The following is a 113,903-nucleotide window of genomic DNA, read 5'->3' as shown; positions in this document are numbered from 1 at the left end:
TATACACTGTACCTATATAGTGCTGCTGGTATCTGTATATACTATACCTATATAGTGGTGCCGGTATCTCTGGGATCTGTATACACTGTACCTGTATAGTGCTGTGGGATCTGTATACAGATGATATGTGAATGAAACAAAAGTGAAGACCACCTTCCAATCGTGTAAAACCGCTTTTATTTAAAATTTGCGGTGCAATAGCGAAAAGGATAACAAGCTGTGACAGGCTGGCTCAGCTGCCGGGTGGCTGCCCGCACATGTATAAGTCCTACTCCCGCCGCGTGCACCGCCACTAAATATCCACAAATTTTTAAATAAAAGCGGTTTTACACAATTGGACGCTGGTTTTCCCTTTTGTTTCATTCACCTATCACTGAGCCACGAGGAGGAGTGGTCACTGCTGGGTCCAGTCTGGACAGTGCATGAGAAGCTGAAGGATTAGCTTCTCAAGTAGAGCTGCAGCCAAACACTCTACAAAGACTTTTATTCGTTTTTATGAACTTTACTGGACGGAACTGTTAAAGTATCCCAGCCAATTCATGTGGGAGATTAGATACTTGTCAACTGATTATTGAATAAGTTTGATTAGAGGAGGATATTTTCCAGTGCTCCAGTTTACATGGTGAGCTTATATATTACGGTAATAAAGCCCAGTTCAGGTATTTGTCTATAGCTTGTATACATACTCCCCCATACACTCCTACAAGATCCCCACAGATCCACAGGAAGCCTCTCCTGCTATGACTGAGGGACATCTAGTTTATTTAGACCTGTGCAGAGAGTTGGGCCTCAGTGTTAAGTTGCATGTCACTGCTTAGCTCATACGGGCAGGTCTCTCTCTCCTATTGTATGTTTGTATCACTGTACCTACATCATTATCTTATCTGTATGTACATTTGTACAAGGTGTGCTGTATTATTTATGATTGGTGTTTGTCCATACAAACTACTTGTTTATAATTGTACAGCACGACAGAGGAGGGTGACATGTTGTAAGATAGCCATACATCTAGCGACTTGGCGGCGGATTTACCATCCAATTTGATAATTATTATCGAATCAAATGAAAATCGGTGCTGCCACAAGCACTGAAATTTGTCGAATGTAGTGATCAGATATGCTGGGAAATCTTGGGCCAACGTAGTGGATCGGGAGAGCGGCGGTAACGATGAAACTTCAGTCTGCTGTCACTCTGAAATGTTATGTGTACCTCCTGCTGCATGTGGGTTAAAGGGGAACTTCAACCTAAACAAACATTCTGCCATTTAGTTACATTAGTTATGTTAATTAAAAAAAGATAGGTAATAGAATATATTACCCACCCTATTTTAAAAGAACAGGCAAAGTTTTGTGATTTCATGAGGGCAGCCATATTTTTGGTTGAAAGGAGGTGACAGGGAGCATGAGACAAAGTTCCAACTGTTATGTGTCTTGATCACCCTTCCCAGCTGCGAGCTAGGTAACGAGAACAACAACATCAGAAATCCCATCATGCTTTGCACAGCATCAGGGGGAAAATGCCGGGGCAGTTTTCTTCTGTACAGCTAAAAATGAGGCTTGGGTAAGAAAAACAAAGTTCTGATGCTGTAAAACTGTTAAAGAAACACCAAGCCTTTTCAGTGCTGCTGAGTAGATTTTTAGTCTGGAGGTTCACTTTAAATACTTGTCACACTGGCCATTAGTGTTACTGCCATATCTCCATACATGTCCCACGTGACTACTGAAATATAGCATGTGGTGTATGTGTGACAAGCCCCCCATGCTAGAAACGCCAGTAGGGTGGGCAGCATGACAGGTAAAGTATCTTCATGCACGGGAACGGGGGGGGAGCACATAGAACATTTGGGGGGGGGGACACAGCCAGGGGCAGCGCCACAAAGCCAATTTGAGAGGTTTCATGCTGAAATCGATTGGAACATCCTACGGTGTACAGGCAGCCACAGAGCTCTCCCTAATCATATTTGATCAGAGAGAGATCTGTTTCTTGGTCAAATCTGCCCATACATTGCTAGATGTATGGCCACCTGCTGTGGGTAAAAAAAATACTCACCTTCAAAAATGTTCACATTTTGTTGCTATGCAGCCAAAAATAAAGACAAGGCACACAAATGTATTTTTTCCCCAGCCAGGGGGTGAAATTTATACCATCACATCAATGTGGACAGAAGGAAGCTTTGAGGCAGCAGATATCCCATTCACAACTCAGCCAAATATTTGAGTACCAATACCTTGCAGAGGATATAGGATATATTGCAGAGGAAACTGGTATAGTTACATAGTTTCTGTATACATAGGTATGCCGCACTGATAGGTCCCAGACTAGGCCTCAGCTGGGGCTAAGACCTAGGGAATAGAAGCCTTCGTGACAACCACCCTCAGCCAAACACTCGGTGACTGACCATCTCCTCTGGACTAGGCCACAAGCCGGGGGTAAGTTTTGTTGCACACATGGCCTAGGCCAGGACTGTTTCAGCCCATGGGATCTTTAGTAATCTCTGCCTCTCTTATCTCTCCTCAACCACGCTTGCCAGGACCTATGTAGGTTGTCTGAAAATTGCTGCAGAGCAGTTGAGCGCAGCACGAATTGTGGCAATACTGCTCAACATAGCACCCATATGGTCCCCTTGGGTCCCTCTCCACTGTATTCTACATAACGTGTATGTATATGATGATGATGATGTATCATGTTATGTATATGATGTCAACTACTCTGTATCTCTACTGTAAGTTGTTACTGTACCATCGCCGACCCTGTATGTGCCAAAAATAAATCCAGGTACAACCCCCATTGAACTTAGCAAAATAAAAGATTCTGATACCTTGCCACTATTTTCTCATCCTCGTCAGTGGCAAGACACGAATTCTGAGGAGCCTTAAAGGGGAACTGAAGAGAGAGGTATATGGAGGCTGTCATGTTTATTTCCTTTTAGACAATACCAGTTGCCTGGCAGCCCTGCTAATCCTCTGCCTCTAATACTATTAGCCATAGCCTCTGAACAAGCATGCAGCAGATCAGGTGTTTCAGTGGTTCAGACTTATAAGTCTGATCTGACAAGACTAGCTGCATGCTTGTTTCTGGTTTTAATCAGATACTACTGCAGAGAAATAGACTAGCAGGGCTGCCAGGCAACTGGTATTGCTTAAAAGGAAATAAACATGACAGCCTCCATATACCTCTCTCTTCAGTTCCCCTTTAAGTTGTTCCGGTTTGCTTTATATATCACAATGTGCTTACTTATGAATACTGATTGGTCTTTTTACTGGTCCGTTGAAGTTCTTGTAACAACATTCTTTGGGACTGTCATGATTTGAGCCTGGTTTCCGTTGATACTGAAGTGACTCCCTACATGCAGCAGATAACATCAAGGCCAAATCAATGACGATGGACGTATGTCTTTTTTCAACCAAAATAACTATGCAAGATATAATCCCATTTCATATCAAAGAAATGAGTGAAAGGTATCCTCAATGAACCAGTAAAACAGAAGCTCCCAAATTTAGGTAATAACTGGTGATTAGCCAGCTAGCCAGTGCTCAGCATCCAACAAGTACACCGCTCCTGTTAATCCAATAGGCAAAATTAACAAAAGGACATGGATCTCAGAGGGCTGTATGCAGCAACAAGCTGTCTTGGAGCAAACGGATACACACACTACATGTTTCGGGCAGAACCCCTCCTCCAATACAGCTTGTTTCTGCATACAGCCCTCTAAGTGCTGTGTCCTTTTATTCATTTTGCTTATTGTACCCTCAATAAACCAAGTCGATCTATGTTCCAGAAGGTGACTTGTCACTGGAGGGACATACAATGATGTGGAAAGACCACGTTGCTCATCAGGTTTACAACCCAAAGAAGCCAGAAAAATTTGGGGTGAAAGTATTAGGATTGTGAGTAATGATAACCACAAATTTTAAATTCTAATTTTGCATCGTAAATAATAATTATGATGCAACATCGTAATCTGAAATTACAGGTAAAATTGTAATTTATTTTGTTTGTAAACAGGGACCTTAATTTTGCACCATATTTGCTCTGAATTTAGCAGTTAATAGCAAAGCCCACCTACATGTTATCACCAATAGCTATTGCATGTTAAGGAGTACAGTGGAAACAAGGCAAAAAAAATAACTTCAAAAAGACCTTGTCATTTTTGAGAAAACTAACTGAAAAAACGCAAAATACATTTTTTTCAAACTCATTTTTCTGAGTTTTAAAACAATTTTTCCTTTGCATTTTTAAAATTGATTTTCTTAAACTACAAGGTCTTTTTGAAAAATTATTTTTGGCTTGTTCCCACCTTTCTCCTTAAAGGGATTCAGAGCTCTAAATAAAAATGAAATTGGTACTCACCTGGGGCTTTCTGCAGCTCACCGTAGGTAGGGAGGTCCCACGGCATCCATCTGGCTCTTCTCCCAGGCCTTTGCTCAGAAAAGGCTCCCGGCGACACTGGGCCCGAGTGTCTGGCTCCTTCTTCCTGAAACGTCACGTCTGTTGTCACCACGCCGGCCGCCTCGCGTCATCACGATGGTCGGCGTGACAGTACTGCGCATGCGCGATTAAACCGCTTAGCACATGGTTTGCTATGGCAGTGTTCTCACTGCTGCAATCGCGGGCATTTTGCAATTAGCAATAATCGCAAATGCGTTACATGCAGCTTTTTGGCAGCGATTCTTGAGCGATCGTGATTAGCATGTGTAGAACCGCTAATCGTGATCTCTCCCAAAATGCTAGTGTCCAGTGATTTTTTTCCCCGTTAATGGCAGAAAAACACTCCTGCAAAACGCTAGCGGTAATCGCTATTGTTTTGTGATTGTAGATGTGAACGGGGCATAAAGCAAATGTTGCTGCCTCATGATATACTTACCGGGGGCTTCCTCCAGCCCCTTGAAGCCGACATGTCCGACGCAACATCTCTGCTTGCCGGTGCAGAGGCCGAACTACTCCGCCTGCGCAGTATGCTGCGGACAACATGGACTTGATTGACAGCGGCAGTAGAGGAGGTCGGCCTTTGCACCAGTGGGGACCCAGGGCCGGCGGCTGCGAGCAGAGATGCTGCGCGGGACACGTCGGCTTCAAGGGGCTGGAGGAAGCTCCCGGTAACCATTTCATGGGGCAGCAACATTTGCTTTATGCTTCCATTAACGTACGTAGCACAAATGTACAGTATTTTGTATTAACCAGTAACGTCTGAACAAAATTACAAATGGATTACATGAAATCATTTGAATGTCCAAATCATAATTACATATGGCCAGAATTGTGAAAATTGACGCAAAACTTCTCATAAATCGTAATTAGCAGATTATAATCATCATTATTTCTGAGTTCAATTCAGGATATGCAGTGGATTGGCAGATCTATACAGGCAAAACAGAATCTCAGTAAGGCTCTGTTTAAATTATAAAATCGCAAGCACCGAGCGTTTTTGAGGGGCAAATTTTTTCAAGCGATCCCCAGCGTTTTCTGAGTGTTGGGCGATTTTGTGTAAGCGCTTTTAATGAGCGATTGAGATTTTCACTTCCTGACAGCAAGTCAGAAAGTGAAATCTTTGACCAGGAAAAGAATAAGTACAATGTATTTATTCTTAAAAGCGCTCTGGAAATCGCTATACAAAGTGCTTTTTCAAGCGCTTAGCAATTTCCCTATACCTTCCATTGAGCCAAAGCGCTCCGAAAATGGTACAGGCAGCGCTTTTGGAACTACAGTTTGAAGGGGGAATAGTAATTAACACAGATATAGGGGACACTCCACTGTAAGATGTTGGGGGGTTAGATCACGCTTTTCACTTTTCTAGAGTTATGCAAATAATTCAGAGTTGATGCAGGCTTGTGCAAATGTTTTTCAAACTCAATGCAGTTTGAATATGCACCAATCACATGTTTCCAAGACTGGATTGGTCCATTTACAAGCTGCATATATTTGCAACACAATTACCAGTATTCTATATCAAACCTCAATTATTTTCCCCCCTCAGTCACTTGACAGGCAGCCTATTGGGCCAAAGTGTGGGGATCTCGTCTTACAAAGTGAATCAACCCCCAAGTCAGCTAGCTAATTGTGCAAGCGGTTAGTCGGTATTTCTCCTGTCTGGGATGTTGCTGAAACCCAAGAGAAGCTGACGATGTTTGACACTTCCGCTGCCCGGCGGATAAACTGTATACACATCACCATGGCAACAGGGACATGAGCCCTCTGCTGCGCATGCGCACTGTCCCAGTTTGAAACATATTGTATGGCTCTCACAGAATTACATTTTAAAATATGTGGCGTTTATGGTTCTCTCAGCCAAAAAGGTTCCCAACTCCTGCTTTAAAGTGTACCTGAGACGGTGATAGAAAAGAAAATTATACATAGCTGGGGCTTCGCCCCCTTCAAGCAGATCGCTCCCTCACAGCTTGTCTCCACTATTTGGCCCAGTAATTCCTACAGTCGGAGCACGTGCAGTCTGGCTGCACACTTCCATCACTGGGAGAATTCTGCACCTGCGCAGTCATAGAATGCTTGCGGCGATAGGGCCATGCATGCGCAGTACGCCCCAACTACTAGAATTAACGTGCCGCCTAGCGGATCCAAGCTGCAGGGGAGGATGGCAAAGGAGTGATCATCCTGAAGCGGGCTGGAGAAAGCCCCAGGTATAAAATCCCCCCCCACCTGCCTACACACGTGCAATCGCTGGCCAATCTACTACCTGCAGTATGAGGACCAACAGATTTTCAATTCTATGAACAGATTGGGCTCTATTCACAAAGCGGTGCTAACCCAGTTAGAGACTTTAGGCGTTATAACCATTGCACCACGCTGGTGAAAAGCCAGTTTAGGCGTGATACGTTAAGATAAGTTTAGATCGCGCACAAAGTCCCGCACGCAAAGCAGCGCCATTAAACTCTATGCGAAGTGCACCAGACTTTGCTAGCGCAAAACGTTTGATCAGCTGTGCACTGCGGTGCTAACCCAGTTGGTGCTATAGTTAAACTTATCATGCCTAAACTTATCATGCCTAAACTTATCACGCCTAAACTGAGTTTAGGCGTGATAAAGGGCTTTTCACCAGCGTGCTAACTGTTAGCACCGCTTTGTGAATCAAGCCCACTGTGTAGGTAAGCTCTAATGCTGGGTACACACGATACAATTTTCTGGCAGATTTACCTGCCAGATCTATTTTTTTCAAACATGTCCAATCTGAATTTCGATCAATTTTCTGATATAGAAATCGATCAGAAAATCGATCAAAATTTAGATCAGACTTGTTAATCTGCCAGAAAATTGTATAGTGTGTGCCTAGCGTTCTACTACATGGAGGTGGTAAAACTGGCGAATCAAAAATGGATATGTGTACCAGGCTTAGAGGGTCTAGAGTTGTGTTGCTCTTAAAAGACTACTGCGTAAGAGAAAAAAAAAAAAAGTTTAACTTACCCAGGGCTTCTAATAGTCCCCCGCAGACATCCTGTGCCTGCGCAGCCACTCACTGATGCTCCGGCCCCGGTTCACTTCTGGAATTTCCGACTTAAAAGTTGGAAAATCACTGTACCTGCGACACCGGTGACGCTGACATTACTGGGAGCGTACTGCGCAGGTGCAGACCGTACTGGGCCTGCGCAATACACTCCTGGAGACATCAGCGAGAGTGAGGGCACAGTCGTGCAGGCGTAGTAGTTTTCCGACTTTTAAGTCGGAAATTTCATAAGTGACCCAGAGGCGGGGACAGGACAGAGCATCGGTGAGTGGCTGCGCGGGCACAGGACGTCTTCAGATGGAACATTAGAAGCCCCCGGTAAGTTCAACTCTTTCTCCCTACCCCCGTACAGTAGTCCTTTAACCTCTTCAGGACCACAGGCTTTACCCGCCCCCCTAAAGACCAGGCCATTTTTTGTAAAATAGGCCACTGCAGCTTTAAGACCAAGCTGCAGGGCCACACAACACAGCACACAAGTGATTTCCCCCCCCCCCCCCCCTCCCCTTTCTCCCCACCAACAGAGCTCTCGGTTGGTGGGGTCAGATCACCTCCAGGTTTGTTTGTTTATTTTTTATACATTATTTTATTAACCTCCCAAGTGTTCAATTTCCCCAGGATTTCTGTGCAAACAGTGATAAAATTTATTTTTAAAACTTTTTTTTTCCTGTAACTTGCCAAAATGTGTCAAGCAAGGGTCTAGTATACAGTGCAGGAGAGTATTGATGTGTATGCATGTTTATACTGTTCACAGCATGTTTTTTTGAACGGACAATTCTGTCCATACCGCTAGGGAGGTTAAATGTTCCTATTTTTTCTCACAGCAGATCGCTTCTGTGTACCCAGTACAGCGCTGCTGTAGATCGCAGCGTTGTACATGCTAATTAGATGGCGGTTTCGCCATCCAACAGTCTCCGAGCGGCGATCGCCTACCAAGCGGAGATGCGCGCACGATCGCCTGCAAAAGCCAGCCCCAGGACTTTACACCGATCGGCATCCTGGAGCTGCTGCGGCAGTCACACCCATCGGCGTGATGCGGTCCTCAAGCAGTTAAGAGTTCAAACCATAAGTTGAAGAAAATAAAGTCTGGTACAGGCTTTCAATTATCATTGGCTAATCACTGACCAGTTTTACAACCTTCATGAAGTATCAGAGTTTACCTACACAATTTGCTCACCGTATTCAATATCTGTTGACCCTCAAACTACATGGAGATAATAAAATTGGGCAGTGATTGACCAATCGTAATTGAAAGTGTGTAGCAGGCTTTAGGTTCTCAGAATGCACAAAATTTGATCCTCAGTATATATTCCTGGAATTAATCACACAACAACATTCACCTTAAAGGGATACTGTAGGGGTTGGGGGAAAATGAGTTGAACTTACCTGGAGCTTCTAATGGCCCCCCGCAGACATCCTGTGCCTGCGCAGCCACTCACGATGCTCTGGCCCCGCCTCCAGTTCACTTCTGGAATTTCAGACTTCAAAGTCTGAAAACCACTGCGCCTGCGTTGCCGTGTCCTCGCTTCCCCTGATGTCACCAGGAGCGTACTGCACAGGCCCAGTATGGTCTGTGTCTGCGCAGTATGCTCCTGGTGACATCAGCGGGAGCGAGGACATGGCAACGCAGGCGCAGTGGTTTTCAGACTTTAAAGTCTGAAATTCCAGAGGTGACCCGGAGGCGGGGCCGGAGCATTGGTGAGTGGCTGTGCGGGCACAGGATGTCTGCGGGGGACCATTAGAAGCCACGGGTAAGTTCAACTCATTTTCCCCCGACCCCCCTACAGTATCCCTTTAAAGGACTTACAATGTGAGAAAAATATAAAAAAAAAAATAATTAGGTACCTCTTTAACACTACAGTGGTTATGGTAGACAGCCTGCACCCTCCGTTTCACTTTACATAGCTTTATTATGCTGTGCCAGGCTCCTGCCCAGGGCCGAACTATCTGATATAGATAAGGATTGCCGCTTTAAATTTAGCACTCCCTTGACGTCTAGGAGAGCGCAGGGAGGCTGGGAGTGATGACGCTGGGAAGATGGGGCTTTAGACCTGCGCAGCAGCACTAGGATCACCACTTTGAATTTAGCACCTGCACAGTTCCCATAGCCGCTAGTACAGCTGCGCAGGTCTAAAGTTCTGTCTTCCCCGTGTCATCACTCCCAGCCTCCCTGCGCTCTCCTAGACGTCAAGGGAGCGCTAAATTTAAAGCGGCAATCCTTATTTATATCAGATAGGGCAACCCTGGGCAGTAGCCTGGCACAGCATAATAAAGCTATGTAAAGTGAAACAAAGGGTGCGGGCTGTCTACCATAACAACTGTAGTGTTAGAGAAGTAGCACCAGAAACAAGCATGCAGCTGATCTTGTCAGAGCTGACAATAGTGTCAGAAACACCTGATCTGCTTGTTCAGGGTCTATGGCTAAAAGTATTAAACGCAGAGGATCAGCAGGATAGCCAGGCAACTGGTATGGCTTAAAAGGAAATATTGGCAGCCTCCATATCCCTATAGCCTCAGTTGTCCTTTCCAGATGTAAATTAATTAAATAAAATCAAACAGAAGTTCTATGTGTTACCAGTTTTCTTTAATGAGGGAATGTTAGGAAGTAGAAGACAGGTCCCCTTCAATGTATACCAGCACATTTACCTGGACTCACAGTAAACGCTTACACAGAAAATCCTTATACAGTTTGTGTTTGCATTACATTACATTACATCTCAAGCCATTTTTAGGTTAATAAATCATAAAAATTATATTACAAGGTCACCTATTCATATTAGATTATCTACAACCCGACACACTCCTTTCTGTACGAAGATTCTCCTTGGCTTTGGATGCCTAGCTATGGAAATCTGAACTGCTCTCTATACATCAGAGACTTGCTGGAGGGTAGAGGCACTCGTGCTAGAGTAACACTAAGGCCAAGTCAGCACAGTGCATTGTGCAACATCTATACTGCAACTGGGGCAGAAGGCAGCACACACTCCGAATGTTATAATGTGCAGGTTATGCTTTGTATGTAACATGCTTGTTACCACATGCTATCCAGAAACGCAGTGTACAGAACATGCCTGTACGTATGGTCAGTACATTCACATGCAGCACCATGCATAGTCTTAACGCATGCTTAAAGTGACACTGAAGCAAAAAAAAAAAATAATAATAATGATATAATGAATTGGTTGTGTAGTACTAGAACATTAGTAGCAAAGAAAATATTCTCATTTTTATTTTTAGTTATATAGTTTTTTTGGTTTTTTTATAACATTGCATCATTCTCTAATATTTGCAGATTACACACTACTCAGTATTCAAAATGATTTTACAGAGCAGGCCAGTGAACTTTTGAACTTTCCTCTACAGATAAAAAATAAAACAATACAGTGACAGACACTTGAGATAATAAGCTTCAGAAGACAGAGCTCTCTGGACTTAGAAAGTCATAGACATCAGTGGCTCTTTTGCATAGATAACAACTGGAGTTTCTTAACTCTCCCTGTACTGGAAACAATATTAGACTCCTGTCTCTGCTCCTAATGCTTTATTTCTTAGCTGTACTACACATACAAATCATTATATCATAAGTTTATTTTCACTTCAGATTCCCTTTAAGGCCCTATACACACTAGATTAAAGTTGGCTGAGGTGGCTGATAACTGCCACCTATGCCGATAATCTGGTGTGTGTGTACAGCCGACCCCGAACGCCCAGCAAACCGCCAGGTGGATCAATTTGACGAGCAACGGCTAACAGATTGTTCTCCTTGCGACGTCACATCTGCACTGTTCCATCGAATCTCAGCCCTTCCCGTTCAGTAGACAGCACACCTCTTGAGTGAGGAGACTTTGGACAAGCCTCCCTAACACTGTTACTGCCTGTAGACTGCGCTCTAGTGGCTGCAGCTTTGAGTCGCCAGGAGAAGAGCGACATATAAATGTTATTTGTCTTGTCATACACAAAAGCAGACCTCCATATAGTATGTGCCCCTTGCTTCTTGGCCCTGCAATGTACAGAACATGGGGGCGGATTCACTAAAGCTACCGCCAACAAATAGGGCAGGGTAATATTGGCGAGCGCACGCTGCACACTGTCCTGTCAGTGTAGCACGCACCCAAAATGAACCTCCAGACTAAAAATCTACTCAGCAGCACTGAAAAGGCTTGGTGTTTCTTTAACAGTTTCACAGCATCAGAACTTTTTTTTTTTTTCTTACCCATTTTTAGCTGCACAGAAGCTAAGCTCCGCCCCATCAAAGAAATCTGCCAGGGCATTTTTCCCATGTTGTGCAAAGCATGATGGGATTTCTGATGATGATGTTCTAGTTGCCTAGTGCGCGCAGCTGGGAGGGGTAATCAGGACAGTTGGAACTGTGTCTCATGCTCCCTGGCACCTCCTTTCAGCCAAAAAGATGGCTGCCCCCATGGAATCAAACACAATTTGTCTGTTCTTTTAAAACTGGGTGGGTAAGAGATATTACAAATCTATTTTAATGAACATAATTAATGTAACTTAATGACCGTATGTTTGTTTACACTGAAGTTCCTCTTTAATTTACGTGCGATCCTCCCTGCTACCGCGCAATGTTCTGGTAGTGGCCGCGCTAGTGAAGTATCGCTCTCACGCTATCAGAACATCCTGCAGCCGTAGGAAGGATCGCACATAAGTTAAGAGCGCACGCTACTCTGACAGGACCACACAGAGCGTACGCTCGCTAATATTAACCTGCGCTATTTGTGCGCGGTTGCTTTAGTGAATCCGCTCCATTGTGTGCTGTGAGAATTACACCTGGACGAAGGGACGATTGGTCATTCTGAAACACTGGATTATTGCTTCATTTATGATGCATTCGAATCTTGTTATAGTAAACTGATATAATAATCCTCTGGCTATAGTAAACTCTGACCCCAAGTCCCGACCATCCTCCTGTATGAATATACAATGTATAACCAATTCTTAAATAGTAAACGTCTCATATAGTAACTACTCGGCCAGGTCCCTTTTACTATAAGGAGATTTTACTGTAGTACAAATCTTTCTGAAGAGCCAATTCTTCATATCTGTATCTATAAAGAAAGACATTATGTGCAGATGGATGGAAATACGGGAGGTTATGCCAAAGCTGGTGAAAGTGGACCTGAACTCAAAACTTCATCTCTGCTATAAAAGACAAGCAACAGCATAATAACCTTTAAAGTAAAACATTTCTTTGTTACAGCTGATATAAAACCAGCAATAAATCGGAAGTGTGTGTACTTCCTGCTTTCATGGAAGCAGATGTAGGGTTAGCATCCTGTGTTTACAAATTAGGTGCTCTGCCGAGACATCCAGTGGATACAGCTGAGAGATCAAATTACATCTGTGATTAGTCACAGGTGAGAGGGATTTAGACAGGCTAAACTCTCTAAATACATACAGGCCTTGTGCACACCAGAGCGGTTCTGCTGGGGTTTGCGATCCGCTTGCAGGTGCGGATCCGCTAGGGTAATGTATTTCAATGGGCTGGTGCACACCAGAGCGGGAGGCGTTTTGCAGAAACGCATACTCCCGGGCTGCTGCAGATTTTGGATTGCGGATGCGTTTCTGCCTCAATGTTAAGTATAGGAAAAACGTAAACTGCTCTGAAAAACGGCACTTTAGAGCGGGTTGCCAGGCGTTTTTGTTACAGTAGCTGTTCAGTAACAGCTTTACTGTAACAATACATGAAATCTACTACACCAAAAACGCTTCACAAAACCACAAAACGCTAGCTGAAACGCTGCAGAAAAAGAAGAAAAAGCGTTTCAAAATCTGCTAGCATTTTGCGGATCTGCTAGCGGTTTTTGGTGTACACCAGGCCACGGGGTGTATTTTCTCTCCTCCTTTCTTCTGTCCTTAACGATGGCTGAAGCAGATGGATTTCAGTGCTAGTATTTTGGCTGCAGATCATCAGCTAAACCATTTGCATTGGTGGAGTAATGGTGCATTGAATGCCACGCACAGATGCCCAAACCACTTTCGTGGTGTTGTTGTTGGATGCCTGTACTCGGTTGCAGTGCCATGGTACAATGTGGGATCAAAGCACTAACACAAACCCTCTCCAACTCACATTTTACTAGGGGCTAGCGAGGAGGAAAAAACAAAAGGTTGAACTACGCAAAATACAAGAAAAGATCTGAGGAGACAGTGGGCACCATATCAGTGCTGGAACTAAAGTCAGGCACCTTTTAGGACACCTTCGTTAGGGTCCTTCAGCATCACGCTGGAACAAAGGCTGCAAATACAACAGAGGTAAAGAGACGGAAGCTGCCATTTCAACCTGGCAAAGAAAAACTTACCAGTAAGAGAAGCATTAGAGCATCGCAAATGCCTGTTTGTGACAGGTTTACTTCAATTAAAAGCTTGACCTTTTTTTCTTTAAAAAAGGTTTACCATAAGAAATAATAAATGAGAACTATTAACGGGACATTCCAGGTGAAGACATCCACTGACAATATGTAGTCAATAAACAAAACAAAAAAAACATTGAAGGTCACTTAAAAACAAGTCAAGCCTGAATTGTACACTAACTAGATGCAGCAGCTATCTCCAACAGAGGAATAATCCCACACTATGGAATGTATATAATGCAGTGTGCTAAGGTTTGCCCAGCAAGAGAATGTGCGCCCCCTGGTGTTAGTTACCAGGTACCACATTGGAGGGTAGCATGGAGCTGCTTATGCAGGCACAGTACAGCTGCAGGAAGAGATGCACTGCCCAGATCTTTAATCCAATAAGCGCATCAGATTTCTTTGGGGGTGTGGGGTCCACGAGTGGCAAAGGTGGTCCAGAGGATGGCTGTGAAGCCTCTACAGGATCCAGAAGCTTCTCCCTCTTCTTAGGCAAGCAGGTTTTTTTGACAAGAGTTTTGCTTCAGATACACTTGAAAAATACACCTTGTGCCAGCTTTATTAATCTTCAGCAGCACTGTACAACCCCCGGGGCACTTATTGTGCGAGTATAGCCTACGAATGCCTACTGCAGACGTCAGAGCTTTACCAGACTAACAATGGGGTGCACAGGAATTTCTCTTGTTTACCTCCTAAAAGGACCAATAGAGAGCAAATACTGTAATTGTGGGAAGGGGCCTTCAGGGCCCCTTTGCCCCCGATGCGGTCGCAACCTCTGCAACCCCTATTGATACGCCCCTGATTCCTTGCTTGTTCTCACCCCCCCCCTCTCCATAGAACAGTATATGCCATCTGAGCAGCAGTGGTGACATCAGCAATAGGACATGAGAAAAACTCCCCACCCGAGTCACAGACCAAGAATAAACGTTTGCTCCCAGCCTTGGGGAAAAAGCAGCTAGTGACCAGTGTCCACAGGTTCACCACCCGAGTCACAGACAGCATTAATGCACACCTGTAACTCATTTGGATGCAAGATCACCTGTCCCTGAGTTACATTAGTTAGTGTGGCTGAAACTGAACCACGTCCCATCAAGTTCAAGCAATATAAATATAAAAACAAAACAAATAAAAAAAAATTCAGTTGGTCCAAGTCTACGGAACCGTCTTTCAACCGAACTATGAAACAACTTCAACATCCCTTTTGGCTTTGTACTACCACTTGTGTGGTCTGTATACCGTATAGTGGATTGTGGGGACTACCGCAGGCATTAATTTATACATGAATTCGCTATGGTCCGCATTACTGGGAGGTGTGGCAAGGGTAGTGTCCTTTCCCCACATACCTCTGGTAAATAAAAAAAAAATTCCTCATCTCACAAAATTGAGAATTAAGCTGTACTGTTCATAGTAGATGACAATGACATAATATGACAGCTTGCTTACAGAATATACATCCCTTGCACTGGTACTGAGGGGGCGCTGCAACATGCTCAGCACACAAGCTCTTGGTGTCCACATCAATGCAGAGATCAGAGCATGGACATGTAGGTCAGGGGTCATGCTAGACAGAACACAATCCTGTCACAATTGAACACAATTCAGAACACAATCAGATAGGACTGCATCTTCAGAAACCTGCTGGCAGTCTACTTTAAAAGTAGACTTGGCAAGTTGGCAAGTAGCATGCATGCTGAGAAAAATACAGACTTTAGCTGGCCGAAACGGTAACCCATGGTAGCTTCAGATGTCAACTGGCCCGCCAAGAAAGCAAGTCTTCTGAAAAGGTCGCAGAAATGGTTCTTCAGAGACTTTAGCTGCGAATGTGCATGAACACCGTGTGATTTAAATAAGTTTTAGCAATGTGGAAAAGGCTTTAAAGGGAAGGTCCAAGCAAAATAGAAAAATTAGTTTCACTTACCTGGGGCTTCTACCAGCCCCATGCAGCCATCCTGTGCCCTCGTAGTCACTCACTGCTGCTCCAGTCCCCCTCTGGCAGCATGCCGACCTCGGAGGTCGGCGGGCCGCATTGCATACATTTTTACACATTTCCACTGGTGCAGGAACCTTAACACATACATTTTTACGCGTTAGTGGTTTAATGTGTAAAAATTTACGCATTGAACCACTAACACGTAAAAATGTGTATCTGTTCATGTTCCTGCACTAACGGGAATGCGTAAAAATGTACGCAACGCGGCCCGCTGACCTCCGAGGTCAGCATGCTGCCAGCGGGGGACTGGAGCAGCAGTGAGTGACTACGAGGGCACAGGATGGCTGCATGGGGCTGGTAGAAGCCCCAGGTAAGTGAAACTCATTTTTTTATTTTGCTTGGACCTTCCCTTTAAGGTGACCATAGAGGGATCCATTGCCTGGCAGTTTCCAATAGATTTCAGCATGAAATCAATAACAAATCATCCTAGCGCCACCGATGCTGCCCCCCCCCTAATATATATGTGACACCACCCCACCCTTGGTAAGTGTTGAATACTCCAGAGGCTTTTTCAATTGTCTTGACATTACATAGGCCAATGTCACATGCTACAGGCACGTGTGGTGACAATTGTCAAAGTCCCTGGACACTGGAGGCGGCAAGGATTTGCACCGGCCTGACAGGTGAGCCTTCAGCATTCACTACAGGCAGTCGAGGGGGACACACATACACTTGGACACCAGCTGGGGTTCTGTCAGGAAATCGAACACTATTACTGCCACACACTCAATCAAGCCCTTGCGACTGGGAATTTGCGTCATGCCCAATCAATCCTTTCGATCGGCAGATCAGGTGGCCATGTTGCAGCGTTCATTCTCCTCCGTCTCAAAATATTAGATTGCAAAGGTCAATCAGCCCGCAAAATAGAGTATGCATGGGAACCCTTAGACCTTGTAAGGATTTTTATTTTCCTTGCAGCTGTAGAGATTTCTGTGCTGTCACTAGACCAGGAATGTCAATCTAAACCATGTAAAGAGCCAAAATCTAAACCAGTCTAAGTCACTGGCCAAATTGTTTATTAAGATCTAACATTTACTGAACAGTATCAAAGTGGTGTAACTATAGCAACCATGGGGGGTTCGCTCCTCCCTCTTCTGGAGAGTAGCGCAGTGGAGCAGTTTAATATTTACCTGCTCCGGTGCCGCTTTCGGCCATTCAGTCTTCTTAACAGCCACCCCCTCTTTCTTGCATACCTCTGCCTCCTAGGGAATGTCACGTGATCAGGGGCTGAAGGCTCCTAGGGAATGTCACGTGATCAGGGGCTGAAGGCTCCTAGGGAATGTCACGTGATCAGGGGCTGAAGGCTCCTAGGGAATGTCACATGATCAGGGGCTGAAGGCTCCTAGGGAATGTCACGTGATCAGGGGCTGAAGGCTCCTAGGGAATGTCACATGATCAGGGGCTGAAGGCTCCTAGGGAATGTCACGTGATCAGGGGCTGAAGGCTCCTAGGGAATGTCACGTGATCAGGGGCTGAAGGCTCCTAGGGAATGTCACGTGATAAGGGGCTGAAGGCTCCTAGGGAATGTCACGTGATAAGAGGCTGAAGGCTCCTAGGGAATGTCACGTGATAAGGTGCTGAAGGCTCCTAGGGAATGTCACGTGATCAGGTGCTGAAGGCTCCTAGGGAATGTCACGTGATAAGGTGCTGAAGGCTCCTAGGGAATGTCACGTGATAAGGTGCTGAAGGCTCCTAGGGAATGTCACGTGATCAGGGGCTGAAGGCTCCTAGGGAATGTCACGTGATCAGGGGCTGAAGGTATTGAAGCACAGTGTGTGCAGCTGCTGGGAAGAACAGAAGAGACAACGCATTGGTAGAGCAGTTGAATAATACACTGCTTCGCTGCGCTACTCTGCAAAGTGGGGAGAGTGTTGAGACAAGCGCCTGCATGTTTGTTTTACAAGCCACATGAGAGGGTTTGGATCCCAGGAAGGAAGCCCCATGCTAATTATGCTGGGGGGAGGGGGGGTCGTGTGGGTTGTTTGCACCAGAAACACTGTCACTGGTGCGCTCCTCTGGATGGGATAGCAATGTGCTGTCATTCTTTTACTGCTTACAATGATGCACAATTGAAGCTCTTGAGGGACACATAAAATGAAAAGGAAGGCCACAATTGGCCAGTGGGCCTTGAGTTTGACACCTGTGCACTAGAAAAAGGAAAATGGCCACGCCCAAAAGTGAATGGAAGTACAAGCACCTATGACAACCTGCCACAGGATCTAATCCCTCCCCACTATCCCACACCTGCAAGTCAGATATCGGGAGTTCAACTTTAGGGCAATGATTAAGATCCTGTGGAATGGTAAATGCGATGCTAATATTTCAGTGTGGATGCAAATTTTATGCAGCTGCTTTGATTGGTGTGTTTCCAAGCATAAAATTGGCATTAATTCAGAATTCTCATCATCTCATCGACCATTCCTACCTGTGAGCACTTCAGCGCCACATCCGTATTATCTGCAGCAGGAAAGGGACGATCAATGAGATGCAAATATCTCCGAGTTCATGCAGATTTATGCAAATATATGCAGCTTGAAAATGGACCAATCAATTTAAAACCTGGGTGGGACTTTCTTGGTCCATTTTCAAGCTGCATACATTTGCATAAAATATTACATAATCCTGCATGAACTCTGAAATACTTGCATCTCATTGATCATCCCTACCGCAGGACATGAATCAGTCAGTTTTCTCTCTTTCCATAAGGACTTGCAGCTTTTTCAGCCATATATAACTTACTTTGTAAACAAGACGTTAGGCTCTTCACCTATAGATTGTCTAGGCTGTCCTATCTCATGTAGAAAACATATAAAAGCAAAAAATCTGTGTCAATAAATTACACATTTGGTAAGCAGAATATAGACAGCTTCCTGAAAATAAACCGCGAGGGACATAAAAAGGATCAGAGCGTATAAAATCATATACTGCCCAAGTCGATGTACTCGTCTTCCCGACTAGCAAGTTCATCCCCGACTTCCCAGCTCCGCCACGGGGTGGTCGATATGGACGGCCTGAAAGCGCTTATGTGGAGCAGAGCGAACGGGTAGAGCGAGGAGCGCCGGACGGACTTCTTCCGCCTGCCGTCCACCTCCATCTCCTTGGCCACTGTATTGTTAGAGGTCGGCCTTTCCTTCACTTTGGTCTCCAAGTTCTGGATTTCATCCATGAGTTCCAGTACTTTCTGCATGGCTGCTACGTTGCCTCCCCCGAGGACCTGCGCTTCCGGGATCCATCGGAGGTGGCGCTGGGCCCAGATGCAGATTTCAGGGCCTTCGATGTGCGGCAGGATTAAGCCGTGGAAGTCTATTGGCTTCCTGTGCCAGTTCTCGTAAAAGAGCTTGTAGTTGTTTGGCATTTCCTCAGAGGAACTTATTAACTTGCTAATTCTTTTACCTAAAAGACTCTTTATGAAAGGTCCAGTTTCTTCTCTGAAGAAACCTTTTTTGTTAGTGGATTTTGATTGGGTAAGTGGCAGGGACAGTTGTCTTTGATGCTGTAAAGAAAAAAAACCAAAGCTTAATTTAAATAGACATTTAAGGTAGCCGTGGTCAAATCAAATTCACTTCCTCTCTATTGTGATTAGATAAATTCCATTCAGACCAGTACTTTTAGTATCTTAAAGCGGATCCGAGATGAAAAACTAACTATAACAAGTAACTTGTCTATATATCTTATTTAAAGTTTAGATAGTTTACACAGCAAATCTAGCTGCAAACAGCTTCAAAAGTTTATGGATATTTATTCCTGTGATACAATGAGGCAGCCATGTTCTGTTTGTCACAGGCCGAGGGCTGGATATGCTATCAGCTTGCCTGTGTGTAAATTCAGTCCCCTCTCCTCCTCCCCTCTGCCTCTGAAATCTCTGGCTAGAATCGTCCTCCTCCTCCTGCCCAGACTGAGCTCCCATAAGCCCTTGCTACATTGCCAAGACACAAAAGCAGCTGTGGGCAAGGCTTGTTTAGTTTATAGGGAATTCGAGTATTAAAACAAAAAGTATTTGGCTTGAGGAATGCCCTATAAACTATATGAAAGGAACACAATTATGCAATGAGTAAAGGTTTATCTCTGATACACTTTAAAGACCATCTCTAATCAAGACCTGTGCAAAACAGGGCAGTCAACCGGGATGCAGAAGATTGGCTGCTGTATGTATTCTTACTTTTTAAAGGACAACTGTACCAAGAGGTATATGGAGGCCGCCATATTTATTTCCTTTTATGCAATATCAGTTGCCTGGCAGCCCTGCTGATCCTATGCTTCCAATACTATTAGCCATAGACCCTGAACAAGCATGCAGCAGATCAGGTGTTTCTGACATCGTCAGATATGACAAGATTGGCTGTATGCTTGTTTCTGGTGTGATTCAGACAATACTGCAGCCAAATGGATCAACAGGACAGCCAGACAACAAGTATTGTTTAACAGGAAATAAATGTGGCAGCCTCCATATCACTCGTTACAGTTGTCCGTTAAATAGTAAACATAAAATTTGAGACTGAACAAGCTGTATAGTTTTTCTTCAACACTTTTTTTTTTTATCACACAGGAACCAAACTTGTTACAGATGTCCATCTCGTGCTCAACCCAGCACAAACCTAGTTTTTTACTTTCCAACAGTGACCTCAAGAGGGATATGGAAGGTGCCATATTTGCATTCATGTAAAAAAAGGCACCTGGAAAAAAAGGGCTCCTAGTAGAATATCGGTAAAATTACCGAAATTCTACTACTTTATTTCAGTAGTAAAATATAAAGCTGTGGTGAACGGTTCCCGAACCGTTCGCCGGCGAACATCTCCAAATCCCTGGGGCTTTTACTACTTCCAGGTCGCACTGACCCCGGAGTAGTACGCCTGCGCTGCCCCGGCAGAGCGCGTCCTAGATCGCGCGCCTGTTGCCGGGCAATTTCTGCGCGTGACGTCATGAACGACGAGAGTGCCCGGCAACAGAAGCGCGATAGAGGACGCGCTCCGCCGGGCGTACTACTCCTGGTCAGTGCGACCCGGAAGTAGTAAAAGCCCCAGAGATGTTCGCCAGGTGAACAGTTAGCCGTATCTCTAGTAAAATATTGGTAATCTTTACCGATATTTCACTATGTCTTAACCTAACCCTACTCTCACACAGAAGCCTCCCTCTACCGATGCCTAACCCAAAGACTTTCCTCTACCGATGCCTAACCCAAAGACTTTCCTCTACCGATGCCTAACCCTCCGAACTCCCTCTACCGATGCCTAACCCTCCAAACTCCCTCTCCGATGCCTAACCCTCCGAACTCCCTCTACCGATGCCTAACCCTCCAAACTCCCTCTACCGATGCCTAACCCTCCAAACTCCCTCTCCGATGCCTAACCCTCCAAACTCCCTCTCCGATGCCTAACCCTCCGAACTCCCTCTACCGATGCCTAACCCTCCGAACTCCCTCTACCGATGCCTAACCCTAAGACCTCCCTCTACCGATGCCTAACCCTAAGACCTCCCTCTACCAATGCCTAACCCTAAAACGTCAAGCGGTTGCCAGCGCTCACAGGCTGCAAATGAAATGAAACCTACAGAGATGTGCAGATCCCTCCTGGGGCTAAATACACACCTTGAATACAAATCAGATACAAATTATGTACTAATCACTATTCTAAGAATTTGAATGCAAGCTGAAGCACATGGATGCAGCTAACAAGAAGTATACTTATGTTTTTTTTTATATGGCTAAGACCTCCATCTACCGATGCCAAACCCCAAGACCTCCATCTACCGATGCCAAACCCTAAGACCTCCATCTACCGATGCCAAACCCTAAGACCTCCATCTACCGATGCCAAACCCTAAGACCTCCATCTACCGATGCCAAACCCTAAGACCTCCATCTACCGATGCCAAACCCCAAGGCCTCCATCTACCGATGCCAAACCCCAAGGCCTCCCTCTACCAGTGCAAAACCCCAAGACCTCCCTCTAATGATGCCTAACCCTAAGACTTGCCTTTACCGATACCTAACCCTTAACCATCCCTCTACCAATGCCTAACCCTAAGACCTACCTCTACCAATGCCCAACCCTAAGACCTTCCTCTACCGATGCCAAACCCTATGACCTCCTTCTACCGATGCTTAACCTTAAGACCTCCCTCTACTGATGCCTAACCCCAAGACCTCCCTCTTCTGAAAACCTAACTCTTAATCGTCCCTCTACCTATGCCCAACCCTTAACCCCCCCCCCCAGGTGGTGCCTAACACTTAACCCCCCGTGGTACCTAACACCCACAACCCTAACTTTAACCTACTCCCTACTCCTTTAACCTATTCCTACTCGGACCTGACGCAAAGCTGTGATTTGTGGCAAAGAAAGGAAATTTGGGTGTTCGGAGGCACCCGATCAATTTGACAGCAGCGGGTGACAGCAGTGGAACAAGTGGACCAAGCAAGGACAAGAAAGACTAAAAGATCCAGAGCCCTACATCATTCCATCTGCCCTACATGTGGCCATACACCGGTCGATGTGGCCAACAGATAGATCCATCTAAGATCATTATCTGATCAGAGAGGATCTATCTGATCGAATCCCTCCACACAGATTTAAAAATCTGTGCGCACTGCCTGCCGGGTTCCCAGGTCTCCTGCTCCCCCCAGAGTGGAGTGGTAATGGAGCTACTCTCACCTGTCAGCCAGCACTGCTGCCTCCTGTATCTTCTCTCCACCGCTGGGGCTTGTCCCTGCTAGAGGACGAACACTACCGTCGCCATGGCATGTATGACCACTAGAGACCTCTAGTATTTGTCACACGACACACAGCTCCCTGGTGGTGAAGAGACAGGGAGAAGCCCCAGTAGTGGAGAATAGAGAGGAATAGCCATTGGATAGGCACAGTAGCTCTGCTTCCCGAAATCCAATGCCGCTAGCGAGGCGCACCCAACCTACCGCTAGTTAAGCAAATACTTCCATCTGGCACGATTGACCAAATCAATCGATTAAAGCCAAAAGTCATTCTGGAATCATTTGCAGCATCAATCTCTACCAGATTTGATCAAATTATAGGCCCGATATCAAAATAAATATTGAGTGTATAGCCACCTTTATTCATATAGCAAGGTTCAGAGCCCCTTAAAGGACAACTGAAGCGAGAGGGATAAGGAGGCGGCCATATTTATTTCCTTTTAAGCAATACCAGTTGCCTGGCTATCCTGTGGATCCTCTGCCTCTAATTCTTTTAACTTCATTTAGCTCTAGACTCTGAACAAGCATGCAGCAGATCAGGTGTTCAGACACAGTCAGAGCTGACAAGATTAGCTGCATGTTTTTTTTCTGGTGTTATTCAGACACTACTGCAGCCAAATAGATCAGCAGGGCTGCCAGGCAACTGGTATTGTTTAACAGGAAATAAATATGGCAGCCTCCATATACCTCTCACTTCAGTTGTCCTTTAAACCTAGTGGCAGGTTTGCTTTTAATGTGTAAAGGTCCGGCTACTATTTATTTTAATATATGAAAAAAAACGAAATTTACTTTCAGGTGATAAAAAAAAAAGAACTAGAAACTACAGCGGTTACTGCACCTTAGTGGTACAGTCTAATGCTTACAGTCCAAAGTCGAGAACATTTAGACAACATAAAAACTCTGCACATAACGTTACCTTAGAACGTGTGGCTTTGCGACTTTTCTCTTGCTTTGACTTATCCACGTAGAGCGGGTTGTTTAAGAACGACAGAGCCTTCAATTCAAACTGCACCGACCAATCCCAGACTGAGTAAAAGCTCAAAGGCTGCTTTTGTTTGGCTGACCTCTCCTCCGCCTGCCAAGAAGAAGCAGATTCCAGCAGGAAGCAGGCCACAAGCTTAAGCAAACTTTATCCTCAACATTAAATTAAGCTTAGCGGCTGCATAATGGATCATTTGTCAAGTGCTGTAACTGTGCTGCTGCAGAAGAGGACTGGGCTATATGAATACATAATATGCTAGGGCATTAGACTAGACTAGTACTATGGTAGGATTAGATTGTGAACTCCCCTGAGGACAGTCAGTGACATGACTATGTACTGTAAAGTGCTGCTGCAGAAGATGCCTGTGCTATATGAATGCATAATGATATCAACATCATAAGACAGACTACGACTATGGAAGAGGTTAGATTGTGAACTCCTCTGAGGGGCAGTTAGTGACATGACTGTGTACTCTGTAAAGTGCTATAATACATAATGATAATAATAATATGGTAGGACATTAGACTAGGACTATGGTAGGTATTCAATTGTGTGCTCCGCTGAGGACAGTCAGTGACATGATTATGTACTCTGTACAGTGCTGCAGAAGATGTCTGGGCTATATGAATAAATAAGAATAATCTGATAGGACATCAGACTAGGACTACGGTAAAATAAGAGTGTGTGCTCCTCTGAAGACAGTCAGTGATTGATTATGTACTCTGTAAATTGCTGTAGAAGATGTCTGGGCTATGTGAATACATAATAATATGAGAGGACATTAGATTAGGACTATGGTAGGATTAGATAGATTGTGAGCTTCTCTGAGGACAGTCAATATCACATGGCTGTACTCTGTAAAGTGCTGCATAAGATGTCAGTGTTCTAGTCGAATGTCCTACCATATTATTTTGTATTAATTCAACACTGACATCTTCTGCAGCACTTTACAGAGCACAGTCATTTCACTTGACTGTCTTCAGAGGAGGTCACAGTTTTCTCCCTACCATTATTGTATAAATACATAATAATATGGAAGGACATTAGACTATAACTATGTAAGGTATTAGATTGTGAGCTCATCTGAGGACAGTCAGTGACATGACTATGTAATCTGTAATGTGCTGCAGAAGATGTCAGTGCTACATAAATACATAATAATAATAATATGGTAGGATATTAGTTTAGGACTATGGTAGGGATCAGATTGTGAGCTCATCTGAGGACAGTCTGAGGCATGACTATGTTATGTACTCTTAAAAAAAAAATGGACAGGTTGACAGATCTTATGTAATGTATAGGTCTCTGTTGCTGTAAGCAGAACGCATGCTTCTATGGCAGGGGTCGGGAACCTATGGCTCGCGAGCCATATATGGCTCTTTTCATGCCTGCGTATGGCTCTCTGGCTTGCTAAAAGACGGGTGACAGAGCGGCCAGAGAGCCTGTGTTTAGTAATCTGCCCCGCTGTAATCTGCGCCGCCGCCCCGCCCCCCTCCATGCCGGTAATCTGCGCCGCCGCCCCGCCCCCCTCCTCCATGCCGGGTGTTTGTAATTGCGCTGATGCTGGCGCTGCCTGTGTGATGTCACACGTTACGTGTGACACATCGGCGCAGCCGGCGGGAACTGAGGCAGCTTGGCGGGGGGAGGAGCCGACCCCACGACGTGCGACCCGGAGGCAGCCGCACCCATAGGTACTGCTCCGGAGCGCACAAGCCAGCAGCAGCCGTCGCCGCCGCCGCAGGAGCCGCCGCAGTCACTCCAGGACAGGTCCAGGAGGTCACTCCAGTCTGGTAAATTCATTTGTGGGGAAATCGTCTGCCAATGAGATAGGATAGGCATTTGTGGGGAAATCGTCTGCCAATGAGATTGCATTTGTGGGGAAATAGTCTGCCAATTGAGATTGCATTTGTGGGGAAATAGTCTGCCAATTGAGATTGCATTTGTGGGGAAAGCGTCTGCCAATGAGATTGCATTTGTGGGGAAATCGTCTGCCAATGAGATTGCACTTGTGGGGAAATTGTCTGCTAATGAGATTGTACTTGTGGGGAAATCGTCTGCCAATGAGATTGCACTTGTGGGGAAATTGTCTGCCAATGAGATTGCATTTGTGGGGAAATCGTCTGCCAATGAGATTGCATCTGCCAATGAAATAGTTTGCCAATGAGATTGCATTTGTGGGGAAATTGTCTGTCAATGAGATTGCACTTGTGGGGAAATCATCTGCCAATGAGATTGCACTTGTGGGGAAATTGTCTGCCAATGAGATTGCATTTGTGGGGAAATCGTCTGCCAATGAGATTGCATTTGTGGGGAAATTGTCTGTCAATGAGATTGCACTTGTGGGGAAATCATCTGTCAATGAGATTGCACTTGTGGGGAAATTGTCTGCCAATGAGATTGCATTTGTGGGGAAATCGTCTGCCAATGAGATTGCACTTGTGGGGAAAACGTCTGCCAATGAGATTGCACTTGTGGGGAAATAGTCTGCCAATGAGATTGCACTTGTGGGGAAATTGTCTGCCAATGAGATTGCATTTGTGGGGAAATTGTCTGCCAATGAGATTGCATTTGTGGGGAAATTGTCTGCCAATGAGATTGCACTTGTGGGGAAAACGTCTGCCAATGAGATTGCACTTGTGGGGAAAACGTCTGCCAATGAGATTGCACTTGTGGGGAAAACGTCTGCCAATGAGATTGCACTTGTGGGGAAAACGTCTGCCAATGAGATTGCACTTGTGGGGAAATAGTCTGCCAATGAGATTGCACTTGTGGGGAAATTGTCTGCCAATGAGATTGCATTTGTGGGGAAATTGTCTGCCAATGAGATTGCATTTGTGGGGAAATCGTCTGCCAATGAGATTGCATTTTGTGGCCAGCCGGCCCTCCACCATGTGGACTATTGTGCACCTCATCTGTCCACCCACGAAGCAATATCACCTGCCCACCCAGCACCTTGACCTACCTCTCCGCACCCTGACCTGCCGCTCCCATTATTTACTGGTGAATGCTGGCCAGTGTACGATTATTTTATGGTGAAATGCTCCCCACTTTACGATTAATTTCTGGTGAAACATTGCTGCATTAGAATTACTTTATGGCGAACCGCTGCCCCATTATGATTATTTGGCACCTATGGGGGAGCCCCATCCACATTTTCGCAGGGGGGGCCCAGTGATTTCTAGTTTCGCCCCTGTCCCCTGACCGGCCTTCCCAACCCACCACCCCTAGCCATCTCCCCCTGCCCAGGAGTTCACAACCTAATCCTAACCATTAGCAACTGCATAACAACGTTATTAAAGAATGCAGACACTTATTGTACTTTAAAAAGTGTTTGTTTTGCATAAAATGTACACATTACCTTGTATTTAGTTTTAAACATATTGTATGGCTCTCACAGAATTTCATTTTAAAATATGTCGTGTTTATGGCTCTCTCGGCCAAAAAGGTTCCCTACCCCTGTTCTATGGTGAGTGGAACGACAAATACAAACACTGTACGCAAGTTTGTTATGTAATATACTGTAGAATCTCATTAGTAAACCTCTGGCTATAGTAAATCCAGTCTCCAAGTCCCGGCCATCCATCTATATGACTATACAACGTATGATGAATCCCAATATCATAAACTTCTGATATCATACACAACTTGGCCAAGTCCTTTGGAGTTTACTTTAAAGGACCACTCCAGTGAAAAAAAGTAAGTTAAAATCAGACAGAACAGACAGGATTTGGACTACTCCATCGCCTCATGGGGAATTCTCAGGATCTTCTTTGTTTTCAACTGCCAAAATACTAAGATGCAAGCTAGCCTCCCTACTCACTTGTTGACTGTTTTGACAGTAAGACTTAGCACCTGCCGTTCAGGCAATGCATTTGAAAACAAAGAAAACTGAGAATCCCCCATGAGGAGATGGACTAGTCCTAAACCTGCCGATTCTGTCAGATTTTAAACGGCTTACATTTTTTGCTGGAGTTATCCTTTAAAGGTATTCTACTGTATGGCAATGCTACATATGACATGCCCGATGCATTGAACACAGACGCACTGAATCAGGGCTTCGGGATATGGACAGTGACAGCACGAATCCAGTACAGTGTGGACTGAACCAGACATGTTGACCAACATGTAGTGTTACACAGTCTCTGTTCTGAAAGTGATCCTTACCCATTTGTGTGCGTCTTTGTGGCTTGGGGAATTGAAGAAGAATGTGCTGAAGACGGGAATGTTGATGCTATCAGACAGGACGGTCAAATACGTCTCGGAGAACTCAAATGCAAGTGGGTATTGCTGTACCAGCTGCCAGACACAGTCAAGGAAGAGCAGGAAGATCGGGGCCTGCTGAGCAGAAGAAGGAACAGATGTCACATGGTATACAGGAATCTACAGACAATACTGGCTCTATTACTGGACAGAACTGACGCTATATGTAAATTCATCCTCTAGAGACCACTGTATGATCATTTAGGGTAAAAGGAGGCTTCACCTAGACAAATTGAAGCTGACCTGAGAGTCATATTCTACCTATCCCATCACCCTAACTTCTAGGCTGGTCTCCAAATTCCTTAGCTGGCTGAGCAGCTAGGAAAATTTAATAAGCTGCCAGTATACGTGTGAAAGGGCCTGAAGGGAAGGCTGTGAAAAAGGAAATCAGTACCTGGTTCCAGCAAAGACTCCATGCCGAACTCACTGAAGCAGGAGAGAGGTTGCTCGACACAGATTCACGTGACAAGACGCAAAATGTGGTCTGTGCCCCCCTGCCCCATATCCGGTTTCCTACTGGTCCCCAATACCTGTCCAATAGATTGTTGTTGTGTCATTCCAGGACAAGTACCCCTGATGGCTCTGAAGGGCTCAATGGGAGAACAGCATCATTACCATGTGACACAGCATCACTACCATGTGACACTTTTTGCTTTTTCAGAGAAGGGGGTGGCCTGGGCAGTTTTGTTTCAATGCTGGATTTATTGTTTCAAAATTCTAGCAGACAAAAGCAAGATATGATGAAACGGTTAAGGTGCGTACACACGTCGGATTTTTCCAAACGACTGGTCGTTTGGTCATCAAATCGGGCATGTGTGCAAACGGTCGTTCAGCTGATGAGACTGGTTTTGACGGATCCGCTTGGCGGGTCGGTCAAATCCAGTCTTATCAGCTGAACGACAGTTTGTACACGCCTGATTTGACATCCAAGCGACCGGTCGCTCGGACGGCAAAACGACAGGCCGTTTGGAAAAATCCGATGTGTGTATGTACCTTTAGTCACTCATTGAAAAAGTCCAGCTTTATAAAGCAACCAGTCCAATGTTTGTTTAAAGAACTAAGGAATGCGTTAAGTAAATCTATCCCTATAGTTCAGGGGTGTCAAAATCAAAAACAAAGTGGGCCGAACACTGTACACTGGGATCTAGTCAAGGACCAACCTCAAAGTTAATTGGCCACCTTCCTCCCTTATAAAGTTCCCAGATGTCAAGTGGCCCCCCCTCCAACCCCTATGCAGTTCCCTGGTGTCTACAGGCCCCCTCCCGCCCCTATACATTTCCCCAGTGTTTATGGCTTTCCTCCTACCTCCCCCATATGGCTTCCCTGGTGTTCTATGGCTTCATTTCCAATATAGCTTCCCTGGTGGTCTAGAGTGGGCCAAACATAATGCAAAGTGGGGAAGCCACTTGAGGGCCAAATTTAATGGCTCTGAGGGCCAGATTTGGCCCGTGGGCCGGAGTTTGACATGTGTGCTATAGTTATATCAGTTATTTTAGTTAATCTTTGAATGCTTTTTTCCCTTGCTTATAATCTAGATGAAAAGGTTGTTGAGAACTGCAGCATTGAGCATCGTTACTAGATACACACACAATGTTCCAGTCAATGCTATAATGCTGTATCAATTTCTTACAGGCATGTGGGCAGCTGCAGAGATATACCATTGACATAAGAGGACAGTGCAAGCCAGCAGGAGAGCAGAAGGTAAGCAGCTGTTCATCCTGGAGGCATTTTACTTTACATTGGTGCTCACTCATTTTGGCAGTCAGACATGGCCACCGACACCTGGAGCGTAGACACTCTTTTTGGGGAGGATCCTTACTTCCATTGGAACATACTGTTCCTTAAATACATCTGTAGGATCCCAGTCGTCTCACCCACATTATAACATACAATTCCTTGAATATATCTGTAGATTTCTACTGTCTAGAATTGCTCCAGTCACATCACAGGTGTTTCCATAGTGCGCCATTTTTATACGATGTATTTTTAATTTATGGTTATAGAAAAAGTTTTGCCTTTGAGGAAGTGGCTCTTCTGAAGGCTGGGAAACGTGCTTCAGGCTGTTGGATGTTATCCTGATGTCATACCGTGACTGTATTATTTTTAAGAATTAAGGACTGTCCTGCTAATTTTAGGATTTGATTAACCCTCTGGGCTATACAATTACATTACCCAGGAGGGGGTGCAGCACTTTTTTTATTTTATTTTTTAAAATCATGTAGCTAGCCTAGCGCTAGCTACATGATAGCCGCTGTGCAGCGGCATCCCCCCACCCCCTCTGGCACTCAGCGCAAGCAGGAGATCCCGTTGAGAACGGGATCTCCTGCTTGGCTTCCCCCATCGCCATGGCGATGCTCGCGATGACGTCATGACGTCAGAGGGAGTCCCGATCCACCCCTCAGCGCTGTCTGGCACTGATTGGCCAGGCTGCGCAAGGGGTCGGGGGAGGGGGCGGGGGCTGTGCGGCACGGCGGGTAGCGGCGGATCGGAAGTTACACGCAGCTAGCAAAGTGCTAGCTGCATGTAACAAAAACAAATTATGCAAATTGGCCCACCAGGGCCTGAGAAATCCTCCTGCGCGACATACCCCGAGCTCAGCTCGGGATTATCGCCCAGGAGGTTACAGGACACCTGAACTGAGAGGGATACATGGAGGCGGCCATATTCATTTCCCTTTAATACCAGCGGCCTGGCATCCTGGATAGTGTACTAGTTAAAGAGAGTCTAAAGCCTAAAAAATTACCCGTTTTTAATAGCCAGTCTTCAGCATTAATGGCATAGCTGAAACGCTGCATTCCCCCGGCAAAACGAGGCCTTAATCACCATGAAATCCCCGTGGCAAATTTTGGGGCTCTGTCCTGGAAGAGGCAGAGCTTTGTGCTGTGCCTCTGCCTCTACTCGCATCGATCCCCGCGGATCTCCGCCTCCTCCCGCCCCTCTCAGGGGTGGGAGGAGGCGGAGATTGATGTGAATGGAGGCAGAGCTACAGCGCAAAGCTCTGCCTCCCTCGGGAAGCAAAAGCCACGACCTGGAAAATCCTGGGGCGATTTCAGCTATGCCATTATTGCTGAAGAGGTCTGCCTATTTAAAACAGGTAATTTTTTAGGCTTCAGAGTCTCTTTAAGGGCTCTGCCTCTGACACAGGAGACTTGGGTTTGAATCTCAGCTCTGCCTGTTCAGTAGGCCAGCACCTATTCAGTAAGAAGACCTTGGGCAAGACTCCCTAACACTGCTACTGCCTATAGAGCGCGCCTTAGTGGCTGCAGCTCTGGCGCTTTGAGTCCGCCAGAAGACAAGTGTGATATAAATGTTATTCATCGTGTCTTGTCTTTGGCTGCAGTTGCATCTGGACCACATATGTGAAAAGCATTGGGCTAATCCAGTCAGACTTCAGTAAGAGCATCTGACCAGCATGCTTGTTTAGGGTCTATAGCTAAAAGTATCAAGGGACAGGATCAGCAGGACAGCCAGGCAATGTGCATTGTTTAAATCAGTGGTCCTCAAACTAAGGCCCGCGGGCCGAATGCGGCCCTCTGAGGCTTTTTCACTGGCCCCCAAACACAAAATGTATAACTTATAGATGTGGCCAACTGCCCTTTTAAATATCAACAGCTCGCATATATAATAGCAGTGCTGGCACCACCCATACACATACTGTAGAAGCCAGCAAGCAGTAATTTGCTGGCTTCCAATCCAATTCTGCATCAGGTGACGTCGCTGTCCAACTGGACGGCAGGTTGTCACCTGAGTATGCTTCACTTTCTGGTGCACAGACGTTCTTCCAGCACCGCATGACTGAATGGCTGCTGCTGGGAGTTCCCCTCCGGGCATGATTGGGGGAATCAATACCTATAGTCAACAGAATGCTTTCAACATCGCTTTTATGTATGTTCCGGCCCCCCAGCAGTCTGAAGTAGGTTGATCCGGCCCTTGACCGAAAAAGTTTGGGGACCTCTGGTTTAAATGAAATAAATATGTCAGCCTCCACATTCCTCTTAGTTAAAGTGTACCAGAGCCTAAGAAATAGAACAAATTAATACTTACCCGGGGCTTTCTCCAGCCCCATAAGCACATGCGAGTCCCTCGCAGTCCTCCTGCGGTCTGCCGTTCAGCCGCGATCAGCCCCGGTAACAGGCTCAGTCGGGTCCAGTCTGGGTCTTCTGTGCATGTGCGGACCTCCTGTGCATGTGCAGTAGACCCGGAATAATGCGACTGAGCCAGCTACCAGGGCTGATCACGGCTGAATATCAGAACAGGGGAAGACGGCGAAGGACTCACATGTGCTTATGGGGGTGGAGGAAGTCCCAGGTAAGTATCGACTCATTCTATTTCTTAGTCTCTGGCTTACTTTAAAGTGTGCTTTAACAGCTGCATTTTAGACTAGTTCTCCTTGTGGCCTCCAAAACCTTCTGTTTTATTTTTTTTTAGTATTATTCCAGCAACATACCTCGCTCTCATTTCTCCGGAGGTGGTTACACCTGTCCAGGAAGCAGTGTCCTCCCATCACCCACTCTTTCTGGACGAGGCTCTGGAAGCCGGCTCGGGTACGGTAATGAGAGTCCATCATGATCTGCACCAGACTGGCGATGACACAGCAGAGATCAGAGGCCGTGTCCTCTGTGGGAGCAAGAAAACTAAATGTCAGAGTTTGCCTGGACCAGTGTAGAACTCGAATGGACTTACAGCACGTTCAAAAAAATAAATAAAACTACAAGGCACTATGTGAACTGTATCACGGAGGTGGTGATCATCTCCTCCTATGCCCCTGTGGGGCCTTTTCCATCGGTAAGACGAGCAGATTCCTCAGACATATTTTTGAACACACATATGGAATCGGTGAAAATCATGATACCATTTTGCGGTTTGCCAACGGGCGAACCCTGCCAAGGTTTGTTTCTTTGGTTTGGACAGGGTTCACCGGGACCCGAGGGGGGGTGACTGGGATGGCAGGCTCCTCCAATGTGAGGCATTTGGATATATAAATTGAAGGCCTTTAGAGCCCCTGGATTAAATGATGGTATTGATTATGCCCCTTTTCTATAGGGGGTGCTTGCTTTCCTTTAGCCGCCCCTTGAGTCTGGTCTCCCTATGACCGGAACAGCCCCACTGCAGTCCATCATGAATGCGGCAGCCAGAATTATCCACTCCTCCCAGCGCTCCACCTCGGCGGATCCCCTCCTTGAATCCCCCCACTGTCTTCCTATCCAGTCCAGAATCCGATTCAAGCTATTGTGTCTGACCTACAAATCTGTCCACAAAACCTGTCCAACCTACATTTCCGATCTTACTCAGAGATACACACCAAGCCGCTCACTCCGCTCCTCCAAGGAACTTCGCCTGACTCTCCCCCGCATCACCCAGTCCCATGCACGCCTCCAGGACTTCTCAAGAGCTGCTCCAACACTATGGAACTCCCTACCTCCACCCATTAGGGCAGCCCCTTCCTTCAACATCTTCAAGAAGGCCCTCAAAACTCACCTTTTCACTCTGGCCTACCCCCCTCTCACAAGTGCTCTAAACCCACAGCTGAACTCTGGTCCCCCTACCTCTCGTGTTCCTACCTCTCCCTCTAGATTGTAAGCCTTTGGGCAGGGTCCTCCTTGTGTCCTACCTGATCATGCACCTCCATTACTGTAAACCCATGCTATGCATTTGAGTGAACCTAACTTGCCTAATCTCCATGCTCCATCCAGTGACTGACTAAGCATTACCTTGTAGTCATACTGTGCTGCCTGATCTGGTCTTTCTTGTATTCATGTATTGTCATTTTGCTGTTTGTCACCCCTAAATATTGTCTGTAACCTAAACTAATGTTCAGCGCTGCGTAATATGTTGGCGCTTTATAAATACAATAAATAAATAAATTTACTCCTTTTGTCGTCTTTAAAGTGAGCCTAAAGTCACCCCCAAAAAATGAGATGAACTCACCTGGGGCTTCCCTCAGCCCCCTGCAGACGATCGGTGTCCTCGCAGCCCCGCTCCGATGGCCCAGGACCCGCCGGCGAGCACTTCCGGTTTGGCCGGCACCGGCCGACAGGCATGGGAACGCGAGTGATTGTTCGCGTTCCCAGCCTGTATATCGCCCCCTATGCTGCTATTGCGGCCAGGAGGTTGGTCCTACCTGTGTGTTTGACCTGGACCCTAATGTGCTTCATTATTGGGCCCTTAATTGGACCCTTAATTGGACGCCTTCCCTTTACCACTATTTATCCACCTAGGGGCATGTATCCCATCCCGCTTTGGGGGGGGGGGGGTCTATGTCTCTGTCCATACTGGGGTGACTTCAACGGAACTGATTTTTTTGTACTTAGATGAAATAACCAAAAATATTTTTTCTTATGTTGTGATATATGATTTTTTTCTTCCAAAGTGGAATTGATACTACTTATTAAAGTAATGACATTTTATTGTTTACCCTTTTTGAAGATAGCTCTTCTGTATGCATTGACTTTATATGTTTATAGAAATGAACATGCTGGATCCCGTCGCTATGGCTTCTCTGGTCCACCAATGTGCAGCAGCTCCTCCCGATAGTGGGGACTCTGATGGCGTGGGGTCACTGGGGGGTGGGTGCATTACACCTATCTGGCCCTTATAGTAGGTATTTTCCTGGTGGACCGGAGTTATGGTTGGCTGGTGTGCCCCCCCTGGTCCCTGCCGTGTGATTTCCCCCCATTTGGGGGTACACTGTTGTACTGTGGGCCGGAATGGGATGGCACAAGGGCCGCCTGGGAACCATGTCTCTGGTGTCCTTCCTCACCTTGGCCACCAGAGGTCCGGCCTGCCGTGCTCCGCAGCTAAGCGCTGCGTTCCAACTTGCGCCTCAGGAGTACTCTGTACTTCCTATATCTGGTGGCTTTTCCATCATCACCGCCGGATGTTGCAGCGGCGCACTAGGCGGCTGGATTTGATGACGCACCGCTCCCTGTGCGTCTCCTCCTTGTCTCTGCGCGCTTGGTAGCATGGGTGGGCGTGCTAGGGGGCGGCACAGCGTCCCTGGGCCGCCCGGCGCCATTATAGGCCGGCGATGGCTTCCAGCAGGGTGTCATTTGAGCCTGCCCTGATGATGCTGGTACACATATACCGGCGAAACCGGTAGGCACATTTGGGCTCATCTCCCCATAGAGTCTGGCTACACTGGGCGCACCGTGACTAACCACTTGGAGCCTCTACAACCGGATGGATGAGTATATCCCTTCTTTTGGCATAAGTGCACATAAAGGACTGTTCGTATAAGTGCGAATAAGTACTGTGAGATATTGGAACTTCAGGAATGTGGATGCACACATTGATCTGATACTACCATACATGGAACAGTGAACCGTTTATGACTACCATCACGTGACTACTTCTGAGATTGGGAGCTGCATAAGGGTATTATCCCTGGCGGAATGAACTTTCCCAAATATTACTAATACTCCACAAGGCCAAGAAATATCTCTTTGAGGCTGATTACTGCTAATGTCTTATCTGAATACATGCTGGTGTGGAGTTGTACACTAACTTGGATAAGTCACGTAAACTCTTGTTTGATGGGTATCTGTTATTGAATCTCTGCATGGAACTGTGAACTAGAATTATGTACGTTTTTTGTCCCTGAAGTCCTGATTACCGGACAAGATTATATGGAAACTGTTTTCTCTCCTGTGCTATCCTGGAACACAAACTGTTTTTGTGGATTACTTAATCCTTTTGTGCCCAAGCCCTCCTTTTGAATTATGAAACATTTTCTATATATCAGTGGTTTTTGTTACTGGTACCTCCCCCTTTGATATGCCAGACTATGGTTTTATAGTGCTATTTTACTAATGTGATAATAAATAAGATTGAAACTTTTTAAATATTGCTTTGATACTTTTCTTCCCTTTTTTTTTGTCATAACATTTAGCATTTTAAGGTCTCAGACCTAAAGGGAAGCCTTTTTTGAAAATTAACACGGACCTATAATGTGATTATTCTTGATAAATGAATGTAGTGATGAACCTGCCTTACAGTACTGTATCAGATAACAGCGATATTACAACAACCATAACCAACATTTATGCTCCTGGTCCACTCTAAGGGCCTACTGCCCTCTAAATGGTACATATGAAGGCTTCTTGATTTCAGCACTCTGAGCTTGTCCGCCTGGCACAGACACATCCTTTTCCCTCCTAGTACAATGTTAGGATCAAGGCCAGATTTATACTTTTTCTGCCCCTAGGCCAACATACTTGCAGCTTCCCTTCCATGTGCAGCACCCCCTCCTCTTCCATGCCTAATGCTGGGTACACACGATAAGTTTTTCCGCTCGATTTTCCAACCAATAGTTTTTTCCCGCTCGATTCTGCACTCTATTCACTTATCTTCCGCTCGTTTTTCTTATCTTTTTCCATTCACGTCTATGAGAAAACGAGAGCAGAATCGATCAGAAGGAATATCGGAAATGTCGGGAATTATCCATCGAATCCATCTATCCAGCAGAAAACCGTATGTTGCGTACCCAGCATAACATTCATGTGCAGCAGCCTCCTTCAGTTCTATATAGGTCCCTTGTGCAGCAGTTTCCTATTTCCATGTGCTGCTCCTCATTTGCAACCTCTGTATTCCATTTGCAGCCTCTTCTTTCATATATGGCAATCCATCTTCCATGTCCAGCCGCCCCTCAGCCAGCTGCCGCCCAACACCCAGGCCTTGGTGGCCTACCAGAAATCCAGCCCTGACTAGGATTGTTTGTATGCCCAGAATGCAGCTCTGAAAAACAAAGCAATCTTACCTTTCAGAACAACATTGAATTTCTGGGTCTCCAAGTAGTCAATGACTTCAATGGTTTTCTTAAGACACTGCCTGTAATGTCAAAACGATGTGTATCAAAAGAGGAACAGAGTACAAACTGTAGTATTATCATTATTATACATTTATAAAGCACCAACATATTCTGTGGCGCTGGAGTATGTAATGTTAAAAAGTGGCTCATGAAATACTGATCGCTGTATGCTAATTAACGGTGGCCACAGGCACCTTCTGTGTCTCTCAGTCTCCAAAAACGAATTAAAGAACGTCGCTCATGAAACGTGACCAAAAAGGACGTACGGGGTAACAGTGTTTCTTGCCAGCATATGAGGCATCAGAAGAGAGCGGTGCTCCGCCTCCACCGGTGGAAGCACGAAACACAAAGACATTATAAAAGGCCCTCCCACCCCCTCCGTCCTCAGTTCATACAAAAATAACCACAAGAGTTTTCCTGAACTCTCTAGTTCTGTCATGATAAGTGAGCATTGCTCTTCCCACATTTTGCAGAAAGAAAAAGGTTTTCTAGCCCGTCTTGTAAAAACTTTATGACTGAGCTTAACAGCTTCAAAGATCTTGTATGCGAAGTACACCATGAAACGTAGACTTTCTATACCTTTCTATACATTTCCTGTGTAGCTGGCTTACGACAAGCTGCGAGTGTTGATTACTCTATCAGAAAGTCCCTTTACTTTCAGAATCATCCGTTCAGCATCCAACCTGCCAACTTATTATTATTATTAATAAGTATTTATATAGCGCCAACATCTCCTGCAGCGCTGCACAGAGTACATTGTCTTGCCACTTAACTGTCCCTCAGAAGGGCTCAAAGTCTAATCCCTACCATAGTATATATATATGTATCGTGTAGCGTATGTATCGTAGTCCAGGGCCAAGCCAAATAACTTATCTGTACATCTGTGGGATGTGGGAGGAAACTGGAGTGCCTAGAGGAAACCCACACAGACATGGGGAGAACATACAAACTCCCTGCAGATAGTGCCATGGCTGGGGTTCGACCCGGGACCCAGCGCTGCAAGGCGAGCGCGCTAACCACTACACCACCGTGCTGCCCAACTTGCGGCAGGTTGGTTTAAACATTCACAAACTCAAATGATTTTATTGTCTCTGCTCAATGGCAGCCTATGAAGTATCCCAAAGCTAAAATACATGAACTATTGACCTTTATCCACCTCTTCCCTGCCCGCAAAAGTTGTACTCTGCCAAGAAAATGTTATGGCTGTAATGTGCTTATCAGTTATTATATACTGTATTCCCAACAAGGTACCAATTAGACAGAAGCTGTTACTTGCATGCCTGAAAATTAACTCACTCAGGCAGCAAAATAAAAACAGAAAAACAGCCTGGAAAATCTTTAAGAAAAAAAAAAAAACAGCCCCTGGGGGTTACTTACCTAATGAGGCTTCCTCGTCATCTGTCCCAGCGCTGTCAGCCGCCGAGAATCCAGCTAGAAATAGCCAAGCCCAATTTGATCTACTCTACAGTGCAGGCACCGTGCGTCTGCGCAGTAGAGTGGGGATCCTATCAGGCTTGGTTATTTCCACCTAAGCCCAAATGAGTTGCTACTGCGCCGGATCGCGGTAGGTAAGTATTTACCTCTCCGGTGTCCGGGGCTTTCCAGCGCTGGATCCTAGAGGGGAAGAGTACGGAGAAAGCCTCATTAAGATCCAGAGGCTTCCCTCTCCCGAGGCAAGTACCCACAGGGTCTCTTTCTTACAGGGTCTCTTTAATATGTTTGGCATTGTACATACAGGTTTATCAGATCACCTCGGGTGTTGTCCACATACAAATGAACATGTCCGTTATAATACTGCGAGCGCAAGCAAAATTGCCATATCACATGACACATGGACACACATGTGCTGGAACAATGTCATGAGTCAAGCTATCTTTTCAGTTGACCACCACTTTCAAAAAAATATGGTGATCTGAACCATGCTGTTATTTCAGGAAAAAATTATGGCAGTTTAACAAAAAAAAAAAAAAAAAAAAAACCCTAACACAATTATTCAATGACCAAGTTTGTGAGCTTTGAGGTCTTTGGCATCAATAATTTGCATTGAAATGAAACACATCTGATTGGCTGTTTGTGGCTCCACCCACTTTCCTGAATTTGAACCCAAGTCACCCAATGACTAATTGTACCAGGTATGAGGCTTGTGCCATTCACAGAGCAAGAATGGCAGCAATTAAATATTCCCCCTTGAAAATGAATTGACGAATTTTGACTGGCTTTCGTAGGCTCCACCCACTTTTCTGAATATTAATCCCAGTCACCCCTCTGACCAACTGGGCAAAGTTTGAGAACCCTGCCATCAACAGTGTAAGAATGGCTTCAGTTTAAATTTTCCCAGTGAAATTTGTATTTGTCTCTGCCCACTTATTGGTTATGGGGATAAAAGGTATCCTATATGTTATTCCAGGTTATGTACTATGTGTGTGCCAAATGTCATTCACATCCGTCCAGCCATTGTTGTGTGATTGAGTAACAAACATTCAAACTTTCACATTTATAATATTAGTGAGATTACAGATTCTACCTTCCAAGCTACTCAGTTGAAACCTCCTAACCCACCTGATAATTTCCAGCCAATTGGAAGTATTTAGCAATGAAAACCACTTGGAGTCCGTGTCCCAGAATTCAGTAGAGTTGTCTGCAAGAGTAAGACAGGAATAGCAATAAATGGTAAGGGTCTGAAGTTACAGATGCCAGTCCTCAAGCAGCCCCCTTATTCTAAACAAGTTATGTAAAAAAGTCTGCACATAATGAACACATGCATACTTGTATGCACCAGTCCCATCCTGCAAGACTGGCCTGCGGCTGCCCCAGGGGATCGGCCAGATCCAGAAAGGTATAGAGGGCAAAAACCAGGGAAAAAATAAAAAAAATCTCACACACACAAAACCTGGTTAGTCTATGGTCAAGGGGCACCTTGTACCTGTTCTCCCCCCAACTGTTGTGTCCGACTCCTGTCCCCCCCCCCTCCCGTTGTCCGCCTCCTGTCCCCCCCTCCCGTCCCCCCTCCCGTTGTCCGCCTCCTGTCCCCCCCTCCCGTCCCTCCCCCCTCCCGTGTCCGACTCCTGTTCCCCCCCTCCCGTGCCCGACTCCTGTCCCCCACTCCCGTGCCCGACTCCTGTCCCCCACTCCCGTGTCCGACTCCTGTTCCCCCCCTCCCGCGCCCGACTCCTGTCCCCCCCTCCCGCGCCAGACTCCTGTCCCCCCCTCCCGCGCCCGACTCCTGTCTCCCCCTCCCGCGCCCGACTCCTGTCCCCCCTCCTGCGCCCGACTCTTGTCCCCCCCTCCCGTGTCCGACGCCTGTTCCCCCCCTCCCGCGCCCGACGCCTGTTCCCCCCCTCCCGCGCCCGACTCCTGTCCCCCCCCTCCCGCGCCCGACTCCTGTCCCCCCCCCTCCCGCGCCCGACTCCTGTCCCCCACTCCCGTGCCCGACTCCTGTCCCCCACTCCCGTGTCCGACTCCTGTTCCCCCCCTCCCGCGCCCGACTCCTGTCCCCCCCTCCCGCGCCCGACTCCTGTCCCCCCCTCCCGCGCCCGACTCCTGTCCCCCCCTCCCGCGCCCGACTCCTGTCTCCCCCTCCCGCGCCCGACTCCTGTCCCCCCTCCCGTGCCCGACTCTTGTCCCCCCCCTCCCGTGTCCGACGCCTGTTCCCCCCCTCCCGTGCCCGACTCCTGTCCCCCCCCTCCCGCACCCGACTCCTGTCCCCCCCCTCCCGCACCCGACTCCTGTCCCCCCTCCCGTGCCCGACTCTTGTCCCCCCCTCCTGTGCCCGACTCCTGTCCCCCCTCCCGTGCCCGACTCTTGTCCCCCCCTCCTGTGCCCGACTCCTGTACCCCCCTCCCGTGCCCGACTCCTGTACCCCTCCTGTGCCCGCCTCCTACTACATGGAAGTGGTAAAATTAGTCATCGATTGGCCAATCAAAATTGGATGTGTGTACTAGGCTTTAGATGCACTCACAGTTACATTGCCTAGGGCCTGATGGATGTTCTTTGCTCCTGTCTGTACCCTCTACAAGTACTCTTACCAAGGACTAGTTTTGATTTCTATTTAACAGCTATATCCTAAGCTTAGGTAACATGCATCTCTGGTGTAGACAAAAAAAAAACAGGTACGCTACACTGAAGCCTGGTACACACTTTCAATTATGGTTGACAATTCACTGACCAATTTTACAATCTCTATTTAGTATGAGGATCAACAGATATTGAATACTATGAGCAGATTGTGTAGATAAACTCTCATACTACATGGAAGTCGTAAAATTGGTCAGTGATTGGCCAGTCATAATTAAAAGGGTGTACCAGGCCTAACGCTTAAAAGTTAGAGAGTACCAACACATTGTCTATTTAGTAAGATTCACTAAAATGCTGCATCAACTGGGTTCTTGTGCATAGATCTGTCCCTTGCAGAAAATGGCCCTGACTTTTTCTATATCAGTTATAGCTAAGGTAGAGGCCTTTTTCTGCAAGGTGACAGTGCTACACGCTGGTACCTGGCTGATTCACAATGACAGGCTAGGATGGCTGACAGGGTAGAGTGTCGCTTCCTGGCCCATAGTGTCGGCAGTGGACTCTTTGTTGGAACCTTTGGGCATATTCATTGATTCATGGCTGCAGCCTATTGTAAGGGTAGATGTGTATTGCTTGAAAGACACAACCTCATTTTTGAACATACTGGATCGCATAGAGTGTAGTGATTTGAATTTGATGGTGACAATGGATGTGGTCAACTTATACAACAACATTATATATTTATTTTATTTATTTGTTGTATTTATAAAGCGCCAACATATTACGCAGCGCTGGACATTAATTTAGGATATATATATATATATAGCGAAGCTCTCCAGTCAGTTCACAACACAAGACTTTGAAGTTTAAAATGGAATATGATTCCGACACAATCCATTTTTTGGACGTCGAGGTTAGGAAAAAGGATGGCTGTATTGAAACCGATTTATTCCGAAAGGAAACAGATAAGAACGCTTTTTTGGCAGGCGATAGTTGTCACCCTAGGTAGATGGGCTCCCCAAGAGCCAATTTGTCAGAGCAAGGAGGATCACCTCCTCGGATGAATTGTATGGCAAACAGGCGCAGCTCCTCGTTCAGGACTTTGTTAAGAGAGGCTATAATAGGAAAAGGTGTGAGGATGTCATGGCAGAGGTAGGGATGATTGATCGGAAATCATTAAGGGAATATAAATTGAATGATGGTGATGACAGCAATGAAGTGAACTTCGTAACTACGTATTGCAGAGATTCAAATTTGTTAAGAGATATGGCCGGTGATTGAGAGTGACCCCCAGCTTGTTCCATTCAGCAGGACTCCACCGAAGTTTGTTTATCGTAAAGGGAGGTCCGTACGTGATCAGTTGGTAAGGGCAGATATAGGCCGCTCCAGAGGGGCAACACAGATTTTTGGGCACACCACAGACTGGCACGTTCCCGTGTCTGCATTGTCAGCACTGTAATAGTGTCATAAGGGGATCGGAGGTACGCCACCCATGCACGGGTATTTCGATATCGCTAAAGGATTTTGCAACGTGCGATATTAACCACTTAGCAACTTCTGCCACGCTTTTCTACGTCCTTATTTACAAACACCTATAAACACATATAAATATTTGGTTCTGCTGTCTATTTTTAGAAAACTGAGTACGTATAGCACCATCTTGTGGCCAAAAAGTAAAACTACTTCCAAATACACCATTATTCATTTACCATAGGAACATTAAGCACATTTTCATTATTTTTGAAACTCCTTCACCCCTCACCCAAAATAAAATATTATCGCCATACTTTGTACTAGGGACACAAGTTAAACATTGTAAAAACCGGGACAAATTGGCAAATAAAATGTGTCTGTTTTATCTACAATAGCACAATTTATTTTAAAACTACAATGGCTGAAAGCTGAGAAATGGTGATTTTTTTCATTTTTTTCTTCTTCTTCCCTGTCAAATCAGTATAAAATAATATAATTCTTAGCATAAAGTACTGCCCAAAGAAAGCCTAGTTTTTCCCGTAAAAAATAATGTATAGATCATTTCAGTGTTATAATTAGTGATAAAGTTATTACCGAATGAATGGGAAGAGCTTTTGAAGGGGAAAAAACCTGTGGTAGAGAAGTGGTTAAGGGGGTGGTCTATCTCATTAAATGCCCTTGTGGTTTGGCCTATGTGGGCCAAACCACAAGGGAAATAAAGGCCAGATTGAATGAACACAGGAGCAATATAATGAGCCTTAAGAAAGAGATGAGTGAGAAGATGGATATCAGTGGGGCACCCCCGCTTGCACGCCATTTCGTGGAGTTTAAACACAATGCCAGCCAATTGAGGTGGCAGGTGTTGGAAGTGGTACAGAGACAGGAGGGTAGACCTTATGGTAATACCCTCTTGAGGCGGGAGGCCTGGTGGATGGACAAGCTGGGTACCCAGTCACCGGGTGGTTTGAACGAAAATTTTAGTCTTAGGTGTTTTCTGTAATTTTCCATGCTGCTCTCTACCCTGATAAGGGTTAATTAGGAGTGTTAAGGAGGTACCCGCCCCCAATGGGGGCGTGATGTTAATTGTTTAATTGTCTATATATGTGTAACTGTTGTCCAGAGTCTGTAAGCACTTGAGAAAGGGCGCATTGGCCGAAACGTTGTGCTATTTTGTATGCTGTATCCACACAGAAATGCAATAAAAATCATTGGAGATTTATCCTAAGAAGGGTTGAGTCCACTGTAGAGATTCGTTTGTTATAAACAGGAGCTTTTTGTTCCCAAAAGCAGATGCCACCTTAATACAGCTTTAAAATTCCTAAGCTTTGGCAGGGATATAATGCCTTTTATGTTGCACACTTTCAATCACAAAATTGCAATATGCAAATTAGAGGAGTCTTGGAATCGGTGGAATCCTAAACTGACGAGTCGGAGTTGAAGTCTGAGTAATTCCGTACACGCTTTACAGCCCTGGGCGGGGCAACGCATCCCCACCAAAACACAAAAATTAGATGTAAAACCGGCCTCAAGGTCATGTGCAGAAATAAATGACAAACTGGAATTTTAAAAAGTAATAGGAAACAGGCCCTGTTGTGCCAGTCAGTTTGGCAGCAGTCAGTCCGACAGCTTTCTCAGTTTTTTCCAGAGATAATAAAATACTTTGATTTCCATTCACACAATATACTATAGAGGTCATTTATACTGACCGACAAGAAATAGCTGCTTGAAGCGGGTGTAGGCGCTCTGTATCTCCAACAGTGATGGAAGACTAGTAGACAGGTCCTCAATCCTCACCGATTCATAGGGAGGTCTGTGGAGGGTCTTCTCTACACTATAGAACAGGAGTTCAGGATGGATTGTTAAAAGATATCACTCAACAGATGAGGATCAGCTACAGATTCAGATCAAGCTGCATTAAAGTGTACCAGAGATGAAGCACCCGCATGTATATCACCATATATGTCGGTGGGAACATTAGAGAAAACACCTACCCTGCTCTCTGTTTCACCCTTCACTGCTCAGCCTGCCTGTTAAATGCCCTGATAAAACTGAGCATTCAGTCTGGCTTTGTTTAGGAATTATTATAGTTGAGTCTGTCTTTTCAAGCTCAAGCCTGCCCCCTTCTGGCTCTGCTTTCCCCTTCATGTATATTTTCAGCATCACAGAGAGCTGTGATGAGATGGAAGGAGCGGTTAATGTAAGGCCATATTGAAAAATAATTTTTTTTTTAAATCTATATTTGTGATTCATAATACGTTTTTAGAATGGTGATTTCATTTTGCATACAGCCCACTAAATAATATGCTTTTCTGATGAACTGTGTTTTGCATGGGGTTTTAGTAAAAAAAAAAAAAAAACAAAAAAAAAAAACACAAACTGCATACCAGAGCGGCGAAAATACCAGGTAAAGTAATTATTTAGTAAAATCTATCGGGCGATATGTTAATTTTGTGCCAAAGCGTTCCATCTCTGGTTTCCTTTAAAGTGTATGGGAGGCAGTCTAATCAACTGACAACAATGGTGCATTTTTGGGACTGTTTTGGGGGGTTTCCGGCCACAAAATACTCACCAAGCCTCTAGGGACGTCCTGTAGCTCCTATCGGCTTTCTGGTGTTCCTGCACGGCTCCTGGCATTTAACGTGACCCAATACGGGTCAGGTGACATGCCAGGAGCCATACACTGAGGAGACCGGAAAGCCGATAGGAGCTACAGGAAGTCCCTGGAAGCACAATGATTGTGTGGCCTGCAATCCTCCCCCCCCCCCCCCCCCCCTCCAAAAAAAAAAAAAACTACATTTATCCAGCATCAGGCGGCCCCGGCCGCTGACGCATACTGATGACTCTGCTGACCATGAAAAACTCAAATCTGATGCAGAAAAGAAAGGCGGGTTTAGTAAGAAATAGAAGCATGAACTGTTGTTCAGCTGCCAATCAAGGTGATCAGGTTATGAGTTGGTTCCCTGATCTGATTGGCTAGCAGTTACTACTAATGTTGCTCCCCAGCTAAGTCCACTTATATACTAATACTGTACAATATATAGAGCAGCAACATGCTGAATCACAGACATAATACAGACCCATCCAGGAAGGCTTTCTGCTCTTGTATAAGGAAGTCGTCCACCTCTTTAGGAAGGGAGGCCATCTTGCACAATGCAGAGCCAAGCTGACTTGACCAACACCAGATCTAATGATAGGAGAGATAAATCAATATGTATTCAAGCTTACATCCGGAACAGATTTCTCACCTACCCCAGTTATGGTAAGTTTAGTGAAAATACTAATTTATCTAGATGGTTTTCATCTTGTATTCCAAGACGTTTCACCACTACCCCATGTGACATCTTCAGGTCAGCTGACGAGAGGGAAATCCCCAGAGTTTAGATTACAGTTGTCTGAATGATTCAATCACTTATAAAATCTGTAATATTTAGGACTAAAGTGAGGTACTTAAAGCGGTATAGTCACCATAAAATTCAAATTTCAACAGCAACTGGTCTGAGTGTATCAAGTGATAAAGATGCTAATCCTGCATTCAAAACTTTTTTGCTGTTATGATTTGGAGTGATCACATACGTAAGGAGCACTGGCCCTTTAGTAGTCAGTGCCAAAGAATTGCATGCTGGGGGTTCTTTTCATCTATAATGTATTCCTCTTTCCTTTATTTCCCTGCCAGCTGCTTATCTGAAACCTAATCCCCTACTCACTTGTGTTTACAAGCAAGGCGACTCAGCGATTGGAGGAGACAAGATAAAAAGTAAAGGGCAAAAATTACATCACGAGTTAGCCTTTACTGTGGGCAAAAGACATGGCCCCCACCAGGAACAGAATTCTCGTAATTTACTATATAACATTCACTGAAATCAAAACGTGGACAGTACAATACATGTGTTATGTAAGTAGATCAAGTATTTATCTACTTATATATGTGTTTTTTTTCCCTGGCATAGTATGGCTGAATTTACCGCTTTAAAGAGGCACTGTAATGTAAAAACGCCCTCTGGGGGATACTTACCTCAGGATGGGGAAGCCTCAGGGTCCAAATGAGGCTTCCCCGACCTCTGAAGCCTGCAGGAATCCAGCGCTTGCTCCCCCAACAAGAGAAGATTTATTTACCTCTCCGGGATCCTGCGCAGGCGCAGTAGCGGCTCTTAGTTAGGGCTAGGCGGAAATAGCCGAGCCCGATTGTATCTGCTCCACTGCTCAGGCACAAAGGACTTGCGCCTGCACAGTAGAGTGGATACAATCGGGTTCCCGCTAGGTAAATATTTACCTAGCCACACTTCAGGGTGGGGGTGGGGCGGATGACAGCGCTGATTGCCGGCGCACCGGAGGACGGGGGAAGCCTTGTTAGGATCCAGAGGCCCCCCTCCCGAGGGAAGTACTGCAAATATTAGAGAATGATGCAGTGTTATAGAAATAAAGCGAAATAAGTGAAAATAAAAAAAGATGACTTTTCTTTGCGACTAGTGTTCTATTAATGATCCGTACTACGCATACAATTCATTATAGCATAAGGTTTTTTTGCTTCAGTGTTACTTTATATGGAGAAGGACCGATTTAAAATGAATGGGAACCGCATTTAAAAAAAAAAAAAAAAATGAAGCAAATGCTTATCTAAGGAGAGGGAAGGCTCGGGGTCGTATAGAGCCTTCAGTCTCCTCTCTCGGTGCTCTCTATCCTGTGCTGGCTCATCCCAACCCATCCCCCCCCCCTTTTTCAATCCCCCGCTGAAAAGGTATTTGAAAGTCTTCGGGAGCCGTGTCCTCCCGAAGACGTGCAGCTCCATACTGCACAGGCGTGAGCGTGCAAGAGAGCGTGCTTGTGCAGGTGCAGTACAGGGCCGCCCTTTCTCAGGAGCACTCGGGCTCCCTGAAGACTTCTGAAGCCTCCTTCGGCCAGGTAAAGCAGTATTTGACTAATTTAGTCAAATACTGCTACCGGGCGAGCCAGCACCGGAACGAGGGGACCAGGAGAGGAGCGGGAAGGCTCTATAGGACCCAGAGCCTTCTCTCTCCTTGGGTAAGTATCTGTCTCATTTTAAATGCAGTTTAAGCTCCAATAGGACAGTTCAATACTCAGTACAGGCGCCACTCAAACTCATAACTCATGTAATAGCAATAAAGTACCACAAATGCAAAAATATGAAGTCTTTTTCCTCCTCTTTAAAGGTTTCAAGGCCCCTCCTCTTTTTGCACCCCCTCCCCCACCACCCCATCCAATCAGAAGCCACTCCCCGGATGCGATGACCATCAGGGTCTAGTAGCGCGTTGGGGATATTCCCATGTCACCCCTGACTTCCACGATCAGATACAATTCACTTCCTATTCCATTTATGGCCAATGTGATAGCCTCAAATAAAAACCTATTAAAGCGTAATACTGTAAAACTATTTCATAGTATAAAAGGGTATTGAACTCACATAAACGGACTTGTAGTACAGCGTTTTATGTTTGCGCTGTACCCCGTTCAGATGGCCTCAGACTTCATGTTGTGGAATCTGTGGAACTTTATTGCTATTACATATGAATGTGAATGGCTCCCGTACGGAGTATTGAACTGTACTATTAAAAAGAGCAGGAAGAGCACCGATAGCAAGCTGACTAAGGTGCAAACTGAGACAGCTAAAGCGCATCAGATAGTATGTATAGTTCCAGCTCCAATGGGGTCCCGGGGAAAAGGTAAACTGGGGACACCCCAGCAGGTTCATCTCCCAGGGCCACCGAGCTGGCGTCCGCCTCCCCCCCTCCACTTAACTGTACAACACTCCCTGCATGAATCGTGGCAGGGTAGTAAAGGTTCGTATACACGTCCGATGAAGATCGTTCGAAACAAACGATTCATGACGTATGCACGATATTAAAATGAGATGTGAATAATCGTTTGTAACGAACGACCGTGTACACACATGAACGATTTTTCTAAAAAGTATTGAACGACGACCAATAAAAAATGCGTGCGCAAACGGAAGTGACGCTATTAAAAAAAAAAAAAAAATCGGCCGACGTAGTACACATGTAACGATGTTCAAAACACTACTTTGTAATATTTCATATTACAACCATTCGTTCTTATGAACGTTACATTTATGCAATGACAACGCATTAATGCACAGTATTTATAACATTCGTTATTACAGTTTCAAAATATATCAATAACGAAACTTCCGGAATTACAAACATGTGTAGAACATCACAGATAACCGTTATCGGACGATCTTTGTACACACTACAACGATTGAACGATTATCTGTTAAAAAAAATCCGCTGGGTTGGATCGGCTGGATTGAACGATAACGATCGTTATCGTTCAAAAAAACCGATCGTTGGAAAATTAGAAACGCACGATTATCTCTCCAATTATGGTTATCGTCCATTTTTGAACTATCGTTATCGGACGTGTGTACTCAGCTTAACTCCTGTCCCAACACAATGCTTCATCCATGCACCCATTCTGCATCCCACTGCCTGCCTCTTCTCCTGGCACACGGTTTGCGTAATAACTTGCGACAGGTCAAAGAGGAATTTTAGCCTAAACAAACATACTGTCATTAAGTTAGATTAGTTATGTTAATTAAAATAGATAGGTAATATAATCTCTTACCCACACGTTTTTAAAGAACAGGCAAATGTTTGTGATGTCATGAGGGCAGCCATCTTTTTGGTGGAAAGGAGGTGACAGGGAGCATGAGACACAGTTCCAACTGTCCTGTGTCCAGATCACCCCTCCCGGTTGCTAGGCAACGAGATCATCATCAGAAATCCCATCATGCTTTGCACAGTATCAGGGTTAAAAGGACTGGGGAGTTTTCTTTGATGGGGCGGAGCTTAGCTTCTATGCAGCTAAAAATGAGGCTTGGGTAAGAAAAACAAAGTTCTGATGAGGTGGAACTCTTAAAGAAACACCAAGCCTTTTCAGTGCTGCCGAGTAGATTTTTAGTCTGGAGGTTCACTTTAAGGAGAAGAGGCAGCCAGCGGAGAGGAAGATGGGCAGTGCGCTGGGACAGACTAGTTGCAATCCTGCCAAACACGGTACAGAGGCCCGTGTAACAAGTTGGGTGGAGTTAGACCTGGGGTGGTCTGGCAGTGCTTGAAGGCCAAGGGGCAATTGTCCCCTTTGCCTGAATGGTAGCACCAGCTCTGATATGGAGTAATGAGCGCTGCAAGCAAAAGGAATAACACTGCAATGCTGCAGTCAGCAATACTACGGAAACTGGGTGGGAGTCTAGCAGCACCAGATCTAATTCATCACGAGTCCCCTGGATGTAAGTGATTGTTTTTACCTCTCGTTATTCTATTGGATTTTAGGAGTTCAAGAACATAACAGTGGTTTACATTAATGCTTGGAATACACTGAGTTTTTTCGGTCGATTTACTGTTCGATTTTCAATTCGTTTTTCTGCTCGTTTCTCTTATCTTTTCTTATCAATTTCCATTCACTTCTATGAGAAATCGAGCGGTTAAACAATCGAAAGTAAGATCGGACATGTCGGAAATTATCTATTGAACCATCTATCTCCTGTAAAAACGCACAGTGTATTCCCAGCATTAGAGTAGCTTACTAGCTTTGTTACTGGATGGATGTTTATGGACCGCATGAGGACACACTCATTAGCTGAACAAGAATAACACACGTGGTCTGATGACGGCCTTGGCAACAATAAAGAAGTGTGTGTGATCTCTATCCTGGCACTCGCTACCTGATATTGAGAAAGGATACCGTGTACTAGAGAGATTGTTGCAAACTTAGAATATGGGCTGGCTGGTAACATCTGGTAAGCCTTTCATAGTTACGGTAGTGGGAACACCACAGTGCTGGCTTTTTCCATCTGTTGTGCTGTTTTTTTTAACTAATTTAAATAATATGGAAACTAATTGGATGCCGCAAGTTACTGCACATTGCATTGGCTTATCAGACAGATTCCCTGTCCAAAGTCCTGTAGACACGCTCGATGACCATCCACCAAATCAATCAATTCATAGTTGTTTTGGGGGACATTTTAGCACCCTTTTTAGCATGGGTGAGGTGACGGCTGGTGTGGAGGGCGGCTGATACCTGGGGGGACGCTCTGCACACAGGTGAGCGTTCTTTTGCCATCGGGCCATAACATGGTAACTAATTTTCCCATCAGGTCCGCACAGTGACTAGTGGACGGTGATTGGCTGAGTTATTCGCTCAGCCTATGATTGGTTATGTTAATACCTGAGGGCAGTGTTCTCCCCAGGCCCTTTTAGCCGGGTGCTCCACCCGGCTAGTTTTGGTGAGCACCCGGCTATCAGCTCACTTCAACCTATGCTGTAAGCAGTTACACAGAAAAGCGCCGACCCTGCATTCTCTCATCGCGTCCCACCCGGCTACTTTTTCATGCCACCCGGCTGCAAAAGAAAAAAATCTGGGGAGGACACTGGAGGGGGTATAAATTCTGGTAGATGTTTGTTCTCGCTTCAGACTGTCACTAACTTGAGAAAACGGCTATGCCCCGAAACGTCGTACTATACTTGTGATGGTCTGTATTTATGACCAATCAATAAAAGAGCATATAATACATATGGATGGTGCCAGATTCATCGCCATCATGGTTGAGGACATGTAGGAGTCACCCAGTTTTCACAAATACAACAGGGAGAAAAGAGAACACACTTACACTGGGGAACATCTGAATTACACAGTCACAAAGGATCAGCTTGGACTATAAAAATCTAGTGTGTGTAGGTAGCTAAAAGCAGCAGAGACAGCCATACTATCTCAGGAAAAAAAAGACAAACTTACTTGTGGTAACGTCTTTTCCAGGAGTCGGAAGGACAGCAACCCTGAGACTTGTCTCCTTCCATTTTAGATTGGACAGGACGCTAGTTAAAAAATTAACATAATGAGATTAGGCAGGAACAGGCAGCATATATAAGACAGCATTCCCTTACCCTCCTCAGTAATAAAAAAGACTCCACACAGAATGATGCTTCAACAAATTTCTTTTATTCGGGTGGGTAGCAAGGGTGCTGTCCTTCCGACTCCTGGAAAAGACGTTACCACAAGTAAGTTTGTCTTTCCAGGACGTCTCAGGACAGCAACCCTGAGAAGATAAACAAGAAACTTTATTAGGGAGGGATAACAGCCTGCAACACACGTCTACCAAAACATAAATCAGAATTGGATGATAAGTCCAGTCTATAATGTTTAACGAACGTATTGTGGCTTGACCAGGTAGCCGCTTTACATATCTGCTCTATAGTAGCTCCTGCCCTCTCTGCCCATGATGTTGACACAGCTCTAGTTGAATGTGCTTTCACTGGTCCAGATAATTGCTTTCCCTGTTGGATATAGGATAATGCAATGGCCTGTCTGATCCATCTTGCTATGGATGATTTAGAGGCCTGTCTGCCACGGCCTTTACCAGCAAAGAGAATCAACAAAGCGTTGGATTTCCTCCAAGATTTAGATTGTTGAATGTACTGTATTAAACACCTCCTCACATCGAGACAGTGCATCTTTTCCTCTTTCTGATTTGATGGGTTACTACAGAAGGTTGGTAATAGGATCTCCTGAGATGTATGAAATTTGGATACAATCTTGGGTAGAAAAGAGATATCTAGGCGAAGAGTTACTCTGTCTTCTGAAATGGTACAGTATGGTTCATTGACTGATAACGCCTGTAATTCTCCCACTTTTCGTGCAGAAGTTATGGCTAGAAGAAAAGCCATTTTCAAGGTGAGATGTTTCTCTGAGATTTCCGAGATTGGTTCGAAAGGAGCTTCACATAGAGCCTACAATACTGTGTTCAAGTCCCAAGTAGGAACTTTTATCTGTACTGCAGGTCTTAGTCTTTTTAGTGCCCTAAAAAAACGGACAACGTATTCCTCCTCCGCCAATCTTCTCTCTAAGAAAACACTCAATGCCGCGGTCTGAACCTTCAGAGTACTAGAGCTCAGGCCTTTTTGGAATCCCTCCTGCAAGAACTCCAGCACTGAAGAAGAGAGGACTGGATCTTTAGATGTAGATGTACACCAGTTGCTATAGGTATTCCATGCTTTAGCGTAAATCTGTCTTGTCACTTTCTTCCTGCTCTGGATAAGTGTCTCCGACAACCTGTTAGAGAATCCTTTCCTCTTTAATAGTTGCCACTCAGGCTCCAGGCAGAAAGGTGAAGGATTCCTGGATTGTGATGCAGAACCGGACCCTGGCTCAACAAGTCCGGTCGATCCGGCAGGATCAGGTGATCTGAGGCTAAACTTTGTAGCAGAGCAAACCAGGATCTCTTGGGCCAGAATGGTACTACCAAGGTTGCTTGGGCCTGGTCTCGTTGAATCTTGCTCAGTACCTTTGAAATCAGTCCCAAGGGAGGAAAAAGGTAAAGATGATGCTTGTTCCAATTGACTGAAAAGGCGTCCAGGACCCAGGGATTGTCCTGTGGACACAGGGAGGCAAATCGAGGACATTTGGCATTGTTCCTTCTTGCGAACATGTCCACCTCTGGTGTTCCCCATCGCTGAGAGATCTGCCTGAATACTTGGTCGTTTAGAGACCATTCGTCTTGATAGATCATCTTTCGGCTTAGATAATCTGCAACGCAATTTAGAGCCCCCTTCAGATGAACCGCTTTCAAGGACTTTAAATTCTTTTCCGCCCAGCAAAGAATCTTCGAGGTTAGACTCCACAAAGATCTGCTCCTTGTCCCCCCTTGACGGTTGAGGTAGGCCACTACCGTGTTGTTGTCTGTCTTGATTACAACATGACGTTGATGTATAAGTAGGGAGAAGGTCTGAAGAGCTTCCCAAACAGCCCGTAGTTCTCTGTAGTTCGATGATCTGCTCTGAATTAGTGTAGACCAATGACCCTGAGCCGGTAGTTGCTCCAGATAAGCTCCCCATCCCCAGGAACTCGCGTCTGTTGTGATCAGAGACTGCTGAGGGAATTCCCAGAGATTCCCTGCATTCAGATGTTCCTGATCTGACCACCAGTCTAGAGACTGTTTCACTCTCCAGGGAATTGTCACTCTCTTGTCCAAAGACTTCAGGCTTCTGTCCCATTTCGATAGTATCCAGTTCTGTAAGGTTCTGGAATGCAACTGACCCCATTGTATCGCTGGGAAGGATGCTGTCATGGTACCCAATACAGCCATAGCCTTTCTCAGAGTGATGGAGACTGAACTCTGAAAAGAAAGAACAGAATTTAACATCAGCGAGGATTTCCGTGATGGTAGATACAGTCTTTTACTGACAGAACATATATCAAACCCCAAGAATTCCATGTATTGTCTGGGTAGTAGGGATGACTTCTCCCAATTAATCAACCACCCCAAACTGATAAGGAAGTCAATAGTCAACTCCACTTGGAGATTTACTGAATCAAAAGATGGACCCCAGATAAGTAAGTCATCCAAATAAGCAATCACTTGCACAGATCTAAGCCTAAGCACTGCCAAGACTTCTGCCATAACTTTCGTAAAGAGCCAAGGAGCAGATGAAATACCAAAAGGGAGAGAATTAAATTGAAAATGTCTTACCTCTCCTTGAAACACCACTGCAAACCTCAGGTAGCACTGGGATTCTAGATGGATAGGCAGATGGAGATAGGCATCTTTTAGATCCAGGGATGCTAGAAAGCAATTTTCCTGCAGAAGATTTATGACTGAGCGGATGTTGTCCATCCGGAATTTTCTGTATCGGACTGCTTTGTTTAAATGTTTCAAGTTGAGGATGAATCGATAACTTCCTTGTGGCTTCTTTACTAGGAACACCGGGGAGTAAAAACCTTGACCCTCCTGACATTTGGGAACCTGTCGGATGACCCTCTTGGATAACAGTGATCCTACCTCTGTCTGTAGGACCTGATTTTGAACCTGATCTCTTGGAGGGGGAGTTACGAAAAATTGGCTTGGTGGAGGGTATGAAAACTCTATCTTGTACCCCTGGAGAATGATGTTTAATAGCCATCTGTTGTGAAAAAGTTCCTGCCAGTGTTCGAAAAAGTGAGATACCCTGCCTCCCACCGGAATCCTGGCGTCATTGTTCAGGCTGTTGGTTGGCCGGGGTATAGGGTATGCCGGGCTTTGCACGGTGAGATCTATTGGGGGGCCATCTCCTTCTGGGAGCTGATCTATTCTCTGTCTCCGTTTTGCCCTGGTCACGAAAGGAACGGTTTGCCCGAAAGTTACGTCTTCTAACGGGAAAGTTCTTTTTCCTGTCTGAGGATCTTTCTAAAATCTTGTCTAGCTTAGAACCAAAGAGGAGGTTGCCCTCACAGGGAACTCCACATAGCTTAGATTTTGATGATGTGTCTCCCTGCCAGGTTTTGACCCAAATGCCTCGTCTGGCTGTGTTCACTAAAGCAGAAGCTCTGGCAGTAAGGCGGACTGAATCGTCTGCTGCATCAGTTAGGTAGTTAGTGGCATGCAGAATCTTAGGAAAGGAGTTAAGGATCTCTTCCCTAGGGGTTCCAGTAGCGATCTGGGTCTGTAATTCAGTCAACCAGATCTTTAAAGATCTAGAAACTGCAGTGGAGGCTACAGATGGTTTGAAATTCAAAGTGACCGCTTCCCACCCCCGTCTTAAAATGTTGTCCATTTTCTTATCTATGGGATCTCTCAGGTTGCCAAAATCTTCAAACTGAAGCTCAGACCTTCTAGAGACTCTGGACAAGGCTGGATCTAGTTTTGGAGAGTGACCCCAGAATTTCTGATCTTCCGGGCTATAGGGATATCTTTTTGCCAGGGATTTAGGCCAAAAAGCCCTCTTTTCCGGATTATCCCACTCTTTCTTTATAATGTCTTTTAGACTGGAATGAACAGGGATAAAAGATGACTGTGTATCTGAAAGACTTTCGTACATCTGGTCTAGAGGTGACAAAGACTTTTGTTCTTTAGTAATACCCATTGCACAATGCATTGCTTCAATTAGTTCTTTCATAAAGTCAGTGGAAAAAGCAAACTTTAATGGTTTTACATTTTTACTCTCGGATGCATCAATTTCTGATTGGGGTAATTCTTCAAGGGAGGAAATGTCTATTTCACCTTCTGACCCCTCTGACCTTTCTGAGCAGCAATAGGGGCATCGGAAGGTAGAGTAACAGGAGGTGTACTCGGGGGCACATCAGGATTTATGGCTGATCTCTTAATCTCCTGAATAGCTGATGACATCTCTGATCTCATCCAACCCATAAGGTCTTTTAACAGAGTGGGTGACTCGTCCTTAACCACCTTTTCCGTGCAAGACTGACACAGATGCTTAGCTGAGTCCGGCATACGAGTATTACATACTGCACACTTCTTTGACTTAGGTACAGACTTAGTTTCAGAAGTAGTCATTTTATCAGGCTTATCAGTTTTATCAGACTTGGTAGGCCTATCCTGTTTGTGCCTTGAATCCGACTTTACATTCTTTGGCTGAAAAACACAGACAAAGGAAATAGCTAAAGCCTGAACCTCCCTCAAACAATGAATATACACACAATTCAGGTATTAAGTCAAATAACCAATGTGACACATACCAGAGAGGGAGTGGAGCTTGTCTCCTCAGAGCCCTGGGAGCAAGAGCCTGCGGGTGTTTCCATGGTCAGCCTAATAGAGAAAATGACCATGATGCCATCTTAAATAGCACTCTGTGGTGCTCCGCCCAAACTCAGGTTATGCACCTGAGGTCTTTTACCTGATCCGCGCCGTTTCCGCCTTGATTCGGAGCCCTAGCTCTATAGCGGTGAATGGCCGCTGCAGCGCACGCCAGGCTGACTTCCTCCTTCCTCTCAGCCGATCACATGACTCCGTCATGTGATGCGTGCGTCCTTCCGGCGGAAGTCCGTCTACGGAAGACCTCCAGTCTTCAGCGCGTCTGCGCACAATGCAGGGAGAGGCAGATGCGTGCGGCCAGCGTCCGCGCATGGCTCCAACTGACCAGCGCAAGTCGGAAAGCGTGGCAGCCGCGGCTCCTGAAGTTCCCTCATGGGTAGCCAGCCCCTCCAGCGAACCAGCATCCTGCTGGACAGGAAAACAACTGAGGAGGGTAAGGGAATGCTGTCTTATATATGCTGCCTGTTCCTTCCTAATCTCATTATGTTAATTTTTTAACTAGCGTCCTGTCCAATCTAAAATGGAAGGAGACAAGTCTCAGGGTTGCTGTCCTGAGACGTCCTGGAAACACATACAATATATAAGTAGACATATACTCGTTCTACTTCCATAGCATATGTATTGTACTGTCCACGTTTAGATTTCAGTGAATTTTATATAGTAAATAAAGAAAAAACGGTTTCAGGCATTTTCCATTTTTATTCCCTTTGACTGAAGCCAATCCTGATGTCATTTCCTCCCTTACTTTTTTCCTCCTATAAACTGCACAATCATATCTAGCTTGCTTTGTAAACATGTAAGCACAGCATAGGATTGTATTACAGTAGCTTCACACTGAACTGCCCTCAGCCAATCAGTGAGGAGCAGGAATGTGGGAGGTGAGATGACGAGCTTCCTTCTCGGCAATGTACCAAATAGAGCCTGAGATGAGATTTATTACAGCAAAAACAATTCTGATTAGATTGGAAAGCCTGCAATGCAGACTGCATGTAGACTACATAATAAACACAGAGCAGTGGGTAAATGGAATTTGATTTTTGTGGCTGACAATCCTACTTAAAGAGAGTCTGAAGCCATAATTAAAATGGCTTTTTTCCTTATATATAGCAGGGGCATATGTGCCCCTGCTAAAACGCCGCTATCCCGCGGCTAAACGAGGGTCCTTTCCCCTCCGAATCCCCGCTGTGCTGCCCGGGGAGCGCTTCCGTGTGAGGCGGGGCTATGAGCTGCAGCCCTGCCTCACACGCGTCTATCAGCGGCGGATCTCCGCCTCTCCACCGCCCCTCTCAGTGAAGGAAGACTGAGAGCGGCGGGGGAGAGGCGGAGATCCGCCGCTGATAGACGCGTGTGAGGCAGGGATGCAGCTCATAGCCCCGCCTCACACGGAAGCGCTCCCCGGGCAGCACAGCGGGGATTTGGAGGGGAAAGGACCCTCGTTTAGCCGCGGGATAGCGGCGTTTTAGCAGGGGCACATATGCCCCTGCTATATATAAGGAAAAAAGCCATTTTTATTATGGCTTCAGACTCTCTTTAAAGGAATCAAAACAGGATAGAAGAGACCATCAGCTGTGCAGAAATACTCACAGGTATTCCTTTCCCCTGGAATCTATGCACACTATCCTCTGGTAAAGATACCGGTACTGCAAAGTATGGAGGCAACCTGCAGAAATATCAGAACAGCATGCGGTCACACAGTGCGTCCAGACCCCAAACACAGCAGCACAGGAAGAGCAGAACAGCATGCGGTCACAGTGTCACCTGACCCCAAACCCAGCAGCACAGGAAGAGCAGCACAGCATGCGGTCACACAGTGCGTCCTGACCCCAAACACAGCAGCACAGGAAGAGCAGAACAGCATGTGGTCACACAGTGTCACCTGACCCCAAACACAGCAGCACAGGAAGAGCAGATCAGCATGCGGTCACACCGTGTCACCTGACCCTAAAACCAGCAGCACAGGGAGAGCAGAACAGCATGCGGTCACACAGTGTCACCTGACCCCAAACACAGCAGCACAGGAAGAGCAGATCAGCATGCAGTCACACAGTGCGTCCTGACCCCAAACCCAGCAGCACAGGGAGAGCAGATCAGCATGCGGTCACACAGTGTCACCTGACCCCAAACCCAGAGACACAGGAAGAGCAGAACAGCATGCGGTCACACAGTGTCACCTGACCCCAAACACAGCAGCACAGGAAGAGCAGAACAGCATGCGGTCACACAGTGTCACCTGACCCCAAACACAGCAGCACAGGAAGAGCAGATCAGCATGCGGTCACACCGTGTCACCTGACCCCAAAACCAGCAGCACAGGGAGAGCAGAACAGCATGCGGTCACACAGTGTCACGTGACCCCAAACACAGCAGCACAGGAAGAGCAGATCAGCATGCGGTCACACAGTGCGTCCTGACCCCATACCCAGCAGCACAGGGAGAGCAGAACAGCATGCGGTCACACAGTGTCACCTGACCCCAAACCCAGAGACACAGGAAGAGCAGAACAGCATGCGGTCACACAGTGTCACCTGACCCCAAACACAGCAGCACAGGAAGAGCAGAACAGCATGCGGTCACACAGTGTCACCTGACCCCAAACACAGCAGCACAGGAAGAGCAGAACAGCATGCGGTCACACAGTGTCACCTGACCCCAAACACAGCAGCACAGGAAGAGCAGAACAGCATGCGGTCACACAGTGTCACCTGACCCCAAACCCAGCAGCATAGGGAGAGCAGAACAGCATGCGGTCACACAGTGTCACCTGACCCCAAACACAGCAGCACAGGAAGAGCAGAACAGCATGCGGTCACACAGTGTCACCTGACCCCAAACCCAGCAGCACAGGAAGAGCAGAACAGCATGCGGTCACACAGTGTCACCTGACCCCAAACACAGCAGCGCAGGAAGAGCAGAACAGCATGCGGTCACACAGTGCGTCCTGACCCCAAACCCAGCAGCACAGGGAGAGCAGAACAGCATGTGGTCACACAGTGTCACCTGACCCCAAACACAGCAGCACAGGAAGAGCAGAACAGCATGCGGTCACACAGTGTCACCTGACCCCAAACACAGCAGCGCAGGAAGAGCAGAACAGCATGCAGTCACACAGTGTCACCTGATCCCAAACCTAGCAGCACAGGGAGAGCAGAACAGCATGCGGTCACACAGTGTCACCTGACCCCAAACACAGCAGCACAGGAAGAGCAGAACAGCATGCGGTCACACAGTGTCACCTGACCCCAAACACAGCAGCACAGGAAGAGCAGAACAGCATGCGGTCACACAGTGTCACCTGATCCCAAACACAGCAGCACAGGGAGAGCAGAACAGCATGCGGTCACACAGTGTCACCTGACCCCAAACACAGCAGCACAGGGAGAGCAGAACAGCATGCGGTCACACAGTGTCACCTGATCCCAAACCTAGCAGCACAGGGAGAGCAGAACAGCATGCGGTCACACAGTGTCACCTGATCCCAATCCCAGCAGCACAGGGAGAGCAGAACAGCATGCGGTCACACAGTGCGTCCTGACCCCAAACCCAGCAGCACAGGGAGAGCAGAACAGCATGCGGTCACACAGTGTCACCTGATCGCAATCCCAGCAGCACAGGAAGAGCAGAACAGCATGCGGTCCCACAGTGTCACCTGATCCCAAACACAGCAGCACAGGGAGAGCAGAACAGCATGCGGTCACACAGTGCATCCTGACCCCAAACCCAGCAGAACAGCATGCGGTCACACAGTGTCACCTGACCCCAAACACAGCAGCGCAGGGAGAGCAGAACAGCATGCAGTCACACAGTGTCACCTGATCCCAAACCCAGCAGCACAGGGAGAGCAGAACAGCATGCGGTCACACAGTGTCACCTGATCCCAAACACAGCAGCACAGGGAGAGCAGAACAGCATGCGGTCACACAGTGCGTCCTGACCCCAAACACAGCAGCGCAGGGAGAGCAGAACAGCATGCGGTCACACAGTGTCACCTGACCCCCAAACACAGCAGCACAGGGAGAGCAGAACAGCATGCGGTCACACAGTGTCACCCGACCCCAAACACAGCAGCGCAGGGAGAGCAGAACAGCATGCGGTCACACAGTGTCACCTGATCCCAAACCCAGCAGCACAGGGAGAGCAGAACAGCATGCGGTCACACAGTGTCACCTGATCCCAAACCCAGCAGCACAGGGAGAGCAGAACAGCATGCGGTCACACAGTGCGTCCTGACCCCAAACCCAGCAGCACAGGGAGAGCAGCACAGCATGCGGTCACACAGTGCGTCCAGACCCCAAACACAGCAGTGCAGGAAGAGCAGAACAGCATGTGGTCACACAGTGTCACCTGACCCCAAACCCAGCAGCACAGGGAGAGCAGAACAGCATGCGGTCACACAGTGTCACCTGATCCCAAACACAGCAGCACAGGGAGAGCAGAACAGCATGCGGTCACACAGTGCGTCCTGACCCCAAACACAGCAGCGCAGGGAGAGCAGAACAGCATGCGGTCACACAGTGCGTCCTGACCCCAAACACAGCAGCGCAGGGAGAGCAGAACAGCATGCGGTCACACAGTGTCACCTGATCCCAAACCCAGCAGCACAGGGAGAGCAGAACAGCATGCGGTCACACAGTGCGTCCTGACCCCAAACCCAGCAGCGCAGGGAGAGCAGAACAGCATGTGGTCACACAGTGTCACCTGACCCCAAACCCAGCAGCACAGGGAGAGCAGCACAGCATGCGGTCACACAGTGCGTCCAGACCCCAAACACAGCAGCGCAGGGAGAGCAGAACAGCATGCGGTCACACAGTGTCACCTGATCCCAATCCCAGCAGCACAGGGAGAGCAGATCAGCATGCGGTCACACAGTGTCACCTGACCCCAAACCCAGCAGCACAGGGAGAGCAGAACAGCATGCGGTCACACAGTGCGTCCTGACCCCAAACACAGCAGCACAGGGAGAGCAGAACAGCATGCGGTCACACAGTGCGTCCTGACCCCAAACACAGCAGCACAGGGAGAGCAGAACAGCATGCGGTCACAGTGTCACCTGACCCCAAACCCAGCAGCGCAGGGAGAGCAGAACAGCATGCGGTCACACAGTGCGTCCTGACCCCAAACACAGCAGCGCAGGGAGAGCAGAACAGCATGCGGTCACAGTGTCACCTGACCCCAAACCCAGCAGCGCTGGGAGAGCAGAACAGCATGCGGTCACACAGTGCATCCTGACCTCAAAACCAGCAGCACAGGAAGAGCAGAACAGCATGTGGTCACACAGTGTCACCTGACCCCAAACCCAGCAGCACAGGAAGAGCGGAACAGCATGCGGTCACACAGTGTCACCTGACCCCAAACACAGCAGCGCAGGGAGAGCAGAACAGCATGCGGTCACACAGTGTCACCTGACCCCAAACACAGCAGCGCAGGGAGAGCAGAACAGCATGCAGTCACACAGTGTCACCTGACCCCAAACCCAGCAGCACAGGGAGAGCAGAACAGCATGCGGTCACACAGTGTCACCTGATCCCAAACACAGCAGCACAGGGAGAGCAGAACAGCATGCGGTCACACAGTGCGTCCTGACCCCAAACACAGCAGCGCAGGGAGAGCAGAACAGCATGCGGTCACACAGTGCGTCCAGACCCCAAACACAGCAGCACAGGAAGAGCAGCACAGCATGCGGTCACACAGTGCGTCCAGACCCCAAACACAGCAGCGCAGGGAGAGCAGAACAGCATGCGGTCACACAGTGTCACCTGACCCTAAACCCAGCAGCACAGGGAGAGCAGCACAGCATGCGGTCACACAGTGCGTCCAGACCCCAAACACAGCAGCGCAGGGAGAGCAGAACAGCATGCGGTCACACAGTGTCACCTGATCCCAAACACAGCAGCACAGGGAGAGCAGAACAGCATGCGGTCACACAGTGTCACCTGACCCCAAACCCAGCAGCACAGGAAGAGCAGCACAGCATGCGGTCACACAGTGCGTCCAGACCCCAAACACAGCAGCGCAGGAAGAGCAGAACAGCATGCGGTCACACAGTGTCACCTGACCCCAAACACAGCAGCACAGGGAGAGCAGAACAGCATCCGGTCACACAGTGTCACCCGACCCCAAACACAGCAGCACAGGGAGAGCAGATCAGCATGCGGTCACACAGTGTCACCTGATCCCAAACACAGCAGCACAGGGAGAGCAGAACAGCATGCGGTCACACAGTGTCACCTGATCCCAAACACAGCAGCACAGGGAGAGCAGAACAGCATGCGGTCACACAGTGTCACCTGACCCCAAACCCAGCAGCACAGGGAGAGCAGAACAGCATGCGGTCACACAGTGTCACAGGAAGAACAGAACAGCCAATAGGCAGCCAGCGCAGGCGACAGGAGGCATACCTGGGCGACACTTTGTAGGCCTCATTGGCGGTCAGGACTTTGAACCCCAGGTTCCCCTTAGTGCGGTCCAGCTCCAGCTTCCAGTCTCTCGGTGCGTCAAACATCATGGTCTGATCTTTGGCAACTTTCACTACACAAGACAACGGGAGAAAAACCCATGAGGGCGACAGTGACAATAATTCAATTACTGACAGGCCACCTGAAAGGTCATTATTATTATTATTGTATTTAGCACTTGATAAAGACCATCCGGTCGAAACGTTGTGCTCTAGCACTGTGGTTCTGCAAATAAAAATTGGCTAATTGGCCTAAAATCCAGGTCGAGACCCAGTCTTTCTTTATTCGGACAGATGTAACAAGGTTATACAACCTTATACAAGGCAAAGGCGCAGTGCACACCAAAAACCTCTAGCAGATTTGCAAAACGCTGGAGGTTTTTGAAGCAGATTTCAGAGCGATTCTAGGCATGTTTTCTAATCATGCCTGGCGTTTTTTTGGAGCGTTTTTGTGTAGCAGATTACAAATAATGTTACAGTAAGGCTGTTGAACAGCTTCTGTAACAAAAACGCCTGGAAAGCCGCTCTGATCTAGAGTTTTTCAGAGCTGTTTTCCACTTTCCTATACTTCAACATCTAAAAAAAAAAAAAAAAAAAAAAAAAAAAAAAAAATCTAAAAAATGCTGCAGCCCCCGAGTTTGCATTTGTGGGAAAAACGAATCGCTCTGGTGTGCACCATCCCATTCACTTTCAATAGCCAAGCGGTTTCCCCCTGCAAGCGTTTTAAAAACGTTCCAGAACCGCTCTGGTGTGCACCAGCCGAAACAGGGTACAAAATACATGATCATGAGATTTTGAGCTGGTTAGGTAGGCCCAGTAATACATGTATGAGGTGGGTATAGAAAAGAAGCACACAGTAGACTACACTAGGGAAGGGAGGACCCTGCCAATGGCTTACATTTTAAGGGGAAGAGCAGTGGAAACACTTGGTAGGGCTGTAGAATAAGTATTCAGCAGAGTTACTGTGAGGTAGGGGATGGGCAAGTCATCTTGAAGAGGTGGGTTTTGAGGGCTTGCTTAAACGTGTTAAAAGAAGGGGCAAGCATGATGGGCGGTGGAAGGGAGTTCAAGGGTGGGAGCAGCTCTTGAGAAATCCTGCTAGTGTGCATGGGAGTGGGAAACGCGCAGGGCAGTTACGAGAAGGTCGTTGGGAGGACCGGAGGAAAGGGCTTGGTATATACCTGCAATGTTCTCCCCAGAATTTTTTTCCAGCAGGGTGGCATTAAAAAGTAGAGTAGCCGGGTGGCCTGAAAAAGTAGCTGGGTGGGGTGAGATGAGAGAATGCAGGGCAGGTGCTTCTCTGCATAACTCTGCTTTCAGCAGAGAAGGAGGTGAGCCGATGACAGCCGGGTGCTCACCAAAACTAGCCGGGTGGAGCACCCAGCTAAAAGAGCCTGGGAAGAACACTGACCTGTTAAGCTCAAAAATGTAGGTAGGGCAAGTTTTGTGCACAGATTTATAGGCCAAGCATAGAATTTTGAAACTTATCCTGAACCAAATAGGGAAGCTGTGCAGGGATTTACAGAGGGGGGGATGTGGATGCAGAGCGGTGAAAAGAATGGATGAATCTGGCAGCCACGTTCATAATTGATTAAAGGGGGGGGTGATACGTTTCAAGGGGAGGCCAAGCAGAAGAGAGTTGTAGTAATCGAGGCGGGAGATGATGAGAGCATGGATGAGAAGCTTAGTAGTGTCCGGGGTCAGGAAAGGGAAGATCGTGAAGATATAACAGCGGTGGAAATTGCAGGCTCTGGTGGCCTTTGGATGTGGGGGATGAAGGAAAGGCAGAGTCCAGGGTGACGCCCAGGCAACATGTAACCGGATGAGATAAATACTGTAGGTGCATGTACTGTCCCAATCCTACATAAAACTATTCTGTGCCCCTTCCTTTTTTTCCCCCCTCACAATTAGGGTTAAAGATCCAGGGCTATAAATGTCCATTCCTCTGCAGTCGCATCAAGTTGGCCATACACTATTTCAATCGATTAGACATTAGATTTAATGTAAACATAAAATCTTAAACAAATCTACTAAAGCAGGCTATACACATTTTTACAGGCAGATTGTATTACGATGATAGAATCTGCCGGTTATTCGTGACATAAGCTATAAATGCAATTTCGATCAATTTGAGTCAAAAATCAAAATTACGATTGGACAAGATGTTACATTTTTGTCGGTTTCAGATAGATCCCTCTCTGATCACATAAATGATCCATCTATTGACCACATTGACCAGTGTATGGCCACTTTAACTTTATTCTGAACCCTACCATGTTGACCCCAATCTAGCCTTTTACCTCCTCCATCGCCGTACACTCATGCGGTCTCTGGCGGGGAATACTTACATATGAAGCACGGAGCCGCTTCAGTGTAGGTGAACAGGAAGAGCCGCTTTAGCCGCTTTGGACTCAAGGCGTGGTGGATGATCCCACTGACGATCTGTTATACAAAAGTCACAAGGAGTACAGATAAGATTGGGTGTAAGCTGGGTGCAGTTAAAGTGGATCCGAGGTGAACTTTTACTCATTGCATAATTGTGTTCCTTTCCTATTGTTTATAGGGCATTCCTCAAGCCAAATACTTTTTTGATTCTTGTTTTAATACTCTAATTCCCTATAAACTAAACAAGCCACGCCCACAGGTTTTCAGAGAGCCTTGGCAGTAGCAAAGGCTCATGGGAGCAGGAGGAGGGGGAGGTGTTACTAGCCATTGATTTCAGAGGCAGAGGGGGATTAGGTTTTTTTCACAGGCTGAGTGCTCAAGATACAGATAAGCCTGCCTCTGTGTAATGTTTACAAACAACATGGCTGCTGTCATTGTATCACAGGAAGAAATTATCATATTCTATTAAAGCTGTTTGCAGCTAGATTTGCTGTGTAAACTATCTAAACTTTAGATAAGATATATAGACAAGTTACTTATTATAGTTAGTTTTTCATCTCAAATCCACTTTAAGTTTAGGCTAGGTCCCGGAAAATATCAATGTGTACCTTAACATGTCCCTAAACTACTGCAACACATTTCAGCTGTAATTCAGCAACCATTTATCTATTCTGATCCATTATCGCTATGGTCACATGATCAAATGCTGCACCTCTTAATTCAAACCATGCCATCTATGAGGAGGGATTGTGCGCGCAGTGAACAGGCAGCTCTGCATCTCTTCAGGCTGGGAATGCAGCAGCATTATCAAGCTTCTGGAGCTGCTGATCAACAGGAACCAACCATTGTGTTCCAGACACAGAGCTCCGACCGGAGAAACCAGCCCACAACACAGCCTCATCTCTCGAATCAAATCTTACAGTGTGTGATCAGCAAAAGGTGCACCAATTCTGAACACCTACTTTTTTTTTTGTTAGGGGGGGGGGGGGGGGGTTGTTAAATTGGAACAATTACAGGTTTATTAATATTTATGCTGACATTTTATAAAAACAAATACATTTTATAACAGCATGCAGCCATGTGTCCCAATCTGAAATACAGAAGCCACAAACCACTCAGATCAATTGCAAGGAGTGCTTTTGTTAAGAATGTAGGACATACTGAGGATCCCCCATGAGGAGATGGACTAGACCAAAATCTGTCATAGCGGTCATCTTTTTACTACCTACATCCAGTGACAGCAATATAGGAAACATTTAGTAAGTTATAGTGCATTTTACTCTGTGAGAAATGTATTACTGGACCGCCCCTGCTCCATATATATTATTATTTAGTATTCATATAGCGCCAACATCTTCCCCAGCGATGTACAGAGTATATGGTCTTGTCACTAACTGTACCCCAGGGGGCTCACAATCCAATCCCTACCATAGTCATATGTCTAAGTATGTATTGTGTAGTGTATGTGTCACAGTCTGGGGCCAATTCTTAGTAGCAAGCCAATTAAAGGGAACCTTGAGATGGATATGGATGTTTCCTTTTAAAGAGAACATCTTACGGGACCACAGAGACATGTCCTTTGCACAATGGCTTGCCTCCGTGTCTCGCAATTGCTGCCTCTGGCCCTTCCCCCCCCCGGGTCTGCTGTGCCCCCCTGTAAAAATCGCCAGGCTAGAGACAATCTGCTTGTCGCCTTTGTATTTACCTGCAGCCTGTCAATTAGTCAGCGTTCCCCCACATCCCCTCTTTAAACATTACCAGTTGCTTGGCAGTCCTGCTGATCTCTTTGGCTGCAGTAGTGGCTGAATCACACACACATGAAACAAGCATGCAGCTAATCCAGTTTGATTTCAGTCAGAGCACCTGATCTGCATGCTTGTTCAGGGGCTGTGGCTAAAAGTATTAGATACACAGGATCAGCAGGAGAGTCAGGCAGCTGGTATTATTTTAAAAGGAAAAATCCATACCCTTCTTCGTTTAGGTTCCCTTTAAATTATTTGTTTTTGGCATGTGGGAGGAAACTAGAGTGCCCGGAGGAAATCCACGAGGAGAATATACAAACTCTGTGCAGACAGTGCCCTGGCTGGGATTCGAACCCAGGACCCAGCGCTGCAAGGCGAGAGTGCTAACCACTACGCGACAGTGATACTAATAGCTCTGTACTTCCTGTGAGGTACTCTGACATAGGCTGGCACTACAGAACCAGAAACGTACCCTTTTTTGCTCCTCCTCTTTAGTGTAGCTGAGAGAGAAGTGGAAGACCCGGAAGTCCTTGCAGTAGATGATCAGCCTCTCGGGATATTTCTTCATGGATGGTCCAGCTGTCAGGACTTTCTTCTTATCATCAAACACTATAAAGAGGAACAAGGAGAAGATGTGACAGCAGCCAGGAACATATAACAAAGCAGATTAGAAATTAGCATTTTATTTCAGCTCAATGGATTTTTTTCTATTCTAGAGCGACTAGAATTAGCAGGAGCTGAACTGTAAAGGTACACTTAGGCCTGGTTGACATTAACGCAGAATGGCCGTGCGATCAGAACGCAATGTGCACGATCGCGCGCCATTTGAGCCGCTGATCACTTGGCTGTAAGATGCATGCAGCAGTGTGATAGCGCATCGCACTGCTGCACAGTGCATAGGATGGGAACGGTAGAAGTGCTGTCTGTACATTCTTGCGTGTCGCACATCGTACGCACTGCCAAAATGTGCACGGCAGTGCGTATGATGTGAATGAGGCCCAATAGATGACCCCCCCCCCCCCCCCCTCGGGTGCCTGTGTAACGTGATAATCAGTAGAGGCACAATGACCTGTGTCTTACACATGGCTAATAGAGGTCTTTAGTGTTCAGCCTCTAGCAGTTGGCACATGACACAGGCTGCCCGGAAGAGGAGAGACAGTGAGTAGCGCCCAGTGAGTATGGAGAGAAGACATGCGCTGGCGTATAGGAGAGTGTAAGCTGCACTGCCAACACGTTGATCATTCGTCCTGTAGTTGAACGCCTCCACCAACGCTTTCACCGACCAACCGATGAGCGACCAGTTTAACCGATTTGGGTATCAATTTCTAGCAAATTTGATTAGGGCCTGAGCCCACTGATGCAGTTGTATCTACTTTTCAATTACACATCAATGTTAGAGATTCTGAAAAGCAGATACAACTGTGTCAGTGGGCTCAGGCCCTTAGAGTGATCAAATCTGCTCGATATTGATGGAAAACATTAATCAGTGGATGACCACCTTAAAGAGAAACTGTAACCAAGAATGGAACTTCATCCAAATCAGTAGCTGATACCCCCTTTCCCATGAGAAATCTTTTCCTTTTCCCCTCATCAAGGGGCTCTGTATGGCTGATTGTGGTGAAACCCCTCCCACAGTGTGATGTCAGCGCCTCACAGCACTTAAGTACTAACATCACACTGTGGGAGTCTTGTTGCATTGTGGGAAATAACAGCTGTTTTCAACTGCCAAAAAAAGCAAGCAGCATCTCCTTCCAGTGACATCACCTGCCAGCAGTAAAAACGTCACCATGTGATAAATGTCAATGTAAATCAGGGAGAGGAAAGATTTTACAAAGAGCAAACACTGACTAAATCATTTCTACATAATTATTATAAAAATTAAGGGGGAGGGGGGCAATGTAAAACTTGCACAGGAGCCCATTGATCGTTAGTAGCTTCCCCAAGCCCTCCGTACATAGCAATATGGTGCACCAAACCCTGCCAAGGACAACCAGAGGGCCAGAGGGTGCAAGGAGGAGATGGGGAACAATTTAATGATTGCTCGTATTCAAAGCATCTATAGAAGAGATTATTACTAGCAGTGATTATTACTGCTGAGAGCTGCTGACAGTGGCGTAGCGCCACTGTCAGCATCTCTCAAGATGGATTATCTCCGTGCAAAGCTCTGGTTCAGTACACATTAACCACGCTTCCTACTGAACAAAAAATGTCAGGTTGGTTGGGGGACAGGGAGAGGGTGGAACAAAAAAAAAGTGAACATAAAAAAAAAAAAAAAGAAATTCTACCTTTAATTTATCAAGAAACATAAAATATATATAGAATATACACACTCATTACGGTTTGTAACACACACAGATCATAAATAAAGGCAGCTGCAAGTTACATAATCTGGAATCATACAAGACTGATGTGATACAAGCTGAACAAAATAAAGGCTTGATGGGAAAAACATGGCTCATACTGTACTGCATGATTACTAACAGGAAGCATGTGTTCTGTGTGTGCTGTAAATATTACTTGTCAGCACATGCTGGGCCTCCTCTGCCAGCAAGTCCAGCCAATCACCTCACATCTTCCCAGTGTGACTTGTCCAGCCAATCACCTCACATCTTCCCAGTGTGACTTGTCCAGCCTATCACCTCACATCTTCCCAGTGTGACTTGTCCAGCCTATCACCTCACGTACTCCTAGCAGGACTTGTCCAGCCAATCACCTCACATCTTCCCAGCAGGACTTGTCCAGCCAATCACCTCACATCTTCCCAGCATGACTTGTCCAGCCAATCACCTCACATCTTCCCAGCATGACTTGTCCAGCCAATCACCTCACATCTTCCCAGCATGACTTGTCCAACCAATCACCTCACATCTTCCCAGCATGACTTGTCCAACCAATCACCTCACATCTTCCCAGCGTGACTTGTCCAGCCAATCACCTCACATCTACCCAGCGTGACTTGTCCAGCCAATCACCTCACATCTTCCCAGCGTGGCTTGTCCAGCCAATCACCTCACATCTACCCAGCGTGACATGTCCAACCAATCACCTCACATCTTCCCTAGTGACTTGTCCAGCCAATCACCTGACATCTTCCCAGCATGACTTGTGCAGCCAATCACCTCACGTATTCCCAGCATGACTTGTCCAGCCAGTCACCTCACATCTTTCCAGCGTGACTTGTCCAGCCAATCACCTCACGTATTCCCAGCATGACTTGTCCAGCCAATCACCTCACATCTTCCCAGCGAGACTTGTCCAGCCAATAACCTCACATCTTCCCAGCGTGACTTGTCCAGCCAATCACCTCACATCTTCCCAGTGTGACTTGTCCAGCCAATCACCTCACGTATTTCCAGCATTACTTGTCCAGCCCATCACTTCACAGCTTCCCAGCATGTTTCACAAATAAATACTTTGGCCAACCACGTGCTCCGAACCCAACTGTACAGACCACAGCTCAGAGAGGAATTTCCAGAAACAGCAGCCTTGTGCAGAAGAGCAGGAAATAAAGTGCCCCGTCTTTGCTGTACATTTCTTTACCCCTGAAGCCTACTGTAGGTACAATTTATTAGAAAACGTGACTACGTTGCAGCACTGCATGCTTGTTCTACTCTTAACATCAATGACAAAAAATGAATGAGAATCGGCAAAACGTAACTGCTGGGAAATCACAGAAAGTTCATAATGCAAAATAACAATTGCCTAGCGATTTTGTGATCAGAGTGTGAAGCAACCCTTAAAGCTAGTCAATGACCACTGAACACGCTGCATCCGTGAAGTGCAGTATATACAGTTACGCAGTGCGCCAGCATGTTTCGCCCAGAACACCAGAGTTTTTCAAGGCAGTTTCTCACTTTAGAGCAGTGTCCATGCCTTTATACATTTATATGCAAGCATGTCATCACCATAGCTACTCCCCCACTAGATTGCAATCAAATTCACTGTAAAAAAAACAAAAACAAAAAAATAAAACACGCAAATATTATGAAGGAAAACACTTGGGAGGTATTTTCTGTAGTTGCTGCAGAGTCAAAGGCGATCCCTTCCTTAGGTTACCTTGAGGCCCGTTTCATACTTGTGCAGTGCAGTGCGTTTCGTCCGCGACAGGAGAGGCCGCTGCAGGAGAATCGCACCGCACTAAAGTGCATTTCATAATATGCATAGGCCCGCCCCCACGCAGTGATGTACATCACCAGGATTCCCGTCGGTCTGGGCATTTGCGCCCCATTGCGATCCGTCTTTACACTTACTGCGTCGCCATAGACTTGCATACATGCGGTAGGCACGGATCATGTGGTAAGGCATGGATAACTTTGTGGCGGTATGCTGCGATTTAAATACGTCCGTTGCTGCGCATGGCTTTAAAGGGACACTTAAGTAAAAAAAAAAAATTAAAAAAAAAATTGAGTTTTACTCACCTGGGGCTTCCAATAGCCCCCTGCAGCTGTCCGGTGCCCTCGCCGTCTCCCTCCGATCCTCCTGGGCCCGCCGGCAGCCACTTCCTGTTTCGGTGACAGGAGCTGACAGGCTGGGGACGCAAGTGATTCTTCGCGTTCCTAGCCACAATAGCGCCATCTATGCTGCTATAGCATATATCATATACCATATAGCAGCATAGAGGGTGCTAATGTGTCTGGGAACGCGAAGAATCACTCGCGTCCCCAGCCTGTCAGCTCCTGTCACCGAAACAGGAAGTGGCTGCCGGCGGGGCCAGGAGGATCGGAGGGAGACAGCGAGGGCAGCGGAGAGCTTCAGGGGGCTATTGGAAGCCCTAGGTGAGTAAAACTCAATTTTTTTTGTTTGACTAAAGTGTCCCTTTAAGTATGAGAGTCTCCATAGACTTTCAGTGACTTAGCAGTCTTTTGCGGTAAAATTGCTTACCGCAACAGCGTAGTGTGAAAGGGCCCTCAGCCTATCACACAAGAGATAAAAAAAGGGTTCCACCCATTCGGCAGTAATAGCCAATTTCAAGAATGATTTCTGCTGTAGGAACGAAGCTGTGTATCTAATTGGTCTCAAGTACAGAAACTACAGACCAGATAGAGAGAGGACACCAGTTTCATCTCTGCCCAGTCTATGGTATATAATCATCCTATATGGAAACTATAATTACCATTTCCATGTAATATATCCATAACACTATCCTCCAATAGGCAGCTAATAATTAACTTTCCATTGGACTCTGTGTACATTAGACCTAAGACCTGTTTACTCAAGTCATGAGCTGAACAATGTCAGGAATACAATCAGCTTCGCTAAGATGACATTTCCTTCAGCAGCTAATCTAAAACGTGACCTTTTGAGAAAGAGCAAAGTAAGTGAAATGTTGAATACAGGCAAACAGATGAATGCTTGTGTAGTAGGTGTGAATGTTTTCGTATTAAAATTGATTTCCTTCAAGTATATTGATTGTAAAAATTTCACAAGACATCTGCAAACATTTTTCCCCTGCTCTGTCACCTTTCACAGCCCTGGTGAAACCCAAGTCAGCATGGCTGCACACGCAGTCAAGGGACATATACAGAACAATGCACATGTGAGCACAGTGACCTGAAGGAAGCAATCACCGCAGAGGAAAACAAGGTTGTGTGGCTGAAAGGAAGCATTATTCAGTACATGCGCAGAACACTCCCGGCTGTGGAGCACGATCACGGTGCGCTCGGTTCAGGGCCGCGCATGCACAGTAGCCGGCGATGGGCCAGCATTGCGGGGGTCACTGCTGCTGGCTGGAGGGAATCAAGAGGACATTGTGGGCACAGGTGGACTCCAGGGGGATGCAAGAAGCCCCAGATAAGTTCAAATATTTTTTTTCACTGACGGGAACACTATCGATCAACATTTTTTTTTCAATTGAGATAGGAATTATTTGTACCAAGTACTGGTGTACACATTTGAATGCTTTTCTGTTTGTTTACTGTTAAATTCCTTTCACGCTTTACTGTCGCCAAAACTGACGGCACAGTGAACCATGGGGGGGAAGGAGAATTCCCTCATAGTGCATCTGTTAACCCTGTGTGTGAGAAAGCTCTCAGCAGCTGCCTGTGTCTCTAAACTGTCTGCAGAGAGCAGAGAAAATGTAACTTATTATAAACATTTGTAATTGTGCAACCTGACACCACAGCTTCAAGTGGTGCTGAAAGGTGCATTTCTGCCCAATTGCTGGCTCTCCTCTCTGCCTTACCAAAGAGGCCAGCAAGTGATACACAAGCCCTTACCTCCATAGATCTGGTCCACGCACTGCAGGGTGATGTCATTCTCACCAACAATTTTGTTCCTGAACTCCGGAGTCTAAGAGACGATGAGAAGAAACCAATCAGATTAGGAAGGCAGACAGGCGACCTCAGACAGGAGCTCTCCATGTCTGGGCCAAACAACTGACAAGCTCGTTGCAAAAATAGCGCAGGAGATTTGGATGCAGCCGGCGCCACCATAGGCCATAATAGGAATTACGGCTATAGCGGCGCTCAGTAGGTAATTTGTGCAACGTCAAAAGCACAAATTACTACAGCAATGCTGTAATTTAGCCGCCAGCAACAGCTGGAAGCTGAATTACATTTTTCCCCACCATCCACGGCGACCTGGTGGGGGAATAATAATTATTGCCGCCAGGACTTGTGCAGAAGCAGCATGAGCAGTTTATAGGTTTAACCCTGCGCCCAGGAGCCCAATGGTACAGAATCGTGTAAGATTCAGAAAAGCAAAATACTAAAGATGTGTACACTCACAAAGGTGGGTTTCAAATCCTTGCAGCCACCATCAGAGCAGGCGGAAAATCAAAGGAGAACTGAAGAGAGAGGTATATGGAGGCTGCCATATTTATTTCCTTTTAAGCAATATCAGTTGCCTGGCAGCCCTGCAGAATACTTTTAGCCCTAGACCCTGAACAAGCATGCAGCAGGTCAGGGGTTTCTGACATTTTTGTCAGATCTGACAAGATTAGCTGCATGCTTGTTTGTGGTGTTCTTCACACTTCTGCAGGCAAATAGCTCAGCAGGATAGCCAGGCAACTGGTATTGCTTAAAAGAATTTATCAGGCAAAATTACTAAAATGAGGTTTACTCACCCGGGGCTTTCTCCAGCCCCTTGCAGCCGACTGTCCCACACCGATCGCTCTGCTCCCCGGCGCTGTCCCGGTGTTGCTGCACGGTGCAGAGGCATACCCCCAGGTCGGCCTTACTGCATCTGCGCGAGCCGCCTGCGGTCGGCCTCTGCACTGCGCAGTGGGACCGGGAAAGCGGCAGGGAGCAGAGCGGTCGGTGTGGGACAGTCAGCTGCAAGGGGCTGGAGAGAGCCCCAGGTGAGTAAAATTTTTTGTAATTTTGTCTGATAACTCCTTTAAAAGGAAATCAATATGGCAGCCTCCATATAATTCTTACTACAGTTCTTCTTTAACCATCCCTGCTCAGTTTTCCATGTTCTTCTGGACAAACTAAAACACTATAATATTTGGATGCACTGGACTCTGTTCATAACTTGTAATAGCTTCTTGATTATCAGTTCTCTTTTTGCCAATGCTCTTAACCTCCCTGGTGTTCAATTTCCCCAGTATTTCTGTGCAAAATGTGATCAAACACATTTTCATAACCTTTTTTTTCCTGTAACTTGCCAAAATGTGTCAAGCAAGGGTCTAGTATACAGTGCAGGAGAGTATTGATGTGTATGGACATTTATACTGTTCACAGCATATTTTGTATGGACGTATATATCTGTCAATACCGCTTTAAGGACCTAGTTATTTCAAGCTTAATGCTTGATTATTTTTGTTATTGTAACCACTTAAGACTGCTCCACGCCGATTGACGTTACCGTGGCGGCAGCAATAGGACCATTCGACGGCAAGTGGCATGAAATCCTGGGGTGGGGTTTTGCCGGAAATTGAGCACCGATGCGCGCGCATCTCCGCTTAATCAGTCTCCCTGGGGCCATTGCCGATAGGAGACTATTACACAGCAAAACCGCCGTCTATGTACAGCGCAGCGATCTACAACAGTGCTGTACTGGGGACAGCCGTGTGACATGGCTGTCCTCCTGGGAGGCTCAGTAGCGATCGGCTGTCATAGGCTGATGCCTATGACAGCCGATCACTGTGATAAGCTGGCTGGGAAAAGGAAGGGGGAGGGAAAAAAAAAAAAACTACTAATAAATAAAAACAAACAAACATCCCAGCAGCGATCAGAGCCCACCAAGAGAAAGCTCGGTTGGTGGGCAGAAAAGGAGGGGCGGGGGGGGGGGGAATCACTTGTGTGCTGAGTTGTACACGGCTCTGCAGCGAGCCCTTAAAGCTGCAGTGGCCTAAATTGTAAAAAACAGCCCGGTCACTAGGGGGGTGTAAGCCTACAGTCCTCAAGTGGTTACGTTTATGTTCTGTCTTTGTTATAGGATGCAAATTGCTGTACATACCTTGTCTATTGTTATAGTGATAATTTGAATTTGCTCCTGCGAGGGCCTTTATTTGCTACCCTGAAGCTATGTATTGTATTTTATTGTCCGTTTCACACTAATAAAAATCTTTTGAAACTGAAAAAACATCACCTCTAAAGAGGTATGACAAGACACTTAAATCAGGGGTGGCGACGCCCAATGATCATGCTTGCTACACAGCAATAGCAGTTAAGGCACCTGTTTTTTCACTGACCTGAGGAAACTGGCACGCAACCGCAAAACGCGTTGTCAATTTTGTGTGTCCAAATATAAGCACTGTGTGCTGCCACTCCTGTTTTAAGTACCTAAAACTACAAAGCATTCATGATTGAGTGACTTCTGTGAGAAATGAGAGAAGTGTGACCGACGCGTTTCATGTAAGTTATTCCCCTGAGGGCTTGTTCACATTAGGGGCGATTTCGGGGTGTTTTTTAGCGTTGGCAAGTTTAAAAATTGCCTAAAAAGCACAAGTGCAATATTGCTCTATGTGAGTGTTACATAAGCGGTAAGCGCTATACAAATTGCAAATGCTGCTCCTGCACCATTTTCTGAGCATTAGCGATTTTCCTATCTTTTCTACTAAATCGCAAAGCAATTGAAAGTGCTTTGAAAAGAGATTTTCTGACCGCTTTTAATGAATAAATACATTGTATTTATTTATTTCCGGGGCAAAGTTCACTTCCTGACTGAGGTTAGGAAGTGAAAACAAAACATCGCTGCACAAAAGCACTTAGAAAGACGCTTTTCTAAGCGCAAATCGCTCTGAAATCGCTTAGAAAAGCGCTTAGAAAAGTGCTTTCAAAATCGCTCAGCGATTGCGATTTATAATGTGAACAAGGCCTAAGTCTTGTGATTTTATGCGTTTTCCGCCTCACCCAGCCCTCAGCAGAATTCATTGTGGTCTCATGTCAGCATAAGTCACACAGAAAGTAACAGAAAAGGGATCTGGAGAGTAGACTTGGGTGCTCACATTGTCGTCCGGCGCCTCTTCACACAGGAAGGTGATCTTGAAGTTTGTGCAGATGAGTCTCCCGCAGACGCCGCGCTGCGATCCCTCCTCCTGGGAGCACTTGAAGACGTTGTTGGCCTCACAGAGGACCATCTCACCTGCCCAACACATACACAGAACACACGGTTATTCCTCCTCAAAGTCTACACAGCACACACTGTTATTCCTACTCCAAGTCACCCGCCTGACCAGATCAACAACTAGAGTATCTGTAACTCCTGTATTGCAAATGAGAGCCCCACCTACTGGTATCTTAACAGTATTACCTACAGCAGACAGTAAGGAAGAATTGGCAGCGCTCCTAAACCAGGCCGTACCTGAAACGACTATCAAGAGAGGCGAGCAGAGTTTGCATTCCGGTTTCATACAGCAGGCAGTATTTATATTAAAAATACAAAAACAGAAAAGGGTCAAATACTTGCTCCGCCCATTCATGAATCCACAGAGACTGACAGCTGCCTGTTCTCACACTGTTCATCTGAAACATTCCTCCTGTAGTCACATGGATATTAACGCAGGATTGTCACCATTAAAATCTAATTGCAACAGCAACTGGTCTGAGTGTATTAATTGTATTGATAAAGATGCTAAACCTGTATTCAAAGCTTTTTCAGCTGTTATGGTTTGGAGTTCTCACATAACTTAGGAGCACTGGCCCTTTAATTGCCATCGGCTGGCAAAACAGTTGCATGCTGGGGGTCTTTTTATCTAGAATATATTCCTCCTCTTCCCTTTATTTCCCCCTCCTATTGACATAAGACAGTGCACTTCCTAGTATAGACCTCAGTGGGAATGTCTGAAGACTCTGGGAGGAGGGCGGGTAACGAATACACAATTAGCAAGAGGAGAAAAAAGAGTGAGGGAGGAAATTATGTCAGGATTAGCTTCATTAAAAGGTAACCAAGATGGAAACTGTCTAGAAAAGGTTTCTCTGCTTTTCCTTTATAAAATTCACATTGACACGTTGACAGTACAATACATCTGTTATGTAAGTAGATCTAGTATTTATCTATTTATATATGTGGTTTTTATTTCTAGGTTAGCATGGATGTCGCTTGTTCTTTAAAGAGTACCTAAAGTGAAATAAATCTGCCCCCCCCATGGGGATTCATTAAGCCCCCTGAAGTCCACCTGGTGCCTCACCATCACTCCGTGCTGGTTCAATCAGTCACTGTCCCCCTCAGAAAGCTGGCCGGCTCAGCCAGTCATAGGCGACTGTGCGTGTACAGCTCTGCACCTCCTTCATTGTGCTCCTGTTACCAGGAGCTTTCTGCGTATGCACAGTAATGTGCAAGCACACAACTGTCCCAGCATTGGGAGCGCGATGGAGGAGGCGGGGCACAGGGCAGCTGAATGAAGCAGCATAAAACAACAGGGAGGGACCAGAACAGAGACAGGGGGCTCGCAATAAGTTTTTCATATGTTCTATCACACTTACCCTCCTTTGCATTATGATTATTTCTGGATGTTAGGGTCGAAAAGCCTATGAAAACATTGCACTGCTTTCAGACCCTAAAAATCATACCACTAGATAGATCTGTGGCAGCCCTCCCATGGATCAAGCTCGGGGTTACCGCTCTGAGCAGTGGGTTTCAAGCCCGAGCCTGACCTAGGATTACCACTAAGGAGGTTTTAAAGGAAAATTGTAACAAGAGGTATATGGAGGCTGCTGTATTTATTTCCTGTTAAACAATACCAGTTGCCTGGCAGCCCTGCTGATCTATTTGGCTGCAGTAGGGTCTGAATAACACCAGAAACACGCATACAGCTAATCTTGTCAGATCTGACAATAATGCCAGAAACATCTGATTTGCTGCATGCTTGTTCAGGGGCTAGGGCTAAACGTATTAGAGGCAGAGGATCAGCAGGGCTGCCAGGCAACTGGTAAAGGAAAAATATGGCAGCCTCCATATACCTCTCGTTACACTTATCATATAAGATTTATAATCTTGAATGAAATCGATGGAGAGGTGATTGGGGAACGGGTGAAAGGATTTCTGGCCAATTCGAATTAAGAGATTGAATTGGCTGAGAAAATAGATACTTGTTCGTTTAGTTTAACATTCAGGCCTGGTTCACATTGCCTTTTTGAGCCAAACTTGATCCGGTCTCCGCTTCACCAGATCCGGATGGCTCTGTGCACACTGTAGAATGGAATTTAAAACGGATCTGATCAATGATTGATCAGATCAGTTTTCACTCAAGTTTCGCCGCAAATGCATAACTAATTTTCAGTAGCAGCCGGCGGTAGAGGCTTCTTCCGCTGTGACTACACAGCGCGTCATGTGACTACATGACGCGGAAGACGACGGAAGCCTCTACCGCCGGCTGCTACTGAAGATTGGGTATGTATAAACCCTCCCTCACCCACTGCTGCACTCTCCCCTCACCCTCCCGTTGCTCAGGTTCCCGTCTGCACATGCCCCCATCCCCCGTGGAATGGTCCATTTCTTCTCTGGTGTGAAGAAACGTTCCGTTTTCCATTGCCCCAATGCTGCAGCATTTTTTGTCCGGATCTGTTCCACTGGGCGGAACGGACTGGAAAATTAGGGCCTGCAGCACTTTTTAGGTCTGGGGACCGGAACGTACGGAACGTATCCGCACCAACGGACGCATGCGAATGGATCCATAGGTTAACATTGGATCCTTACACATCCGTTCAGTTTGTACAGAATACGTTCCGGTTATGTTCCACAAAAAACACTAATGTGAACCGGGCCTCAATTGAAGTCCCACCTTTGTGTCCCTCTTGGGCTCCAGTATATGGAAGCTTTTAGACTTGTCTGTTGCAGGATGGGTCACGCAAGGGATCTCTTTGTTCCTTTTTTTCCGTTTTGTTTTTTGGCTTGGTGTAATAATTTGTAAATGTTTTGGCAGATGACATTAGTTCTATTTTTAGGTGGTATTCTTGTGCTGTGATCCGTGCATAAGGAGTAGCTGTGGAGGTAGGCGGGGCCGGATGATGCAGGGATGAGGTGTAGCGAGGATAGTATGAAAGCAAGCACACAAATGCTCAGCTTCAGCCTGCTGTAATCTTTGCAGATGGGGAGGGGAGGGTTACCGACTTCCTCCCGTACATCCTCAGTGCAGCACCACTAGGTTTGTTTGCAGTTTTAATTATTTAGTATTTATAAAGCTTCAACATCTTCCACAGCACTGTGCAGAGTATCTTTGTAATTATTCAGTAGTAATTTATATGGTGGCAACATCTTCTGCAGAACTGTACTGAGTGTATAGTCTTGTCACTTAAAGAGCTCCAGTGAAAATAATGTAATAAAAAAAAGTAAATCATTTATACATAATTATTGTAAAAATGAAGCAGTCAGTGCTTGCTCATTGTAAAAGCTTTCCTCTCCCAGATTTACATTGTGACATTTATCACATGGTGACATTTTTACTGCTGGTAGGTGATGTCAGTGGAAGGAGATGTTGCTTGCTTTTTTGGCAGTTGGAAACAGCTGTTATTTCCCACAATGCAACAAGGCTCCCACAGTGTGATGTCAGGACCTCAGTGCTGTGAGGCGCTGACATCACTGTGGGAGGGGTTTCACCACAAAGCTATACAGAGCCCCCTGATGGTCCGTTTGAGAAAATAAATAGATTTTTCACGGGAAAGGGGGTATCAGCTACTGACTGGGATGAAGTTCAATTCTTGGTTACGGTTCTCTTTAACTGTCCCTTAGAGGAGTTCACAATCTAATCCCTACCATAGTCATATGTGCATCATAGTCAAGGGCCAATTTAGGGGGAAGCCAATTAACTTTATCTGTAGGTTTTTGGGATGTGGGAGGAAACATCAGTGCCCGGAAGAAACCCATGCAGACACAGGGAGAACGTACACACTCCATGCAGATAGTGTCCTGGCTGGGATTTGAACCATGGACCCAGCACTGCAAGGAAATAAACATGGCAGTTTCCATATACTTCTCAGTTCAGGTCCCCTTTAAGAAAGTAGTTTAAGGAAAAGAAAAAAGATTTATAGTGAACCCAAGGTGAGAGTGACATGAAGGCTGACATATTTCCTTTTAAACAATACCAGTTGCCAGGCAGCCCTGCTCCTATATTTGGCTGCAACAGTGTCTGCATTACACCAGAAACAAGCATCTTGTAAGCAACAGGGCTGTCAAGCAGAAATAAACGTGCATTCACATTCACACTTTAAATTCTGCAGAGACGGCCCAACACCCAAGTACCCACAGAACTACAAGTCCCAGCATGCTTGATCATGCAGTATTCTTTGATAGGTCGACAACTGCAAGCTCTCTCTATATATACCAGCCAGCCTCTCTGCCCAGTGAGAGCTGCCCTTCACCATCACACAGAAGCAGAAGTTCAGTATTTTGCAGCGTGTCTCTCACTGCTGAGATAATTTCCTTTTTTTATTGTCTGGTTAGTATGGTCGTTCTATTGTGAGTGGTCCTCTGGGTAATTTCCTCAGTAGGAAGTGCTGCACACTGACGCTTCCTGTGATGTAATAACATATCGACAGGAAGGAAGCCGCCAGCAATAAAGCTGTTTATTTGTCTGCGCAGACCAGATGGCATTATCTGACTTTTTATTTTATTCTCTAACAAAAATAAAATGAAAGGAAATCCAATAAAACAGTGCAAACAACACAAGTAAAGCAGAATATTTCCATTGTTTTCATGAAAAATCTATAAATGTGCAGATGTAAAAAAATAAATAAATAAAGATGGACAGATCTGATTGGCCTTAAAGTGAACCCGAGGGGAGAGAGAGATTTCATACCAGTTGCCTGGCAGCGCTGCAGATCCTGTGTCTCTAATACTTTTAGCCATAGCCCCTGAACAAGCATGCAGCAGATCAGGTGTTTCTGACTTTGCCAACTGACAAGATTAGCTGCATGCTCGTTTCTGGTGTGATTCAGACACTACTGATGTCAAATAGATCAGCAGGGCTGCCAAGCAACTAGTATTGTTTAACAGGAAATAAATGTGGCAGCCTCAATTGTCTCCTTACTTCAGTTGTCCCTTTAAACTGCTCCTTTAATAGCCTGAAGTGGGTTAAAGCCTGTGAAACAAGTTACCCGTTTGGCGCTGTTTTGATTAAAGTCTAATCTTTGCTGAATTTGACTTTCTGCGTCTATATTGTGGGAGGTAAGTCCACTACAACTTCCAAATTTTAAATTATTTTTAGTCCATTTTATCCTATTTTGAAGCCTCTGTATCCATCTGCTGAATCGGACCTCTCAATTGATCCGGACGGAAATCAATCGATTGGGCGGCCATGTTACGGCATGGATGCCAGACTCCATCATCATGAGCAAATCGGCTGGATATACTTGGGCACCTTTAGGCAGTACATGGCTAAGCAATCAGCACTCGCACTCTCACCCGCCAGGACCCCATCTGAATGGAGCTTGTATGTCCTGTATGTGTTCTGGGTCTCCCTCCAACCCTCCAACCCCCCCCCCCCCCAACATACTGGTAGATTAACTGTATTCCCATGCTCAGAAAGTGGTAGGGGCATTAGATAGTGAGCCCTGCTGAGGCAGGGATGCCAGATGTTGAATATTCTCTCTAAAGTGCTACAAAATTGTGTGAAGCAGAAATCAGGTAATCTTGATAGTCCAGTGGTGGAAACATCTAATAAGGGGAAGGAAAGGTTCAGCAACATCTACAAGCAAGCGGCATTACCTGGTAACAGTATGACATCATCCACTTTCAGTGCTTGTTCCTTTTCTTTTACGACTATTTCCTGCAGAGGAAAAAAAAAAATATTTGAAACCCGTCTGCAACAGATGCAGTTCCTGCAGGGTCAGGTATATAAACAAAAGGTAGCCAGTGCAACACAACATCTAGACTAGTGGCTCTCAACCATGGGTACCTATACCAGCCATAAAGGGACCTAGGCCTGAAACATTTTAGGAAAAGACTGAATTGCACGATTTCTGTCAGAAATTGCGATTTCGATTCACGATTTTCAACACACAACGATGAATTAGCAGAATGATGGTGAGTAGGAGTGCCTCCAATATAGGTAGCCAAGTATAGGTGCCGCAGTACAGGCTAGCCCGTATAGGTGCCGCAGTACAGGCTAGCCCGTATAGGTGCCGCAGTACAGGCTAGCCCGTATAGGTGCCGCAGTACAGGCTAGCCCGTATAGGTGCCGCAGTACAGGCTAGCCCGTATAGGTGCCGCAGTACAGGCTAGCCCGTATAGGTGCCGCAGTACAGGCTAGCCCGTATAGGTGCCGCAGTACAGGCTAGCCAGTATAGGTGCCGCAGTACAGGCTAGCCAGTATAGGTGCCGCAGTACAGGCTAGCCCGTATAGGTGCCGCAGTACAGGTTAGCCCGTATAGGTGCCGCAGTACAGGTTAGCCCGTATAGGTGCCGCAGTACAGGCTAGCCCGTATAGGTGCCGCAGTACAGGCTAGCCCGTATAGGTGCCGCAGTACAGGCTAGCCCGTATAGGTGCCGCAGTACAGGCTAGCCACTATAGGTGCCGCAGTACAGGTTAGCCACTATAGGTGCCGCAGTACAGGTTAGCCACTATAGGTGCCGCAGTACAGGTTAGCCACTATAGGTGCCGCAGTACAGGTTAGCCACTATAGGTGCCACAGTACAGGTTAGCCACTATAGGTGCCGCAGTACAGGTTAGCCACTATAGGTGCCGCAGTACAGGTTAGCCACTATAGGTGCCGCAGTACAGGTTAGCCACTATAGGTGCCGCAGTACAGGTTAGCCACTATAGGTGCCGCAGTACAGGTTAGCCACTATAGGTGCCGCAGTACAGGTTAGCCACTATAGGTGCCGCAGTACAGGTTAGCCACTATAGGTGCCGCAGTACAGGTTAGCCACTATAGGTGCCGCAGTACAGGTTAGCCACTATAGGTGCCGCAGTACAGGTTAGCCACTATAGGTATCGCAGTACAGGTTAGCCACTAAAGGTGCCGCAGTACAGGTTAGCCACTATAGGTGCCGCAGTACAGGTTAGCCACTATAGGTGCCGCAGTACAGGTTAGCCACTATAGGTGCCGCAGTACAGGTTAGCCACTATAGGTGCCGCAGTACAGGTTAGCCACTATAGGTGCCGCAGTACAGGTTAGCCACTATAGGTGCCGCAGTACAGGTTAGCCATCCAGATTCCCTTTAGTGTATATAGCATATCCCCCTTTTAGTGTACATAGCCAGATCCCCCACTAGTTTACCCCTCCCCACGCTGGTACCTGCTCTGGTCTGCTCCCAGGCCCCTCCTCCAGTAAGTTCCGTTCGGCCTCAACGCATTGCTGTGCGGTGAGCTGTAGTGAAGAGGCAACGTGTGTTCGCGCAGTAACTGCGGAGCCTGTAACAGGAAGTGACATCACGTCGCTTCCTGGCGGCCGTGGTTACTGGGCAAAGCTCGCCGCAACGTTAAAGCGGCTCACCGCACAGCAATGCGGTGAGGCTGATCAGAACTTAATGGAGAAGAAGGCCGGGAGCAAGCAGAACAGGTACCAGCGGCGGCAAAAACCGCTGCTTTGACGATATCAAGATCGTTTTGCCCTAGATCAGCATAAATCTACTACCACAAAAGAATTTTGTAGCAGAACAGCACAAAACAGCACTTTGTTTTTCAGTGGAAAGCTCCTTGCTTCAGTGGGCTGTTTCTGGCCGAATCCAAAGAGGTAATAACATTGTTTGGGATGTGGGAGGAAACCAGAGTGCCCGACGGAAACCTACACAGACACGGGGAGAACATACAAACTCCTTGCAGATGTTGACCTGGCTGGGAATCGAACCGGGGACCCAGCGCTGCAACGCAAGAGCACTAACCACTACACCACAGTGCTGCACAATTTGCAGTGTGAACCAGGCCTAAAGGAATATGGAATTCAGGATCCAGTTTAGTAATCAAGTACTCAGAAGGAATTTTTTTTATATGAGCTACTTTAACAATTTTAAATAAATGTTAGGTGCCAACTATGGTCTTTAATGAGCCTTGTTAACCTGGCCTGTTATTTGTCCAGCCCTGACCTAGAAATGTGAGGTTTTTAATTGTATGTTGTAATGCATTTGGGAACCACTGTGTGAGTATACAGGTACAGGCAATTATAGTTTATGAAATAGTTCCTTAGTTATTTCAATCAGATTCTGAGTTCTAAAGCCAACTTTGATTGGTCAATGTCAATTTTGGCCATAGACCCTGAACAAGCATGCAGCACATCAGGTGTTTCAGACATTATTGACAGATATGACAAGATTATCTGCATGCTTGTTCCTAGTGTTAGGGCTGGTTCACACGGGCATCTGCTGAGCTTTTGCTTGGCATTGCGTTCAAACGCCAGCGTTTAAAAGATAGCTTTTGAAAGCTTTTGAAAAGCGTTCAAGGCTAGCAGTTCTGGTCTCTGCTATTGTTTCCTGGCGTTTACTGCCTCTGAAAGCAGCATGTTGCTTTTGAGACTAGACGCAACGCTGGGATCTACTGCCAGGCTTTCATGAAAGCCTGCAAAAGCCAGCTCTAAACGCTCCCATTCACTTGCATGGGATGGCAGTAGATCCCAAAAAACGCTGCGTCTGAAACGCTGCGTTAAACGCCACAAAAACGCCCGTCTGAACCAGCCCTTATTCAGAAACTACTGTAGCCAAATAGACAAGCAACTGGTATTGTTTAAAAGTAAATAATTATGGCAGCCTCCTTACTCATTAGTTATCCTTTAAGTAGCAACACAGATTACGTACTTAATTTTTTTAATTACATTTTCCATGCAGGAGCCCTTTAAAAGGATCACCATTGTGAAAAAAGTAGGCAGTTAAAATCTGACAGAAACGACAGGTTTTAGGCTAGTCCATCTCCTCATGGGGGATTCTCAGGGTTTTCTTTGTTTTCAACAGCATTTCCTGAACAGCAGTTGCAAAGTCTATCTGACAAAATAGTGTGCAAGTGAGTAGGTGGGCTGGCATGTATCTATTTTGGCAGTTAAACTGCTGCTCAGGAAATGCTGTTGAAAACAAAGAAAACCCTGAGAATACCCCATGAGGAGATGGACTGAACCAAAACCTGTCGCTTCTGTCGGATTTTAACTGCCTACTTTTGTCACAATAGTGGTCCTTTAAAAGTCTAACCAGCTTGCGTTTGGCTTTGTGTGTATGTATAGGGGTTTCCTGTGTGTGTTTTGCGCTCCTCCCAGTGCATTTATGTGAAGCAATAACCTGCACAGCCACCAGCACGGGAACATGCCGATACTAGATTTTTGTTTAATGATGCTTCTCCTTTCAGTATGATAATTGCCGGTTTAGACTGTTAAAAATAAGCTAGCGAGCTGCACAGGAAGAGGTGATTAGACAGGCTGCACTGTAAACACACAGCTGTGCCGCTGCCTTATGCTGGCAATACACGGTTAGATTGGCTCGATAGATAATTTCCGACATGTCCGATCTCCCGCCCGATCGTTTCACCGCTCGATTTTGCATGGGGAACAATGGGAAAAGACAAGAAAAACAATTGGAAGATGAGAGAATCAGGCACGAAATTGAGCGGGGAATCGATCGGGCGGGAGAATCGAGCCTCAAAAACGTACCGTGTATTCCCAGCATTATACACCATACAATTTTCTGTTAGATTTTTCTGTTAGATTTTCTGTTAGATTTTCTGTGATTAGATTATGTTCTGTAAAGTACTGGTAGAGACTGGCCATTATCTCTGGTGCATTGTCTTCTGGTTATCTCCTGCTGAGTAGAACAATGCCTTTCTCGGCAGATAGATGGTTAGATAGATAATTTCCAACATGTTGGAAATTATCTATCTGGCAGGTAAATGTAACAGAAAATTGCATGGTGTGTACTAGGCATTATTCCAATCATGACACACCTACACTGAATGCACAATGCAGCAAGAGTTCACAAATAATCCCAGGTTGCATAAAATGTGTGTATGGCTAAAAGTATTAACGTGGCCACTAATGATACAATTTGCTGAACGATCGATTATGGACGATTCTTCGTATGAACGATCATTATCGTTATTTACTGTAACAAAAAATAAAAACCCACTACACCGACACGCTCCAAAAATCGCCAAGCATGATTAGGAGAAAAAAAAAAAAAAAAAAAAAAAAAAAAAAAAATGGCTTGGCACATGCCTAGAATCGCTCTGAAAAATCATTTCAAAAAGCACCGAGCGTTTATGATTACGCTAGCGCTCTTTGGTGTGCACTGGCTCTTTCTGTCGATTTGTGTTAGCCCAGCTCCAAACTGTGTATAATTTGCATGCAATCTGGAATGATCAGCCTTACACTGGCCATCTCAAGTCATCTGAATCGTAAAAAAAAAATCAGGACAGACTCTCGGCGCTAGTATGGCTGAGGTGAGCCAGCAAGAAAGTCCAGAGTGAAATTCCACTAACGTGATTGGGTAGACAGCACCCTCTCACACTGCTGGGCTTCCGATAGGTTGTCGTAATGATTCGGAAAACAAAAGTTTGCTTTCTTAAAACAAAAAGTATTTGCGATAATTCAGTCTGAGATGTCTCCCAGCGCATCACTGCTGAATATATGCAAATTACCCATTGTTGTCCTTAGAAGCTAAACACACCTCCAGATCTGCTGGAATGCAATGATGTGTCAGCTGTTAATTGTTGAGCCACAATAATCCAACATGCATACAGACTGTTTCAGACTGGTTGCTCTTCATCAGTGCATGGCATGGAATAATGTGGCTCTATGGGGTAGGACTTTAACCAACCAGAGGTACAGACTAACCAGATGGTGAACCAGAACTCATTGGAGTGTGTGAGGGACTACAATGGTACTAAAAGTCCCCTTACTAAAATGCTATGGAAAACAAGTTTGCTTTCTTAAAACAGAAAGAATTTGCAATAATTCAGGTTGGAGTGAGCCCGAGATGTCTCCCAGTGCATCACTGCTGAATATATGCAAATCAACCTTTGTTGTCCTTAGAAGCCAAACACGCCTCCCGATCCGCTGGAATGCAATGATGTGTCAGCTGTTAATTGTGCAGAGCCACAATAATCTAACATGCAAACGCCCACACTATTGGCCAATTAGAATCCTGAAAGTTGTAGAAGTTGCTGCGATTCCAGTCCATTACGTATGGACTTTCTCGCTGGCTCACCTCACCCCTACTAGCACCAGACTCTTCACATGCGCAATGCTGTATATGTTACGGCCAGAACCTGAAGTTTGGCTACTTTGGGTTCTGGCCGGGCAAAACTAGAAGTGGCGTCTCACTGTGGCCAATGTGAGAAATGAATTTAAGATTTCCGGATTCCCGGTGGCATTGGGACAAATAAAGCCGGCTCCTCGGCTCTGGCTCCTCCCACTGCCCCCTCCTATTCATGCGCGGCCTCCAGAGTCATTCGTCGCGGCAGGGAACCAGAGTGGGAAGGCTGCAGCCATTACTTCTGCCAGCACCCGCTCTGCAGGAAAGAACAGCAGGAATCCCTGCCACTACGAACGACTCTGGTGGACACGCATGTCCCCGGCTGCCAGAGCGGAATAGGAGGGAGGAATGGGGAGGAGCCAGAGCTGAGGAGCCGCCTTCATTTGTCACATTGCCGCCGGAATCCGGAAATCTTAAATTCATTTATCACATTGGCCGCAGTGAGACGCCACTTCTAGTTTTTCCCGGTCAGTACCCAAAGTGGCCAAACTTTGGGATCTGGCTGTAACTTATACATGTATTCGGGGTGAGGGGTTGGAGCCATTTTGGGTACCTGGAGTCAGAAGTTTCATATGGGGTCAGAGTTAGATTAGATGATTATTGTACCGACTCCACAGCCCTGCATGTATTCATTAGTGACAAGACAATATGCTCTGTACAGCGCTGTGGGAGATGTCAGCGCTATATAAAACACTAAATGGTAATAATCTCCCACACTGGTTGTGCTACAAATTGGGCTGAGTCTCCTGGAAGGAGGAAGGTATGGCGGCGTGCATCCAGAGGAAGCTGGCACAGCGGAATGTGGAGAATGTCCTGGAGGGAGAGGTGAGCAACACACACACACTGCTCCTGCCCAGACTACACAGAGCACCATTCAGCCTGGGGACTATCTCACTGCATTTAGCCAGGTGCCTGCCAAACAGGGGCTAGCACCCAGCACACCCAACACACTGGGGCGCGCACTAAGGAGAGTCTAAAGGACGGACAACCCGATCAGCCACAAAAATGCCAATTTTTTCCCCCCTGAAATAACAGCATTTTTAAGATTTGTTAAAAATTGTCATTTGAACTACAGTCACGTATTGTGACAATCACCACATAAGGCCCATACTCACCTCTTGATTTTTCCAACGACCGGTGATATTTTTTTTTAGCGAGGGAGTCGTTTAAGTGATCTCACAACATGGGTACAGGCGCGTGAACATCACTTAGCTTTGCACGGCGATAACAACCGTCACAGCAGATCTCCAACGACTCCCGTGCAAAGTACCGCGATCGCTTGAAGTCTCGTCGCGCCTGTCGCGCAACATCGTGCATACCCGCCGGCCGGAAGATGGATCGGAGAAGCACTTGTCAGGGAGATGTCGCGAGCGACCCTGTGCAGTGCAGCTGTGCTTGTTCACGTACTGGAGCACAGCTGCGAGCTTTAGGTGGTCCCAGCGCTAGAACAGCAAGGTGGAGGGGGACAAAGGAAGCCTCTGGAGGGTGAAGAGGCTTCCCCCTACCAAGGTAAGTACTGTATACTCCGGCGTATAAGACTACTTTTTAAAGCTTGAAAATTTTCTGAAAAAAGTCGGAGTTCGTCATACGCTGGGTGTCATTGATGCTGATCCGCGATGCTGATGCTCTGTGTCATGCTGATGTTTAATTACCGGGTGTCGGAGATTTGGCGGTCGCTGCACATGCTGGGGGGAGCTCACCGCTCATGCTGCAAGGTCTGGGAAGCTCAGGGTATTGAAGAAAGAGACTGTGCTGTGCCCATAAAACACACCTCTTCCACCTGTTTGGCCTGACCTATCCTGTTTTCGCCTGTGTGAGATCTGAGAGGCAGAGAAGGAGGTAAATAGGATACATGGGTGGGCGTGTTTTATGGGCACAGCGCAATCTATTCTTCCATACCGCTCTGAAAAACAGGGAGACGGAAAGCTGACCAGTCCACTTATGGAGAGTTGACCACTCTAACCAGTCAATCGCCTACATATTGTTTTACACAGTATAGCACGTACAGTACCAGTATCTGTTCATACATAGCACCAGTATATGATTTTTGAATTTTTATTTGGTGTGCGATGGAAGATGGGTAGTCTTATATGGCGTCTTATAGGGAGAATATATACCAAACTGTATTAACTGGAAAAGTTGGTGTGCCGTCCTATACGTTGGAATATACAGTATGTAACTTATTTTTAAAGTCACAGGTTTGCGTTAAAACTGGGTGTGTACGCACCATCAGGCACACACAAAAAAAATAAGGGGACCAGCGAACAAAGCCAGCGTTTCTGGTGAGCCTAGTACCCGTCACCTGTCCTCCCCAAAGGTTGGATTTTTTATGGTCTCAAAGACAGCACTGGTCAGCTGCAGCCAGCCATCTCCCGCAAGAGATCTTTTAATGTTTGAAAGAACGTTCTTTCTCTGCCAAAAACCCGATGCCCCAGAACAGATCGTTCTTGCCAAGCACTGGAGGCGGGTCATATAACCATGGCAACCCGCTCAGTTATTACAAATGCACAGACAGGAAAACATGAACAAAATAGTGGGTAGCGACTTCCATGGCCTGAGACGGATGTAACTTGTAGATTTTACTTGCCTGCCATGAACGTATGCAAAAGGTAAAATTTCACATAATTAGTGAACACATCCTTTAAGCCCACAACAGGCGTTATTTAGGGATAAGGGCTGGAGCAAACTGCTGAGATAAACTATTTGTCTATAGCCCTGCTCCCAAATAGGACTTGTAGAGTCCCAAAGTCTAATTTTGGGTTTAAAAGCTAAAATGTAAGTTTTAATAATTTTATTATCTCAGCTGAACGACTTTTTTTTTTTTTTTTTTTTTTTACAAAATTTTAACCCTTTTTCCCAGTGATCAGCAAAGCGCTGGAATGCTCCTCAAAAGTGCACAGGTGTGAACCAGCCCGAGAATACGGAAATAGAGCCTGGGCAGAATATTACACACGTGCAATAAATACCTCGCATACATCAATGGGCTATACTGAGATTACACATTTCCGGGTGCGTTTTGTGTTGGACTTTAGTAATAATTACCTTCAGTACGTGTTAGTGAAAATATTTATGACTGATTGCTGTGAAATTACTCAGCCGGGTCCAACACCGTGCCGATCCTGGCACAGAAACGGCTTGGCATTCCGCAATGAAGCAGTGCTGCTTGTTTTCTAGTTTCTATAACTCCCAGGCTAAACTTCAGTTTACAACAAATCTGACCTGATTAGATCTAAAATACTTCTTAGTTTAGTTTTAGGAATTCAGAAGGGCTGGACTCTGGGCTGCCACACCCAGCACAAGCTTGAGTGTTTAGCTAGGATAGGCTTGTAAATATGAACTTTAAACAGAGTTGCCCAAGTGGTGAGCCCCTGTGCTCACACTAGATCAGGGCTGTCAAACTCAAATACAAAGTGGACCGAAATTGAGCTCTGGGACCAAGTCACAGGCCGACCTCTATGTCTAGTGGCCACCTCTCTCCCTGGTGTCTAATAGCTCCTCTCCATCCTCTATACAGTTCCCTGATGTTTAGTGGTCCTTCCACCCTAATCTATACAGTTTCCTGGTGACTAGTGGCCCCCTTCCCTCTCTTGTACATTTCCCTGGTATCTAGTGCTGTCCCCCTATCCATATGGTTTCCCTGGTTAACTAGGGCTTATCATTCAATGTAGCTTTTCAGGTGGTCTAGAGCGGGCCAAACATAATGCAGAGTGGGGAAACCACCTGAGGGCCAAATCTGATAGCTCAGAGGGCCAGATTTGGCCCACGGGCCGGAGTTTGATATGTATGCACTAGATCATAGGCCTGAAAGATAAATCGAATTTAAATTGAAATCGCGATCACCAAGATCACAATTTAGGAATCGTCAAAGTGACTATTATCTCAATGACGTCATTTCCGCATGGGGGAAGTTTGGAGACACAGCTTTACACTTCCCCCAAGTCCAGGCGTGTGCAGCCTGCAGTGTTGGACATACGTTCCGCACAAGTCCAACGTTGTCTGTCCTCTACCGCCTCTTGTGCACGGCATACTTCCCGATTCCTGTATGTCACATGACATATAGGAAGTATGCCGTGCATGCAGTAGGCGAAGTGGACAGATTGGCATCGCTGGATTCATGCTGGAAGGTATGTCCAGCACTGCTGCAGCCTGAGGGACAGAGCGGGCACAAAGAGAGACAAAAGGGGCACAAAGAGACACAAAGGGGGCAAGAGAGACTCAGAAGGGACACAGAGAGACAAACACGCCCCTCAATAGAAGCACAGTACAGCCTCCCGCGGCAGGCACATGCCCCTCAATAGAAGTACAAAACAGCCTCCCGCGGCAGGCACACGCCCCTCAATAGAAGCACAGTAAAGCCTCCCGCAACAGGCACACGCCCCTCAATAGAAGCACACTACAGCCTCCAGCGACAGGCACACACCCCTCAATAGAAGCACACTACAGCCTCCAGCGACAGGCACACACCCCTCAATAGAAGCACACTACAGCTTCCCGCAACAGGCACACACCTCAATAGAAGCACACTACAGCCTCCCGCAACAGGCACACACCCCTCAATAGAAGCACACTACAGCTTCCCACAACAGGCACACACCCCTCAATAGAAGCACACTACAGCCTCCCGCAACAGGCACACACCCCTCAATAGAAGCACACTACAGCTTCCCGCAACAGGCACACACCCCTCAATAGAAGCACACTACAGCCTCCCACGACAGGCACGCTGCACATGCCCCTCAATAGAAGCACGCAACAGCCTCCCGCGACAGGCACACGCCCCTCAATAGAAGCACACTACAGCCTCCCGCGACAGGCACATGACCCTCAATAGAAGCACACTACAACCTCCCGACAAAAAGGGCACGCAGCACACCCCTCAATAGGCACACAACAGTCTCCTGCGACAGGCACGCAGCACATGCCCCTCAATAAAAGCACAGTACAGCCTCCAGCAGCGACAGGCGCACAGCAAAGCCTCCAGACGAGACAGGCACACAGCAAAGCCTCCAGACGAGACAGGCACACAGCAAAGCCTCCAGACGAGACAGGCGCACAGCCTCCAGCCATGAACTGCACACAGTACAGCCTCCCTCTTCAAAGCAAAAAGGTCGGCACCTTCAAGCTCTTTTATTGCATAGTTAAAATAGCTGCAGTCAGAGACTGCTGTTTTAGGCTGTATAGCCCTTTCTCAAACTGCATCAAACAGTACAGCCTCCCTCGACAGATGCACAGTATACCCTCCCTCAAAAGAGGCACAGTACCCCCCCCCCCCCACCTTCTACAGTCACCTTCTACAGTAACCACACCTGACTGCTGCAACTTGGCAAACAGGTCTTGCCAGAAGGCAGATTTCACAAAGACACCAGACTTGTCCTGGAAAAGCAGCCCTGCCAGTATTTCATCAGACTGGCAATAAGACAGGAGAAAGGATTCCCTATATTTATCAGCCACTGAAATGCTACAGTACAGTCAGCAGCTGGGGATCACTTTTCTCTGCTCGTTCATCCCCTATTGTGCACACAGCCGACATCTCTCAGGAATCAGAGCAGTTACATTGTAACCAGCTCTCTGTGTCACCCACATAAGACCTGGAGTGGATTGTAGGACAGAATTATTTACAGCGCAGAGATCAGCACAAGGTCACAGTCACCTGCATATTATCACTGTGTGATAAGGCATAAGGAACTGATCACCGCACTCCAAGCACCAATTAGCCCCAGCTCATCAGAAACTCTTCCTGAAGCTATTAAACTAATAAAATGTGCATGTTTACAAATACAGATGTGCTAGATGGCCTGAAAACTCAATAGGATGTCAATTATTCCAACTTGCATGCAAATTGTATGCAACTTGGAACCGGTCCAGTCAAAAGCCTGTCCTTCCGGATCTAACAGGCCAAATTTTAAAGTAAACTTGAGATGTAAGAAATAAAAGCCCCCTCCACGCCGATCGCTTCCTTGCCGTCCGCGCCATCGCCTGGCATTGGCCAAGCAAAGTCCTAGGGTGTGGGGCGTGCTGCACATGCGCAGACCGGCTGCGTTCGCATCCGTAGCTGGGAGTGTTCTACGTCTGCAACAATTAATTGCCCCCATCCGATAAAACTTCATATGCCCCCTACGACAGAGTGCGCCAACAGGGTCAAGTGCATAGCACCACCCCCGCAAAACCTTTGCCGCCCAGTGACATACGCCCTGCTGGACAGAGAGTACATCACTGGGATTCCAGGGTTCCCCGTCATATTTGCGTCAGTCCACGCCGCAAACAAATTTAAAATCTCTGCATCACCCATTGACCGTCTGCCGCGGCAACACGCTGTTGACTTGGCAGCGGATCAGCAGCTGATCGGGAACGTCTTAGGAAGAGATTGAACGTCTTAGGAGAAGGACTGAACGGTTTTAGGAGAAGATTGAATTGAGATTTTTCTGTCAGATACTGTGACTTTGATTCACGATTTTCGATACATGATAGATCAGCACACCGATGGCGAGTATAAGTGCCGCCAGTTAAGGTTAGCCAGCAATAGGTGCCACAGGACAGGTTAACAAGTATTGGTGCCACAGGACAGATTAGCCCGTATAGGTGCCGCAGAACTGGTTAGCCCGTATAGGTGCCGCAGCACAGGTTAGCCCGTATAGGTCCCGCAGCACAGGTTAGCCCGTATAGGTGCCGCAGCACAGGTTAGCCCGTATAGGTGCCGCAGCAAAGGTTAGCCCGTATAGGTGCCGCAGCACAGGTTAGCCCGTAGAGGTGCCGCAGCACAGGTTAGCCCGTAGAGGTGCCGCAGCACAGGTTAGCCCGTAGAGGTGCCGCAGCACAAGTTAGCCCGTATAGGTGCCGCAGCACAAGTTAGCCCGTATAGGTGCCGCAGCACAGGTTACCCGTATAGGTGCCGCAGCACAGGTTAGTCAGTATAGGTGTCGCAGCACAGGTTAGCCAGTATAGGTGCCGCAGCACAGGTTAGCCAGTATAGGTGCAGCAGCACAGGTTAGCCAGTATAGGTGCCGCAGCACAGGTTAGCCAGTGCATCTGTTTTGCATTAGAGGCATGTATTCAGCCCTAGGGGGCTCTGCATTGCCGCTGATGGCTCACAATTCAGGTGCATCCTTGAGCGCTTATCATTTGTCTGTTTTGCTTGTCTTATGAAATGTGTATACCATTTATGAATAGCAGCACGAGGAATTATGTTTTTATTGCTAGGTTAGAGGTAGGTCTTCCCCAAGGGGGTACGTCACCGCCGTGGGGAAGTCTATTAGGTCATAATTTGTGCACTAATTATCACTGAAGCTAACACCCCCCCTTGGTCTATAGTGATGCAGGGTGTGTAATATAGTCCAGCTTCTGGAGCTCTGCCCACCGTTGCAGCTTAATCACTAATTCCCCCTCCCTCTCTTTGCCTGCAGTGTATGCTGGGTGTGTAATTTAGTCCAGTTTCTGGAGCTCTGCTCACCATTGCAGTTAAATCATTCAGGTATGAGGTTGTTTGAAAGCGCTGCCATGTCTCCCACTGTGCAAACTTAAATGTAAGTATACTAGTGGCTAGCTGCCTTCACTGTTTTAAATTCACTCTCAAATTTTTAGATTAGAGTTAGCACATAATTTTGCATCTGTTTTGCATTAGAGGCATGTATTCAGCCCTAGGGGGCTCTGCATTGCCGCTGATGGCTCACAATTCAGGTGCATCCTTGAGCGCTTATCATTTGTCTGTTTTGCTTGTCTTATGAAATGTGTATACCATTTATGAATAGCAGCACGAGGAATTATGTTTTTATTGCTAGGTTAGAGGTAGGTCTTCCCCAAGGGGGTACGTCACCGCCGTGGGGAAGTCTATTAGGTCATAATTTGTGCACTAATTATCACTGAAGCTAACACCCCCCCTTGGTCTATAGTGATGCAGGGTGTGTAATATAGTCCAGCTTCTGGAGCTCTGCCCACCGTTGCAGCTTAATCACTAATTCCCCCTCCCTCTCTTTGCCTGCAGTGTATGCTGGGTGTGTAATTTAGTCCAGTTTCTGGAGCTCTGCTCACCATTGCAGTTAAATCATTCAGGTATGAGGTTGTTTGAAAGCGCTGCCATGTCTCCCACTGTGCAAGGTTAGCAGGTTAGCCAGTATAGGTGCCGCAGCACAGGTTAGCCAGTATAGGTGCCGCAGCACAGGTTAGCCAGTATAGGTGCCGCAGCACAGGTTAGCCAGTATAGGTTAGCCAGTATAGGTGCCGCAGCACAGGTTAACCAGCATAGGTGCCGCAGCACAGGTTAGCCAGCATAGGTGCCGCAGCACAGGTTAGCCAGCATAGGTGCCGCAGCACAGGTTAGCCAGCATAGGTGCCGCAGCACAGGTTAGCCAGCATAGGTGCCGCAGCACAGGTTAGCCAGCATAGGTGCCGCAGCACAGGTTAGCCAGCATAGGTGCCGCAGCACAGGTTAGCCAGCATAGGTGCCGCAGCACAGGTTAGCCAGTATAGGTGCCGCAGCACGGGTTAGCCAGAATAGGTGCCGCAGCACGGGTTAGCCAGTATAGGTGCCGCAGCACGGGTTAGCCAGTATAGGTGCCGCAGCACGGGTTGGCCAGTATAGGTAGGTGTCGCAGCACGGGTTGGCCAGTATAGGTGCCGCAGCACGGGTTAGCCAGTATAGGTGCCACAGTATGGGTTAGCCAGTATAGGTGCCACAGTACGGGTTAGCCAGTATAGGTGCCACAGTACAGGTTAGCCAGTATAGGTGAATATAGGTGAATTGAGATTTTTCTGTCAGATACTGTGACTTTGATTCACGATTTTCGATACATGATAGATCAGCACACCGATGGCGAGTATGAGTGCCCACAGTATAGGTAGCCAAGTATAGGTGCCGCCAGTTAAGGTTAGCCAGCTATAGGTGCCACAGGACAGGTTAACAAGTATTGGTGCCACAGGACAGGTTAGCAGGTTAGCCAGTATAGGTGCCGCAGCACAGGTTAGCCAGTATAGGTGCCGCAGCACAGGTTAGCCAGTATAGGTGCCGCAGCACAGGTTAGCCAGTATAGGTGCCGCAGCACAGGTTAGCCAGTATAGGTGCCGCAGCACAGGTTAGCCAGTATAGGTGCCGCAGCACAGGTTAGCCAGTATAGGTGCCGCAGCACGGGTTAGCCAGTATAGGTGCCGCAGCACGGGTTGGCCAGTATAGGTAGGTGTCGCAGCATGGGTTAGCCAGTATAGGTGCCGCAGTATGGGTTAGCCAGTATAGGTGCCGCAGTACGGGTTAGCCAGTATAGGTGCCGCAGTACGGGTTAGCCAGTATAGGTGCCGCAGTACGGGTTAGCCAGTATAGGTGCCGCAGTACGGGTTAGCCAGTATAGGTGCCGCAGTACGGGTTAGCCAGTATAGGTGCCGCAGTACGGGTTAGCCAGTATAGGTGCCGCAGTACGGGTTAGCCAGTATAGGTGCCGCAGTACGGGTTAGCCAGTATAGGTGCCGCAGTTAAGGTTGGCCAGTATAGGTGCCACAGTACAGGTTGGCCAGTATAGGTGCCACAGTACAGGTTGGCCATTATAGGTGCCACAGTACAGGTTAGCCAGTATAGGTGAATATAGGTGAATTGAGATTTTTCTGTCAGATACTGTGACTTTGATTCACGATTTTCGATACATGATAGATCAGCACACCGATGGCGAGTATGAGTGCCCACAGTATAGGTAGCCAAGTATAGGTGCCGCCAGTTAAGGTTAGCCAGCTATAGGTGCCACAGGACAGGTTAACAAGTATTGGTGCCACAGGACAGGTTAGCAGGTTAGCCAGTATAGGTGCCGCAGCACAGGTTAGCCAGTATAGGAGCCGCAGCACAGGTTAGCCAGTATAGGAGCCGCAGCACGGGTTAGCCAGTATAGGAGCCGCAGCACGGGTTAGCCAGTATGGGTGCCGCAGCACGGGTTAGCCAGTATGGGTGCCGCAGCACGGGTTAGCCAGTATGGGTGCCGCAGCACGGGTTAGCCAGTATGGGTGCCGCAGCACGGGTTAGCCAGTATGGGTGCCGCAGCACGGGTTAGCCAGTATGGGTGCCGCAGCACGGGTTAGCCAGTATGGGTGCCGCAGCACGGGTTAGCCAGTATGGGTGCCGCAGCACGGGTTAGCCAGTATGGGTGCCGCAGCACGGGTTAGCCAGTATGGGTGCCGCAGCACGGGTTAGCCAGTATGGGTGCCGCAGCACTGGTTAGCCAGTATGGGTGCCGCAGCACGGGTTAGCCAGTATGGGTGCCGCAGCACTGGTTAGCCAGTATGGGTGCCGCAGCACGGGTTAGCCAGTATGGGTGCCGCAGCACGGGTTAGCCAGTATGGGTGCCGCAGCACGGGTTAGCCAGTATGGGTGCCGCAGCACGGGTTAGCCAGTATGGGTGCCGCAGCACGGGTTAGCCAGTATGGGTGCCGCAGCACGGGTTAGCCAGTATGGGTGCCGCAGCACGGGTTAGCCAGTATGGGTGCCGCAGCACGGGTTAGCCAGTATGGGTGCCGCAGCACGGGTTAGCCAGTATGGGTGCCGCAGCACGGGTTAGCCAGTATGGGTGCCGCAGCACGGGTTAGCCAGTATGGGTGCCGCAGCACGGGTTAGCCAGTATGGGTGCCGCAGCACGGGTTAGCCAGTATGGGTGCCGCAGCACGGGTTAGCCAGTATGGGTGCCGCAGCACGGGTTAGCCAGTATGGGTGCCGCAGCACGGGTTAGCCAGTATGGGTGCCGCAGCACGGGTTAGCCAGTATGGGTGCCGCAGCACGGGTTAGCCAGTATGGGTGCCGCAGCACGGGTTAGCCAGTATGGGTGCCGCAGCACGGGTTAGCCAGTATGGGTGCCGCAGCACGGGTTAGCCAGTATGGGTGCCGCAGCACGGGTTAGCCAGTATGGGTGCCGCAGCACGGGTTAGCCAGTATGGGTGCCGCAGCACGGGTTAGCCAGTATGGGTGCCGCAGCACGGGTTAGCCAGTATGGGTGCCGCAGCACGGGTTAGCCAGTATGGGTGCCGCAGCACGGGTTAGCCAGTATGGGTGCCGCAGCACGGGTTAGCCAGTATGGGTGCCGCAGCACTGGTTAGCCAGTATGGGTGCCGCAGCACGGGTTAGCCAGTATGGGTGCCGCAGCACGGGTTAGCCAGTATGGGTGCCGCAGCACGGGTTAGCCAGTATGGGTGCCGCAGCACGGGTTAGCCAGTATGGGTGCCGCAGCACGGGTTAGCCAGTATGGGTGCCGCAGCACGGGTTAGCCAGTATGGGTGCCGCAGCACGGGTTAGCCAGTATAGGTGCCGCAGCACGGGTTGGCCAGTATAGGTAGGTGTCGCAGCATGGGTTAGCCAGTATAGGTGCCGCAGTACGGGTTAGCCAGTATAGGTGCCGCAGTACGGGTTAGCCAGTATAGGTGCCGCAGTACGGGTTAGCCAGTATAGGTGCCGCAGTACGGGTTAGCCAGTATAGGTGCCGCAGTACGGGTTAGCCAGTATAGGTGCCGCAGTACGGGTTAGCCAGTATAGGTGCCGCAGTACGGGTTAGCCAGTATAGGTGCCGCAGTTAAGGTTGGCCAGTATAGGTGCCGCAGTTAAGGTTGGCCAGTATAGGTGCCACAGTACAGGTTGGCCAGTATAGGTGCCACAGTACAGGTTGGCCAGTATAGGTGCCACAGTACAGGTTAGCCAGTAAAGGTGCCACAGTACAGGTTAGCCAGTATAGGTGCCACAGTACAGGTTAGCCAGTATAGGTGCCACAGTACAGGTTAGCCAGTATAGGTGAATATAGGTGAATTGAGATTTTTCTGTCAGATACTGTGACTTTGATTCACGATTTTCGATACATGATAGATCAGCACACCGATGGCGAGTATGAGTGCCCACAGTATAGGTAGCCAAGTATAGGTGCCGCCAGTTAAGGTTAGCCAGCTATAGGTGCCACAGGACAGGTTAACAAGTATTGGTGCCACAGGACAGGTTAGCAGGTTAGCCAGTATAGGTGCCGCAGCACAGGTTAGCCAGTATAGGAGCCGCAGCACAGGTTAGCCAGTATAGGAGCCGCAGCACAGGTTAGCCAGTATAGGAGCCGCAGCACAGGTTAGCCAGTATAGGAGCCGCAGCACAGGTTAGCCAGTATAGGAGCCGCAGCACAGGTTAGCCAGTATAGGAGCCGCAGCACAGGTTAGCCAGTATAGGAGCCGCAGCACAGGTTAGCCAGTATAGGAGCCGCAGCACAGGTTAGCCAGTATAGGAGCCGCAGCACAGGTTAGCCAGTATAGGAGCCGCAGCACAGGTTAGCCAGTATAGGAGCCGCAGCACAGGTTAGCCAGTATAGGTGCCGCAGCACGGGTTAGCCAGTATAGGTGCCACAGTACAGGTTAGCCAGTATAGGTGCCGCAGTACAGGTTAGCCAGTATAGGTGCCACAGCACGGGTTAGCCAGTATAGGTGCCACAGCACGGGTTAGCCAGTATAGGTGCCACAGCACGGGTTAGCCAGTATAGGTGCCACAGTACAGGTTAGCCAGTATAGGTGCCACAGTACAGGTTAGCCAGTATAGGTGCCACAGTACAGGTTAGCCAGTATAGGTGCCACAGTACAGGTTAGCCAGTATAGGTGCCACAGTACAGGTTAGCCAGTATAGGTGCCACAGTACAGGTTAGCCAGTATAGGTGCCACAGTACAGGTTAGCCAGTATAGGTGCCACAGTACAGGTTAGCCAGTATAGGTGCCACAGTACAGGTTAGCCAGTATAGGTGCCACAGTACAGGTTAGCCAGTATAGGTGCCACAGTACAGGTTAGCCAGTATAGGTGTCGCAGTACAGGTTAGCCAGTATAGGTGTCGCAGTACAGGTTAGCCAGTATAGGTGCCGCAGTACAGGTTAGCCAGAATAGGTGTCACAGTACGATTCTCCCAAAGCAGCAGCTCCCCCCCCTCTCTCCCTGCCTCCTTCTGCAGCAATAACTGGCAGCCGATATGGTTACTCACCATGCCTCACCCATGCAGATCGCAGTACGGTCCTCACAGTCTACAGTACCGGGGTGCAGCTTTATGACCTCATCAAGCCGCACGCCCTAGTACCGTGGACAGGTGAGACCGGAGCTGGTGGTGCGATCTCCATGGGCGAGAAGCATGGTGAGTAACAGCACCGACTGCCCGCTGTCGCTGAGGAGGTTATAAAACCAGCAGCTTTGACTATCTTGTGATCCTCTTGTCCTAAATCACGATTTCGGTCGACAAACTATAGATCTTCAGCCCTACGGTGCAACGCAGTAAGTGTGCTAGGCCCCACTGTCTTGCATTGTCGTTCCGTCACTGATCGCCAAAACAGGGTAATGCAAGGCACACTTGCAAGGCAAGTTTAAAAAAAAAGCTTCAAAAGAAATATGGCAGCCTCCATATCCTCCCCAGTTCAGGTGTTCTTTAACCTGTGTTGGATAGAACCCCAGGGGTTCGTTAAGTCAGTCTCAGGTGTGTTGCCCATTTCAGCCAGTAAATATTCATTGCGTTATGTTTTCGTGTGACATTCATGTTTTATTGGTTTTGTTCTTTGAACACCAGTGGTTTTATGTGCACTTGATGCAGGGTGTATTGTGTGCACTAATAAAATAAATAAATATATAGAAATTGAATTGTGAAAGTCTTCGTTTCCTTTCAAAACAAGGTCTCTCAGTGTTTGGTTACCAGGCGGTTTCCAAAACAATGCAATAAGCCTGGAGCGATTTAATAAACCCGGCTACAAAGCTGATAAATTACAGGTCTCTGTCTTTAGTAAGAGCTCACGCAATTTCATAAGGGCGACTGCAGCTGGAACATTGCTCTGTGCTACACTGGTAATGAGGTCATTCAGCATACCAAACAATAAAACAGCAGTACAGCACTGTCATAGCGCAAGAGAGGGACAAGAGGCCAGACTGCGTATCCCAAAGGTGGGTACACACATCAGATAAAAGTCTTTGGAAAATCAAAGATCACAGACCAAAATTACTCCCTTCCATGTAGTATGACAGCCATACTCTGCACAGTCTATTCTATTGAGCTGAACTCCCCATCAGATAAAAATCTTTGCAAGATTATGTACACAAAGATGCTGTACACATGCAACAGATCAGTATCTGCAAAAGATCAGTTCCTGCAAATCGCTTTCATAGTGTATGATATCTGCAGATCTCGTACACACCTTGTTTAACGGATATTTATCTGCAGATCAGATCCATCAGGATGGATCTTTACATCTGCAGATGATTGTCAGATCTGCAGATGAATGTCTGTTTAACAAGGTGTGTATGAGGATCTGCAGATATCATAGACTATGGCCCAGTGCACACCGAGCGGTTTTTGGAGCGATCCGCCGGCCGCATCCGCCTATAAAAACGCTTGTCTAATGTATTGCAATGGGATGGTGCACACCGGCGGTTTGCGGTTTTTGCCAAGCCACAAACGCGCCTCCTGCTGCGCGTTTGCGGATTTCGGAAGCGTTTCGTCCTCAATGTAAATTATAGGAAAACCGCAAACCGCTCTGAAAAACGCTACTTCAGAGCGGTTTGCCATGCATTTTTGTTACAGTAGCTGTTCAGTAACAGCTTTTACTGTAACAATATGTGTAATCTGCTACACAAAAACGCACCCAAAACCGCTAGGTATGTTTAGAAAACCTCTCTAAACATACCTAGAATCGCTCTGAAATCAGCTCCCAAAACCACTAGCGTATTGCGGATCTGCTAGCGGTTTTGGTGTACACTGGGCCTATGAATGCATTTTGCAGGAACTGATCTTTTGCAGATACTGATCTGTTGCATGTGTACAGCATCTTTGTGTGCAGCATCTTGCAAAGATTTTTATCTGATGGGGAGTTCAGCTCCACAGAATAGACTGTGTAGGTATGGCTCGCATACTACATGGAAGGGGGTACATTTGGACTGTGATCTTTGATTTTCCAAATACTTTTATCTGATGTGTGTACCCACCTTTGGGATACACAGTCTGGCCTCTTGTCTCTCTCTTGCGCTAAGACAGTGCTGTACTGCTGTATTATTGTTCGGTATGCTGTATGCCCTCATTACCAGTGTTACGCGAGTCAGTGGAGCAGAACGGATGGTGGAGCAGGTTTTGTTACTGGCAGAGGAGTGTAAGGATCGTGCACTAGTGATCCTGTACTGGCTCCCTGCTGTGTCCATGCCCCCTATCCCCTACAACATGGAGTGCAGAGTGCACTGCTTAAGACTACCTGTGTCTCAATGGAGCGGAGCATGCAAGCAACGTGTTAGCGGTGCAATGATCTTCCTGTGTGGCAATCGGTGTGACTCATATCTATGATGCCCTCTAATGGCAGCTTGAGACACAGCTGCATCATCCTTGGGGTACATCTGGCTATAGGGAAGGGGGCTGACTTGTACTGGGGGCACATATGGCTACTGTGGAGGGGGCTTATACATGAGTCATTCACGGTTTCCTGGTTTCTGGGGGAAACGTGGGTACCTCTGCTTATATGCGAGTATATACTGCAGCTGCACTCCTTCATTAACTACTTAAGGGCCACGCTAATTGAAATCTATGCCCCGTTTTGATGGCTGGCTGCCAGGGCGTAGATTTCAATACACCGACGCAACGTGTTCTCGCCGCTTTCGTCGTTCCCAACAATCTCACCACAGTTCACTTGCTCTGCCGTCTCTATAGCGGCAGAGCCCTGTGAGCAGGTCAGCAGCCAATTTCATTGGCTCCTGATCCTGTCTATCAATGTAAGCGGCTCCCATTGGCTTACATTGATAGGCAGGGTCAGGAGCCAATAAAAGCGGCTCCTGACCGGCTCACAGGAACTCTGCCATCATAGAGACGGCAGTGTGGGTGGCTGAGGTTCCGGTATGGACGGCGATAGCGGTGGGTATGTGCGGCGATTCGCCAGTATTCGGCGTTATTCTGCCGTTTCTTGTACCAGCGGTCTCCGGTCCTTAAAGGAGTTATCAGGGATTTTTATAGAAAATAAACGCTACTTACCGGGGGCTTCCTCCAGCCCCAAGCTCCCAGGACCTCCCTCGCCGCAGCTCTGCCTTCAGCCGTCCGCCGGAGCTCCGACCCGGTCCCCAGCGATGATGTCGCTCTGTACTGCGTCTGCGTGAGCGGCGCTGTCAATCACCGCCACGTGGGCCGGAGTGGACTGCTGGAGGTCGCTCTGACGTCATCGCCGGGGACCGGGTCGGAGCTCCGTCGTACGGCTCAAGGCAGAGCTGCGGCAAGGGAGGTCCTGGGAGCTTGGGGCTGGAGGAAGCCCCCGGTAAGTTGTGTTTATTTTCTATAAAAATCCCTGATAACTCCTTTAAGGGGGCAGAAACCGCTGGTACTTAAGTTATCTTAACATTTGTTTATATCTGTTTGCATCCTGATGTGGCAGAAAATCATTAGATCCAGCAACTGACATCTCAGGTCCACAGAACCTGAATTTTCTGCTTAACTATGAAAGCTTGGACCATGGCAATCAGAGTTACTTAAAAGTACACATATTACCAATTAGGGCAGCGAGTACAGAGAAGGGAATGAAGGTGGCAAAGGGTTAGAGTAACAGGTATGAGGCAGAAGGTGAGGGCAGCAGATACAGAGAAGGGGGTGATGGTGGCAACAAGTAGGACAGCTGGCACAGGAAATGAAGTGATGATAACATCAGATAGGGTAGCAACAGAGAAGGATGTGATAATGGCACCAGACAGGGGAGCAGGTACAGGGCAGGTAGCGGCACCAGACAGGGGAGCAGGTACAGGGCAGGTAGCGGCACCAGACAGGGGAGCAGGTACAGGGCAGGTAGCGGCACCAGACAGGGGAGCAGGTACAGGGAAGGTAGCGGCACCAGACAGGGGAGCAGGTACAGGGAAGGTAGCGGCACCAGACAGGGGAGCAGGTACAGGGAAGGTAGCGGCACCAGACAGGGGAGCAGGTACAGGGAAGGTAGCGGCCCCAGACAGGGGAGCAGGTACAGGGAAGGTAGCGGCCCCAGACAGGGGAGCAGGTACAGGGAAGGTAGCGGCCCCAGACAGGGGAGCAGGTACAGGGAAGGTAGCGGCACCAGACAGGGGAGCAGGTACAGGGCAGGTAGCGGCACCAGACAGGGGAGCAGGTACAGGGCAGGTAGCGGCCCCAGACAGGGGAGCAGGTACAGGGAAGGTAGCGGCCCCAGACAGGGGAGCAGGTACAGGGAAGGTAGCGGACCCAGACAGGGGAGCAGGTACAGGGAAGGTAGCGGCCCCAGACAGGGGAGCAGGTACAGGGAAGGTAGCGGCACCAGACAGGGGAGCAGGTACAGGGCAGGTAGCGGCACCAGACAGGGGAGCAGGTACAGGGCAGGTAGCGGCACCAGACAGGGGAGCAGGTACAGGGCAGGTAGCGGCACCAGACAGGGGAGCAGGTACAGGGCAGGTAGCGGCACCAGACAGGGGAGCAGGTACAGGGCAGGTAGCGGCACCAGACAGGGGAGCAGGTACAGGGCAGGTAGCGGCACCAGACAGGGGAGCAGGTACAGGGCAGGTAGCGGCACCAGACAGGGGAGCAGGTACAGGGCAGGTAGCGGCACCAGACAGGGGAGCAGGTACAGGGCAGGTAGCGGCCCCAGACAGGGGAGCAGGTACAGGGAAGGTAGCGGCCCCAGACAGGGGAGCAGGTACAGGGAAGGTAGCGGCCCCAGACAGGGGAGCAGGTACAGGGAAGGTAGCGGCCCCAGACAGGGGAGCAGGTACAGGGAAGGTAGCGGCCCCAGACAGGGGAGCAGGTACAGGGCAGGTAGCGGCCCCAGACAGGGGAGCAGGTACAGGGCAGGTAGCGGCACCAGACAGGGGAGCAGGTACAGGGCAGGTAGCGGCACCAGACAGGGGAGCAGGTACAGGGCAGGTAGCGGCACCAGACAGGGGAGCAGGTACAGGAAAGGTAGCGGCACCAGACAGGGGAGCAGGTACAGAAAAGGAGACTGTGGCAACAAAAAAGGGAGAAGGTACAGGGAAGGGGGAGATGATAATGTTAAGAGCAGGAGGTACAGAGAGAGGGGATGAGGATGAGAGCAGGAGGTACAGAGAAAGGGGTGATGATGAGGACAGGAGGTACAGAGAAAGGGGTGATGATGAAGGCAGGAGGTACAGAGAAAGGGGTGATGATGAGGGCAGGAGGTACAGAGAAAGGGGTGATGATGAGGGCAGGAGGTACAGAGAAAGGGGTGATGATGAGGGCAGGAGGTACAGAGAAAGGGGTGATGATGAGGGCAGGAGGTACAGAGAAAGGGGTGATGATGAGGGCAGGAGGTACAGAGAAAGGGGTGATGATGAGGGCAGGAGGTACAGAGAAAGGGGTGATGATGAGGGCAGGAGGTACAGAGAAAGGGGTGATGATGAGGGCAGGAGGTACAGAGAAAGGGGTGATGATGAGGGCAGGAGGTACAGAGAAAGGGGTGATGATGAGGGCAGGAGGTACAGAGAAAGGGGTGATGATGAGGGCAGGAGGTACAGACAAGAGAGGGTAACGATGAGGGCAGGAGGTACAGACAAGAGAGGGTAACGATGAGGGCAGGAGGTACAGACAAGAGAGGGTAACGATGAGGGCAGGAGGTACAGACAAGAGAGGGTAACGATGAGGGCAGGAGGTACAGACAAGAGGGTAACGATGAGGGCAGGAGGTACAGACAAGAGAGGGTAACGATGAGGGCAGGAGGTACAGACAAGAGAGGGTATCGATGAGGGCAGGAGGTACAGACAAGAGAGGGTAACGATGAGGGCAGGAGGTACAGACAAGAGAGGGTAACGATGAGGGCAGGAGGTACAGACAAGAGAGGGTAACGATGAGGGCAGGAGGTACAGACAAGAGAGGGTAACGATGAGGGCAGGAGGTACAGACAAGAGAGGGTAACGATGAGGGCAGGAGGTACAGACAAGAGAGGGTAACGATGAGGGCAGGAGGTACAGACAAGAGAGGGTAACGATGAGGGCAGGAGGTACAGACAAGAGAGGGTAACGATGAGGGCAGGAGGTACAGACAAGAGGGGGTAACGATGAGGGCAGGAGGTACAGACAAGAGGGGGTAACGATGAGGGCAGGAGGTACAGACAAGAGGGGGTAACGATGAGGGCAGGAGGTACAGACAAGATGGGGTAACAACGAGGGCAGGAGGTACAGACAAGATGGGGTAACGATGAGGGCAGGAGGTACAGACAAGAGAGGGTAACGATGAGGGCAGGAGGTACAGACAGGAGGGGGTAACGATGAGGGCAGGAGGTACAGAGAGGAGGGGGTAACGATGAGGGCAGGAGGTACAGACAGAGGGGTGACGATAAGGGCAAGAGGTACAGAGAGGGGTGACAATGAGGGCAAGAGGTACAGAGAGGAAGTGATGATGAGGGCAGGAGGTACAGAGAGGAAGTGATGATGAGGGCAGGAGGTACAGAGAGGAAGTGATGATGAGGGCAGGAGGTACAGAGAGAGAAAGTGATGATGAGGGCAGGAGGTACAGAGAGAGGAAGTGATGATGAGGGCAGGAGGTACAGAGAGAGGAAGTGATGATGAGGGCAGGAGGTACAGAGAGAGGAAGTGATGAAGAGGGCAGGAGGTACAGAGAGAGGAAGTGATGATGAGGGCAGGAGGTACAGAGAGAGGAAGTGATGATGAGGGCAGGAGGTACAGAGAGAGGAAGTGATGATGAGGGCAGAGGGTACAGAGAGAGGGGTTGATGATGTGGGCAGGGAGCACAGAGAGAGGGGGTGATGATGAGAGCAGGAGGCACAGAGTGAGGGGGTGATGATGAGAGCAGGAGGCACAGAGAGAGGGGTGATGATGAGGGCAGGAGGTACAGAGAGAGGGGTGATGATGAGGGCAGGAGGTACAGAGAGAGGGGTGATGATGAGGGCAGGAGGCACAGAGAGAGGGGTGATGATGAGGGCAGGAGGCACAGAGAGAGGGGGTGATGATGAGGGCAGGAGGCACAGAGAGAGGGGGTGATGATGAGGGCAGGAGGCACAGAGAGAGGGGGTGATGATGAGGGCAGGAGGCACAGAGAGAGGGGGTGATGATGAGGGCAGGACGTACAGAGAGAGGGGTGATGATGAGAGCAGGAGGTACAGAGAGAGGGGGTGATGATGAGAGCAGGAGGTACAGAGAGATGGGGTGATGATGAGGGCAGGAGGTACAGAGAGAGGGGTGATGATGAGGGCAGGAGGTACAGAGAGAGGGGTGATGATGAGGGCAGGAGGTACAGAGAGAGGGGTGATGATGAGGGCAGGAGGTACAGAGAGAGGGGTGATGATGAGGGCAGGAGGTACAGAGAGAGGGGTGATGATGAGGGCAGGAGGTACAGAGAGAGGGGTGATGATGAGGGCAGGAGGTACAGAGAGAGGGGTGATGATGAGGGCAGGAGGTACAGAGAGAGGGGGTGATGATGAGGGCAGGAGGTACAGAGAGAGGGGTGATGATGAGGGCAGGAGGTACAGAGAGAGGGGGTGATGATGAGGGCAGGAGGTACAGAGAGAGGGGTGATGATGAGGGCAGGAGGTACAGAGAGGGGGTGATGATGAGGGCAGGAGGTACAGAGAGAGGGGTGATGATGAGGGCAGGAGGTACAGAGAGGGGGTGATGATGAGGGCAGGAGGTACAAAGAGAGGGGGTGATGATGAGGGCAGGAGGTACAGAGAGAGGGGTGATGATGAGGGCAGGAGGTACAGAGAGAGGGGTGATGATGAGGGCAGGAGGTACAGAGAGAGGGGTGATGATGAGGGCAGGAGGTACAGAGAGAGGGGTGATGATGAGGGCAGGAGGTACAGAGAGAGGGGGTGATGATGAGGGCAGGAGGCACAGAGAGAGGGGTGATGATGAGGGCAGTAGGCACAGAGAGAAGGGGTGATGATGAGGGCAGGAGGCACAGAGAGAGGGGGTGATGATGAGGGCAGTAGGCACAGAGAGAGGGGTGATGATGAGGGCAGTAGGCACAGAGAGAAGGGGTGATGATGAGGGCAGGAGGCACAGAGAGAGGGGGTGATGATGAGGGCAGGAGGCACAGAGAGAGGGGTGATGATGAGGGCAGTAGGCACAGAGAGAAGGGGTGATGATGAGGGCAGGAGGCACAGAGAGAGGGGGTGATGATGAGGGCAGGAGGCACAGAGAGAGAGGGTGATGATGAGAGCAGGGGTACAGATAGGGGGGGTTGATGATGAGAGCAGGAGGTTGGAGCAGGGAAGGGGTGATGAGGGCAGGAGGTAGGAGCAGGGAAGGGGTGATGAAGGTAATACACACAGGCAGGAGGGGATGGTGGTGTACCGGCAGCACGGTGCAGGCAGAGACCTCTCCTCCCTCACACTCCGCCCCACAGTCACTCACCTCGGGAGTCAGGTAAGAAACGAAGGACGGCTGCTTGGGGGACTTGGCCGCCCCTCCGGCTCCGATCCCCAGCATGACCCCGACCAGTGCACCGCTCTGCTCTCTGCCAGTAGTGTTGTCCGGATCATGAACGATTCGGATCTTTGATCCGAATCTATTTTATGAGTCGATCATCCGAATCATCAAAATGAGTGATTCGGATCGCAAAAGGGGCGGGGCCAGGAGCGACACGCCCCCTCTCAGCGGGCAGCGGGGTCCTGGAAGCAGAACACAGAGGGATTGCTCTGTTGGATGGGAGGCAGCCTTGCAGGGAGACAGGTAGATGAGAGAGAGGGGACATGGGTGCCACTGCCAGATATGTGTAGAGCACACATACTGGCTGCAATGTGCTGCTCATTATAGGCTGGCTGTTCCGTAGTGCTGCACAGTGATCACATGGGAAGCTTTTGGCTCAGCACAGCTCAGTAACTTTGCAGGCACTGTGATTGAAAGGCAATATAATCCTCCTGCACTCGGCACTAAACAGCTGCACTTATCTTCTGGGAATGCTTTCTTTCACTGTGCGACCTTTTCTTTCAAAGTGTACAGATGAGCATATAGGTGAAATATATGTAAAGCATATGACTTCAGCATGTGGGTATTACGTGCAAACATTTCTGCTCTCTGCTCGTCCCTTCTCTGTCCACTCCCTGCCCTCTGTCCATCTTCTCCCCTTCTCTGTGTGTCCACTCCCTCCCCTTCTCCTGTCCACAGACCTGTCCTGCTGTTCATTATACCCCCGAATGCTTCCGGTAGTAAAATGATCCGAGATTCGGATCAAAGATCCGGATCTCTTCAATGATCCGATTCGAATCATCCGGATCATTGAAAAGATCCGAACTTCCCATCTCTATCTGCCAGGCGCTCCCTCCTGAATCCTGAACGCCCGGTGGTTACACAACCACGCCCCCTCCCGCTGCTATTGGCTGTCAGTTCCCCACAAGCAGAGGGGCGGGGAGCACGAGCTTCCCTTTACTTTCTCGGACGCGCGCCAGGAAGCGGCATCCGATTGGCCAGTTTTCTTGGCCTTGCATTTGGAATGTTTTCTGTTTTGCTTCCCTCAGTGGTCAGGATGTCGCTCCTGATTGGTTAGGCGGCTACTGACTGTAGGGGGCGGGGCTACAGGCGTGTCACGAGGTGTGACAGACTGTCACTAGTGTGTCTGTAGTATAGATGTGTCGCTCTTGATTGGCTAGGGGCAGTTCCTAATTGGAGGGTCGCCTCAGGAGGAGTGTTATTTGTCACTGCTGTCACTGTGTCTGTAGTTTAGCTGTGTCGCTCCTGATTGGCTAGGAGCTTCTTGACTGGAGGGGGTGGGGCTTGAGGCTTGTCAGGAGGTGTGACATCTGTCAGTGGTGTGTCTGACTATCTGTATTACAGATGTGCAGCGTGCTGGAAGAGCAGCCAGTGGAGCTTTACTACAGCATATGAGCTAGCTACACAGTCATATTATATGCTCTGTATATGCTGCAGTGATGACAGCATCTCCACTCCTATTATTCTTCTCTGATGAGCTGTACAAATCATGAGACTATTGCTTGATGACATGGCTGGCTTACTCAAGAAAAGGGGATGACTGTATCAGTATATTTCTTTACTGAATGTGAACAAGTTGGGGAGGTTTTCTCTCACTTTCTGTCCCTGGTATCTTTATTGGCTTTAAAGTGTACCTGAGGCGCATGTGACATGATGAGATAAACATGAGTATGCATAGTACTAAACAATAACCAGGGTGTTTAATTAACTTGTTTTATTTTGCTGCCTGAAATAGTTAATCTTTAAAGAGACACTGAAGCGAAAACATTTTTATGATATTATGATTTGTATGTGTAGTACAGATAAGAAATAAAACCCTAAGATCAGATACATCAGTCTAATTGTTTCCAGTACAGGAAGAGTTAAGAAACTCCAGTTGTTATCTCTATGCAAAAAAGCCATTAAGCTCTGCGACTTTCTAAGTCGTGGAGAGGGCTGTCTTCTGACTTTTATTATCTTAACTGTTTTCTTTTTCTCTGCCAGAGGAGAGGTCATTAGTTCACAGACTGCTCTAAAAGAATCATTTTGAATGCTGAGTGTTGTGTAATCTGCACATATTATAGAATAATGCAATGTTAGAAAAAACACTATATACCTGAAAATAAAAATATGAGAATATTTTCTTTGCTGCTAATCTTCTAGTAATTATTCATAGTACACAACCAATTCATTATATCATAATTTTTTTTCGCTTCAGTGTCTCTTTAAGGATGAAAGTGGCAGCCTTTGTCTTGTCAGGACCTTGTCAGGAATATAGTAAACATCACTGATAAGTAAATTACAGCCATAAAAGTTTTCCTGGCAGAATTTTTTTTTTTTTTTACATATTTCTGAGAGCAAAGGGAGAGAGAAAGGGTCAATATAGTTCATGTATTTTCTTGAAGGGACAGCAGAGACAACAAAACATTCAATCTACTTTCTAAATGTTTAAATATAAGATAAAATCCTGGGATGAGTATAAAAGTCATTTTTAGAAGTAGGAGGATAAATATAATTCAGAAAACAACTTTTGAAAAGAGGGCACTGAGCTAAATATTAAAGCTATTTATTGAAAATTCCAATTGCAAAAAGACAGACTGACAAAACATATACCCCCCCCCCCCCCCATTAAAACCAATATAGATCAATTGGACTTGCTATAAACATGTGTCCCTAAATAGGAGTGCGAGCAATGCTGGACCCGGAATTTCAAGAGTAATTTTGACTTATGGAGCCCACTATGGTGAAGTTAAAGTGGATCCGAGATGAACTTTTACTCATTGCATAATTGTGTTCCTTTGCTTTTGTTTATAGGGCATTCCTCAAGCCAAATACTTTTTTGTTTTTGTGTTAATACTGTAATTCCCTATAAACGAAACAAGCCACGCCCACAGGTTTTCAAAGCCCAAGGCACTTTCAGACAGTAGCAAGGGCTCATGGGAGCTCAGTCTGGGCAAGAGGAGGGGGAGGTATTACTAGCCAGAGATTTCAGAGGCAGAGGGGAGGAGAAGGGATTAGTTTTTTTTGCTCAAGATGCAGATAAGCCTGCCTCTGTGTAATGTTTACAAACAACATGGCTGCTGTCATTGTATCACAGGAAGAAAGAATCATATTCTATTAAAGTAACGAGCGGCGGGGATACGACCACCGCCGTCCCCGCCGCTCAGTTCAGACCGCCGCGCGCTGGCCTGTCACCGGCGCATAGCGTCAGAGCTACGGCCAGCGGCGAGACCTTTACGCGTCTCAGAGACGCATCAGCTGACCTGCAGGTCGGCTGACGTCACGGGGAGCGCTCCTCGCCCCTGATTGGCCGGGCTGGCGGGGGCGTGCCTGGGAGTCCCCTACCAGCATAAAGACAGCGAGCTGCCAGTAGCTCGCTGTCTGTTGTTGCGAATACTACGTGTTAGCGCTCAGACCTTAGATAGTTCTGGTGTGCTTTGATCCGGGAGGAGACCAGGGATTTCACACAGAGATAGGAATTGTTTGATAGATTTAATTATTATTGATATTATTGTCTTTATGTGTATGAACCTTGCCTGAACTCTCGACTATAATTTTGCCTTGTGAATCTGTGCTTCTGCCCATCTGATCTTGTTGCCAACTTTTGCCTGAACTCCACTTTGATTCTGCCTGCCGATTCTGTACCTTGTCTGCCCGTCTGTTGCCTACCTGATCGGTCCGACTACTCTCTCTCACTAGTGGGCCCTCGCCACTGGTGAGGTTACCACTGTGGTTCTATCTGTAACCTCCATCGCCACTGGTGAGGTTACCGCTGTGGTTCTATCTGTAACCTCCATCGCCACTGGTGAGGTTACCGCTGAGGATTTATCAGAAAATTACTGTTTGCACCAATCACTACACTTTGTGCAATAAAGCTAGTGACTTTGTCACGTCTTACATGCGATTTGCTAACTATTTCTGTATTATTGGTGATTCTGCAGATCACCATATAATCAGATATAGTATCTGTATTATTGGTGATACTGCAGATCACCACATAATCGGAAACCTGATATCCTGCTGCCACATAAAGCTGTTTGCAGCTAGATTTGTTGTGTAAACTATCTAAACTTTAGATAAGATGTATAGACAAGTTAGTTGTTATAGTTCGTTTTTCATCTCGGATCCGCTTTAAACGGATTCTAAATAGGCACTGGCACCTTCTGGGGAGGGATCCAATTGTGGCTAAAATTGTGGGAAACTATCCTCATATAGTAGCTAGAAGTGCCAATTTAAATGACCTACTGGTGAGCAGTGAGTTCGGTTGGCACAGGTGCAAAAGAAAGACCTCCAGAAATACAGGTATGTTTAGATGTGCTGGATGTGACATTTGTAGATATGTGACCAAAAGTAATAAGTTCTACAACTTTGACCGATCTCAGACGTTCTATGTCAATGATAGAATTGATTGTAATACTGAAAGGACTGTTTATAAAATTTGCTGCCCATGTGACAAAAGTTACATTGAGAAAACATATAGGGCATTGAATGCCCGTATAAAAGAGCATGTAGCAAATATAAGAAATCCCAATGTTGATAAGAAAAAGTTGAACCCTATGGTTATGCATTTTAAGTCACATCATGACTCTAACCCAAAAGGTGTGCAAGTTATGGGCGTATACAAACTGAATATCAGCCCAAGGACTTCGTCTCTGAGTTGAGGAAAAAAGAATCTGAATTGATTTATGAATGTGGAAGTCTAATGCCGTTTGGCTTAAACAAGGACTTGAATATGAAAGTCTTCCTGTAACAGAAAGTTTACTGCTTGCAGAAGTGCCCCCAGACTTTTGACTGTGCACATATGGTTACATATGTGTGCAGTGGCAAACTGTTCTTTTAAATGCTAAATGAATGCCCGTATGGGTATAAAAGCAAACGCCCGTTAAGACGCTGCACGTCTGAAGAAATCCTGTGTGGATGAAACGCGTCACATGATAGTCCGCTGCCCGGTGGGTGTGGCGTTTGTCCCCCGTGCCTTCGCAATCTTCCTCCCGGCGTCTGCTTGCTACGAGCCGGCTAAATAGCCAAGTGAATGCCCGCACTCGGTTGTGGATGTATGGAGGAACTCCCACACCACACCAGCTTGTCTGTGCAGTGAGGAATCGCGTGGTGAGCCCCAGTCCTTCTGGTGGTATACGTGAGTGACACGTTTTAAGTTTTCAGGCTTGCAGGAAAGCTGGTTGAGGTTTGACATGTGATGATCTATATGTCAGTAATGGTTGCGTTGTGATCCATAGAGGCGTGCTTATTATGCACACGGGGGCCTGCGCTGAAGACTACACAGAGCCTAACCTTGTATTGGATGTCATGTTTATTGATCAAGCTGGGCCGAAAGAAAATGCCGGCACCATCCAAAATCTTCTTATGCTCTTTATTGATCCATATACATAGAAGAAGATTTTGGATGGTGCCGGCATTTTCTTTCGATTACAAGGTTGACCAGGAGTGCTGCCAGGTCTTGCCAGGGCACATCACTCAGTTACCATAGAGGGGTGCCTCACTCATTCTTACAATTGATCAAGCTGGGCCTGAAGATATTTACATGCATGGTTGAATCCTGGATATATAGGAAGGACACTCCGATTTAGGGACACATGTTTATAGCAAGTCCAATTGATCTATATTGGTTTTAATGGGGGGTTTTATATGTTTGTCAGTCTGTCCTTTAGCTCAGTGCTCCCTTTTCAAAAGTTGTTTTCTGTATGAATAGTCTTAGGAGGTGAGACGAGCGCTATATACAATTTATAGTTTTTTTGTTGATATCCTGTTCACTTGCGGTGTTTCTTAGGATAAATATAATTGTTTACCTCATCAGTTTGTTTTCACTT

The 113,903-nt window shown here is 47.3% G+C and overlaps 1 protein-coding gene across 2 annotated transcripts; it reads right to left on the bottom strand.

The window, feature by feature from the left end:
- Window positions 1–16,142: 16,142 nt before the first annotated feature.
- Window positions 16,143–108,962, bottom strand: MTMR12 (myotubularin related protein 12). Of its 2 annotated transcripts, none has more exons than XM_068251256.1 (17): window positions 108,922–108,962; window positions 108,022–108,131; window positions 81,261–81,321; window positions 75,565–75,701; window positions 72,389–72,461; window positions 66,646–66,782; window positions 64,395–64,488; window positions 61,991–62,120; window positions 57,180–57,255; window positions 45,118–45,224; window positions 43,747–43,871; window positions 39,116–39,194; window positions 36,506–36,576; window positions 32,198–32,367; window positions 27,655–27,828; window positions 23,425–23,583; window positions 16,143–19,298 (listed from the first exon to the last, which is right to left on the bottom strand). In XM_068251256.1, the coding sequence occupies exons 2-17, from the start codon at window positions 108,094–108,096 to the stop codon at window positions 18,723–18,725; spliced, it is 2,244 nt and encodes a 747-aa protein (XP_068107357.1). In that variant the 5' UTR covers window positions 108,097–108,131; window positions 108,922–108,962; the 3' UTR covers window positions 16,143–18,722. The 2 variants fall into 2 exon arrangements, with proteins under 2 accessions (XP_068107357.1, XP_068107358.1); XM_068251257.1 differs by having other exon boundaries at window positions 27,655–27,825.
- Window positions 108,963–113,903: the final 4,941 nt, after the last annotated feature.

This window comes from Hyperolius riggenbachi, chromosome 1, assembly GCF_040937935.1.
Source record: "Hyperolius riggenbachi isolate aHypRig1 chromosome 1, aHypRig1.pri, whole genome shotgun sequence".
NCBI lineage: Eukaryota > Metazoa > Chordata > Amphibia > Anura > Hyperoliidae > Hyperolius > Hyperolius riggenbachi.
This window is presented reverse-complemented; position numbering and strand designations above follow the sequence as displayed.

Bases quoted from the DNA above. Each gene is read 5' to 3' on its own strand.
- MTMR12 (XM_068251256.1), bottom strand. From the start codon at position 108,096: ATGCTGGGGATCGGAGCCGGAGGGGCGGCCAAGTCCCCCAAGCAGCCG. The intron at 36,577-39,115 runs GTGGGTTAGGAG...TTGACATTACAG, and splicing joins AATTGGCTGGAAATTATCAG to GCAGTGTCTTAAGAAAACCA. The intron at 23,584-27,654 runs GTAAGGATCACT...TCTTCTTGGCAG, and splicing joins ACAAAGACGCACACAAATGG to GCGGAGGAGAGGTCAGCCAA.